Source organism: Pangasianodon hypophthalmus, chromosome 2 (genome assembly GCF_027358585.1).
Source record: "Pangasianodon hypophthalmus isolate fPanHyp1 chromosome 2, fPanHyp1.pri, whole genome shotgun sequence".
Taxonomy (NCBI): Eukaryota; Metazoa; Chordata; class Actinopteri; order Siluriformes; family Pangasiidae; genus Pangasianodon; species Pangasianodon hypophthalmus.
The window spans coordinates 22516108-22660286 of NC_069711.1; the positions used below are offsets into that span (position 1 = coordinate 22516108).

General features: G+C 36.6%; 3 protein-coding genes across 7 annotated transcripts in view; 2 read left to right on the forward strand and 1 right to left on the reverse strand.

Moving 5' to 3' along the window:
• Nucleotides 1-8755, forward strand: part of cyldl (cylindromatosis (turban tumor syndrome), like) — a 12999-nt gene extending 4244 nt beyond the window's left edge. For all 5 annotated transcript variants that reach the window (XM_026933382.3, XM_026933384.3, XM_026933381.3 and 2 more), the window contains exons 9-15: nt 576-667; nt 1246-1309; nt 2966-3119; nt 5914-6022; nt 6970-7088; nt 7292-7517; nt 7656-8755. In XM_026933382.3, the coding sequence (XP_026789183.3) occupies nt 576-667; nt 1246-1309; nt 2966-3119; nt 5914-6022; nt 6970-7088; nt 7292-7517; nt 7656-7840 (949 nt within the window). In that variant the 3' untranslated portion in view covers nt 7841-8755. The remainder of the gene's footprint in view (nt 1-575; nt 668-1245; nt 1310-2965; nt 3120-5913; nt 6023-6969; nt 7089-7291; nt 7518-7655) is intronic.
• A 20110-nt stretch (nt 8756-28865) lies between these two features.
• ghrhrb (growth hormone releasing hormone receptor b) lies at nt 28866-83555 on the forward strand. The gene is made up of 13 exons (XM_026933453.3): nt 28866-29191; nt 37356-37464; nt 60036-60143; nt 67007-67101; nt 69201-69298; nt 71292-71424; nt 71645-71798; nt 72816-72876; nt 74317-74386; nt 74506-74597; nt 74875-75004; nt 75215-75256; nt 75823-83555. The coding sequence occupies exons 1-13, from the start codon at nt 29105-29107 to the stop codon at nt 76003-76005; spliced, it is 1362 nt and encodes a 453-aa protein (XP_026789254.1). The 5' UTR covers nt 28866-29104; the 3' UTR covers nt 76006-83555.
• A 2327-nt stretch (nt 83556-85882) lies between these two features.
• Nucleotides 85883-115942, reverse strand: adcyap1r1b (adenylate cyclase activating polypeptide 1b (pituitary) receptor type I). Its single transcript, XM_026933520.3, has 14 exons — nt 115530-115942; nt 107019-107187; nt 102250-102346; nt 93744-93854; nt 93537-93640; nt 91385-91482; nt 90951-91083; nt 90253-90406; nt 90108-90168; nt 89929-89998; nt 89113-89204; nt 88883-89012; nt 88087-88128; nt 85883-87244 (listed from the first exon to the last, which is right to left on the reverse strand). Exons 2-14 carry the CDS (start codon nt 107076-107078, stop codon nt 87056-87058), a joined length of 1341 nt encoding a protein of 446 aa, XP_026789321.2. The 5' UTR covers nt 107079-107187; nt 115530-115942; the 3' UTR covers nt 85883-87055.
• Nucleotides 115943-144179: the final 28237 nt, after the last annotated feature.

A 144179-nucleotide genomic window follows, 5' to 3' on the forward strand; every position in this document is an offset into this window, starting at 1 on the left:
TGTGTGTGTGTGTGTGTGTGTGTGTGTGTGTGTGTGTGTGTGTCGGGATTGGGATCACGCAGAATACAACGACAAATTCATGCAAGTGGGAGGTTTTTACTTGCGTGCGGGCGCAAGCGAGAGGACAAATATGAAGCTTGTAGCCAAGCTCAAAGAAAAATAATAACCCTGTGAATGAAATTAAAAGAAATTCTCCCACGCTCGTCTCTAGTTGAGATCCATTATGAACTGAAGTGATGTAGCTGAGGTTGAAGAACTGCGAGAGCCAGAATTCACACACCATCTTGACAGTGCTGGCATTTCTACCTCTTGGCTTTTCCAGTGTATTCCACTGTTTCCAGTGGCATAGTGGTAGGTTTCATATTGGTTTAGGCCACGCCCACTTAAGGTTTAAATCCAAATACAGATCTTTGGAGCACTAAACAGATAGAGACATCTTCTTATTGAGTTCATGCTCTTCATTGCAATAAAATATTCTCTTCTTCATGACTCTGGATGTGCTCAAGTGCCCTTTTTTCCTAGGGATATCTCAAGTTTGTATCTGTGTGTGTGTGTGTGTGTGTGTGTGTGTGTAGCAAGGGTTTTGTCCCTGAGAAAAGTGTGATGAAGCTTCGGAAGCAGGTGCAGGAGCGAGGCCACTGTCCTAGCTACACCACGGATGAGAAAGGTGTTCACTTTACATGTTCCTATAGGAAAGTATATATAAAATATAGTGTATAGGTTTCTACAGAATAATATACAATAATGTTGGAAAATAATTTCTGATTTAAGATTTAAGGCGCATTTTAATTGATCTGCCTGTTTCTTATATATCAGACATATATGCATTTCTTTGTCCATGCTCACATTTATGTAAATCAGTGACATATGTATAATATAGATACAGTATATAATTATGAACAGCAAAAAAGCAGTCCCAGCTCAGCAGTTAAGAGTCTTTATACAGCAAGCTATTGAATTCTTCAGTCTGATTGGTCTGAAGGTGTTGATTAATTTTCTGTGACAGTAGTTGCAAGACAAAATCGCATATAACATACAGTATTTTAAAATGTTAAATAATTCTATAGTTGCAAGTTTCAGATATATGACTTATATGGCAGACACTCAGAAATGACTTGTATAACCAAATGAATAAATACAGATTAGAGTTTATTTCTAGTTCTGGTTTTATTATAAAAGCCAATACAGTTGCATGAAGAGTCAGCAGTGTATTAAATATTAAGTGTGCCTTTTTTCTACACTCAGATCCAGAAGAGTTTCTTACTCTCATCATGCAAGACATTCTGTCACTGGAGCCACTACTGAAACTGTAAGTAAGACAGCATGTCCCTCATGATACAGAGGTGTAATATGCACAAAGCTGTGTGTTAACTGCATAAACATTTCAATGCAATGTGTAGGATTTATCAAAACAAAAGAGGACTGACTCAGAAGGGGTTTCATGTAGGAGATAATCATATTTGGATCTGCTAATTAATTGAATTGTCATGTGGATGCAGTTGCAGAAATATGCTTTAATGAAAAAAGCAGGTTTGCAGACAATTCCAAAAAACATGCAAAAGGTCAGGTGATCAGGAAACAGAGCAAACCAAGATCAACACATTCTCAAAGCCAATGAACAGTACCAAACTCAGGAAAAAAAACAGAATATCACTCCTAGTCAGCAAAGTCAGGGCACGTAAGGAACAGATCCACTGAACGATACTTTGCATTGGTGGAGTGGAGTAGTGGTGTGTGTGGGTGGGTGAGTAGTGATTGAGTCCAGGTGTGTGTAATCAGTAGTCAGGTGACTGTGAAGGGGACAATGAGTGTGTATGCTGGGAACTGGAGTTCAAGGTGGCCATGTTTGTAGGCTGAGGAGCAGTTTAAAAGTTGGAGTTTATAGTCGATTCCGGCATTAACATTACATGAAAGTCTTTAGTCTTTTGCTTAAATTTCCATAATGTTATATACAAGGTTTGGAGTAACACTAAAACATTATGAAAAGCTAACAGGATGTCAATTAACATGCCATTTGAACCACATTTACTGAGTGGCTTATCAGCAGATACTGATATCCAAAACACTGCTGATCAGTTTATCTAATCAGTTGGCATATTCAACTTGAAACCACAGGATTGTTGGCTATAGTCACATTCCAGCGAATGCAGCAGGCTTTTTCAACCATCATTAAGTAGAATTAGTGATCTTAGTGTATGATTTCTCTTGGTCTTTCTTTTCCTCTAAAAAAAAGACACGTCATCACACAGTTGCTGCTTTTTCAATATCATTCTGGCTTATTAAAAATAAATTCAGTTATGTTAATCATTAGTCATATCATTTTGTAACCCTAACATGTATTTCTGATTTAAAAAAATGTTTCCTTTCTTTGTGCACATCTAAATAATGTCAAAATTGAATTTCAGAGGGTTGTTCATATAACATATGTGGTTAAAAACTGGACTGAAAAAAAGTCAGTGAAATGCACACATTTTTTACAATTAGTATTTAATATTTATTATTACAATTTATCACTTCCTTCACTTTTGTATTTTGTACAAGTAAGAACAAATTTAGGCTTTTTTATACTCCTAAGTGAACATTATTATATGTCTGGGGCGGGGCACGAGGGCTTAGTTGTTAGCACTGTCGCCTCACACCTCTGGGGTTGGGGGTTCGAATCGCACCTCTGCCCTGTGTGCATGGAGTTTGCATGTTCTCCCCGTGCTTCAGGGGTTCCCTCCAGGTACTCCGGTTTCCTCCCCCAATCCAAAGACATGCGTTGTAGGCTGATTTCCAAATTGTCCATAATGTGTGAATGCGTGTTTTGCGATTGTGCTCTGCGATGGGTTGGCACCCCGTCCAGTGTGTCTCCTGCCTTGTGGCCCGAGTCCCCTGTGATAGGTGTAGGATAAGCGGTATGGAAAAATGGATGGATGATACTTATTTTTTTGTATTAATCTCTCTTTTCCCTGTCTTTATTTAGGAAATCATGTAATCAGCCTAAAGGTTTAACAGAGATGGAGCAGACAAGTTACTTGTACCAAATCTTCATGGATTACAACCACAGTCTGGTTTTACCGACAGTTCAGCAGCTGCTAGAGCATTCTTTCTACAACAATGGCATCAAACTAGCAGAGGTAAGTTGCAGTGTGCATGCTTCCTAGTCCATTACATGTTTCCTTGTTTAGTGCACTGTTTAAATCGTAAGGTGATGTTTCCCTGTAGGTGGGGCTGTTGGCTAACTCCTGATATCAGTGAGTCATCATCAGGCAATGCTGAAGAGCTCGTATAAGTGGCACTTTCTAATAATAACACCACACCCAATAAATGTGCAGTATGGGTGCTTTCCCATTCTCATTTCCCGTGAGTTTGCTAAAAGCTAGCTAGTTAGTCATGAGGTTGGGTTATTTTCGCACTCCTATTCCATTTCCATTGCAAAGTAGACCACAAGACACCGTCTTTCTGTAGAACTAGGAGTTTTGTGATTAAAGACCAACAGCGAAATGTATTCAGGTGCTGCACTATCATGTATGCACTGCTAGACAAGCAACAACATTAATGACAACAGTAATAATAATGAGGAACTGGAAGAAAGAATGGAGAGAGGGAGATATAAGGGAGAGAATGCAAGAAAAACAGAAAGACAAAAAGGAAGGAAGCAGAGAAAAAGAATAAAAGAAGAAAGAAAAAGGAAGTAAGAAGGGGATAGACTGAGAAATAGAAAAGAAAGGAAAAGTGAGAAAGTAAGAAAGGATACATGAAAGACAGGGAGAGAGAAGAGAAAGAAAGTGATTGAGAGAGGGAGAATGATAGAAAGAGAATGCGAGAAAATTAGAAAGAGGAAACCAGAAAGAGAGATAAAGAGCACACTGAAAAAAGAAAGAATAAAGGAATGAGGAACGAGACGTAAAGAAAGGGAAATGTGAGTGGAATGTAAAAATAGAGTAAATGAAAGTTGACAGGAATAAAAAGTAAAGACAAGGAAATGGAAGACAGAAATAAGACAAAGTGAGAAATAAAGCCAAGAGAGTGCAAAAGAGAAAGAAGAAAAAAAGAAATAGGGAAGAAGAAAATGTGACATCCCCAGGTGGAAGCTGGAATTCAACTTCCTGAAATTCCATCAATTGTGAAAAATTTTAAATAGTAAATATGCACTCACTGTGTAAACCTGTGCACCTGCTGTTTCATCCAGTTATCCAATCAGCCATCACGTGACAGCAGTGCAGTGCATAAAACCATGCAGAGACACGCCAAGAGCTTCAGTTATTATTCACATGAAAAGCAAAAAAAGGGAAAAATCCTTCCACTCCTGTCAGCCAAATCCAGGAATCTGAGCCTACAGTGGATAAAGGCTCATCAACACTGACGAGCTGGGCAGCTGAAGATTAGAAATGTGTCGCCTGGTCTTTTTCCACTCTGCCCAGTTCCCTGACCTCACTCATCAACAAGGGATTTCCAGCCACAGAACTTCTGCTCACTGGATGTTTTTGTTTTTCTGCACCATCCTGTCTAAATTCTAGAGATGGCTGTGTGTGAAAATCTTAGAAGATCAGCAGTTTCTGATTGATGATTTCAGAAAATCAGTATGTCTCTGAAACACTGCTGTTCTGAAATCATCAGTCTCTGAAACGCTGCTCTTCTGAAATCATCAGTCTCTGAAACACTGCTGTTCTGAAATCATCAGTCTCTGAAATGCTGCTGTACTGAAATCATCAGTCTCTGAAACACTGCTGTACTGAAATCATCAGTCTCTGAAAAGCTGCTGTTCTGAAATCATCAGTCTCTGAAACGCTGCTGTACTGAAATCATCAGTCTCTGAAACGCTGCTGTTCTGAAATCATCAGTCTCTGAAACGTTGCTCTTCTGAAACGCTGCTGTTCTGAAATCATCAGTCTCTGAAACGCTGCTCTTCTGAAATCATCAGTCTCTGAAACGCTGCTCTTCTGAAACGCTGCTGTACTGAAATCATCAGTCTCTGAAATGCTGTCGATCTCCTGGGACTTTCACACAGCCTATCTGGCACCAACAGCCATGCCACGGTCAAAGTCACTGAGATGACATTTTTCCCCATTCTGATGTTTGATGTGAACATTAACTGACATTATCTGCATGATTTTTTTGCTTTGTGCTGCTGCCACATGATTGTCTGATTGGACAAATGTATGAATTAGCAGGTGTACAGGTGTTCCTGTATATATTAAAAAACGTATCCATCCGGGGAGAATTCCTACATCATGCCTAGTGTTCCCAGGACAGGCTCCAGACCAACCACGACTGTGACCGGGATAAAGCACTTACTGAAGAGGAATGAAAATTAAAAAGACTAACAATAGAAAGAAAGAGTACATGTTTCTTGCAAGTAAAGTAACATTTTTAGTTTTGTTTTAAAGGGTGATAAATACGGGGATGTTCCAAAGTTGATTTAAGACACTAATTCACCAGCCCTCAATAGTGGACAGTCTGATTTTGGGGACGACTAGAAGATGCGTGTCAGAGGACTTGAATGTGTGCACTGGAGTAGAGACATGGAGGAGCTCTGAATATTAAGAAGCAAGTCTTTAAATGTCATAAGCAGGAGCTGAATGAAACTGGTAACCAGTCTAGTTGTTAGAAGATATTTGTGAAGTCTGGTGATTGAGTTGGATATGTTGTAGCTGATATCTATGATGTATTGAAGGTTTTAGCCGAAGTGCTCATAAAAAATTAATTACTAATCAAGATGTAGCATCTTTTGTCTTCAGCAAATGAGCAATGTATTTGCACTTTACAGAGGAACATGAACTCCCACAGCTGACAACCTTACACCTTTACATTAATAAGATAATACTTTATTGATCCCGAGGGGAAATTAGAGGAAATTACACATAACACACTGTGTTTACAGCCACTTCTCACTTCTAACCTTCTATTTGTATCTTTCTATGACTCTAGGTGCCTTCTTGCCTGATCTTGACAATGCCTCGCTCTGGGAAGCAGTTTAAAATGTTTCCAAAAATCATTCCCTCGCTACAGCTAGATATCACTGCTCTTCTGTCCAACGGTAGGACACCTATGTCTTCATTAAAATCCGTCCAGTTGTGATTGTGTGACCTTAACTTTAGCAGTTTTTATACACAGAGTATAACACAATCACCATCTGTGTCTCTAACTGTTTAGTGCTCCAAATGTCTGTATCTGGATCTGTATTCGGATCACTTGCTCTTGCCCACATTGAAGTCTGAACCTCCCTTGTGTACGACTTTGTTGTTGCGTCCTGTGTACCCTGATGTACACCTCTAGTTTTAACCAGATGGCCTGTGAGCCTTTCTGGCAAGCTTTCTAAAAAAAAAATTGTAGTACACCTCATATTCATATCCGTATTTGTATCTGTTTAGAACATACACTATATGGCCATGTAGACACCCGACCATCACAACCATATGTGCTTTTTAAACATCCAGAGTTAGTCCCCCTTTGCAGTTATAATAACCTCTACTCTTCTGGGAAGGCTTTCTACTAGATTTTGGAGCTTGGCTGTGGGGATTTGTGTTCATTCAGCTGATGTCAGGTGAGGCGGTCTGGGGTGCAGTCGGTGTTCCAGTTCATCCCAAAGGTGTTCAGTGGGGTTGAGGTCAGGGCTCAGTGCAGGCCACTCAGGTTCTTCCTTTCCAACCTTAGCAAACCATGTCTTCATGGAGTTCGCCTTGTGTACAGGGAATTGTCATTCTGGAGCATGTTTTGGGCCCCTTAGTTTGAATAAAAGGAAATTGTAATGCTACAGCATACAAGGACATTCTATACAACTGTGTGCTTCCAACTTTGTGGCAACATTCTGGAGAATATCCAAATATGGGTGTGATGGTCAGGTGTCCATACTTTTGGTCATATAGTGTATTATGATCAGGTGTCAATACTTTTGGTCATATAGTGTATTATGTGTTCATTCTGAACAACGTATTCACATTCAGTTACATCAGTACTTTCTACGCATGTGTATATGTGTTTTAGGTCTTCAGCAGTGTGTGTTGTGTGGACAGCTGGCCCATGTGGAGTGTAGCCAGTGCTTCACAGATTCAGTTTTCAGCAGTACAGGATTAAAGGTTTTCTGTGATATGTGTTCAACTCAGGTGGGTCTGTTTATACACTTTTATTTGCGCTGCATGAATATCCATAATATTCTATTTTCCAAATTGTTGTTCCAAACTGTAATGAAGTCTAGCAAAGATATTACCGTTCAAAGAATGCTTTTTTGGGAGGCTAGAGTTTCTTTTACAGCAATGCTTTGTAAATTGTGTTAGAAATGATTGATCCTGTTGTACATCCTGCTCAGGTCCACTTTCACCCCAGCCGACAGTCTCATAAACCCACATCCCTGCGCTTCCCTGAAGGATTTCCTCACTCGTGCAGTCCTGGTAGTCTAGCACACACAGTTCCACAAGAAAAACTGGAACTGTTTGCCGTGCTCTGCATAGAGACCAGCCACTATGTTTCCTTTGTCAAATACGGACCAAAAATAACTGACTGGATCTTTTTTGATAGCATGGCTGACCGAGTGGGTGAGTGCAAAAATGATAAATGAAAATGCATCATGGAATATCTGTATGTTTTAGCTTTGCCTTAGTCTTAGCTTTTTATTTTTGTATGTATATTTTTGTGTGCGCACCATCGTACTAATTTACACAACCTGTTCTTAGGTGAGACTGATGGTTTCAACATTCCGGAGGTTAAAGCATGTCCGGAAGTGGCACGCTACCTCAGTATGCCTCTAGCTGAGCTGGCTAAGCAGGTTCCTCGTGAAATGGATGGTGTGGCAAAGAGACTCTTCTGTGATGGCTATATGTACCTATACCAGAGCCCCAGCATGGCCCTGTATCGCTGACACAATCAATCAGTACAAATGTCTACACACTCACCCACACAGCAAACAAACATTTTGAATTCAAGGAATACTGACATTCCTGTTAGTATACTAATGATTAATGCTGAAAGGTAAACTTTCCTCTCCGTGTTTTCTCCAAGCTTTCAGCTGATTGTTGGACTTTTGGGAGATGAAATAGCACATTACTTTTTGGATGGTGCTTTTTGATACTAATAGGAAATACAGTATACTTACATAGACACAGTATACTTTGCATAGTGCCTTGAAACAAACATTGGACATAATTAATGCAAAATATTGTTATCGCCGACTGTGAATTTTTAGTACCACCTTTTTATTCAGTTTCTAGGAAAGGATAATGCCTGATCCTATAAAACTCAAGAAATTTACTCTGAAAAGGGAAAGAGTGGCGATTTCTTTTACCAAGTCCAATAATTCCCGAGTTGCATTTATTGCCTTATTTCTTCATATGAGGAATGTAATGTATTGTTAATCACACAACATCCTGTTGTATCCAGAAAACACTGCCAGACCTGTACATATTGAGATCACCGATACTAAACAAATATTATAAACCGGTGAAATAGCCTGCTGTATATGTAATGGTACCGTTGCCATACAAATGAAAGAAAGTCAAGAATGATCAAAAACTGCTGTACATTTGCTGTTAAGCTGTGGTATTAATGAGATTCAACCATCTAAAGGAGGCATTCCTGTTTATGTTTTTGGTGGCATTGTGCCAATTTTTATTTGTGGAAGGGGTTGTGATCCATGGAAAAAAAAAAAAATACTGTGTGTCTCGAACATGCACTGAAATGTCTTCCTTACTTTGTGCATCTAATACAATCAGATGTTTCTCAGGGAAACTGCAATTTTTTGGGATCACTGATTTAATAAAGCTTCCCAAAACATGTTGTAGGCTACTCTAAATTACCCCTAGGTGTGAATGACTGTGGGAATGTGTGTGTGTGTGTGTGTGTGTATGATGTCCTGTGATGAACTGGCATCCCATCCTGGATGTATTCCCACCTCATGCACAGTGTTCCTGGGATAGGCTTCGGATCCACCGCCACCCTGAGCATGATAAAGTGGAAAGATAGAGAAAGAGAGAGAGAGATGTAAACCATTTCAATCCTTTCATAACAGAGATAAGCCTGGTTGTCTTTTTTTGTATTCTTCTCTCTTAGTCTCTTTCCTAAGTACATATCTTCTCTTCCGTCTTCAAATGTGCAATTTCCAAACAATTATCAAATGTATTATGAGAAATAAGAGGTGCAATAAAAATGATGAAGAGTTAGGAAGATTTAGGACCAGCTAAAAGTAGTAATACAACTGCCAAACTAATATATAATAAGTACAACTGTCCACCTTAAATACTACACTCCAAAGTTTATGCACTTTTACAGTAGAGATATAGAGATATATTCCTTCCTGACGTCTGCTGGTTTAACCGTCCCTGATATGCCTGTCCATTTTAATATAAACAAAATGTCTCCCACACAAGGACATTGTTCTTTTAGTGGACAATCTTAAATAAGCTATCAGAAACATGCTTTAGATATGGCTATATATAACTATAAATAGTGATTAAATGAAAGAAAAGAATTTTCCAAAATGTCATGGAACATTTCCAAAGATTATATATTAAAACAGAGAGTCCTGATATCAGTGAATTGTTTAATATATTATTCCAAAAGAGTGTTCAGTCTCTCACTTCAAGCCAGAGTAAAGATAATGCAGGCGTTCCATCTTCTGACCATGACTGACCACAGAACATCCTGTCCTGCATCACAGACGGAGAAATACTATTGAACGATTGATCTGATAAACTCCAATATCAGCTAAACATGACTTTAAAGTGCAACTGAGTAAGCCCTAAAGTCAGTACATTTTTTACATCCTAATCCGAATATCTGTAGTTTCTCTTAGACAGACATGATATCGAATAGAAAGAAAAGGAGACTTTTTGCTTAAGTCTCCCGGTTCTCAAGTTTCTTCCTGAGCTAAAAAAAATCCCAGTAATCTACACTACATGAATTTAGCCCTGATTTCCCTGTCGCAGACTAATTTTGCTGATCTGCAGCAGCAAACTGTGTTTCAAATATTGCTTGAAATATTTAAATAATGTTCATGAAATAAATCCATACTGAGGGGGTCTGTGGAATTTTACAGTTAAATGACTGCTCTAGACCCTACACTCTACAGTCATCCTAAAATATGGGAGTGTCAGTGCTGTGTTCTGCTTGGACATGAAGCACAAAAGGCAACCTCACAATTTAGGCAAAAAACTTACCATCACTTACCGTTTTTATGTTACATTCATCCAGGTGTTCAACCTTTTCTCAAATGTACAGTGAGGTGCTACTAAGTGTGGATTCGTCTAATGTTTTGGAGTTTATTATAATGATTATTATCTGGGTCATGCATGCACATTACTTTCATAACCATTTCATAAATTCTGCATAAATTCATTATTCGTGGTTTTATTTTTTAGCTACTGGATTGAACCCACCCTTAATGCATTGATCTAAAGCATTTTAGCGTTGTGCTCGAGGAAGACAGTTCAGTGTAGCCAGTCCACCATCTAACATGTTTTTGGAAAGAGGAAACCCATGGAAAACCCATGTGTATACAGTGAGAAACTCCACGCAGACAGTGACCCAAGCCCACGATTCTAACTCGGGATGCTGGAGGTGTGAGGTGGCAATGCTACCAGCTTCACCACCATGTCACGAAGCTTCTAGCTCCCAAACATGTCACATGCACTGACTACCAATAGCCCATCAGTTTCAACACCATATTGTGTTGTCTTAGCAAAAACAGAATTGTAGAAATAGCGAATGCAGAAACAAGAAGACCTCTGCTAGCCACTGGACTTCAGAAGAAGAAAAAAAAAGAAGAGAGGGAAATGAGGCAAATGCATGTTGTGTCCTAAGGTAAAAATTACACTAGATGTTGGCACAGACGTGAGTTATTTTACAGTGGAATGTGGAGATTTTTTTTTTTTTACAGGAAGTCACTAAAATCCTTTAGGCCACTAACAAATGCTGTAATAACTTTTTTGATCTTAGATCTTAGTTTTTACAGATATATGCTACATTAAGAAATGAGAGCAGGCTGGAGTCTGCTAAGATGATCAAAGAATCTGGGAGACAAATCTGACATCAAACACACCGTGGTAAAACTAGGGGAGAATAACAACAACACGAAGCACATTACTGGATACATCCATTAAATGTGAGTGTACTCTTGAAAGTCTTCTTCTAGATCCCTTCATCAATACTGCATCAATACTGTTTATTCACTTGAATACTGATATGTGGGCTGTAGTGAGGCAGTGGGTGGTGTTGCTCCAGGTTCCCTTGGTCGATCTTGGCTACTCTGAAGTGTCCCTAAGTGCGAATGGGTGTGTGAATGTGTGTGCATGGGGCCTTATGATGGACTGACTTTCTGTCCACAGTGTATTCTCGCCTTGCAGCCAGTGTTCCCAGAATAGTCTCCGGAAGATAAAGCGGAAGAATGAAAGAATACTGCCAAGTCATCATATAAGCAATCAATACAACTTTGATGACTATGGAGTCAGATTTAATTTAACTGCTAACATATAAAACTACAAGTCCTATGCAATTTTCCATTCATTCTTCTGATCATTAAAAATCACTGTCAGTGAACCACATTATAGCAAATGCCCAAGTAATCTATGTAACCCTGAATTTCACCAATTTTTTTCTGACATTATATTAAGACATCTCATGTTGTCTCTACAGTGTATTAAACTTTTTAAGTCAGTAGAGAAAGAATACTTTATAATCTGATGTTCCTGAGCTGCTGCCCTGATTCGCCCTGACAATGCTGTAATAGTAATTCACAGTTAGTGCTGTGTCAGGGCTTTCAGGTCAGAATTGGCAGGAATTTTTTACACATATGTCATGCACCAGCTCATATACATAACACAGTATCTTCCCAACTCCAGGCACCAAAGAAGGCAGACTACACAGTGACTGGCAGGAGCCACAGCCAATCAGACAAGAGACAGTGAGGATGTAAATAAAGCATATGGTATTGAGAGAGTGTGTGTCAATATTACAGTTTGAGAGTGTAATAGATTCATAGAGTAAATTCACAGATAAATAGAGTTTTATCTTTTTTCCTTCCTGAAAAGGTAAGACATTTATTTGTTCTCCAATTTGGTGGGATGCTATAGAATGTTAGTTCTCTGATTTATCCATGTTGTGAAATTTGTGTCATTACCCAGTTGTGAAGTTGTTTGTTTGGTATGTTTCTGTATATTTTTGCACTTTGATACTTGTTTATATCACCACCTGTATGTGTATTCCATCCACTAATTTGTCTTTAGCAGCCAGATATGATAGTTTTGATGTCTATACTGTGTTTTAGCTAACTAGCTAAAGTTAGCAAGCTCACTTGAGACCATTTGCCTTGGAGATGTGCTTAGCTTTGGGGAAAGCCCCTACATTCACCCCATGGACCTGAGCATCAAGCTGAGAGATTACAGTGGAGCAACCCTTTACATTTAATCTAAGATTTAACTAGCTAACTTTGTGATTCTTTAATTCCCAGGACATTTCCTGTTTATGATAGCGCAGTTACACAGTTACCGTCGATGTACATTCTCTGCAGCAGATTATTTATATCCTCAGACTCTTTTAAAGGTCATCAACATATTCAGAAGACTAAAGCAAACACTGAATAGCCAGCCCTACCTCACGCAAGGCAAATATAACTAAAAGCCAAAGAAATATAAGTTATTTAAGTTTAAAACTTGAATACCCTTGACCTGCTCTTTCATAGTGAAACTTCTATAGCTAGAAAATCCCACCTCCTCACATTATCTCTCATTTGGCTAACAACTCAAACAGCACACCATGTGCTATTAGCATAACGTCCACACTTCTGCCGAGCTAAGTGTCATAGCCTGTTTGGCCGTGAGAGATAAACTGATAGGTGGTGTCCTTCTATCAGAAGCTCCTCTCTTTCATCTTCCTCGAGGAGTGGAATTGTTTTTCATGTGCTTTTAATGGCCCAGTGTTTGATCTCTGTGTCCATTATGTGCAGGAGTCTGTCATCAAGACTGTGAGTGACCTCTGGCGTGCTCGTGGTGATTGTGGTGTACTGTAATGCAGTGTACAGGTCCAATATCCCTGAGGACAGCATACTGGAGAGACAAAAATCTAGATGGGCTTACTGTAACTGCCAAAATCATATAGCGCAAGCATACTATGCTGTTATGAGTAACATGCGGCATTAGGGACTGGCCATCTAAAATAGTCTTTTGGTTCTGGATGAATTGTTTATATTACAAATAACATGGACATATCTGGAGAAGATGATGAAACATAATTGTTGAAACAATGAAAAAAAACAGCTGAATAAATGGTTTCTGGTGCTGGACCTCTTGGCTGGTTTTACATCCCACCTGTCAGCCATTTTATAGACACGTCCTCATGTTTACTGCACAGAAATGCAAACTGTCTATGCCCAATGTAAAACAAAAAAAGGAAAATAATAGGATCAAATGCTGAGTCAAATGCTATTTTATTAATGTGGTCAATGTAGCTTCTGGATAATGATAGTGGAAGTCATATTATTACATTAAAACTATTACACTGGCTGCTATGGTGATAAACAGGATTAACTATGCATCTATCATATTTTTCCTTCTTCTGTTTGAAAGCAACTAGCCAGCTAGCTCCAGTGTGAAAGCACAAAGATATTGAGAAAAAGAAGGGTAGAGCTGGTTCTATAAGGTCGGATGTTTTTGCCCCTGGAAGACTGATTGAAGATCATGCATTAAATAAGTCTAATTAAATAACAAATTCTGAATACCACCACCTCTTACACTTAATGTAAGATGTACACATCAATATAATCATACAGACGACATAGTAAATATAGTTATTATATTTCCTAATCCACCCCTGAAATTAAATTCTGATTACACCACTGGGTGATATTATTTAGTATATTTGCTGCTCCTCCTTGTAGCTTGCATCAAAGAGCAAATAAACCAGTCTAGTGTTTTTGTATTTCACCTTCTAACTGCTAGAGTCCAAATTCTGCTTACTGCACTGTGTGTTTTTGTGCTTTTGTCATTCATCATTTCCCATGAGGTAGAACATACTGGAATATGACACTGGAATACTCACAATAACACATTAATATGTTCATTACTCAGCTTGGAGGAAACAATGTTCCTCTGTGATAATGGGAGTTAAATAAGTCAAGATTCAGGAAACCTGGCCCAAAATACATTATGTAAATGATATTAGAAAATATGTTGGTATAGTATTGGTATGGTAATTTCTCTCCAGATTGGAGTCATGTTTACAATTTGCCGTTATTCTCCTTTAAACTGTGTTTGCAACACAATTTTACAGTGTGTACTTGTGAATATGTGTGCTCACAAACAATTATTGAAAGCCAAGCTATCCTACTGTAAAGTAATAATTTGGCATTTATCACTCTGAATTAGACAAACACAATATCTTATCATTTATTTTACATGTTCTAGTGGAAATAAAGCCATGGTGCTGAATGCGTGCTCCAAGCAGGAGAGTGCTATAATGAAATTAGTGGCCTCTTTTCCTTAGGCAGCGACCCTCACAGTCTGACATTACTGCTTTCTATTATCGTTCACTAATTGAATTGTCCTAAGGCACACATGAAGAAAGAAGACAATAAAATGACCAAAAGTATCAGATGTTTTAAACTGCAACATATTATGCCGCTATAGCTATATCACCCCTGGCCTATAAATCAAAATCATGTCTGTTTACAGCCTTAAATGTGATTCGAATGCAATCAATAATTATATTAGAATTTCCTTTAACATAATAACAATCAATATAGAATTTACAGTCTCAATTTCCAGATGACAATATTACCTGGACTAGCACAGCACTGGCTAAACAAATCAACCCCTTTCCATTGAGGAAATCTTTTCCTAGTGACTCAGTTTATACAGAGATGGAATGACATAGAGTTTATCTTCTTTACTTATACATAATGCATGCAATGAATCACACTGACTCTGTGAATGTCTTATTATATCTTGTTTTTTGCCACATTTCTGTTAGTATTTATGAAACACATATTAAGTGAATTTTACTCTGGAAATTGTATCTTCCACAGAGATTGCCTACAGCAATGTTGTATCATAACGGATCCACACGACTCAATTTGGCAAGTGAAGTCCAAAGTAAAATCTTCATTTCATTTGCACGTAGGGATATGACTACCATTGTATTTTTTCAATTTTGGTAAAGAAGAAATGTATTTTTTATTTTATGCAGTTTAATGGGTTACATGTCTTTGTTCAGAATATGGATATAAAAATGTATCATTGGCTATATTATAGATAATAATGATCATGGGTTGTGATGTGTAGAGCAATAATGTAGGAAGTGAGGAAGAGTCAGTTTTAGTAAAAAATTCTAAACTAAAGTAGTAACTAAAATATAACTCTCATTTTTCAGAGAGAAAGATTGATTTAGAAATAACGTAAGCATAGACCAGTTTAGAATAGAAACTACTATAATTATGAATAACAAAATTATGGGCAGGAACTCCTTGTTGATGAGAGAGGTCAGAGGAGAATGGCCAGTCTGGTTTGAGCACACAGGAAGTCTGCGGTAACTCAAGTAACCGCTCTTTACAACCATGCTGAGCACAAAAGCTTTTCAGAATGCACAACACATCAAAACTTCAGACAAATTGGCTACAACAGCAAAAAACTACAGCTAGCTGAGGGCACAGGATCACCAAAACTGCACAGTTGGGGACTGGAAAAAGACCAGTTCCAAAAATGTAGGTGGATTGCCTACTCCAGTAAAGAATGTGTGTGTGTGCGTGTGTGTGTGTGTGTGTGTGTGTATGTGTGTGATGTTCTGTGATGGGCTGGCATCCTATCTCAGCTGTAGGGCCTCCTTGTTTCCAGTGAATTCTCCAGCTCCCCCACGAATCTAACCAGGTTAAGCGCTTACTGAAGATATGAATGAATGAATAAAACATTGGCCCCTTAAGGACTGTGCACTTAATTAACTATTTAATTAGAAATGAAGTTATTCTGCTTCATACATATTTCATGACACAACATGCAGAATATTTATTTCAGTTTTCCTGATAATCACTGACGTATTTATTGATAACAACGTAAAGGTAAGGTACTAAATCTGTATTAACCCCCTGGAATGAATAACCCCTGGAATGAATAACCCCTGGAATGAATAACTCCTGGAATGAATTCCAAAACATCCGCACTGGAGGAACACCTTCCAAAACATCTGCACTGGAGGAACACCTTCCAAAACATCTGCACTGGAGAAACACTTTCCAACAGAGGTCGCCATCACTCAGAATACACCTGAGTAGTTCCAAAATACACCTGTACCAGTTCTACCTGTGTTATTTATATTCTTCTAATGAACACAGTCATTGCGCAAATCCTGCTAAGCCTAAAGCATGTAAATCAGAGCATTTCTCCATTACTGTATCTTCCTAATTTTTTTTATCTGTGATCTGGCTATCAGATTCTGTCACTTTAATTGAATGGCCAGTTGTTGGGTTTGACATTGAGATTTTTTTGGCATTTAATTTATGACTCTTAATTTAATTGGATTTAAATATGTAATTTCTAGTCTAATTGATGTGAAACTAATACTTTGCCAGGAACACATTATATAAACACACCTTTCACTACAATAAATTTGCATTTAAACATATAAGTTTAAGAGGGTTTGTATTAATGTGCTCATTCGAACTCATTATGACATAATAATAATAATAATAATAATAATAATAATCATCATCATCATCATCATCTAAGATTAAAAATATGCTATAATTCAACAAACAAAAGAACAATAATTGTTGAAATGATAACATTTTCTGTAAAGAGATGTTTGTTTAACATTTAGGTAGGAATTCCCAGTATCAGTGCTTTGTAACAATCGATAACAATAGATCTTCACAACTGAGGACTTTCTGCTCTGTGGTTTCTCAAGCTGTGTTTGAAAGGCTGGTGAGGGAACAACTGTTTATAGCTGTCATAATGTAAGTGATAGCAGGAACTAACTTGCTTCACAGATGTTCCACAGCATCAAACGTGGCCCATCATTAAATGACGTTGTTATTTTATAAATAATTAAATACGTAAATGTAGTCATTGCCAAATCGGTGTGGTATTAGAGGACTACTTCAGGATGTACTGTTGTTGGAAAGTAATAAAATTCAGGTTAATTATTTTTCTTTAACTGCATTGTCCCATTGTATTTGACTTATATATCATGTAGTCATCAGTGTGGGATTATCTAAGTATCTAAGTAGCCAGGACACTGTTATCACCAGTCATATAACGTTCTTAGTCTATGTTTACACCTAACAGCAAATAAATCATAAAGTATCTCTAGCACCATTTACGAGTACTGGGCTGGCAGTTTTATCCATTAACACATAAATCATTAAATTTTATTACTGTTTTGTACACATCAGCACTTCTACCACACTCGGCAATGTTTTTGACAGAATCAGCAACGAAGGTTCTAAGTAAAATATCATATTTATCATGTATATATCATATTTATATGTATATCATACCTGGATATCAGGATATCAATACAAAACAAGTAAAAACAACCAAGAAAAACAGCTTTGACCCTGTCAGTCTTCAAACCTGAGCTGAAGAAGGCAGTGTCTAACATCTGGCTGATATTTGCCATTATTTGGCGTTATAACAGATACATCTAGAAGAATGCACAAAGACTGCTTATGCAGTCTGGCTGAGTTAAATTAGATACGTCATGAAGAAGGGGGAATGAATATTTCAGCTGAGATGATCAAAAAGCTGCTCAGAAGACACAAAAGGGGTTGGAACGTCATAAACTCATATCATGTTGATGTTTTCATTATTAATATCATATACGACAGTGCTGTTGAATTCTCAAATCCGATTGCTCAGAATTTTCTATAACTGCAGCTCTGACAGTAGTGCCTTCTGTCATTCAAGTGGATCTAATATAGAAAACGCATGTGTTCTAATATGTTATCTAATACATAATTCTATAGCAACAACTCATTCCTAAGGACTTGTATGGTAGACAGTCTACATAATGTAATGGTAATAATGAACAGCTTAAAAAAACATTAACTAGTGAAAGAAAAAGTCATAACAGTCAGGAAGTTTCTCACCACAGGAAAATATTCAGTACAGAGAACTTTGAGCTTTCCAGTTTCTTGCTAACATGACAAGCTGCAGTCTTTTTTTTGTTTGTTTGTTTGTTTTTTGTTTTTGTTTTGTTAACTTTAAGAGGAAAAAAGACAGAGAAAGACTTTTAAAAGCTGCTATAACATAAGTGATTATAGGATAATCATTTATTAATCACTTAATTAATTAATCAGTTCTTTAATTTAATTTACAAAATGCTACATTTTGGGGAGGTAACAGTAACGCCGCTTTGTGTTGGGACTCATGTTGATTAATTTCCTGTATCAGCACACCCCCAAGTATTTCATTTGTGAAGAAAGGTCTGTGAAACATAGAGTGCCTAAGACTTTTGCACAGTACAGTGTAAATATGTGTGTATGTGTGTGTGTGTGTGTGTGTGTGTGTGTGTGTGTGACTGTACATATACTGCAGTTGATTGCAAAAGTATTTACATTTATATTTATATAAAGTAATGAAAGAATGAAGGCTAGACATGGACTATCATTAGCTATGATTTGATTAGACCTGCAAAAACAGTTTGATTAATAGGAAAGTGAATTAATTGAAAGTTTAATGTTTATTAATGACATGCACAACATTGCTGATTATAATGGTGAACACTTTTGCCTTTTGAACTCCAGAACCATAAGATAGATTGAAGATGAAATAAAATTCGACCATTAAAACATTTGAACCTTTTTTATTTTACTGGATATTTGTAATTTGTTGATTTTTATTTTTATTATTTTTTAAATCCTGCACCTTCAATCCTGTGATGAGTCACGAAATCCATGATCATTAACTTCAGTTAGAGAGGCTCGGTTACTCAGTAACACTTTCTATAATGAACTATGAAAACATTCATAATTTCGTTATTTTTGAAGACATCTTTGCTCTACAGCATTTCTTTGCATGTGCCTACGACTTTTGCACAGTACTCTGTGTGTGTCTATACATATATATATATATATATATATATATATATATATATATATATATATATATATATATATATATATGTATATATATAGACCCACTGCATACTATGTTGCAATATACACTTGCCAGTGTTACCCTTACACATGAATGTCACATGTGATATAATCACATGATTCACATGTAAAATTACTATTAAAATTCAAATGTGGGGTGTGCTTCCTGAGAAGTTACGCTAACGCTAAGTAGTTTGTTAACTTCCTTGTAAGAATGTTCTTTAATAAAAGATGTAAATTGCTAATTTAATGAGTACCCTGACCCATTTATTATTCACTAAGTACTTCTCTCTTTTTTCAGTACTGTTCACTTAATTGTTTTGTACTCCTTTTGTAGTTTGATTGTTGATTGTTGGTCAGAAGTTTAATTCACTCACACCTTTCAAAAGTAATGAACTATGATTATTAGGACACATTACAACTTGACAAATTAATCTCACATGCTGATTGCTCAAACAGTGGTGTGCCCAGATTTTAGCCTCTGAAATGTTACTTGGTGGACAATAATCAGGCACACAACAACATCTATAACACCTCTATAGTTCCAAATACACTGTAGTGTTGTAGGGTTTGTTTAAAATACGTACAAAATTATAGTAGTGATGTAAATCAACTTGAGATAATTGTGAATGAGTTGAAGTCGGAATGAACAGGAGTAAGTTGTACAGGAGAAAGAGATCTCTGAGAGATGTGACAGGAGGTCAGGGTTGAGGAGGCAGTTGGGGTGGCAAGGCTTATTTCAAGGGTAGCAGCTGTCACCCAGAGCCCCACTAATGGCATGATAATAGAGATAAACAGGCCATCCAGGGGGAAAATAATGACCCTTCTTGCTTGAGTATATGACAAGCCTGCAGAACAGTGTCACACAGCTACCTAAAATTTTCAACAGGAAGTTGTAATGGTTTGTATAAAACAACAAATAAGGCTTTATGCCCCTATAAATTCTGCCCCATTTCTATATACACCTCTAAAATCCCACCTACAGCTGCCATAAGAATTTTATGGGAGTAACTCCAGGCTAGAGCGGGAGCACTACCGAGACTTATATGAATGTAATGTAATCTTATGTAATGGTATGTAATGGTTGGTCCTTGTGGAAACATTACACATCATTTTGTTAATAAACACTAAAATAAATAACAATCTTAAGAAAAAAAAAGGTGAAGTGAGAAAATATCCAAATGTTCAAAGACTAATTAAAGTTAAAAACAGTGTCCCACAAACAAAATGTGCAACAAAAAAAATACAGTGCGCCCTGAAAGAATATCTACTTTATTACTTTTTGGTCAAAATATGTAATTAGTGAGTACAATGTATGATTTTACACTCTCTTCTTTTACTGGGTAAGAGAAGAATTTATTTTATTAGCAATAATGAATGTCCTCATAGTTTCCATCTCACTGCTTTTCTTTCTCCTCTGCATGCCCTGCCATTTAGACCATAATATAATTTCTTCTATCTCTTCCAAACAAATGTAATTTTTGTTGTAAATTGTTTAATGCACTTAGGCCTATCATCATCCGCCATTTATACCTACTGTCTATCAGCATCTATTTGTGGTTACATATTGCTCCTGTGATGTCACGCATGTTTACTTGAGTTTATTACATGGTGAAATGCACTTTCACACGAGCTTTCACATGTGAAATACCTATCTTCATTTGATATATATGTGATGGTTTTTGTAATAGTAATGACTCCAAAGACTCTTGTTTAGCCTGATGATTAAGGGGCTTACTTTTAGTGGTCAGTGTGGAAAAAAATATCAACCAAACACAAAAAATAATGACAGTTTTGGTGGCGCATACTGTACACCCACAAACATAGCCTGTACGTGGACTCACAGCTTCCCTTTTTCAGCCACGCACTCATCCACACACACACACACACACACACACACTCTCTGTCTCTCTCTCTCTTTCTCAGGAATTCTCGCGATGATTCATAATATTGGCATCTTGATCAGTCTGCCCCCTATTTCAGTAACACATATTACAGACTCCAGTACACTCAAAGCATCATTAGTGTTGACACAGTACAATACAAATAAAATCCAATTTTGGCATGAGAGTCACTCCAAGTCCTAGCAGAGCAGCACTGCTCACATCAGTAATTACTCATATCCATTGTACATTACCACAGAGCATCATGCTCATTAGCTATTGCTCTGTCTCTAATCTTTGCTTTTTTGACCTTTCAAATTTTCTCCTTGACACACCAGGGTCTGTTTATTTCACTCCCACTGACCTCCACAGCTTTCAGAGGGATAATGAAGGAGGGATGTATGTTGACTTTTCAATTCAGCTCAGGAGTTTTAGATTATTATTCTCCCCAGTTTTGTTCTAAGCCTTTGAACAAGCATGCTAATTTAACTGCGAGCTCATGAGGTTGCTATGGGAACGACCTCCCTGATTTAGTATTACATATTTGTTTTCCATCGGGTGTTAACGGGTGTTAAGGGTTTTACAAACTTATTAACTCTACTGAATATATATATTTTGCGTATTTATAGTCATACATATTTAGACTGAATGAAGACAGTAAAGCTGTTGAATTTACATTGTTTCTTGTAGGATCTTTTTTTTGGTTTAAATATGCTACTTACAAGCATTATTTAAGCTCAAGATCAACATTTTTATTTGTAAGCGGGTCAGAGACATTCAAAGATATAACTGAAACTGGCTCGACATGTTTTCACAATGTTGTAGGAAAAGGTACAAATGGTTAGGGTCAGGCTGAGGTATAGAGTTAGTATTTTATAGCTTACTATTTTTATTAATCTAATGAAATTACCCTCACTCATTGAAATTCCTATAAATCCTGCATTCTTTAAAAACAGTGTAAATATCCTTCCGAATCTCTAAACCTTCCATGTTTGAAAAACAGTTTTAATGCTGTCAGGACTACTAGGGCTTTCTGAGACAGAAATGTCTAAACAAGACTAACCACAAGACTCAGAGAGAATCAGCCAAGGGCGACTGCTGAAAATGAGGACTTTTTTTCTCCTTGTCTATTTATTGTCTGTCTTAATAGCACCTTAAAGGAACATCTGACTAAAGCAAATCAAAGTGTGACTAATGTCAAAACTAATGTGTGTTTGACCATTTAATTTGTCTAGGAATGTAACTTTTGCTTTCTTTTTAGAATATATTGTAAATATGAATGTAAAAAAAAAAGATATGGAAACATTTGTTTTATGACTGATGGAAACAGAATAACTACTACTACAGATAATTACCAAATTAAATGAAAGAGCTTAAAAATGTAGCCATTACATTTACTGGGTCTGCTTAATCACTTTTCTTAGTAATGAATGAAGGAAAATTTAAATGGCCTGTATGTAAGTGTGTGGTATCTAACCATATAAAACAATTTTAAACCATTTAAAAGAACCATTATGCAAAAGGCATTTTTGGGGGAGAAGTGGGTGTGTCTGTCTGTCTATCTATCTATCTATCTATCTATCTATCTATCTATCTAGACTAAATATCTTGGTGTCATGATGATAAGCAATTAAGAACACATCTTAATAAAGTTGCTAAATCATCCATATTCCATCCTGGAATATTGTCAAACGAACCATGGTGTCCAATCATAATGTTGGGAAGTTAGCTCATGTACATATAACATCTAGAAAACATTACTGTAATGCACGTCTAGCTAAAATTACAAAGCAATTGTTTGATTCAAAATATAGCAGGCAGAGGAGCATTTGAGTGCATCGGTCCCAACTGATCTACTCTATATGGGTTACCTGAGTACAAAATGTTGTTCTGACTCACACCAACTGCTTAATATCCCACTATCCTAGTGTCCACTATACATTCACTAAACACAGGACACTTATCACTTATCACTGATTCTACTCCTACCAGGTCCCTGCTGTTCTTCCTTATTCGACTGATAACTACGATCATCCTTCCTCCTTTACATCCAGTGCAGTGAATATTAGTATATTGTTATCCTTATATAAACTAGATCCAAGATTGTCTGGGGAAAAAAATGATTCACAGTGAGAAGAGGACTGACTTCCCCCAGCTGAGTCTTGGTTCCTCCCAAGGTTTTCTGTTCCTTACCTTGTGTGGAGTTTTTTTTTCCTCTTGTTAGGGTCACCTTTGGTTTGCTCAATGATGATATGCAATTCACTTCAATTTTATTTGTGCTTTTAACAATAGACATTGTCACAGTAGAGAAAATCTGTAAAACAACAACAAAAAATACTATTCTAACCTTGATCTAAGCTTCTACGTGTTTTAGGACAATTATGTTTTAGGTTCTGTGTCAGTAGTCTTTGAAATGGCTGTATGATAAACAGAGGCCAAATGCCTGTTACTATGCATGCAAATTTAATATGATAATGATTTAATATGATAATAATGATGAATTGCAAAAAGTGTTTTTTTTTTGCTGACTCGGACCTCTGAGGCAGGTTTAATTGTTTGTGTAAATTACAGCCTATTAATTATAAACTAGCCAACCTTCTCTATGCAAGGACATGCAAGTTTATTAAAAATGAGCCATTTTAAAATATTTTAGTATTACATACCATAATTTTCTCATCAGAATGAGATCTTTCCTGTAGGCTACATTAGTCAGTCTATTTATGCTAAAAGAATCAATGGGTTGTAATTAATATAGCTGTGAGATGGATATTTTTCACATATAATTTGGTCATGTATTGTATATAACAGGAGCAAATTGTGTGATTGGAATTTATTAATTTTATCTTTTCTATTCGTAGGTAACATTGATTTTTACTTGAAAAGCCCAGACGTTATTATGCAGACACCATACAAAGCCTCAGGTGCTAATGTCATTTCACATCCTAGGATGTCATTTCCAATGCTTTTTAAGGCACAGAACATGCATAACAGATTCAACATTTTCCATTTCATTTACTCAGAGAAAATATTCTCAGTACTGATAACAGACATCTAAGTGAAACAGGTGGTTCTGATAAACTCCCTGAAGTTCATCTTTGCCTATATGAGAAATACCTTTCAAATGAGAGACACAGGGTCATTCAGAGGACAAAGCAGGTGTTGCACCTTAATTAGAACTGAAATTTTAATTTAATGTCTTACTTGAATGAGGGGTCTCATTTATTAAAGCATGGGTAGAACAAGTTCAAGTTCTGTGCGTAAGACACACCATTACACATACAAAAAACTGTCATTTATCACTCGTGATTATGCACAGCTGTACACAATGGGCATTGATAAATTCTACACATTCTAAATTGTTCTGGTCATGCACGGCCTCACACATTTACATAAAGGAACGCCCCCAAATCACCATATTCAGTAAACAACATCCCTTTAAAAGGGTGGCTTTATGGCTACATGTGTGCAATCTATTGCTCCAGTTACATTTAGAAAACCTGCACTGGCATGAAAAATCCTTCATTATTGTTGTACTTTCTGCTACTGTGTTTGGAATATGTAATATGCTGATGCATAAGCGATATGAATGCATGCAAGACGTGTCATTATTCAGCTCATAGTTAGTTGGGAAATTCCAGACCTTTCTCCAAGTTCTCACTGAATTGTGCCCATGGCTAAAAACTTTTAGAAAGTATTTGAGTGTGCATGGGGATGCTATTGTTGCATTTTGATGGCTTTCCAAAAGTGGGGCAAGTTGCTGGCGGAGATCAACTGAAATTGCACTGGGCAAACAAAATCGACTGATGAGGCGCTCATCACTCACAGCAAAGAGTTTCCTGTGCAAAGCTGAATGTGGCAAATCTTCAAGCAAGGCATCATCCCACTCAGTCTTTAGATGTGACTTTTATATGATTTTACTTTACATTTCATCTGTGTCGCCTGTCTGCACCTTGTTGTGAGCAACATAGTCAGTAATTATGCTGACAATAAATGACATGTGGGATGGGCGCGCTTCATATTAAGTTTACACATGATTGCACTTTTATACCACTAGGGGTTTTCTGCATATGCTTGTTCAGAAAGAGTTCTAAATATATATACATTCTCCTGCACAATAACTTGATAAATGACATTCTATGCGTAGTGGGCATATGCACAATTTATGCACAAAACTATGTGTATGTACACTGATAAATGCTACTTTATGTACTAATATACGGTAATAAAAAACTACAGTAACTTGTATATTAATGTTCAGTAACTTTATACACTAATATACAAAAGTTTATATACTAATGTACAATAACTGTTTTACAGTATCTTGTATACCAATGTATAGTAGCATATATACTAATGTACAGTAACTTATTTACTAACATTCAGTAACATATACTAACCTACAGGAACTTATATACCAGTGAATAGTAACTTACATACTAAGGTACAGTAACTTACATACTAATGTATATACTATGTATATACTAATGTACAGTAACATATACTAATATGTAATAATGTATAAACTAAAGTACACTAACTTCTAATAATGCATAGAAATAGTAACTTATATAAAAATGAACAATAATGTATATACTAATGTTCAGTAACATATAATAACATGCAGTAACTTACATACCAATGTATAGTAACTTGTACACAAAAGTACAGTAGCCTATATTGATGTATATTAACATATATAATATACAGTAACTTATATACAGAAGTATAGTTATTTATATAATGTATAGTATTGTATATACTGAAGTACAATATCTAATAATAATAATGTACAGTAATTTATGTACTAATATACAGTAACTTATACACTGATTTAGGCCTATAGTAACATATACATACACACAGTTTACTTTTAGTAGTCATTATAGTCATGTTTCATTTTGTGGACAATAGATTCATATTTAGGTTACTGACTGATAAAGAATATCATTATTACTTAAAAACATTTAAGCATTCATATAAACGAGTCACTGGTTATATTCAGCTTGATTTGAAATTATTCATAATGCATTTCCCCAAAAATAATAATCGTAAAATCATTCTATATCAAACCATTTAGACTGCTGAGTGTTTCCATGATGTTCTTTAGAAGTTCTGCAGTCTTTGATTGGAACATGCAGCTACTGTTTTCATGGGACTGGTTTCTGTTTGAGGGACTGGTTTTATAGAAATCAGCTAGAAATCTGTCCTAATTGGGCCAAAAGACTTATTCTGTGTTTGTGTGCATGCGATTCAGGATGTACTATTGAGTTTCAGGATGAAATATTTCTCATTTAAAAACAATCAAAGCCTTCTGTGCCCACGCCTGAACAATTTCAGGATTTTTTTTAAACAAATGTACAATTCTCTGTGGATACACTCTTTACAAACATCTGGCATCAGCACTAGATAAAGAATCTGAGAAGTGGTTTCCTGGCAATTTCCCCAAGCTCTGTCAATATCTTGAGATTTAGAAAGATACTTTCAAACAGATGAGGGGAAAAATGGATATTTGCTACAAGAGGTGGACTAATTGGCTTAGAGTACACTTCTGATTCAGTTCCTCTAGATATTCCACATGCACTGTACATGTTCTACATCCTCACTGTAATAATAATGAAGAATGGTGTATGCTCAATGGAAAACATATGTAGCTTGTATGACTTGTATGATATGCATTTAGAATATTGTCTTCTTCTTAGATGCAGCAATTGTGTACATTTTGTATGCATCACTGTTTATGCTCATGTGTATTCCTGTTCAGTATTTATATGAATACTACAAAATATCTATATACTTTAAGAAGATCCTAAAAAAAATGAAGCTGGAAAAGGAAATCATGTTCAAATTCCATTCACTTGCTCTCCATTCCATTCTCTCTCTCTCTCCCCCATTTTTCTCTCAACATGAGGCAGCTGAATGCCATAGGGCTCTGCTGTCCAGCTAAGATAATATTTTGAATAAAAACATCACACGACCATGTTCCCTTACAGGCAACATCCCCTGAGGGTCAGATTTAGTAGAACAAACACTCAGAAGTGATCGGAAGTTCACTCCTTCTTATTTCTGCTGATTTAAAATAATTAGGGTATGGTCAAGCATTTTTCAGGGACAGTGTGATGTATGTGTGAGGGTTGATGTAGTGGATGGAAGCTTCTCTCTCCATTAGGCAGCAGCAAAATAGTAGAAATATTTGATTATGCTGGTATACATGTGGATTAACTCTAAGCACTGATGAATTCTTGTTTTTGAATGGTGAGAAGGTATTGATTAATTTTCTATAAATGTTATCATTTCTATAAGAACACCATGATCACAGGGATGACGGACACTCTACATAAACAGATATTTTATGTTATATTTTCTTCAGGATGGAGAGAAACTAACTTGTTTCGTGGATGTTATAGAACATAAAAATGCAACTGAAAAATGTAAAAAAAAAATGAAAAAAGTATGATGTGTGATTATTTAATAAATAGCTTTGGCAAATGACTGTGGTATAAAAGGAATAAACCACTTCAGGTCATGCTATTATATTAAAATATCGACTTCAGGGTGGAAAGAGTAACTCCACTTTGTGTCATGCTGCATTACACCACCCTGTTGTTGATTACTTTCCTATAACAGCATGTCTTCTCGTGTGTCATTCATCACATATGTCAGAATGAAATATATGATAATGAAATATGCTTTGATAATAAGTGCTGGAATAAATAAAAAAACAGAGAAGAAATTTCAGTCATATAGATGAAACTAAAAAAGTGTGTGTTTGTGTGTGACTGTATATGTTTGGTGCGTAGAAATACCAGTAAGAGGTCATGATGATTCACATTTTGTTCCTTACCATGGGAAAGGTAATGCTGATCAGTGTCATGACATCAGCAAATCAATGCTGGCTTGTTTACCCAACCTTGATACTTCTCCAGGCAATTTTTCAAGCTTTTCCCACTTGTTCAGAGTGCAAAAAAGTTCAATCTTGACCATGCTTGACCTTGGTCCTACACATTTATGCTTAGATCAATATTAGCTGCAGGTGGCACAGTGGTGCAGTGGTAGCATTGCTGCCTCACAGCTCCAGGTTCCCCAGTTTGAGTCTTATCTCGGGTTACTGTCTGTCTGGAGTTTCACGTGTCCTGAACCTGTCCATGTGGGTTTCCTCTGACCTCCCAAAAACATACCAGTAAGTGGATTCACAATGTTGAATTGGCCCATAGGTCTGAATATGTGTGTGCATGAGGAATTGTGACAGAATGGCGTTCCATCCAGGGTGTATTCCTGCCTCATGCCCAGAGTTCCAGGTACAGGCTCCGGATTCACCACCACCCTGACCAGCATCAGCAGTGACTGAGAACAAATGGATGAATTAATAAATATTCATATTATGTCCAAAAAGTTAATTCTTTATCACATATTGTCCAGTGGACTTTTTAAGCTTGTAGCATTTAGCTAGAATAAACCATTTTTCATAGGAAATGGTATTCTGTCATTTATATAGTCTATATTTTATATATTTAGCACATTTTTATTTATATAACACGTTTGAAAATAATGAAAACTGTGCAAATATTAAATATTCAGCGTTTTCCTCGAGCATATCCACTTGGTTTGACGGATTATGAATTTGAACTGCTGAATACAAAGCAAAAGAAAAATAAAAACAAATGCTGAATTAACTCTTACAGCACTTGTTTTAAATATATATATATATATATATATATATAAATATAAATATAAATATATATATATATATATTCACTCTCAGAGTGTTCATAGAAGTCTGATCTTAAGTGTTAAGTCGAATACTGAGGACTTTGCTGTGTACACGCGTGTGTATTACTCCAGCTTCCCGCGCCTCGTGCGTGGCTGTGTGTTAACGCTGTATGTTAATGTGATGCGGGATGTGCGGGAGTGCGCGCGAGGCGGGGAGGTGCGGCTGCAGCAGTGCGCTGTGCGTCTCTGGCACACGCCGCTCACTCCATCAGTCCTCTTCAGGAAAGCCACCCACTCTCCACACCACTGCTGTCACCGAGGGAGAATCCGGTGCTCGATTAATAACTAAACATCCGTGTAGACTCGACATTATGCAGCAGTGTGGACTGACCCCAATATACCAGCGTCTGTTAGACTAGGCGTTTAGACTGGTTTCTAAAGTCTCTTGACGCACACCTGAATGCTGAACATGATACTTTCTAGGAATTCGTTAACTTTCAGAGTCGTTCTGCTGACATGGTGGATCCACCAGTGCACTTGGCAAACGGTAAGTACAGGGACTGAAGTGCTGGTTATAGTTTACTGGGAGCTGAGTTTACTGGGAGCTGAGTTTACTGGGAGCTGCATGAGAGGGTTTGTTTACTGTCACTGTGCTCCTCTTCTCTTTAACACCTACTTCAAACCTGTGTTTGTTCAAGAGAAGCACAGGGTCAGTGAAAGAGTTGCACCCAGCTGCTTCTTCTGTGTTTCTACGCAGTATAAAGTCTGTGAAGTAAAACAGAATAGAATAAAATAGAATAAAAATAGAACAGAACATGGTAGAATATAACAGAACGAAACAAAGTAGAACAGATTTGAGCAAAATAATAGAACAGAACAGAGCTGAATAGTATAGAACCAATTAGAACAGAACAGAAGAGGACATAACCAAACAGAATAAAACAGAAGAAGACCAAATAGAATAAAATAGAACAGAATATAATTGAATATAACGGAACAGAATAAAGTAGAATAGAATATGGCTACTGCCATTGTACAAGAATAGCAAAATTAGCTTTGCTAATTTGTAGGATAGTATAGAATAGAATAAACCCAAATAGAATAGAACAGAATACAATAGAGCAGAACCGAACAGAATAGGACAGATAGTCAATTGAGTTGTATATAACAGGATAGAACAGAACAGAATGGAGTAAAACTGAATAGAACAAAATATTTTTATTGGTCATATAAGTACAGTGAAATTAGCACAGATCGGAATAGAATAGAATAGAATAGAATAGAGCCTTTCTTGTAATTGTACCAGTACAGTACAGTAATAAGGTTTGCATCTCCCATTGTTATAGAGAATATGTATGTAACAGAGATAATAGAATGAGAAGAAATGTGCTATATACAGTTGTGTGTAGTGCATGTAGTGCACATGACGCTGTAGTCACACTCTATACTGAGAGGTGTAATAGTGCAATAACTGTAGTAGTGTTCAGAGTGTTCAGCTGACTGACATACAGCAATCCACTGCTGCCACGTAAAGGGACAGGGTATGTTACTGTGCAAATGTGTGAGAATAGTATCCAGTACAATCACACGGAGGTAACACAACTGTATTAATGGCTGCAAAGAGAATTCATGTTATTTCAGGGAGAGCAAAGCCACTGTGTACATGTGCATGCTGACAAGTATATACTGTACCGGTGGAGTAGAAATGCTCTGGTGGTAGTACAGTGTGCTCATAGAGTGCCTTGCATAAGTATTCACATCCCTTGAACTTTTTCACATTTTGTAGTGTTACAGCATGGAACTGAAATGGACATAAGTGAAAAAAAAATGAAAAGAAATAAAATTATAAGGTTTTTCACCCAACATGTATCAGTTAGCTTATGCATCCACTGGTTAATTCATTAGAATATGCATTAGTTTAATCTGAATTTTGCCATACTAATTGGTTTGTTTTTTTAGAAGTGTACATTTGGTGTAGATTTATTTGCCGCATGTTATGTTGCATATATGGCTCCTAAACTGAATTAATTCACTTGAAAAATGATTGGATTTGCTAATTGCGTGCGAGCTCCATTGTTTTGTTAGCAGCAGAGCAGTTTATTGTATAGTAAATTCAGTAATGCAGCTTTAATTTACGCTGCTATGAAGATGACATTCAGGTTTATATCAGTACCATATCCATCACAGTATTGAACTGGAATTCAACTTTCTTAATTAACATTCTGATTTTAAAAAGAATTTTTTTTATGATTTATTGGTCTTGAATCCCATTTCTTACCTCTGAATTTTGAAGGTGCTCCTGTCAATCGCAGCCTTGGTATTGTTTTTTATTACATCCTTTCTTTTAAACCCCATATTGCTTTTTTAAGTCACAGGTATAGATGTATTTATGATATAATTACAGCATATTTCCTTTATTATTGCTATATCTGACAGTTACACTGGCTGCCTGTGTAATTCCCATTCAAGCACATACAACCTATCCTTACATTTAGACAACTGCAGGATTTTTCACACTTCATCTCAGATTTTATATGCTTTTAATCCCCATCTTGCACCCTTAGGTCCAATAGTAATCTCCTCCAGGTGATCCCTAAGTATCATGGACTGCAGAATTTGATCTCCTTGACTGTTCCTTACTGCCATGTTTCAAGTCTAAGCTGAAAATGTAGCGTCTCTTCCTATTAGGGAGCGCTTCTTCTTTCTCCCCTTTAAAAAAGTGTGAGAGAAATGATTGTTATTCATTATTTGTTAATGATGCTTTTTCTGACCAAAAAAAGACATGCCTCAATAGGGACTCCACCAAACCACCAGCAGGTGCAACGAGCCTCAATGGAAACAAATGCCCCAATACTTGTGTTGGTGTCTCCTTTTGGATACTACATCATCATCTTGATCAGCTGGCCTGTACACTGGCAACAAACTGCAGGATGCTGACTCAGTGGGTCTGAGCAGCATGCCCTTTGTTAAGCCGTCTGTTCTGTCATTTTGTCTCATGTTGAGGTATATTCCATGAAATTGCATGCTGCCCTAATACTGAATGCCTGCTGTCATGAGCATAAAATAGCAGCAAGTCTGCATTTGTGCCTAGCACTGTCAAACCCGTTAATGGCAGATCTTACAAAGCATGCACATTACATTAATGTGACTCTTGGGAAATCTCACAGAAAGGACGGCTGTGGTTCCTCTGTGCTTACTGTAGACAAGACCTTTTCAGACAATGGCTGTGCTCTATTTTCTACAGGCACATGCAAGTAGTGGTTAAGCGTCTTTGTGTGCAGAGCTTGGTATAATGGTCACAGAAATTTTTTTTTCTAAAGGTAGTGCCATTAAAGCACTCAAAAGCACAGTGGGGAAACTGGACTAGAGTTTAAATTTTCTCATGAGTTACATTTGAATTCTTGCATTATTATAACTAGTACTGGAATTTCACAGCATTGTAGAGTTTAAGATTTAGCATGATTTAAAATGTGATTTAACTCCCACATTCATTTACTGAATCTGATGTGTTAGAAGTGGGAAAAACAGAAATCTCTGTAGGCCTGTTGTTTAAATGAACTGAATTTGACACTCTATACCATGATATACAAACTCCTGCTGTTCCTTACTCTGGAGACAGGTCTCTAAATAAAATGTCCAAGAATCGAGTTCTTATTATATGGCGTCAGGGCTCTCATTATAAAAAAAGGAATTGATATATATATGTATATATATATATATATATATATATATATATATATAACATATATATATATACTTGCTTGTTTGGAGTGCAAACAACTGACCACATGTTCAACTGTGAATTCAGTTATGTAAGTCTTTGTCTTATAGATTATAGAAAAGGATAGACTAAGAAATGATTGAACATTTACATGCATTAAATGCATGAGCTGCACATGCCATGCATGTTGAATATCTATCCCAGTTAATGGTTTTCCTGAACTCTGCAAAGATGCAAATTCATATTATGTGAATTATGTTGCTATAGTGAAAAAAAAAATTCAATAAAGCTTCATGCTGACTCTTTGCCACTAAATGCTGTGGAGGACAGCCTGACCCTGCGCTACCTCAGATGTTAACATGATCACTTAAAGAGAGAGGGCTGTTCTAATAAATGAAATTAGTTGCTTCTTCCCTGCTGGCATATTGTTTAAATGACCATTTCTAGTAAAAAAAAAAAAAAAAAAAAAGAAAGAAGAAAAAAGAATACTGGCTATTTAACATTAACTGAGAAAACTGATTTCCTTTTATCCAATTAGTTCAACCCTGTAGTCCAAAATCAAGCCTTACTTTCGAATTATCATATTTCTCCAAAACACACTCAGCAGTCATGACCAATTACTACCTCCAGCTAATGCAGGGGACAAACCTGCCTTTGTAAATTTGTCTGGAATATTCTTCACTACCATACATCACCAAAAACAGAAACAAATCAATGCTGTAATAAAATGTGATTTGTTGCTTGGTGAGCTCTCTAATGACTTGCCATTGTCTTTCCTGAATGGTGATTCATTTCCTATGATAATGTTTTTCTAAGCCTCGGCCTTAGGGCAGCTATACATTTTCTTACCAGCAGCAGGATCCTTATCTGCCTATTAGTTTTCTCCTTTGTCTCACTCCTTCCTATGTTTAATGTCAATGGCCAGAAGACTGGCCAATCGATTTTTTTTAGTAAGAGGAAATCAGGCTAGGAGCCACACATTCGTTTGGATTCTAGATAAGATTGTGTAGACCCATTGTGTGGTCCAGTGCTAAGCCACAAAATATTAAATTAAACATACACTCACCATCCACTTTAACAGGAACACTCGTACACCTGCTCATATATGCAGTTATCAGCCAGTCATGTGGCAGCAGCACAATGCTTAACATCATGCAGATCCCGGTCAGGAGCTTCAGCTAATGTTCACATGGGCATAGAATCACTGAAACTGGACAGGTGAAGACTGGAAAAAAGACCAGGTGATTTTATTTCTAATCTTCAACTGTCCAGTTTGAGTGAGCCTGTGTCCATGATGGCCTCAGATTCCTGTTCTTGGCTGACTGGATTGTAACCTAATTTGGTCTTCTGCTGTTGTAGCCCATCCACCTCAATGTTTGATGTTTTATGCATATTGAGATGCTTTTCTGCTCACCACAGTTGTAAAGAGTGATTATATGAGTTACTATATCCTTTGTAGCACCTCGAACCAATCTGGCCATTTTCCTCTGACCTCTCTTATCAAAAAGGCTTTTCCACCCACTCAGTGTTTTTTGTTTTTCACACCATTCTGTGTACACCCTAGAGACTGTTGTGTGTGAAATTCCAAAGAGATCAGAAGTTTCTGAAATACTCAAACCAGCCTGTCTGGCAACAACAACCATGCCACGATCAAAGTCACAGAGATCATACATTTTCTTTATTCTGATGTTTGATGTGAACAGTAACTGAAACTCTTGACTAATATCTGCATGATTTTAAGCTTTGTGCTGCTGCCACATGATTGGCTGATTGGATGACTGCATAAATGAGCAGGTGTACAGGTGTTCCTTTTAAAGTGGATGATGAGTGTATAATTACACTGGAATTCATTTGGTAAAACTGGACATCTACTGGGTCCCCCTGTGTCTTCCACATGGTTTGTAATGTCTAATTTCCATTAAAACCACCTACGCTGGAATCGAAACGTACATTTTCACTATAATGTTCTTGCATATTATACCACAGCTCTTATTAATCCTCAAATCTGACTGGCTATAAGGTGTCAATTAATTTTCTATAACAGCAGTTCTGACAGTTAGTACCGACTGTAAGGCAAATCACAGGGTTATAATAATGTGCTCATTCTAATACATTATCATTTCTATAGTAAAACCTCACAGGGTCTTGTAAGAAGGATAATCTAAACTTAGAAAAAAAGTTTAAAAAACATGCTGTCAGAAATCTAATGAAGATTTCAGTATGGAGACATTTATGTAACATTTTTAAAGGATTCCCCATATCAGTTGCTATGTAACAGTCAGTTAGGGAAAGTCTAAGCACAGATGACTTTGTGGTTTCTTGGTAACATGACAAACATGACAAAAAGGTTTTGTCTTTTTAACTCCAAGAGAAAGTGAGGGAATGGCTGTTTAAATGATAACAGGAACTAATTTGTTTTGCAGACATTTCACAGCATTCAACATAACTACAAATTAATAAAGTATGATGTACAATAAGAAATTTTAATTAATGGTGAATTATTTTGGTATAAGAGTATAAGATGGTATAAAATGGTATTAAAATCTGTGGGACATTCAGTTATTGGCAAGTAATCAGGGCTGCACCATACCACCCTTTTGTTCCTACAACAGCATGCCTAGTCATGTTTTATTTCTTGCAGATCACCCTAGTGGCAAGTAGCTTTCTGAGATTTTACAGTGCAGTCATGTCATCAGAACTGCGGTAATTACAAGATGATGTTTCAGAGATTCTACTTGGAACTGTTCGTCTCCTCAGACTCAGAAATTAGCTGTCTCTATGGAAATGCAGACAATGCCTTAACATCTTTCAGATAGATAAACAATGTTTGTACAAAGTCAGCACTGGAAAATGATAGGGAATTCTTGACAAATGTGGATTTAATTACTTACTTTATACTTCTAAGTACTTTCACTGTTGATGCCACTGCCATTTTCAGGGCTGGTTGTTTAAGCTATAAGGTGACATCGCATTCTTTCAATTTCTGAGCTCCCAACTGGTGAATACAGGAATGGAAAAGAAGACACGATTTATTAATTTGTTCAGTCATCCTCAGTAAAGTACCATCTACCAGCATGTTTTTGGGTGGTAGGAGCAAATTGGAGAAGGAGGAGGAAACCTGCATAGACATAGGGAGAAAAAGGCAAAACATGAGTAATCTAAGCTCAGGATCAAATCAGGACCCCTGGAGCTGTGAGGTGGCATTGCTACCCATTGCACCATTGGTAAGAAGGCACGATTATACCCAAACTGTATATAGCATTTAATTCTATAAGCAATTCAGACATCTGTTGTTATAATACTAAGACAGAAGGAAGCAAGGAAGATTAATGATACAGACAGCTGCTGCTAGGATTCTGAAGAATTCCCAAATGCATTGTATGTTAAAAATTTGCATAATGCATGCTGACCAAGCATTAAACCACCAAAATGCAAAATCATGAATTTTGCCAAAAGACAGAGAGGCAGTAGCTCATTATATAACTAACTTATTAAATATTAGTTTTATGCACAAATGTTGTTGTTCTTCTCTTCTTTTGGCTGCTTCCATTAGGGGTTGCCACAGCAGATCATTGATCTGCATATTTCATTGGGCACAGTTTTTATGCTGGATGCCCTTTCCAAAGCAACCCTTCCCAATTTTATCTGGGCTTGGGACCAGCACTGGGAGCGCACTTTCATGTGAAACCCCAGTGGCTCAGGTTGGTTCCCCATCAGGGAATTGAACCTGAGCCTCCGCAGTGAGAGTGCCAAGGTCAAACCACTAGTCCTCCAGGGATCCTCTTAGTTTTATGCGCAAATACTCCTTTATTAACAGACAAAGTGGCTGTTAAATCCAGGAATGACGGAGATGAATCTTTCCTCACCTTCATGTACACCCTTTGCAGGAATCTTCTTCCCTGTCTGAGGTCAGTGCTACCTACAGCTCTACCATCTGTTCAAGGGCACAACATGACAAGGAAGTCACTCTGTTTTTCACTTTCAAATACATACCCAGATTCTCCATACAGCGTTCTGCCCTGGGTGATTTCCACTAGCTGTAGACTGGAGCAGCAGGTTCCCTGTCCTGACCATCTACTTTCTTTGTAATGCCATCAGTAAATGTTTATCAGAAATACAGTGAACAGGGGTATTGACATGAGATGCAAACTCTGCTTCTCTGCTTCTCTGCTTTAATACTTGGCGCAACACATTGATCAGCAAACTTGCTACATGTTTCTTTTTAACCCCGGGCACAATTTTTTCATTACCATTCACCCACCTCTGACTCATCACAGCTTTTTAATACAGCGATGAGGTGAAATAGAGGCTATAGATAATATAAATGCAACGTTGCTCTTCGTTCCCCTTCTAATGAATAGAGAGAAAGCCAACCCATGCTAATCCCTTTTATTCTAATTGATTCTCTCCCTCTGTCTTTCTTATGCTTTATCCCTTTCTGTCCTTATCTAACTAACTGTAATACATATTATGGATATTAAGGGTAAAGCAGATAGCAGTAGGTTTATGGATTTCCTTGCAGAAGATTATCTTTTGGTGTTGTGTGAGTTTATTATAGACATTTGTGATGAGTATATTCTGTTTAGTTAAATTAGTTTATTGAAGCATTATCGCATTAGCTTCACATTTGTGAAGGTCCAGTTACATAAAAAGTTTTCTCGCTTTTCTTGCTCACAAAATGCATGTGATTGGATAAGCCACAACATAGGATCTGTCACAGAAGCTGAGCTGGTTCATGTTTAAAAACGAGAGCCACTGAACGACAACTGCTCTGCTATAATTATTTTTTAATTCTTATTTTGATCTGGTTAAAAACTTTGCTGTGTTCGCATCCAGACTGCGGTCCACCAGTTGATGACCCCTGGTTAAGCATATACCTGTACACAATTTGCTGTACAATACCTGAATGTCCCAAGTATTTTGAGAGATAAAATAAACAGTGTTTATATGGTGTTCCAGCTTTATAGTAATACTAAATCACTTTTGACAGGCAGAAGCAATCCATCCAGTATGCACCCTCGTGGCTCAGCATATGAAGGCTCATGAGCAATGCAGATACACACGTCAACAAGAGAACCGCAACCAGACTACAATCACTGGTAAGTTACCTCTGGTATCTCTTTGAGATTGACTTTAGCTAACCCATCCCATGGTTAGTACAGTATGTCTTACACACTTGCATGAACACTTAATGCATATACTGTATTTTGTCTTATATTTATTGTACCTTACTGCATTGCATAATCCACCATGCCAGTCACGCACATCAGTTATAAAGCTTAGGTTTGTGGAAACTTTCTACAAGTCAGTCACTCTGGGGATGGTTTCATGAATGCCCAGTTTTGACACCTCTCAGGACTTCCTTTCTTGGTCACTCTGAAATTTCCAGAAGAAGCCAAAATGAATTACTTTTTATGCTGTCAAGCACCATCACTGCCACCTGACTGGGGACTACATAGGCCTTGGGTGATTTTTATGAGTCTATCAAGACCAGGATATAGCAGTTACATCAGTGTTTACTACCTCTCCATAGATGCACTGGAATGAACCTGCCATAATTGTGCCCTTGACTACCACAGCAGTCCAATTTCTTCTGTACACACATTGCACACTGGCATGGCAACAGCACTGGCCGGTTTAATCAGCCTCTGCCTTTTGCTGAAGTGATCAGCTGTTTGAAAGTCAAGGAAGTTCAGAAAGTTCCTCAAGAAAGTGTGTTTAATCCTTAGCAGCAAAAAAAAAATTGTTATTTTTGCTAATGCCAGTAGTGGCTGTATTATTGTACAATAAGCCTGCTGCTATCAACTGGATTACTTCATTACCTTTAACATTTGTGATGGTAGACGAGTAGAGGTGTGCACGGGACTGTTCCCGCTCCTGTCTGGTCCTGAAGGATTTCTGACCAATGCCGTCCACTCCTGCAGTTTTTTTTTATTTGCAGCTGCCCACAATATTTTCTAACAAACCTGATTAGTTCTATTTCGCAAATTAGGAACAAATTAGGCAATTAAAACAATGTGACACTGACCAAGATAAAGCAGTCCTTGAAGATGAATGAATGTACACAGTAAATCACGCAGCATTGCACAGGAAGTCATGCAGAACCACCCAATACACTCCCCACTTTAATGAACATGACCTCTGTTTGTCCCACGAGCTTTGTATCTGACCACCCACTCCCACAACCTTTTAGTTTGCACAGGTAAATCTGATGTTAAAACAAGAGAAGGTGTAGCACATACAATACATTTAACACTTGTCTGTGCCTCTTTGTGCAGCTCTCTTTCAAGAAGTAGGCATTTTTCTATTTTTCAGCTGCTAGCAGTGTGCTACAGTGGCCCAAAGTGCAAAATATTTTAACAAACCAAAAATGCAACAGCAAATTAAAAAACACAACAGCGAAATCGAACACACAACAGCAAAACTGAAAACACAACAGCAAAACCAAAATCACAACAGCAAAACCAAAAACACAACATTAACTCAAAAAGGAAAGGGTAGGTCCTTATTGAACATCACGTCCTCATTTCTGATTGGACACAGGGTATGACTATCAAATCGAAAAGGAACCACGCTTTTTCAGTCTGCTGTTATCTAACGGTTGATGTTATGTAACGGTTGAATGATTTAAGTTATTTTCTTCTGTTTCACAAAATGTTTTGCCCTTACTGTGGGAAAAGCTTTGAAACCATTCCAAGCTTCACTGCTGTTAAACCAGCCGCTCTTCCTGAAACCATGGTTAATCGAGCCGCACATAAATTTTATGGTTGCAGCTTTTAAGTAATAAGTAACAAAACAAACACATAACAATTCACAGTATCTATGAGTATACAGATTAAAAGTTTTCATATTTACACTTTTACATTTAAAAAAATGGGCAAAATCGATCATGTTTAAAGAAACGCTATAAAGCATTTGCACTGTAGGGCCACCATAGTATCCACACTAACCAGGTTTCCCAAATTGGCTTTAGTACAACTTAGTCTAAAAGCCACTCTTTGACATACCCCTCAGTGTTCTGGCAGAGCTGTGAATCGCCCAGTATGGAAGTAAATCCTGACTGAAGTAGCCTTCACACCTCTCCAACTGTTCCAGGGACTTCTCAAGGTCATTGATCACCCTTTACCACTGACAATATGGTGATGCTAATTCCATAAAAAGTCTAATCTGGCAAAACTGGTTTGGTTTCAGCACCAATATGTGGCTGATTTGGAACCAAGAATCATTGTTTTGTCACTATGACAACACTTTGAACTACTCTAGGGATTTGCATGACTATAATTTAAATGGCAAGTTTTGAAAAATATTGTTAAATCTAGTAAATATAATGAAAATATCCATTGGTCTAAATAAGAAAGAGCCATCTTAAGTGACTAGGCAACACCAATGCTAACAAACCTTAAGCAGCAAAATTAATGGTAAAAAGATTAAATTGTTGTCCATGCTAATATATTTTTGCTAATATAGATGCTGAAAGAATTGTTCTCAAAGCCAGAAGTAATTTATAATTTAGTTTAATATAGTATAATTTAATATTGTTCATTAGTTACCAGCCTGTGGTTGACAAAGACATGCTGCCTTTTCCATTCACTGCAATGCTCATGGGTTTTGAGGGGGGATCACTTTCTGCAAGGGTTGGTGAGAGCTGCTCAGACTGCACATCCGTTGTCTACATGGCTCTCTCTTAGATCACATCCCCACACTGCTGCCCTTAGTCATTATAGCCTCTTTTTTGTGGCAAACGGTGAAGCTTGTATCAATAGGCCAGAGGGGCTAAGCCTTGTTTAAAAAAAAAGCAATATAAGGTTTAATTTTTATCACCCACATCATCTGCATGTGTTAACAAATGTTTTAAACAGGATTATTTTGGATTTTTTTTAACCAAGTGCAAGAGCATCACCAGACAGAATGATATGAAGAGAGACTGTGGGCTAGGTGTAACAAGCCCAGTGCTGCAGATTCAGCAAGCCTACCAGTGACAGTCATACACACGCTCCCTACATTTAGCTCCATTTGGGCTAATATCTCTTAAACAGCATTTCGGTGGTGTTCGCGTTACACGTCATCAGTAGGTGTAGCTGGGTTGTATTGAGTTTGTTTATGCATGCACCAACCTCACTTTTTCTATTTTTAATACAATAATAAATACTACTCTGATGCTGACATTCCCTTAGCCTACTCTCTGCAAGCTTCTGTTGCCAAGTTATGTGTAAGATCAGACATGCAATTGTGGCAGGCTTCAGTGGTGTGGTGTGAGTATATGCAAAGTATGCACATCACAGGCAATTACTTTAAGACTACTTGGGAAGCCCAGCTTCGCCTAAAATTTCATTAAAATGTTTCAATAAAATGTTTACCAAAGTGTCTATATTATTCATCGATCTTGGTGTAATTCAATATTTTAGCGAATCAAATGATCAAATATCTCACTGCAATATCATGCTGTTTGCTTATTTAACTGGAACTCACTCAGTGAACATGAGTGATATCTCAAACTTGAACATATCTGCACCAGTCAGAATCACTAGGAGCCTCCAGTAGTGGCGTAATTTGTAAATAATGTAAATAAACTGTAAGTATAAAGTTCTGTTTGATTATTTGAATTAATTTCTGAAATTTGTTGTTTATAATTCTGCTAGCTAGCTGTCCCTTCCTTCTTCAGCTAGCAGCTTAGCTGTGTTTTGGCAGAAATGGCAGAGACTGCTAATGTTGACCTGAAGTCTTTTGATGCTCATACTTATGAGGAGAGACTGAAAATTAAACAAAAAGGCAGACCAACGCCCAAGATTTTAATTCAAAAGTCAGGGAGCAAGCGAGGTCCTTTTAGCCTGGCTTGATACAGTAAAATTGATTGGCTGTGTTTATTAATAGTCTTAGATTATGTGGAGCCTCTGCTGCACTGGTCCTAGTGAATGAGCTGTTACTATAGAAACGATAATGTGATAGAATGAGTGCATTTATATAAAGCTATCGTTCATGTTAAAAGTGCAATATTATATACATATATATATATATATATATATATATATATATATATATATATATATATATATATAGTAAGGTCATGAGTAATTGGACAGTGACACAAGCTTTGTAATTTTGCTTCTGTACACCACCACAATGGATTTGAAATTAAGCAATCAAGATGTCATTCAATGAAGCTTTAATTCAACGGGTTTAACAAAAATTTCCATTTTCACAGGCTCAAAAGTAATTGGACAAACTAACATTATCATAAATATTAGGATTAATTTTAATACTTGGATGCAAATCCTTTGCAGTCAATCACTGCCTGAAATCTGGAGCCCATGGACATCACCAAATACTGAGTTTCCTTCCTTGAGATGCTTTGCCAGGCCATTACTGCAGCTGCCTTAGTTGCTTCTTGTTTATGGGTCTTTCTGCCTTCAGTTTTGTCTTCAGTAAGTGAAAAGCATGCTCAACTGGGTTGAGGTCAGGTGGCTAACGTGGCCATTTAAGAACATTCCATTTCTTTGCCTTAAGAAGCTCTTGGATTGCTTTTGTGGTACATTTTAGGTCATTATCCATGTGTACTGTGAAGCGCCGTCCTATCGGTTTTGCAGCATTTTACTGAATCTGAGCAGAAAATATAGCTCTATACACTTTAGAATTCATCCTGCTAATTCTATCAGAAGTTATATCATCAATGAACACCAGTGACCCAGTTCCATGGCAGCCATACATGCCCATGCCATAACACTGCCTCCACCATGTTTGACAGATGATGTAGTATGCTTGGGATTATGAGCCCTTCCTTTCCTTCTCTATACTCTTCTCTTCCCATCATTCTGGTTCAAGTTAATCTTGCATCAGACCTGGCCAGGCTGTTTTAGAGGTTTTTCTTTAGCAAAGTCTAATCTGGCCTTTCTGTTCTTGAGTGTTACCAGTGGTTTGCATCTTGAGGTAAACCGTCTGTATTTACATTCATGAAGGCGTCTCTTGATTGTAGACTTTGACAATGGTACACCTACCTCCTTGAGAGTATTCTTGACTTGGCTAGATGTTGTGAAGTGGTTTTTCTCCAACAAGGAAATAATTCTGCAATCATCCACTTTACTTGTCTTCCGTAGTCTTCCAGGCCTTTTGGTGTTGCTGAGCTCGCCAGTGCATTCCTTCTTTTATGAATGTACCAAATTGTTGATTTGGGCACTCCTAAAGTTTCTGCTATCTCTCTTAGAGGTCTGTTTTTTTAGCCTAATGATGTCCTGTTTCACTTGCATTGACACCTCCTTGGACTACATAGTGAGAGTTTCCATGAACAGCTACCAAATGCAAATTCAACACTTGAATTTGAACTTGAATCAACTCCAGACCTTTTATCTTCTTAATTTGTCATGAAATAAGGAGGAAAGAGGCCACTTCTGGCCACTAAACTGCTCATCAGTCAATTGTCCCATTACTTTTGAGCCTGTGAATTTGGCGGTACTATGTAAAAAAATCACAGTAATTCCTAAATGGTTAATGCAATATTTTTGTTAAACCCCTTGAATTAAAGCTGAAAGTCTACACCTCACTCACATCTTAATTGCTTCATTTCAAATCCATTGTGGTGGTGTACAGAGGCAAAATTACGAAAATTGTGTTATTGTCCAAATACGTATGGACCTGACTGTACATATGGATCAGTATATTCTGGGTGGTTGCAGTTCTAGGTTTTAGAAGGAGTCTGGGAAGGGTCATGGACCTTTTTCCATCCACATGTGACTCTCCATCCAGGTTGCCACCCCATTTCCTGCTTCCACTTTCACCAAAAAACCCTTTCACACATTCACTTTAACCACAATTTAAAGGAAGTTTAAACAAGCCAGATTAGAACACTCAGGTTGATTGATTAGGGGAATTTTCAGAAGTCTAACCACATTGGTCATTAGTAACCACATTGGAGACCCGCCCCTGCTTCTGGGGCTTCCAAGGACTGATACACCATTTTCCATAAAGTCGCCAATTTCTTAAAAAATAAATACATTTCAATACATCTTTCCTTTTCTTCAAATATTTCGAAAACATGATGTTAATTCCACCATGTATGTTTAAACGTAATTCCACCATGGGTTTTAAAGTCAGTTAATTAAAATAGGCTAATACCCTGGATATAATCAGACACTTAATTAACCTCTAGAACTTTTTTATGTATTAAATAGGTGAGGAATTGTGGGATGAATATGTTAACATATATTTTGCATATTTTGCAAAAAAAAAAAAAGAAGAGCAGAGAGAATTGCTGAAGGTTGATTATTTGTGTTCGGCTGAAAGGATTGAGACTGTTGTTTATTATTTTGATGCTTTAGTTTGAATGTCCAATCGTGGTTATTACAGACTGCCATGTTGATTCATAAAAGGCTACACTTGTTTCACTGTGCAATTGTTTTGGTAGGTGTGTTACTGGTATAATCAGTGGCACAGCATGTAGTGTTCCTGCCTCACGTCTCCTGGTTTGATCCTGAACTTGTCTATTTGAAGTTTTATTTGTTCTCCCTCTGTCCATGTGGGTTTCCTCCCACCTCCCAGAAACATGCTGATAGGAGGATTGGCTAGTCTACATTTCTCCTAGGTGTGTGTGTGTGTTTGTGTGTGCATGGTGCTCGGCGATGGACTGGCATCCCATCCAGTGTGTATTACCGCCATGTGCCCAGCACTGCAAGTATAAACTCAAGATCCACCATGACAGGATAGAGCAACAGGATAGACCAGGATAAAGCATTTACTGAAGATGAATGAATGTTTAATATGTATCAGATCAGTTCATCTAAAAATTCAAGGGGGGCAAGCATTTTGGCAGCAATCATTAAGACTGAAAGTATCATACTTTTCAAGGTATATTATAAACACATCTGTTATAGACTCTTGGTAATTGGGTCTGGCTCTTTGCCTACTGAAATAAAGGAGGGAAAACTCTTGATAATGTTATTTTCAATGTAGGCTCAGTCGGCCAAAAGTAATTATAGAATGTAATCAAGTGTAAAGATTTTGGAGATTAAAGGCAGTTTCTCAAACAGAAGATGTTTAATCATGGCTACTGATGAGGGAGGTGAGGGCCACCTGAGAGGATCAATATGACTCAGTTCTTTCACTGCAGCACCTTAATGACCAAAACAGAGGTTCATACCATTTCTGTGTCTGATTGTCTATATCACAGTTCTAATGTAAACTCTTTGCTGTGTGTACTTAGGAAAAATCCTCTCATTGAACTAGTTTGCACATGTGGACCTGTTCGGCTTTTATGGATGATTAAACGTTATATATGTCTGATATTTCAATGTCTTATAGCAGACATTGAGACGTTTCTTATACGATTGTGTTATTTTATATTAACGAACATGTCACAATAATTATAAATGGGATTAACAGAAATTGCATTGCATTCAATGTAACAAAATATTTGTTTAAAAGTAGGGTTATATAATTTACAAAAATATATTTGTTTTATTTGTTTTAAAATTTTAATACAGTAAACACGTAAACACAATTCCCAATTATATTCTCAGTTTTGCCCCGAGAAACGGGTAATCCAAAGTTAGAGTTCAAACCTTCTAGCATAGGGAAAAGCCTTTCATTTTGTTATTTATAAAAGGTTTGATTCCATAGAGAGGGATAAGAGACCTATTAGGAACACAAGCTTATGAAATGCATTTGCAATAACTACAGTTTGAGATTCAGACCCTAAAATCTAGTAAAGCTTGCAAGCAATTAAAATTGTATTGGGTCAGAGTGTAGTGCCTAGCTCTGCTCATAATCTCAGTAAGCTTAATGAGCTTAATTACAGTGAAATGCTTTACACACTTTTCTCATTTATGGTGCTAGGGATTAAAGTTTAGTAAAGCAAAGTTATTAAACGAAAATCATGGATGATGTGTGAAATCAAGTAAACAGCAAACGCTGAAACAGAGACCCATTCTAGAGGCTTTCCATCTGAGCCTCATGAATATTCACAATGTGTTAATATTCACAAACATTTAATAATCGTTTATACTTTAACTCATGGCCCCTGTGCCTGTTCACATGAGTAATTAAATTCCTCTCAGCTGTGTGGCTCTGAAAGCAACTGTTTTACAATAATGTCTGGACAGGAACATGATCAGTCTGCATTCATAAGCCTGAGTTTTTATCAAAATAAATCTCACCTATTTATCAATGTTTTCATGTGGTTTTACGTGTCGTTTTTATATTGGTTTTCTACCCTTTTAAAGATAATCAGCCTCAGTTTTTACAGATAAGAACAGATTTTTTCATAAGTCATTCACAAGAGCATATTCATGGTAATCCAGTTCTTTCTTATCCTACAAGAGCTCCTGAGTTTGTGCAAATTTATAAATCAGACTTTGTTGTCAAGTTTAAACCTCTTAATTTTTTCAGTTACAGACATAAATGTAATGAATATTTGTGACACTTGGTTGTTTCATCTTACTGACTTGAATGAAAGTAATCCAAAACAAATGCATAAATTAAGACAAATAAGGCCAGACATGTTAGAGGAAATGCTAGTCACTGTTTAGTTGTCATTTTGTCATTTTCTGCTGTGAGTTTTGCCTTTTATGGAGTTTTATAGGCATCACTAAATGTAAATCAGCTGTACCGTGAACACGCTAGATAGTAGCCTATAGCCTAAGTCATGTGTGATAGCCTCTCGACTTAATTTTGTTTGAGGCTATGTTGTTATTAATGTCAGCCTTCCCCAGCAAAATCTATGGTCACAAGCCACTGCAGGTACTCAGTATTTTACGGGTGATGGACATTTATCAACAAATGCAAGTGTGTATTAAGAAAATCAGGTCTACAAAAACATTTACACATAACTTTCCAAAAACATTGATAAATGAGGCCCATTTTGTTCATCAGCATTGAAAGCTAAACATAGTGACCGGAAGGTTTTACATTCAAAGCCTGTCATTGCCACTTCTCAACTGCTCAACGCTGCCAGCTGTCAACTGTTCAGCTCTGAGCCTGAACTGGATTCTGTCTCTTGGGATCAAGAAAAGTCACTTGGGATCAAAGGCCCCCCACATACATTTGGATTAGATTTGAGTTTTTTTAATTTGATTTTGTCAACTACTGACAAGTAATAATGACATTAACAAAGCAAATAAAGCTTCTTTATTTAAAGTATTTTTCTTTCATTGATTCTTGCAACAGCTCTGTGTTACCCAAAATCCATTTGCTTGGTTTTATGGACAATCAAGAGGGAGAGCTGCTGCTTTATATCATGAGAAAGTGTGCTTGTTGCAGTTTTATCATGAATGAATGTTTTGCTAAACATCAGACATAGTAAAATGAAATGCTGGTCTATTTTTTAAAAAAAAAAAAAAGAAGAAGAAGAATCAAAATGCCTTTTATTTGTTGACAGTGATGATCATTTAGTGAAAAAAAGATATCAAAAAGTCTGTGATTTTTTTTATTGTCTGGATAAAAAATGAATGAAGTTCCTTTGTAAGATGATGAAATTCGTTTTCATTTTTTTCACTATTTATAGAGTAACTGAATATACAATACATGAGTATGTGGTGCTTACAACTGTATTTCCTCATTTTGATCAGCTTTTAGGTCATTTTGGATGCAAGATATGTAGATTCTCTATAGTTTGTACAGTGATTGTAGATAACAAAGAACCTAGTGTGAAGCTACAATAAAGTTAAAACCAATGAAGCATAGGTAATGAAAGGTAATAGTTTTCCAGATGTAGCATTCTAGAGAGGACAGAATAAAAAGTTGTGGATCTGCTTCTTGTGATGCAAGGGTTCGCTGATTTAATAATAATAATAGATTTAGTCATGTAGTCATTGAAGTTTTGGAATTTTACATATAAGAACATGTATATAAGATATGCCATTAATTTCATACAATAATGATGGTATCTACATATATGAACCCATATTGTTAAATTTAGCCATATTCAGTGATCGCATGTTTAACGTGATTATCATGACTCATGCTGGCCTACAAACATGGCTGCCGCGAACTACAACACCCAATACCCACAAACTCTGTGACGTTCACAGTCACCATCATACTGATGACCTGCACCTGTACTCATTCACAGCCACGATATTTAAGGACTTCTTCACCACCACATCACTGTGAAGTATATGCTCTGTGTCTTTGTTACCAGTTGATACCAAGCCACTGTATTTTGCTATTCTGATATGGTTTTGGCTCTTGCCTTGCCTGGTTTGCGTTGTTTGACAATCACCGGGTCATTGTCTTTTTCCTGTTCCTGATTTTTGCTCAACATGTTGGATTTGTTGCAGGCTTTTTTAATAAAGCTTTTGTGTACCTGCACTTGCATCTGTCCCTGCCGCCTGACACATTCATCTTATTCATGAAAATCAAACATTAATATATGCACAATATATTAGACAAATATCAGATGTTTATTTGAATCTTGTATCATTCTCATTTGTATTATTATATTAGTCTAAGCTGTTTTTGTTGTCTCTTGCTTTTATGCTACATTGGATAAAATCGGAAAAAAATCATTTTGCTATGTCAGTCTGCATTTTCTATTCCCCAGGCTTAAAGTAAAATGCTAGTCTTTAAAGCCAGTGGTGAAGACAGAGGTGAACAGTCCTCTGTACACAACAAAAAAAATCTTAATGGGCTGTCCAGAATAGCCAAATGTATTAAATCCAATCAGGTTTTAAAATGTCTCGGGTGCATGCCAATATATCAGATTCTTATAATGAGGAGAAGGAGGTTAAAAAAAAAAGAAAAAATCCATTTGAACTTCCACAAGGACCATTTTCAACCCAGATTAAGTCATCTTTATTAAGTTATAACAACAAATAATCTATGTGGTTGAGGCAGAACATGTGCTAATCAGCATCCTGTCTACGAGGGAGAACCGTGAGAGTGAGACAGGTCTGTATTCAGTGCAGCATTAAGTGCTGCTCTTGGGTGCTTAATGAGAAGCCAAGCTGCTGTGATCCCTTCTCCATGTAAACTTCAATTAACATTGGGCATCTGGAGAGGAAATGGAAAGGAGGGGGGACATTGTGTCTTCGTGTGATTTATTACCCAACACCTCCGCAGTGACAGTGACAGATACAGTTAAAACAGAGAATGGCAGAAAACAGTGAGGCAATCTAGTGCTAAGCATATTGCTCTTTTTTCGGGTAGTGATCTAGTGTTATAATGGTATATATAACAATGGTATAGTTTCTAAACCAAAATGATCACCTATGCAGTGACATGAAGCACACAATTATTAAAATAAACACAGCAACTCTGTGTTACTATGCATCAAGGACACATTATAGATGGTCCCATTGAAAGATCACTGTAGTGACAAAAAATAATGATAGTAGTCTTAAAATGGCTTTCTCAAGAATCTTGTGCATGGATAAGTATTCTACTGTTCTATAGGGAGCTTGACGGAACCACTGTAATACTGGTGTGCTTTGCTAAAATTACCTACTTGGCAATTTATTGTTTTTTGTTGACTGTGGTGCGTTAAATAACAAACTCTCCATTCATTCAATGCCAGGAAAAAATGACTAAAACCCTCAAGCATTCATTGGCTTGTCTCTCAAATGTTCTATGTAGGACTTTCAAACAGAGCGTTTTTGATACCAGAGACACTTCCAAGTAACAGTAAGGTCCCTTAACTATACTGTATATACAGTATGTGTATACACACACACACACACACACACACACATATATATATATATATATATATATATATATATATATATATATATATATAAATTGATTGATTGATTGATTGATGTACACACCATATTCACTCATAGTGGATTAACTGAAATCTTTAATCCTTAAGGATTTTTTGGCTTGTTCCTCTCTAGGACCCCATCATGGTTTTCTGTTTGTCAAATGATTGGTTGTCTATAAGAAATCTTTTAATTAATGTGTCTAAGGAACACTCTCATTTTGATTCTCTTCTCCCTCTATCCCCCTCTTTCTGTATACACATCCTCTACTTTTTCTCTAATTTCTTATTCTCTCCTCATTTTTGGTCTCCTCTTCTCACTTTTTTTCCCCTTTCTCCTCTATAACTCATGTTTCCTTTTTACACAGATTTGGTACATGACTACATATATAATAAGAATGCAGTCTTATAATGTATAATGAGGCACAGGCTTTCTTCTGTTCATTTCAACTGATACCATGAAACCATACTAATTTGGCTAAACAAATAAATAAATTAATTAATTAATAATAATAATAATAATAATAATAATAATAATTTTAGTATTAAGCCAAATCATCAGTTGTAACTGCTAGTACTTATCACAGAAATTATACAATGACATTATATTTGACAGTCTGAAAGCAGCACAATACCTGCGGTCATCAGCTTATCTTCCAAAAGACCCCTGTCATTCCTTCCTTCCCTCCTGAATAGAAAAGAGCAAAAGTAAAAGAGAAATCATTGATTGTCAAGGCACTCTATTTATAGCATGCTAAAAGCTCCTCGACAGAGGAGCCCCACTGAATTCGAGATCAGAATCTTTCAAACAGTGACTTATGGGGAAAAAAAAGACCTGATGAGTTTCCTGCTTCGCCCTTGGCATTTAGACACGCCACATTACTCAAGATGTAGCACTTGCCCTTTCCACCTTCTCCCCCATGATGGTGATGAGCGTCCTCTTCCTCCTCCTCCTCCTCCTCCTCCTCTCTCGGCAGAAATATACTCATGTGAGGACGCTCTCTCTCTGTATGGGCTTGGATAAACCTCAAGGGATTACTTCTGCATTAACAATTTATTGTAACAATTGCCAGCTAAAGGCAGTGTTTTTATTTAGTATTTTCTGATAATCTTGGTCAGAATACAAAGTATACTTAAAACATAAGCAGATACAGTCATAGCATGCAAATCCATAATCATATCCACAAGCAGACAGATGAAGGTCATTAGGAGAAATAAGGTGATGAAACAACAGGAAACCAATTAGACAGATATGAAGACAATGATCAGGGGCCAAACTGGATGGAGCCAGATCAAGATTAAGTTAAACAGCAAGATTGTGTGAAATTTATATCAGCTTTTTTATGTTTTATGGTTGGTTATAATAGTGTGATGTTTCATGTGATTTCCATTTCAATCCAAGCCATTTAAAAGAAGGAAACATACACAGGAGTTTTGTCATTTTCCTGTGTAATTAGAAGACGGTTCCATTTTTCACGTATAAAAATAGTTGTAACAATCGCATGGTCTTTTTGTGTTTGTGCCATTGGCATGGTAGTTAGACAGTAATGTAAAACTATTGCTAAACAAATAACATTACAGCTGTTCTGCTCCCACACCGCATATTCTGCTCGGCTTTGGCTTTGCTCTGCTCACAGTGACTCAAAGTCAGCTCACTCTTCAGAATGAGAGTGTATGTGTGTGTGTGTGTGTGAGAGAGAGAGAGAGAGATCATATAAATAAACATGGGACAACAGGACTCAGGTGTGCTACATTAGTAATACCCCTCAAACTCGTCCCCAAACACCTTTCTCACAGTGCAGACCAGAGGCAATTGCTTTAAAATTTCATTAAATTGTAGCAATGAAATTTCTATATTAAATGTGAAACATTGTGCAGTTTGTTCATTTAACACAAACTGTTTGCAATGGACAGCGCAGCTTGTGTGAAAATCTCTGTAGCCCCTGACACACCACCCATAGTATTTCAGTGAAGCTGGGCTTCTAGGGGCTTCTATGGCAGATTCAAGTACATGTTTTAATAGGAGCAAAGATTAAGGCGTATTAGCAACAGGCTTTTACTATGTCATTTTGGGCTCTGCCCAGACACATGGCTGTCACAGGGGGGGTACAGGAGTGTGTGGTCATCTGGGTTTTGCATAGCAAAAATATCTCAAAGTTTATTGGACAGTGCACTCTTCGCTTGTCCTGCCTGGACACACGGCTTGTCCATATGATAATTGAGAGATCTCTCAATTATCTGCCAAAACTTGCAAATAAATATGTAATAAACATGACTGACATCTCAAACTTAAACGTATCAACACCAGTCAGACAGAGTTCTCAGAGCTGCAGCAGTCAGTAACTGAATAACAGTTTTACACAACTAGTATAGCTTGTTATTTTATCATTGTAATTGGTAAAGATTGTAAATAAATTGTAAGTATTAAGTAATGTTTGATTAATTTGTTTATTTATACAGTCAGGTCCATAATTTTTGGCACAATTTTTGCAATTTTGCTTCTGTACACCACCACAATGGCTTTGAAATGAAGCAGTCAAGATGTGATTGAAGCGTAGACTTTCAGATTTAATTCAAGCAGTTTAACAAAAAATATTTCATTAACCATTTAGGAATTACAACCATTTTTTTACAGAATCCCTCCATTTTCACAGGCTCAAAAGTAATTGGACAAACTAACAATCATAAATATTAGGATTAATTTTAATACTCGGATGCAAATCTTTTGCAGTTAATCACTGGCTGAAGTCTGGAGCCCATGGACATCACCAAATGCTGAGTTTCCTTCCTTGAGATGCTTTGCCAGGCCTTTACTGCAGCTGCCTTAGTTGCTTCTTGTTTGTGGGTCTTTCTGCCTTCAGTTTTGTCTTCAGTAAGTCAAAAGCATGTTCAACTGGTTTGAGTGAATGATTCAACCATTTAAGAACATTCCATTTTTTTGCCGTAAGAAGCTCTTGGGTTGCTTTTGAAGTACGTTTTGGGTCATTATCCATCTGTACTCTGAAGCACTGTCCTATCAGTTTTGCAGCATTTTACTGAATCTGAGCAGAATATGTAGCTCTATACACTTCAGAATTCATCCTGCTACCTCTATCAGCAGTCACATCAATAAACACCAGTGACTCAGTTCCATGGCAGCCATACATGCTCATGCCATAACACTGCCATAACAATACCATCTTTGACAGATGATGTAGTATGCTTGGGATCATGAATCCTTCCTTTCCTTCTCCATACTCTTCTATTTCCATCATTCTGGTTCAAGTTAATCTTACATCAGAACTGGTCAGGCTGTTTTAGAGGGTAGAGGGTAATCTAGGCTTTCTGTTCTTGAGTGTTACCAGTGGTTTGCATCTTGAGGTAAACCATCTGTATTTACATTCATGAAGGCGTTTCTTGATTGTAGACTTTGACACCTACCTCCTTGAGAGTATTCTTGACTTGGCTAGATGTTGTGAAGTGGTTTTTCTCCAACAAGGAAAGAATTCTGCAATCATCCACTTTACTTGTCTTCCATGGTCTTCCAGGCCTTTTGGTGTTGCTGAGCTCACCAGTACATTCCTTCTTTTATGAATGTACCAAATTGTTGATTTGGCCACTCTTAAAGTTTCTGCTGTCTCTCTGATAGGCCTGTTTTTTTTTTTTTTAGCCTAATGATGGCCTCCATTACTTGCATCGACACCTCTTTGGACCGAATATTGAAAGTTAACATGAACAGCTACCAAATGCAAATTCAATGCTTGGAATCAACTCCAGACCTTTTATCTTCTTAATTTGTCATGAAATAAGGAGGAAACAGGCCAGAAACTGCTTATCAGTCAATTGTCCAATTACTTTTGAGCAGGGACTATGTAAATTATGGAAATTGTGTCATTGTCCAAATACTTATGGACCTGACTGTAGGTCTAGATAGCTAGATTACTAACTTCTTCAGTGAAACTGAGCAAAGCTTATGTTAGGGAGCAAAACTGGCCATGCTCTCTGAGCTCTCTGAAGTACTCTCTCTCCTGTCAATCTCAGAGAAACTAGCCAAACATGGACATCTGTAAGATGGGATATAATAATTGTGGTCCACTGATGAAGAGTCAGCTAGACATTTCAAGTCCAACAATGCAAATGCGGACATTTCTGGATGGAAAAAGAATCATAATGAATAACTTTGTAATGGGATCAAATAACTATATTCTTTAACTGTAACAAATGTCAGATGTATTAAATAAAAGTGCTAAATCATTCATTAGCTATGTTTTTTTTTTTTTATGTACCTGAGTATTTAGCCCCTCCTCTGTGTTATTTCACTTGTAGACTGTAAATCCATGATGTGGAATAACATGACAAAATCATTTATCATTGCTGTGTAATCTTCCTGAGTCTTTTGGAACAGAAGAGAGTTAGGGAAGATAATATCTAGAGATTCTCATACACCACACATATCCTCATCTGTCAAATTGACAGCAAGGGAAGCTGAAGAGGAAGTCCCGTTTTAGTTATTTAAACACCTCACTACACATGTCATTGCTCACTTCTCAAGCAAATTATGGAAAATCTGCTAAAATCTAAGCTCTTTATTTCTTTCAAAAGTATACTATATTCAGATTTCCTGCACATTCTCACTGTCCTAGACTCACTTTAATGCATAAGAGCATAAGAGACTAAAAGTGGGGCTATTTTAAACAACAATATTCTGTAGATGGACAGTAACGTTTCATAGAACACACACACACAGCAAAGCTACAATTATATTATGACAGAGATGAGCCCTGGGATAGTAGAGAAGATAAATGTGGCAATAAGAATGTGATTCTTCAGGCAGGAAGACGAGCCTGAAACCAATGATGGAAGATTTTAGACATTTGAAACAGATATAGCCCCATTTCCTATTCAATAAACCTTGAACTGAATGCGCAAAGATGTTAGATAACCAAGAGCACATAATGTCAATAAGGATGATTTAAAAGGTGAGGAAAAGGAAAATATATATAAAAATATGAGTTGTCATATAGCCATAGAAAGATGAAATCACATTAACACCTAACCCTCAGGCTGTGCGGCATACAAAGCACCAAAATAGAAAGTAACTACTAAATAGAAATAGTAAGGCACTTACTAGCGCATTCATTTATTTTGATGATTTATTTCGAGCATGTGTATTAATTATGTGGTGATTTATTTGCCATTATATCTTACTGATCACTTCTTCCATTTCATATTTTCTTTTCCATGAACTGCTGGCCATCAGGTAAAAATGATAGATTAGCTTTTGGTATTGTGTAATGAAATGCACACATAATTTGAGTGACAGCGCTGTTAAATTCTCGATTCTGATTGGCCAGGTGGTGTTGATTCATTTTCTATAAGAGCAATTCAATAGTGACAAAAGTGCCGACTGTAATTTACAGTTTATATTAATGCACTCATTCTAATATGTTATCTTTTCTATAGTAGTAATTACATAAACAGGTTTATGTAATTTTTGATATGGTGAAGGTTTCTGTGAGATAGTTATTTAGCATGTTTATTTAGAGAGAGGTAATGTTGTAACTTAAAGCTTTCCACCACAGGCAAGTGTTCAGAACATAGGACTTTCCACTTTTTCAGTAACATGACAAGCTGTGTTTTTTTTTTACTTCAAGTGGGAAAGAAAAAGAGAGGCTGGTGACTGTTTAGCTGCTGTAACATAAGTGATAACAGGAACTAACTTGTTTCACAGACGTTCCACAACATTATATGTACCACTATTGATATTCTGCCAGTATGAATAGACATAAAATGGAACTATAAATGGAGAAAAAAAGTGTGGCATGTTGCTCTTTACTTAATACAAAATTGCATTTGTTGGCAAAATGCTGTTAAATAAGAGGAATACAACACTTTGGCACATGCTGTTATTGAAAAAATAACACATCACCCCATCGCTGATTATTTTTCTATGACAGCACATCATGTTTTATTCCTTACTTATACACTGCATTACATGTTCAATAACTCTTAATAATTCCCGAATATTAATAATGTAACCCTTTTATTACTGTCAGTAGTTAAGCTATGCATTAAAGTCTACATTATAATTATAAAGTTAGTCTTGACACTAAGATTCTAATTCTAGTTTGAGCTTCCAGTCCTCATCGACTTTTATTGCTAAGTCTCTTTTCCTGCCTGATTAATGGATCTCTGTGGGCTGCTCAGTTCAGTTCAACAGTGTGCTCAAGTGTTACACAATCTCAACCTTTCAAAGGCATTATTTTCAGAGATCTTGAATTATATAAAGAATACTATTCCTTTTTATACCCTTGCATGTTGCATTCATAAAACTTCCAGGTTTGGAGTAGAATTGTTTCATTCAGAAACCACTAAGTGCACAAAGTTACAGACGTAGCATCTATTATAATATGCTTTGCAGAGAGCCTCAAAATAAGGCATACAATTTGGATTTGAATTTAAAAAGCATACCTAATAACCCTGGGCTTATCCCAGCTCCGACAGCAGAGACCAAGAGACAACGGAATGGCCTCACCATGAAAAATAAATCTGCAGCTTTTTTCACTAGCGCTTTGATAGTGGCTGTGCTAACGAAGCGATGTCAAGTCTTCAAAGTCTCTCAGTCCTATGGGGGCCACACCACGCTCACTGAGTGTGGGTCGTGCCACAGAACTGATTGAGATTTGCAGACACGCACTCCTTTCTGCAGGATTTCCCAGCATTCCACACTGCTTTCTTCAGTCTTGTTGACACTCTTATGCATGTCTCTGTTACTTGTATTGATTTCTCAGAGAACTGAGGATTGCACATCACTGAACATTATTGAATTATTGAGCTCAGGTGTTGTGGTAGATTTACTGTAATCCGGTATGAATGAAATTAATAAGGAGAATATGAATTATGGGAGGGTGTGGAAATGTATTGATACATGCCCAAATGTTGGATTAAAAAGAAAAGTAGGTAGGGTTTTTTTTTTTTTTTTTAGAAAACATATCTAACCTAGTTAATGATGACTTTAGATGCACTGGCACTGGTCCCTCGTACCTGTATAAGTTTATCCAATTTTTGAAAACTGGTGGTGGTGGTTCTGGGGTGATGCATATTTTATATGTAAAGGATAGCAACAACATTGCTTTGTGAAAATCTTTACTGTAAAAATCACTATATACACTGATCAGCCATAATATTGAAACCACTGAGAGGTGAAGTGAATAACATTATCTCATTACCGTGGCAGCTGTCAAGGGGTGGGATATATTAGGCAGCAAGTGAACAGTCAGTTCTCTGAGTTGATGTGTTGAAAGCAGGAAAAATGGGCAAGCATAAAGAACTTTGACTTTGATTTGGGCCAAATTGTGATGGCTAGATGACTGGGTCAGAGCATCTCCAAAAAGGCAGGTCTTGTGGGGTGTTCCTGGTATGCAGTGGTTAGTACCTACCAAAAGTGGTCCAAGGAAGGACAACCAGTGAACCAGCACCAGGGTCATGGGCGCCCAAGGCTCACTGATGCGCATGGCAAGTGAAGGCTATCTCGTCTGGTCCAATCCCACAAAGGAGCTACTTTAGCACAAATTGTTGAAAAAGTTCATGTTGGCTATGATAGAAAGATGTCAGAACACACAGTGCATCGCAGCTTGCTGTGTATGGGGCTGCGTAGCTACGGAGCAGTCAGAGTGCCCATGCTGGCCCCTGTCCACCACCGAAAGCGCCTACAATGGGCATGTGAGCATCAGAATGGAAGCAATGGAAGATGGTGGCCTGATTTGATGAATCACATTTTCTTTCACATCATTTGGAAGGCTGGGTGTGTGTGTGTCGGGGGAGGAGATGGCACCAGGATGCGCTATGCTAAGTAGGCAAGCTGGCAGAGGCAGTGTAATACACTGGGCAATGATCTGCTGGGAAACCTTTGGTCCTGACATTCATGTGGATGTTACTTTAACACGTACCACCTACCCATTGTTGCAGTCCAAGTGCATCCCTTCATGGCAACAGTATTCCCTAATGGCAGTGGCCTCTTTCAACAATTGTACAGGAATGGTTTGAGAAACATGACAAAGGTGTTGACTTGGCCTCCAAATTCTCCAGATCTCAATCCGATGGAGCATTTGTGGGATGTGCTGGACAAACAAGTCTGATCCATGGAGGCCCCACATCGCAACTTACAGGACTTAAAGGATCTGCTGCTAGCATCCTGGTTCTAGACACCACAGCACCTTAGGCCTTGTGGAGTCCATGCCTCGACGGGTCAGAGCTGTTTTGGTGGCACTTTGGGGATCTATACAATATTAGGCAGGTGGTTTTAATGTTATGGCTGATCGGTGTATAATTTTTTATTAAATTACACATATTGTTGCATGAGTTTGTGCATCAGTTGCAGACAGAAACATGTTAGAAATGAATAAAACATGACAAGCCATGTTGTTATAGGAAAATAATCAATGGCAGCATTGTGTGGTACGGCTCAAAGTGAAAGTGTTTTTCTCCTTTAATACCAGAGCAATATTCCAACAATTACAATGTTTTAATGTATTAATAAATGATAAATCATACTTTTTAACTGTTAATAGTTACATTTAATGTTGTGGAACGTCCATGAGGCAAGTTAGTTCTGTTATATGAACAGTCATTCCAATTCAGCTTCTCTTTATTTCTCTTTCTTGATGTTAATAACACAAAAAAACAGAACTTCTATCACTGAGAAACCAGAAAACAAAAGACCTCTGCACTTAGGACTTTCCCATGGTGGAAAACATGGTGCAAGACAAAATGCTCACCCTGGAGACTCCTTACATAAACATTAAATAAACATCTTCTTACAATAAACGTAACCATAACGATGATTACACTTTTTATTTATTTTTTTAGATTATGTGGCTTGTCCACTATACAAGCCCTTCATAAGCCATTGTACATTAGCTGTTACTATTCAAATAATAACATATTAGAATAAGTACATTTTTACTTATTTCAAGCTTTAAATAGTCTTGTTCTCTTGGCTGATATTTTTGCTAGAAAGAAGCAAAATTATTTGCCAATAGAATAAGAAAATGTAAAGCTCAGAATTATTTAAAAAAAAAAAAAGTCTAGAAATAGGTGACCAAATAATCTTATATTTGGTTTATTGCAATCTTATAATAGGAAATACTAGATAAATTTGACTATATTAAAGAAGATATTTCCATTTGCTAAGATGTTATTTTTTTGCAGTGCATACTGATTATAAATCCCGTTCTTACAATAGGGAGAACAATGTGAGAGTTAAAAGTTAAGAGTTAAAAAAAGAAGAAAAATTGTCTCTGAATTAAACACAAAAAAAACTTAAACAAGGGCTGTTCTTTAACTATAACTGGCCAGAAGGAATCCATCTAAACTCATAAGAAATATGCTATTACTATTGAAAGATGCAGAATAATGCAGAGAACAAAGTCTTAAGCTATATTTTGGTGGTTTAATAGGAGAAAAATAACAATGGTGTTTTATATTATATTTGTTGTTCTAAATAAGAATACCTTTGTTCAGCAGACTAACGGCACAGACGGTGCGGAGTAGAGAAACCGATGCACACCTTCACACTAGTCTGTTTGCATGATTTCGCCGATTCTGATGACTTATTGATGAATAACTGAACACACTCACAGTCATGTTGCTGTTGTATAACTAGCATCCTGAGCCATGTCTTTAAAAACTTGCTGTAGGAATATGTAGGAAGAATTTCATGAAAGGTGTCAAAAGGTCTCTTATTTGGATTGTGCAAAGTATGACTCATATTTTTATACCTTTGTGTTATTGAATGGAATACAGTTTAATCACACACTTTTATACCAAGTAGTTCATTCTGTATACAGCCGTCTTTTCATTAAAACTGATCAGTAATCAAATACTATCAGTCATATTAATGCTTTCCAAACTGTATTCTTTATTTAATGAGAATTTAATTTACACATTTTGTTACTAAACTCGCCTTTCCTTTTTAGTCCCAAGCTTTTTAACAGCTCTGTGGTTGAACACTTAACAGAGGCTTTTAAACTTCAGTTTGCGCTTCATGCAGAGTGCATTTAATATGCGATCTCAGGCTCAGTTTGGATGATGAGCTACATCCTTAGTAAAATGAAAGTTAATTTCAGACACACTGTGAGCACATTTTACTGACACATCAAGTATGTACATCCTGACCACAGTGTGTTAAAAGATGCCTTTAATGTAGGAAATATTTATTTGATAAATAATGGCACATAAAATAACTTCCCATAGTTATAATAGTTCTGGTCAAGATGCAGTATGTAGCTGAATAGATATACTATATTAAAGTTTCTAAAAGATCCCAGGCCATTATAGATGCAAGCTATGCATTAAACAATGCAGTGAGAAATGCATGACGCATATGATGTAGCATTTGCCAAATATTAGCGTAGGCTTTAACACACCAGAAAGTCTAGAATTAGCTCTTGTTTAAAGATTTTTGTTGGGAAGATTCATGTTTAAATTCTTTAATGAGTACTTTATATTTAACATTTGTTTCCATGACTGAGCCATCCCAAAGCCATCACAAGCTCACCATGCTGATGTCGCTCTCTGAGACCTGTGTCTTTTTTAAGAGAAGTGTAATGATTTATGGATTAAGTCTTTGGATTATCAAGTTTAAGACATTTAGTTTTATAAACACTAAAGAGCTGTGCTCATGGTTGATTTTATGCAGCTTCTTTTATCTGGTTTCAGAGTACCCACATTCCATCTATATTTCAACGCACATCCTGTCTGCCTTGTTTTAGCATGTGTTCTCTTATCTTCAAAAGTCTTACTGCCCTTTATTTCATGTTTCTGGCTGGGTTTTGTTTTGCAATCATATGGTATTCATGTGGTATACACTTTATTTAGAGCAATAGCTGTTACTGCAGCAGAAACAAAAAAATGGCTCAATACACTGTTATTTAAAAAGACTTTTCTAATGTGTGTGTGTGTGTGTCTGTGTGTGTGTGTGCGTGCATGTGTGTTTGTGCTTTTTAGGCTGCCGAACAGAGTGGGATGAGATCCGTTGCTGGTACAGAGCTGAAGTTGGCCAAGTGGTTAATGTCTCTTGCTCTGAAGTTTCCCAGCTCTTTGCCAACAACAATGGTAATCACTCAATTGCTCCTTTATCTCTGCTTATACTACAGTGCTGTTGTCCATTCTGATTGGTCAGGAAGTGCTGATGAATTTCCTATAACAGCCGCTCTGACAGTAGTGCCAGCTGCAAGGCTTACATTAACGCACTCATTCTAATATTAGTTATTGTTTCTACAGTAACAACTTACACAGCAACTTGCATACTGGACGCTTCACAAAGATTAAAACACGTGTAAACAGTTTAAAACATGTGTAATTGTTGATATAGTCAACACTCCAGAGTCTCCATTGTCTTTAGTTTTCTGACACAGGACTGTTTTCAGGACAGAGGGCTTTACAGCTTCCATAAAGCTGCACTTTTTCTGTCTTACATATTAAATTCAAGAGACAAAAAAGAGGCTGGTGAGGGATCAGGTGTTTATAGCTGTGATAACAGAAACTAACTTCTCTTGTGGACGTTCCACAACATTAAACATAACTATAAATGGATAAAATGTATGATATGTCATTCTTTAATAAATAGTGTTAGTGTTAATAATTTGCCATGGTATAAGAGAAACAAAACACTTCAAAATGAGCTGTTATGGGAAAAATAATCAACTTTGAGGCGGTAACAGTAACTCCACTTTGCGTTGAGCCACAGCACAGCACTCTATTGTTGATTAGTTTCCTATAACACCATGCTCTTTTGTGTTTTACTTATTTAATGTATTTTATAGCTTAGTATTGTTTATACAGATTACACACAGCATGATGCAATGCATATCTGCTGATTATACACTCTGGCCATTGGTGAACTTGCTTTATCTAGACTCTTGTGCGTTGCTCCGAGTGTATTTGTCAAACACTACAGCCACTTTAAACAGCTGTCAAATATCACTGCCATCTCAGAATAGACTTGGATAAAATGATGCTGTGCAGTTTGCTTTGTGTGCAGCTCATGTCCTTACAATCAGAGAGCTCAAGAAACCAGAGGACTTTTACAACCTTGCCCTATATACACAAATGGTGGATGGTCATAAACGTACCAAGCCCAGGACACAGCTCTCGAGTGTTCTGTAAACATTTAAACAGAGTTCAGCCAGATACACATCCTGGAAAGATAGAAACACTGCTAGTAATTACAGCTCTTCTTTAATATGCTCTATTATGCAAAGCAACCTATGAAAGACTGCAATGTGTATGTAGAAATATTCAGTAGTCTTAGACACCCTCATTTTTAATACTAATTTTTATCTTAGATGTTTATTTTATGACTTCTGCATTATTTACTGCGTCAGGAAAAAACACTTCAGATTTCCAAACATTTCTTTTCCACAAACAATTAAATGTCACAGAAAAATGTTTGTATGTCAGTAAAGAAGGCAACATATTACCTAATAGGAAATTTCCTTATAAAACTGCACAAAGTGTGTCTGAAACTACTGATGCATTTTTAAAAAGCAAAGGATTATGACACCAAATATCGACTTTCTTTAGTTTATTTCTGTTTACTGTTCGTTAGAGTTTTTTGTATAGAAAAGGTTTAATTTCATTATTTTTGAAGGCATCTTTGCATTACTTAATATTTCTTTACGTGTGCCTAAGACTTTTGCAAAGTACTATTTTTTTTCAGTGTGTGAGAATAAACAAAATGGTAGAATGCATAATAAATGCCTTCTAAAACATTAGAAAAGTTGGTATCAGAGAAGCATAGCATAAAAATACAGTATTTTGAAAGTATTTTGAGATTAAATGCAATATACTTAAAAAGTGATTGCCATGTAGCTAAAAAAATTAAATGCACAATAGATAGATAGATAGATAGATAAATAGATAGATAAGCAGTCATTATTTATGCTTGTCTCTAAAACCATAAAAAAAATTGTGAGAGCTGTCAAAAATTAGCATAAAAACTCAAAACAAGTCAAAAGTGCACGACAGCAAATCTTGCACTAAAAAAAGAAAAAGAAAAAGAAAAACGTATAACACCATGACTAGCGAGGGCTTCCATTTCCCTTGACAAAAAAACCAAACTGTATAAATGAGACAAATGTTGTAATATTGCTTTCTGCAGTGAAAACTGTTCAGTGCCAAGAAAATAATAAAATAATGAAAAATCAAAGGGGTCATGAAAGAAGGCAGAGCACTAGGAGCCAGAGGAGCTTAGTGTTGTTGCATTGCTCGTTAGCACTGTGAGTCACTGCTAGCAAACACTTCTTCATTCCCAAAGGACCTCACCTTAGACCTCTTACCACACAAGGCAAGCACATGCATTCAGCCAACTTTCCCCCTACGTTAGCTTCAGGGTGAGAGACCTGAGTGATTCATGCCATGCTATGCTAATTCTAGTAACAACAGGCAAGAACAAAAACTCCCATTGGCAAGCTAACACCAAACCACCCACTTAGCATGACTTATATTGGTATGTGGCTGAAAATGACAGAATGTTCCCATAGATATGAAATGCAGCATACACAGACAGATCTAATACACATTCAGAAAAACAATAGCATATAAGTATTGTGTAGGAGTACTACACAAGCACTATTGTACTGTTGTTTTACATGTTTTATACTATGGGTTCTCAACATTTTTTGTCCCCTGATAGCATTTTAAGGGCTCTGAAAAAAGATGCTTATTTTTACTTTAAATAGCTTCTCTGAGAGCTGGCAGTGTGTGGTGTAAATGGCCGCTTTGATTAACATGACATGGCACTACTGTGGACTGGTGTAAAATGACACACCAAATTGTTTGGCACTCCAAATAGAATGAATAATAATGAAAGTTTAATAATTGTAATAATCTGATTGTTTTAATTATTATTAAATGTTACACAAATCAAGGTTATATGCAAATACGTTATTAAATTAAAAAAACAGCTGGTTAAAAAAAAAAAAACCTCCTGTGACCAAATCCGCATTTCTGGTGACCCCACATGGGGTCACGAACCCAAGGTTGAGAACATGTGTCACTTTGAGAACAATGGCACTGGCATTAATTCATATTGATATTCTAGTGAGTGCATTTTAATGCACTGAATCAGTGTAATCATAGTGACACAATAATATATATATGTAAACATTATCTATGAACAAATCTAGGCTATTAATAAAGTGTGGAATACAGTGTACTGAGAACTACACTGATTCAGTTCTACACTGATTTGGCCAAAGTCTTTCAATTAACCACTTAAAATCCCATGAGCAAGGTCCAGACTTACATTCCTGATAACTAAACCATCCCTATTAGTTTCACTGCACTTACTGAATATTGCATGGTAGTTATTAAATAATATACCATGGCTTTAAAGGGTTAACATGAACCAGTTCACTTTTCAGAGTACTTACACAGAACTTTCTGCTTGCATGTACAGTTTATGATCTTCTTAAACCCGTATCTCTTCTCTTACTTTACTTTGCCTGTCAGACTACAGTATGTTCAGCACAGTACTGTTTTTTTTTTAAATTTGTTTACTGACAAATATTTCATTGCCATGGGCAAGTTGACAAGTGGACCGCACCAGGTTTATGTAAGGCTATAAGTGTGGTTGTGTGGGTCGCAGGTTGTCAGTGTTCAGCTTTGTCCTTCACTGCTGGATAAGACATGAAGACGTCAGACGTCCTACTGCTCCAACATGCTGTCCACCCACAGCGTCCAGTTTATTTCCTAATCAGATTGAGTGCAGCTGCTTCTCGATAATGTTCACTGCTTTTATTAGCAGTTTTTCCATTTCCTGCAGTTATCCCTTCTGTTATGTACAGCTTCCTGGAAAAACAATCATGTTCCAGGTCAAACTGACCAGAGTCATACACACCGAGTTGCCAGTTTATTAGTTAAACAGGTGTACATACTACATAAGTATATTATTGTTCCCAGGATAGGCTCCGGATCCACTACACCCATGACCAGGATAAAACAAGTACTGAAGATGAATGAGATATGTTTACACAGGTGTGAATATATTATATAATATTTTATATATAATAAGTTAATATAAAATTTATATAGTAATTCATATCTAACAAAATAAAAGTTGGTCAGTTGACAATTCTTCTTAACTTTTTAAAATGACTTTACCATTTTATATTTGACTTTTTTATTTGTGTGCCCTCTCCTCCATGGCTAAACCTGTATGATAATCAATAGCTATAAAAATATGTCAAAGGGTCCTTCATGAAAAAAATATGAACAGATGCGAGCTGCTGTGTGGGTTGTATTATCCAGCATAATAGGCTAAACAGATAATCAACTGTCATCATCATTGATTGAAGGATTAAGTTACAGGCTATTCTGCGATACTGAGACAGTGTAAAAATCTACACTTTTTTTCTTTTTCCTCTCTCAATGGGAAGTGCAGCACAAAACGTAATTTGGTGTGGTAGAAAAATGTGCTCATAATGAGTCTGAAATTAGCGTTCAATTTACTAAACATATAGCTGTTCATGCATGCTATGCCTGGAACCACATATTGACGCACTCTGAAACAAGTGCAAGCTAAATTTTATTTTATTCTGTCTACCAATCAGGTAACTAATAATCTGGCAAGTCAGTCATGTTGGCAGAAGTTGACTGGGTTCAGCGTCACCGCCACCAGCAGCTTCTTCGATTTTGTTGGGGCAGGAAGACATTAATGAAAATATAGCCTTAAACAAAACTAAGCCAAAAGGCTAATCACACCTGACTTAGTCTACTATTTAGTGAACTTTTAGAGTAACCCCATAAAAAGCAGCTGAGCGTTGACAACATACAGTCATTCAGTGTACAGTCTTTCAGCTAGTTTTGGGTGGTTTGTTTAACTGTGTTACAGGTAATAGCATTAACAAGCATTAACAGGTTTCAGCAAAATTTCCAGCCCAAATACATCTCAAAAACCAAACAAAACATCTAGCCCAAAAAAATTGGCCATTGATTTCCAATTATACAACAGAGTGCTTATATTTAGTATATTTATATTTCACACTGGGATGTTTCATTGTTTGTATCCCTCCCCTCATCTGTGTTAGCCATGTAAAATTTCAGTTAGCCATGTAAAATTTCAAAGTCCCACTGAAACTGTAACTATAGTAGAGTTAGTGACATCAGTGGACATGGCAAATGATACGTTTTTCATGAATATAACTTTTGATTTAAAATATGAAAGCTCGACAGATGAAGATGAAGGGAAGAAGGGGAGCCAATTTCATTGGATGCACATTTAACAGGAATGTACTAATTGTTGTGAGCCAGCTAGCTGACGGGTTATCAGTGAGTATGGCTACTTCAAGATCTGTTTTTGTTATTCAGCCATGTTGTGTCCAAAATGTCAGTTACTTCATATTAATTTCATGTTTATAAAACTGTTGTATAAAAGCAATATCGCACTTGCAATTGTGATGTTATACTGAATATCAGCACAGCTGTGATTACCTGTGGCCAAATCACAGCCATGCCGATATTCAGTATAACTGCACTCTTGCTTGTGAGATATTGCTTAATTCTTTGCTATAAAACAAGATCTTGGCAGCCTCAATCTTTTTTACACTAGCCCAATCTGGCAACCCTGTCAGTAACTGCCTGTCCACTGTTTGTGCAAGCATGGGGCAGCGTGATTCCATCCCCAGTGGATCTCTGTTAGTGCTTGTTGCGTTTCCCATTTTTGACCACTAGGTGTAATAATAACCCTATGAAAGCGAAGTGGGGCAGTGAGTGCGCTGCTCCACGAATATAGACAGGTGAGCAAATCAATGAAACATCAGCTTTAAATCTGTCAAATAGCAACAGTTTTTAATTGTTGGTCACTCAATATACATATATATATATATATATATATATATATATATATATATATATATATATATAATCAGTATTTCAGTTAAATTTATAGTGCATGGAGTTGTGAATGAGGACTTAATAAAGATTAATATTTGTCGATTGGCTGATATAAATGGTGGGGCTCTGCCATAATATTCTATTTCCTGGAATAGAATGTACCTTTCGCTACAAAATATTATTAATTAATAATTATTTAATAACATAATAATTATTACAGTGTTTCAGCAAAGCTAGAGATCTTTTTATGTTAGACGTTTCATTGTTTGGAAGTGAATCTTAAACTTACTGATACATATTCAGAGCTGTCAGAACTTGCGTCATCTGAGACAAAAGTCAGGACTACATGACTTCTCTTTCTGCCTCTCCATCATTCTGTCACTCGACTTTTCTCTTTTTTTTCTGACCCTCTTTGTATGTGTTTGCTCTGTCACGGATGAATAAAACATTACAGTAGTATCGCTCCCCCTCTCTCTCTCTCTCTCTCTCTCTCTCTCTTCTTTGCTCCATCTCTGTCCACTTCACTTTTCTGAGCCACCTTTTTGATTTTCAGGTTCATATTATTCAAACTATAATGGTATTTCCTGCCATAATTCCATTAATCCTTTTTTCAGCTCTCACCATTACTCAATTTCTCCCCAGAATGAAGGAGAAAACACTTGTACTAGTGTGAGCTGTGCACAGAGGCCTTTAATCCAGAGGATAATGCCAGAAACAGTGCTTACAGCTCAGCATGCCAGCCAGTGAACTCATCTGTGGTCTGATCTACACAACGGAAAACAAGCGTAACAACGGAAACCATAATCATATCAAAAGAAATGCTAATCTTATTCACAGCAGTGTGCTCCAGAGAGAAGTCACCATTGTCGTTACGGAGCAAGTGTCCGCACTTAAAGTGTCTTCTTAGGGATGGAGATTTAGTTTGCACTGTGCATTCTGTGGTTTTAAACAAATGAAGGACTGAGCAAGCCAAATCATGCAAATAATCATTGTGATTATACATACTAATTATTCCACTTATGATTTGAATATTTTGTTTTAAAGGTACAAATTATGCTTTATGTACTTTTTTTCTGTTTCAGGTTACATATACCGGAACTGCACAAAGAACGGCTGGAGTGACCTTTACCCATCATATGAGAATGCGTGTATATTACCAACGGTGGAAGGAACTGAGGTAAAAACTCTGTCTCAGATAATGCACATATTTTTGTGATTATGGTACAAATACAAAAATAAGGCACATCACAGAATACCATAAGAAGTAACATAGCAAAGAGTTTTGCACCCAATTATGTAAGGAAACACAACAGGATGCTATAAGAAAGTAATCAGTGATGGAGTGGTGAGATGCTGTTACCACCCCAAAGCTGATTTGGTGGCTTGAGATCTGGTTAATCTTTGACTCTGACGCTTCGACGCTTCGCTCTTCCTCTGTCTACTGATGAAAACATGCACATAAGTAGTCTGCCATTAAAAAAACGCACAGATATTACCTGCTTCAGTTCTTCAGTCTGCAGCTCAACCACACCCTTGCTACCATAGAGCTGCTACGATGATCAATCCAGCTCATTTTATTCCTTTTAAGAACTGAATGTGCAGCTCAGTGGAGTGACATTTTTAAGGTGACATACAATTACATTTCACTTATAGATTTTGCTTAGATTTGGAGATTATAGATAAAGTCTTTGGGGTTCAGGACATAGCACGTATATGTTATCATTTGATGACAATGAATATCGCAAGTATTGTATTAAATTAGTCTTGGCTGTTAGCAAATGTATTTTGGTGTATTTTTTATTTAACTTTGGACTTGCAATCAAGTGTAACAGCAATACCAATGGTCATATGAAAATTACACAGAATGGTGTAGAAGCAAGCTGGAGCCTTCAGACTGTAGATTCATGCAGCCTATCGGTGACAGTCGTGTCAGGTGTTTACACGGAGTGAAACACTCCCTAGATTTGATTCCCATTTGGGCTGATATTTTCAGTCCAGTTTGCTGAAACATCCATAACATATCATCAGCAGTGATTGGGAAGGCGCATGTGAAATATTGCAGGTGTAGTGAACCTGAATAAGGTGGATTATTAGCTTTATTATTTACTCTATCATAGATTAAGCACATATTGACCAATCACAAATTACACATCATTTGGGGTTATTTACTGATATTAGATTTTAGCCCTCCTATTTAATATCAGGACCAGAGGTCCTGACCAGACCATTGGTTTGTATGTTGGGAAGCTTAGAACCTGTTATTGGGTCAGAAACAATTTGGCAACCCTGATTCCTACCCTGATTAGCACCGCCTCTGCAAGCATGCGCATGCTTTACACCAATCCTAGATTTATTGGTTTGAAATGTAGTTTTTATTCATCCTTGTGACATGGTGTGTAAATCTTAACTATATCGAGCATTAAATGTAATGATCAACAGTAGTGTTGCTGCATAACTACATGAATCCGAGGTGGATGGACAAGAAGGAAGGCGGTTTTATAAGCAGCTAATTTGTGTAGTTTTTTTTTTAATGGTGTACAGAATCCCCATGCATCCCCCTTCAAACCAAACCTAGTAGAGAATTCAGTGAAATAGATGACTAGACACCTCCTGAGACATTTATTGTGAGTGTAAGACAGAAAGTGTGAGTGTATCTGGACTACAAAGTTGTTGCATTTAATTTAAATCTAGCACAGAAAGAAAGAAATGGAAACAAACCATCAGAGCGAGATTAATGACATAGATAAAGTTATGCTTCCTGAGCTTTTGCCCCAGCAATCTTTTTCCTTTGCACAATTTCAGCCTTTTTCCTCTCTCAAGCACTCTATCAATATGCCTGAATATGCAATCAGATGCTAATGAGAGTTTAGAAACACTGTCTTGCATTAAGATCATATGATAAGCACACACACACACACACACACACACACACACAGAAACACTTATCAAGGCCTTTATGCATGAATGAATACACAGACACACAAAATGACAAGATCAGGACTAACAGCGGAACGTGGTCTTAATGCAAACAAACTAATTACCACAGACTAGAACACAATAAGACTTTCCTAGGAAGGTAGATTTAATTTTCACTGGTTAGGGTTTTTTCCTTTTAGTGGCTTGGATTTATCAATTCAATTTTTACAATATTTATTAAGCAAAATGGTGTACAAAAAAGAAAAAAGTACTAATTACTTTACCTATGAAAAAATATATTCTATTTTGAATGTGAAGGAAACTCTGCTGTACTTTATCACTCTTATTTCTCTTTTTCAGACCTCATATTTTTCTACATTCAGACAGGTGTACACCGTAGGCTACGCTACCTCTCTCATCTCCCTCATATCAGCCATCTTTGTCTTTACAGCATTCAGGTATTACAAGTATTCGTAAAATCTAGACATTTGTGTATTTATCTACACAAATTTAATCCAAAATATATATATTGTATAAAGTGACCAATTTTGTCAACACTTCCATTTAACACATAATCACATGTATTTATTGGTGGATGGTTTTACTGTATAACTAAAACCAGATTCATTCATTCATTCATTCATTTATCTGCAGTTGGAGCTTTATCCTGAACATGGTTGTCCATACATACATTCACTCCAGGGGCAATTTAGTGTACTCAATCCACCTACATTTCACTTATAGATTTTGCTTAGATTTGGAGATTATAGATAAAGTCTTTGGGGTTCAGGACATAGCATGTATATCTTCTCATTTGATGACAATGAATATTGCAAGTATTGTATTAAATTAGTCTTAAATTAGCAAATGTCTTCAATACCAAAAGTCATATGAAAATTACACAGAATGGTGTAGAAGCAAGACTGGGGCCTTCAGACTGTAGATTCATGCAGCCTATCGGTGACAGTCGTGTCAGGTGTTTACACGGAGTGAAACACTCCCTAGATTTGATTCCCATTTGGGCTGATATTTTCAGTCCAGTTTGCTGAAACATCCATAACACATCATCAGCAGTGATTGAGAAGGCGCATGTGAAATATTGCAGGTGTAGTGAACTTGAATAAGGTGGATTATTAGCTTTATTATTTACTCTATCATAGATTAAGCACACATTGACCAATCACAAATTACACATCATTTGGGGTTATTTACTGATATTAGATTTTAGCCCTCCTATTTAATATCAGGACCAGAGGTCCTGACCAGACCATTGGTTTGTATGTTGGGAAACTTAGAACCCGTTATTGGACCAGAAACAATTCAATTTGGCAACCCTGATTCCTACCCTGATTAGCACCGCCTCTGCAAGCATGCGCATGCACCTACCTACAGGTAGGTAGAAGGAAACTGCGAGCCTTACAGTAAAGTCACACAAATTTTACATGTGAACAGGAGTCACGTGAAATTTACACATGGTTTTTACACACTGTTCTGTTTCACACTTTCTCACATGTGAAGGGCATCAGTTTTTTTACATGATTTACTTATTTTTACATCTGATTTTTTTAAACAAATGATTCATTTTAAATGTGATTTTTACACATGCTTCATTTATTTACATGATGTTTATTTCATTATCACGTTTTATCGCTACATGATTAATTTCATAAGATTGATTAATTTTCAGACGAGTTTCATCAGCACGATTCATACATTGTCACGTGATTTTTCATGATTCGTTGATTTTTTAATCATAAACGTTTAATTACATTTTTTCACATGATTGTTCCACATGGTTAATTTATTGTCACGTGATTTTTCACATGATTCGTGTATTTTCTCATGTGATTAATCATAAACTTTTCATAACATTTTTTTCAGGTGCTTTTTTTTCAAATGATTCATTTATTGTCACATGTGATTTATTTATTTATTATTACATTATTCGTTTATTTTCACTTTTTTTTACATTGTTTTTTCTGCACTATTCACTTATGGTCACATGATTTCCAACATGATTCATTTGTTTTCACATGTGATTTTTTTTTTTTTTACGTGATTCATTTTCATAGGTAAATTATACCACATGATTCATTTTCACATGTAATTTTTTTTTCATGATTCATTTTTACATGTAGGACATGTTATTTCATTTAGCACAGTTATCTCCTGTTATTTCTATGACGTCATATGCGATAACTTGATTTCAAGTGTGTGTTTCAGTGGATAAGATGGTTGAATTCTCCTTCACATATTTTTCATGTGTAATTATGTATTACTCACATAATATAATAAGAAAAAAATTTTGACTACATATTAATCACATATGTTTGTGAAATGCGGGTGTTACACCATATAAAAAAAACGTCAGCATAGATCACTTATCCTTTCAGAATATCCCAGAGATTATCTGTAAAAATGAGTCATTTTGTGTTTACAATTTTAAAACAGGAAGTTCCACTGTACAAGGAACTACATCCACATCAACCTGTTTTCCTCCTTCATCCTGAGAGCTAGCGCGGTCTTCATTAAAGATGGTGTCCTCTTTACCGATGAAACCCAGGACCACTGTTTCATGTCTACAGTAAGACTCTCCAACTCCGAACATGACAAACTCTCACCCACTCCATATGGTCATGTTACAATGTGTAATGCTTTACTGGGAGCATACTGGCAACTGTTATTTACCCTGAACTGTTCACGTAACATCTTATGTCTAAATAAGGTAGCTTACCATTAGTACTACAGCAATCAATGTTTCACAATCATCTCTCTGTTTTCATACACAACCTCTCACTCTCTAGGCATCATGTAAGGCAGCAGTGGCCTTTTTCCAGTTTAGCATCCTGGCCAACTACTTCTGGCTCCTGGTGGAGGGCATGTACTTACAGACCCTGCTGGCCCTCACATTTGTCTCACAAAAGAAGTATTTTTGGTGGTACATCCTTATTGGCTGGGGTAAGCACAAGATACTTTTAGCCATTGGGATTTACAAAAAAATGGATGAAATAGGGAAGAAAGCTAACCTTAAGATATGGGCATATCTCCTCATAAATATTTTTGCTTTATTTTAACTATTTTAAACAATTTAGAATAACAGTAAAAGCATCTAAACCAGCACATATGGAATTCTACAGCGAGAAAAAAGAAAATCAATCACATTAGTAAATTTAGTAATATAGTAATAAGTGTAGATTTTACAGTAATTTATTGGCAACCTGGTTTAAAACATATTTACAATAAAGTACTGTAATATCATACATAGTATAAAATAACATATAACCCAGTATATTTGCTTGTTTGGTTGATGTAGCATACAGCTGAGCTGGGTCTTGCTCAAGGACCCAGTCAAGGCAGTTTGACGGTGTTGGGAATTGAACAGCCGAACTTCTTATCTGTGACTTGAAACTGAGCCACCACAACTAGCTCCACAAGCTTGCATTGATTGACCTTTAAGTGGAGTTAATTCAGTGGAAGAAGTAGCTGAATCAATGCAAGCTATTTGGATTGTTGTGGTGTAGTTGTGGCGGCTCAGTGGTTAAAGCTTTGAATCATAGCTAAGAAGGATGTGTGTTCAAATCCCAGCAGTGCCGAGCTGTTGTGGTTGGGCAAGACCCTTAACCTTCACATCAGCCAAGTGAGTGTACTGGATTAGGTGTTCTTTTATACAACATTAAGATATTACAGTACTTTACTGTAAATATGTTTTACAGTTGTTTACTGTAAATTTGACAGTATGTGACTGGCAACCCAAAGCACCAGTAAATTACTGTAAAATTTATAACATTTTTTTACAGTGTGCACATAAAGGATTAGCAGCAAAATATGGAATGTATTTGTAAATTTGTTGAAATACATTTATATCATTTGTAACAGTTTCAGTGTAACACTTTTAGACATGATAAATACCATAGTATTTTAAATAATATTTTGAAAGCTTTTTTCCTGTTACTCAGTGTGTGTTGTATCTTTTAGGCCTTCCAACAACAGTCTTGACTATCTGGGTTCTGGCCAGGAATTTCTACGATAACAAGGGGTAAGTCTGTTTTACTGTCTACGCAGTTCAAATCAATCTCTCTGGTATTTGCTGTGCGTGTGTGTGTGTGTGTGTGTGTGTGTATGTATGTGTGTATAAAGGAAGTTTTACAAAAAGAGGCTTGTGAAGGACCAAATCTGATCCTCGTTGTGAAAACACAAACAAATCATAGATTACATGGACTACATAGATTACACAGATCTGATTGAATCCGATGACTCAGTAGAATAAGACAGTAGACATTATTGGCTAATTGGCTTATTACCGGTCAAATTGAGAGCATATCTTTATTTGATGCGTAGCAGGAGCTATACACTTTATAGTTTTTTGTAGTGAATTTTTTGCTCTCAATTTTGTGAGACAACAGTAAAGTGCACAATACAACATACCACAAAAGACTGTAATAACGTGCAACAATGAAGTACACAAATATTTGCAATATGCAATACGATAACAGACAATATTCAGGTGCTCACAGTATGCAATATATTACAATAATAATACAATAAGCATATGCAAACTATACACAGAAATCACATGTGTATGACAGAACAGTATTCTTGAAGGGCCATATTCACAGTCAGCAACCTAAGTTCAAACGTTATATCAATATTTATGTGCAGGAAAGCTCCTGGTATTCAGAGTTGGCTTATGCAGGTACTTAAATTGATTTTTCTGGGCAGCCTATTCAGATTATTAAAATTACCTGTGTGTATTTCACGCCTCCAAGGCTGCCAGAATGTTCTTGCGTAGAGGCGTCTGAGATGGGGCTTTTCACACCTGTCTAGACAACAGTCTTTAAACACAAGCACACAGACTGAAGAATCAGACCACATTTTTTTCTTTGCTGCATTAAGTAATTACTAGTGTCATATTTATGAATTTAATATTGCCCATGAATGGCATTCTATAGTTTTAGGTTTTTTTTTCTTGACATTTTGGTGACATCAAACTGTCAGACAGTGGCACTGGACTTAATACTGCACCTCACTCAAGCCAATATCATGCAAGGAAAATTGGTGACTGAGACACGCCTCTGTTTTCAGCAAACTCTGCCTCACACACACTATCCTCATACAAGATAAGCCTCTAGTTATATTTTAGGTCTGAAAATAGGTCTGATGTACATAGTTTCAGTATTAAATCCTCACTATATGCTCATTACCAAACACTGAATATGTCCTATTGTGCTTATGAGTGTATCGGATTTGAATCTGAGCATATCTGATGAGAAGTTAGATAAGAAGTGAGATAAGAAGTCAAAAAAGAAAATGTTCCATGAGGTGCTATAAGTTGTCTCTATTAAGGAAAATGTCAGTGCTAATGGAAAATTTAGCAACTAGCTCTGATCAGCAACCCAGTTAAGTGTGCAGAGTGCTTGTGGGAAATAACTCCTCCTGAATGGATTGTGTTTGCTCCCATGCTGTGGTAATGCTGAAGGTGCTGGGACGACACAGACATTGCCTTCATTTGGTGGATTATAAAAGGACCGATTACAATATCTCTTCTGGTAAGTAAAGTACAGTACAGTATACTTACTAACATATGACCAAAAAGGCACGGCTGTCTTTAAAATTATTATGCACACCAAAGTTTTGCAAAGTTCCCTGTTCACTTTCTCTGGTCCAGGTGAACTTTATCATCTTCATCAATGTGATCAGGATACTTGTGGAGAAGCTGAAGTCTCCTGGAGTTGGAGGCAATGACACCAGTCACTTTACGTAAGGGCTTAACTCTGTTATCGCTACAAAGACATTAATGCTCCAGACTACTGTTGATTTTATGCGAATGTAATTGGTATATCAATGCAATTGTAGAATTAACCTAAAAAAAAAAAATTTTTTAAAAGCCACCCCGTATGATGCACCAACCCTATTTTTCCCATTTTGATACAATATTCAACAGACATCTGCAAAGTAAACATTCTTGATAATACTGCAGTGTATTAAATAGTGGTTTATTGATGACTACACACTGATTGATCCATTGTGTGTATAGGAGGCTGGCTAAGTCCACTCTGTTCCTGATCCCACTGTTTGGAATGCATTACATGGTGTTCGCCTTCCTGCCAGAGAACACAGGGGAGGACGCTCGTCTCTTCATTGAGCTCGGCCTGGGCTCATTTCAGGTTGACAGACACTGTCCTCTAGTGATCACATGTAGTATTAGCACTCAGGACGTGAGCAGGTTTAATAGCGGGTGCACTGTGGTGGACTATGGCATCTGTTGCCATTAGGCTTCATTTGTATAAATGTATAATATTGTTTACACTATATTTATTACTGATGCTATGGGTATGTTGAATGTTTTGATATTATTAATGTTTCTCTTATTTCAGGGCTTTGTTGTGGCTCTACTATACTGTTTTCTCAATGGAGAGGTAAGCCACAAACTGCTAACCGACTAAATGTACCAATATTAGTTAACTCTTTATTTAAAGGGCTTTTATGCATAAAACTCACATTCATAAGCATTGTATAATTTTATAAGTCTTTTATAAAGTAATGCTGGAGAATTTATGAAAGATATATGTCAAAACCTGTGATGTGACAGTTTTTTTGTGACTTTATATGAAAGAGAGAAAATAACCCTGATGCATTATTATTGAGATAGTTGCAGTAATTCGTAAACTTAATTGTTATCTTGAAATTTATTAATTTATTTTTACTATCAGCACATTGATAGCACTAGGGGCAAGTTATAGAAGGCATGCATAACAATAATAACAATAAATGCAAGTTTGATTATTGAATTGATTATGAATTGATTATTTGAAGGCATTAAATTCAGTCATTTTCACTGGTATGTGCTTTGTAAATATGGGAAGTTGTATTAAATGCAAATGGAGCACCAGGTACAACAATCTCAATCAGTCAAGGTATAATGGTAATGGTATAATGAAAGTGGTGTGTGTGTGTGTGTGTGTGTGTGTGTGTGTGGTGATAGGTGCAAGCGGAGCTGAAGAAGAGGCTGTGGAAATGGCAGATGCAGGGTTACATGAGTTACAGTAAGAGGAGGCGAACACTGTTCACAGAGAGCAGCACTGTCACTCAGATTTCTGTTCTAGAAAAATCCAGCCCTAAGGAGCAGCCTTCAGCTGAGCTCAAAAACAGTATCTCACTGGTGTGAGGATGCTGACGCACCCTGTTTCTCTTGCCCTTATAGGATTGCCCCATCCCTATCAGTCATCAATACCAAGAGTGTTAGTTTTAAAGTTATACTACTATTAATAAAAGAGTATAAATCACAGTCAGGGATTGGATTTAATCATACTGTGGACTCATAACGGTGACATTTCACACAGTGTAAGGGGTCACATGTTGGACATTATTCCAGGGATCTGTTGAATTCTCAGGGTCAGATGGTGAAGAATAATTGTCTATAACAGCTGTTCTGTCAGTTGTGATTGCAAGGCAGATCACAGGTTTATATTCTAATATGTTATCATTCCGACAGTAAAAAAAAGATGTGTAAAAAAAAAAAAAAAAAAAAAAAAAAAAAAAAAAAAACAGGGATGTGTATGGTGGATGCTCCACATAAATGAATAAAAAAACATGTGTAATTGACACTTTTGGAAGGACTTTGCAGTGTCAGCGTTTTATAACAGTAGCGATAAAGTTGTAAGTTTAAGTGCAAGATGAGAAAGTCTTCAGGATGGAGGGCTTTGCAGTTTCACTGTACCATGACAAATGCATTTTTGTTTTAATCACTACAAGAGAAAGAAAAATAGAGCCTAATGAGGGAACAACTTTTTATAGCTGCTATAATGTATTAAAGGAACTGTATTAAGTATTAAAGGAACTGATTTGTTTTGCAGACATCCCACAACATTTACTGAATAAGAGGAATAAAACACTTCAGGATGTGCTGTTATTGGAAAATAATCAACTTCAGGGGGTTAAGAGCACTCTACTCTGCATCAGTCAGCATCACACCACCCCAGTGTTGATTAGTTTCCTATAACAGCATGCTCCCAACTGTTTTATTCCTATCTTCATACCTAATACATTAAGTGTGCATAGGCTGTAAGTGGTGAATATAGCAGTTAGTTGGCAACAATAGCAGCTTATTAAGGCTTTTTATTTTATTTAGTGTTCTCATATTTTATGATCTTAGTATTATATACTCTAAAAAGGTATTATGGCCTTACGTAGCTTTTACATATTGATATAATGTCCATGTTACTACAATAAATTAAGTTCGTAGTTTAACATAAACCTGCCATTATTTACCTATTTACTTTCTGTTGAACTTACATTTTTTTATAAGTGGAAATTCTGTCCTTAATTTAAATACATTGATCTAAGTTTTTTTTTTTTCAGTGTAAGATTCTATCTGGGCAAAGAGCCATTTTAAGATATGGGGCATCAAAGATTTGACACTCCAGATAGAAAAACTCTAAACTACTATAATCTACATTCGTATTATTTATTTAAACCTTATTCTTTGTGATTTTATGTAATCTTGTTATTGTGGTTAACTCATTTAGGAACAATATTTTTTGAATCTCAACGAAACTAAAACAGAGATTGTTGTATTTGGTCCTTCTGCTGGATATGATATCCAGAATCTTAACTTTGGCCAACTGACTTGTTTTTATAAACTGTTTGTGCAAAACTTGGGTGTTCTATTTGATAGCTCCCTTAAGTTTGATAAACAGATAAATTCGGTTACAAAAAGTTTTTTCACTTAAGACTATTTAGCAAAAGTCAAGCCTGGCTTTCACTCAAAGATTTTGAAAAGATGATACGTGCTTTTATTTCTACTCGACCTGATTATTTTAACTCCCTTTATGTAGGTATTATCCACCTGTCTCTTACTCTAAATGGTCCAGAATGCTGCAGATAGGCTGTTGCTGGGTGTACGAAAGTGCGAACGTATTACCCTGATTGTAATTTCTCTTCATTGGCTTCCAGTCCGTTAATGAATTGATTTTAAAATCCTTCTATTTGTTTTTAAATCTCTAAATGGATTGGCACCAGCCTATATATCCATTCTCTTATCCATGCACAATCCATCAAGGTCCCTTAGATCTTCAGAACAGAGGCTGGTGACTGTTCCTAGGTCAAGATTAAAACTGAGAGGTGATCATGCCTTTTCAGTAGTTGCCCCGCAACTGTGGAACAGTCTACCCGTTCACATCAGAACTGCTTCAACATTATATGATTTCAAATCTAAGTTAAAATCCTATTTGATTTCTGTGGCTTTTAATTCATCATAGAGAGTAATTTGTAAAAGTAGTTTATCCTATTGTTGTACTGTGTGTGTGGCTGTTTGTTCTGTTTTTTAGGTTATCTGTGTACAGCACTTTGGTCAGCTCTATGTTGGTTTAAATTGTGCTTTATAAATAAATTAACATTGCCAAAATGCCAGACAGAACATTATAATGCTTAGTTCATGATTTGTACCTCATACTCTTATATTACATTGTCTGTGTTATAATATAACGCAGTACTTTAAACAGAGTTCTGTATAAAATATACATAATAATAAAGCTCTTAAACATACATAAACATACACTTAAATATTTATTTATGAGCTATTTTGTCTTGTGTTGAGACAGTGGATTTAGATAATGAAACCTTCATGGTTTTGATATACAGGTGTCAGCTATAATAAAAGGTAAGAATATGAGAACATTAATTAAAGCGTTAACAAGCAATTAAAGTTGTCAAATAACTTCTGTATTTAAGACTTATATGCATACCTATTCGCTATGAAGTACTGCTTTATGCAAGTTAAAGTAGAATTATTAGGTATTAACTTATATGAGTATAAGTAAAAGTATAAGTACGTCAGATCACAGACTGATTTTAGTTACTGATGGTAAATTTGTGCCTCTTTCACCATGAAACCAAGGAATGTGGGAAAACAGCTAGCCAATGCAACAGATTTATTCCCTCAAATGTCTCTCAAATGTTAGCTAGCATGATAATAACTCTGATGAATGACAATAGCTAGCTGTGACAATACAAAGTGTTAAATACAGTTCTGAGTTTAAAAAAAATAAACACAAATAAATACAATGTGTATGTAAGAGATAGATTAGTTAGGTATATGTGATTACAGAGAAATATAGTGATGTGTGAAAATGTAGTGAGTGGAAAGTATCGTGGAAAGTAGAGATTTGTTTTGAAATGTACTGTAGAAAGGAAAATTCAAAAGTGTTAGGTGAAAGAAAAAACTCAAGTAAAGTGCAAATACTTAAAAAACAGAATTAACTACAGTAACAAAGTATTTCCTAGTTGTGCTAATATGTGATCCCCTATACTGAAGTGTTACCCTAAATTTACATCTACAGATATAGTTAGTAGGTTTTCTTGTTTCACAGAAGAAAATTGATTCAGTGCCATACTTACACTGATTATATGCCAAATACTATTTCCAAAATATTCCAGACATTCTTCAGTTTGTGAATCTCAAGTCTGTTGTGTGTTTGTTGGTTGCATAATGACTTCCTTAGATCACTAATTATTAGTGCACTAGTTCCAGAGGCATGTGTTCAATTATTTTCATCATGTGTGCACTTTAATTTCTCATCAGTTAAAATAAGTTAATTAGTAGATGTTTGTTGTAATCTTTGTTTTAAAAGTGTGTTATTCAATCTCTTACCTTTTTTAAGCTTGTAGTTGACACATAAGAGCAGTTTGGGGTGTTGTTGCTTTAGTGCACTGGTCTTTTTTCTGACCTTGTCTGGTTTTCTTCACTCCAAATATTTATTTAATTATTATATACAAGTGGTGTGATTTTTATTTATTTATTATAAGCAAAATGTAATTTTAGTTTTGAGTCTCTGGTCTGTTTTGAATGGTTTCCAAATTTCATATGTCATCCTATTAGTTAACAAATAAGACAGACTGGCTTACATAAATAGGACATGCACTAAAGGTTGTTTGTGCTCTGATTCACTTCAAGCTTTATGCTTTTTATCTAAAATGTACAATTGTTGTTATTCTTCAATTAAACCATGTGTGCAAATGTGCATATGTGCAAATAACTGCCAACTATACAGTAAAATCAGTGTTCTTTTTATTGAATATTTTTATGCCATAGTTTTTGGGCTTGAGTTATCTTTGCATTTACAGTTTATAGTTGCGTGTGTGCACACGATTGCATTTTCTTTACAAACATTCTTAAGGCTCCTGAAGGTCCATGCTTTGCACGACTGCTCTACCAACTAAGAGTTTTTTGTTTTTTTAATATATTAAATATATTATAATACTATAAATTAAATATTTTTAAATATATTAAAATTATTAGAAGCCTAAATCACTGTAAATGCTGTTTGTTTATTTTGGTATTTGTATAAATAACTAATTCACTGTACAGTGAACCTCTTAAGTCATCTGTAAGTAAATATTGCGTGGTGGACTGGTCCTGCGTGTCCTGCGTGATAAAGCTCTTCTTAGGCAATGGCATTGTTAATGACCTTTACTCATGTTAAATAAAATACAGTGATTCCATTTAGTAAAACGTAATGTTGTTATTACATGAATATTGTTATTATTATTATTATTAAAGTAGAATGTTAAAGTTTTTAATCAAAATTTTAGATCAAAAACATTTTCTGATCAACTTAAATAACACAGTGTTAAATTTCACAATGTGGAGCACTAAACTGTAAAAGTTGTTGTTTAATACTGTTTCCTTCAGAGAGTTCTAATACTGAATGTGTCTGTAAATAAGATTATCACAGTGTAAATATGTAAATATTGCAGATATGTCATATGGCTATATGGTCATAGTATATTTAACTATATATTTGTATACATGTAAGGTAATACAGAATTTGTATGTAAGATTAACTTGTATATCACTATGTGTGTTATTTCTTAATATCATTTCACTATTATTTTATATATTTATAATACTAATTGCCATATACAGTGGCCCCAAAGAGTATTTGGACACTTAAACCACACTTACTAATGTATGAATTTCACTACATTAGAAAACAACATGTCAAACCAAGTAGCATTTATTTTAAAGAACAATACCACAAGCACCGTTTTCAAGCAAAACATTTCCCAAAAAAAATAGATTATGTTTAAAAATTTTAGAAATAATAAATATAGACAAAAAGTATTCAGATACTCAATAGTAGTTTCATGCAAGATCACAGTTACAGTGTTTTAGTATTTATTTTGCCATCCTTTGTCTGGCAGAACATCTTGACAGCCTCTAGGCATGAAATCATTTCGTTTCTGTAACAGTTGTGGTGGAAGTTTTCTCCAAGCTGATCCACACTAGGGTGTCGACAATCAGTTAATTTTTTCTCCATTGCATCCCATAGGTGCTGTATAAGCGTTAGGCCAGGTCTCTGTGAAGTATTCTTTCAATAGGGCAGCTGGCATGCATTATCCTGCAGGATTTTTGCTGATTTCGCTGCAAGTTTGCATCCAGAATGCCTCTACACTTCTGAGTTCGTGATGCCATCAATGAACACAAGCTCACCAACACTTCTGTAGGAAAAACCAGCCCCAGCCATCTCTGTGCTTTATAATTCTTAAATTCATTAAGTCCTTCATTTTGCTGATCTGGTGAATAGAGTGGCCTTCTTTATGCAAACAGATGATGCTTGACATTTTCTCAAAACTTACTTCCCTCTTCTTAGCCATTTTTGAAATTACTTTTATCTAGGTCCCAAGGAAATTTATAGTAGATGTATGTAGTCAATTACCTTCACTTTCATACAGGTCACCCTTGCAGAGGAACCACCTGGTGTAGTTCATCACATTAACTATGGATTAACTGTGACAATCGGAATAATCTTAAATGCCCAAATACTTTTTTGTCTCATTTTGAACAGTATATCTATCATTTCTATGTTTTTAAACATAACAATCTATTTTCTATTTGCTTAAAAAGTGTGCTTGTGGTGTCTTTCTTTAAAATAAAAGCTACTTGGTTTGATGTTGTTTTCTGATGTAGTGAAATTTATGTAAGTGTGGCTTAAGTGTTCAAATACTTCTTGTGGCCACTGTACATACAAATGACTTTTCTTTACTTTACTTTTCTTTAACCATTTTCCATAATATTGAAGAAATCAGAATTATGAAATAATTCAAAACTCACATTTGGAATTATGAGTGTGTGAATTTGTGTCCACAGTATGATGCCTTGTGATGACCTTGTGCAACATTCAGGGTGTATTCCCACTTCACACATAGTGTGAATGAATATTTGGAATTTTGAAGTGTTGAAAATGTCAGACAAAACAAAAAACTGGATGTTTCACACCTGGGATATTCACACATAAGGAGCAACTTCACTATTTGAATGTATTGTTTCAAGCCTGTCTTTAAGGTCATGAATAGATACCGTACTCTTGTAATTCTGTTATTTGTTTGTTTTGCGTTTTGCTGGTAATTTACGTATATATATATATTACGTATGTATTATACACACACACACATATGTCCAAATTATTTAAATGGTGTGAAACTGGGTATTGATCAGTAGGACTCCTCAACTGGAGGTGAGAGACCCTGATATAATGATAATATGGTTGTTTTCATCTTTTCCTTCCAATAACTTTAGCCTTTTGTATCTTGCAGCCTCTTTGCTACTTTCACCAACTTGCCTTAATGTAATTCATTATCAGTTGCTTTTTTCCTTAACTTTATAAACTACATAGCAGTGTTTTTACCTCAGAGCATTAATCACTACATATGTAAAATATTCTGAAGAGGAACAGATACCAAATGTAATTCTGCTCTGATGTCACTAGCTGTATTTCTGCAGTGCAAAGTTTTAGGACATGCTTTTTCTGTTCCTGTCTAAACAAGTTTTTTTTTTCTTTTTCATGTACAGGGTGTTTGAAAATGCTCTATACAACTTTGATACTAAATGAAACATTTACAAATGCACATAGAATTACTAATCAAGGAAATTTAGACACACAAACCCCCAAAGTTTTTTTTTTTTTTTTGACGAATCCCCAAAGAAAGAAATCACAGGGTATGATGTTGAGCGATCTAGGTGGCCAAAGAATGGCACCTCTTTGGCCAATCCACCTGTTTGGGAATGACTTATTAGATAGGTGCAGATGATCAAAACTTGCCAAAACCTGGTATTCAGAAATACTTCATGTGTTTCATGTGTAAAATGGGACAATCCCACTAGTTGTACACCAACTGACTGACATTTTACATTGGATCAAATTTGTAAAGATAATTTCAGACATGCTGTACTTGGAAATCTTTAATTTGTAAGGTACAGTAACCAGAGGAAGAATTAGTGATGTAACTTTTTTTTTCTTCCATTGTGATACATTTGTTTATCTTCATGGGCCTTCAGTGTGGTTAGGTTTGTTTATAATACTACACACTTTTAGGCAGTTTTAGAGACATTTAATGCAATTTAAAAGTCATAATATACAAAAAGTCTAACACATCAGAACTAAAGGACATTATACAGCAGATGTAACATGTGACAAGATGAAATTTAAAAAAGTAAGCTTTCTATCATAAAAGCAAAACGAATATCAACCGTGGGTTTTGTCTTGCATTCACATTCAGTAATTATTGTTCAGTCACTGTTGTCTCGAAAATTGCTGTCTTAGCTTATTCAGGAATTAATTTCTTTATTCCAATAATAGATATGAAATGTTTTACTGTAGGTAACACTTATGTGTGCTGTGCTGTTACTGTTCAATTAAAACAGAAAAAAAAAAGAAATTATGCCTTTTTTTTTGCTGATGATATGGCATTTTCAATATTAGGTTTCTATTATCAGCCTTGCATGTTTAAATAGGCTGGTATTGTTGAATATGAAAATAGATTTGAAATGTCTTCATACATAATACATCTGTTTCTATATAATCAGCAGTCAGCTTCATCACTTAGTGATGTAGATTCATTCCTGTGCTCAATAATTAGTGAAATACTAATGTGAGTGTAGGTGTGAGTGAATCCTGCAATTATGGGTGCAGACAAAAAGCTAAAAAGCTAAGAGCAACAGAGATTTTGCAGTGAAAAGGTAAGTTATTATCGGAATAATTGAAGCAGTGTACAGCAACATGATGTTCATAAAAAGACATCAGTGCTAGGAACAGAACTGTTTGCAGTCATACCCAACTAAGTACTACTTCTTGCTTCATTTTCAGCTGACACATTTTGTTAAACATCAACACACCCAGTTTGAAAAGAAACCATCAAACCACAGAATACACATGCATCTGTTTCACAATAACAGGCAGCAATAATGTAGGCTATACATAACAAACACCATCTTCAAAAAAATCACAGAAAAAAAAAATCAAACAACTACCTATGTTGAACACATATTAGATACAGCTCTAGAAGCGTAATACTCAATATTGCATGGTACAGATGCAACAATTCAGCAAGTTTCATAACCAGAGAGCATGTCCGCTACTGCACACTTCTCATTAACACTGATACTATAACTACTTTTCTAAAACAGTACATTCTTACGTATTGATAGAACAATGTTGTTATCTTGCACATCAACACCAAGAGTGAATAGTTACCTGTGGCACAACCTCATATCTAAACATAATGTAGCTAATGAGACTTGCCCTTAAAATAGAATGACATATTGCTTAATATGTACTGTAACACTCCTATTGTGACTGATCCACAATGTCAAATAACAATAACGTACATTTTGGCACTGAATTGATCAAGATACATCCGTTAGGTGGTTTGGAAATTGTTGAGTGGTTTATGGCTAATGAGGGATATAAATGAAGCTGCATTCAGTTCTGTAAAGGCCACAGATTCTACACTTAGTGTTCTAGTCCTGCACAACACCACAAGATTTTACTAATCCTCTTACCACTAATATCAGTAGAAATTGTTGCCTTTGAAGACAACGAGTTGTATTTTGCATTCTAACATATATGTAAGTTTGCAATGTGCTGAAATAAAACAGATTTACAACACATCTATTCTTTACTAATGCGGACAACACCTGAAAACATTAAGCAATCTTCTATAGTGTAACTTTACACAAAAATAGGTAAATAGCAATTTTCTCAAAACAAATATGTCGACTTTATTTGTGTTTCATCTCATGTTGAAACACATTCTGTCTTTTTGCAGTTTCTCTTTGCAAACAAGGCATTGCAATGTGATATAAAGTAAAAAAAAATGGCTGAAAATACTATAATACATGGTGGTGAAATATTTATAAAAAAAAAAGCAAAATGTCTTTAAAAATGTTGTGATTCAATGTGGAAATATCAAAGACAACTGAAGAGGTCAAATGTCTAACTGAAGGCTGAGAAACAAAATCAGAATGAAATTTTCTGAAGGCCTCTTGGTTTTTAACACAGACATACTTATGCACAATAAAAGCACTTCCCCAGAGCCACACAGCTTCATGCATTTGCAGTTGAATAATACTGGATTATCTTATCTATCATTTAAATTTCTCTATTCTTTCTTTTGTGCAAAAAGGCACTTTCATGATAAACTTTCTGAGCATCACTGTTAAAGAATATCTTTCTCAGTATCCCCGTTTGAGGAGATCTGAATTGACATCAGCTGCAAAGCTTCCACAGCCTTTGCAAACAAGTACGGCAATACCAGCTGTATAAAGCCAAATATCGAAATATTGATCTTTGGAGTAACAAAAGTGCCAGGTGATATGCTGATTTTGCTTTATATTTGGGTAAAATTATAAAGATAGTATTCTATTGTGATATTAAATTCAAAAAACACCAACTAAACCAGATATCAATAGGATATTACTACCAAAAAGGGTGTTACTAAAAATATGCCCAAAATAGTCACTTTGTATTTATGAAGCTGAAGATTTTTCATAAGACTATATATTTACAATAATTATCTTACTGATGAAGCATTCACAAAAGAAAAAAAATCATGCAAACAGCAAGAATGAGCCAAACAAATTACAAAATCATGAGGTGCTTTGCTTCTTGTTTGCTTTAGTGACATTTTCAGTACTAACGGCTGTTTAGAAAATTCTTTTTAAAAAAAAAAAATACCAGAGGCATTCACTCACAAAATCACAACTGTACTATTTAAAGTATTTAATGTATTAGTTTTCATTTGCAGGTATTAGTTTTGCTTTTGTTCATCTAAAATAATAAGAGTTCAAAGTTTTTACCCCACTTTTCAGTTAACAAAAATGGTCCCGATTTGACTAACCATATACATTCACAGTTCTAAACTGATAGTCAAACTGCATTTAAGAAAAGCTTTAACATGCTCTTTCCCTACCTCATATGAGACTTGAAACTTTCCTAAACTTTCCCAATGACACAAGTGAGTATGTCCTCTGTGTGCTTTAAGAACATTAAACTGAATAGTTCCTCACTTGTATCAACATCAATAAATGCAACAATTCTGTGAATCTATGAAGAGCATGAAATCTCTCTCAGCTATTCAGTTTCTTTTCTTTTTCAGTTCTTTTCACAAATTTTATCCTTACTTTCCATGACTGAAATACAGTATAATGAATATTCACACTGGCAGGGAGACCACAGCATGGTCTAGAGCAAGTCCAAGATCATATTTACCAGCACACGGAGAAGGAGGTTCCAGAAAACACTGAACAGTTTCTAAATAAAATACTTTTGGCAGATTAGTAGCTCTTTTACCTCTTATATTTCTACTGTATTAAATCAAATAGATTTAGTGTTAACATTTCAGTGTTGAAATATCCCTTTTCTTGAAGTTTGATTGAGCTTGTTGTGATAATGGTCTACAGAATGGTCAGTGTGTTTCCCTTTGTATCATCCAAGTATTTTTTGCTAGGATCATGGATAAAACCATTCCTATCTGGCCGAGGGAACAGGTCACATTTTCTTGAACATCAATATGGGCAAGAGCTCCATGGCAGGTCATTGATATTTAGCCTTTGTGTTCAAGATCATCACAATGAATAGATGTAAAATATTTCTTTAATTTGGCACGACAATGCCAATGAGATTTTCATGGCTCTAGAAATTCATATTCCTTTCATTTATATAAAAGACGAGCCAAATATTTGTCTCCTTGACCATGTGATCATTAAAGGTGTTGAATTCTTGTGTGTTCAGGAGCAGATTGCTCTGATGAATGGCCTCCAGCATCAGTTTGCCCCACACAATGCAAGCTCATACACGTCTCTGAGGTGAAACTGGACTACTATAGCGCTATGTGTGAGGGGTTCAGTGTGTGTGTCTGCGGATCTGAGAGACTGCAGCTCATGTGGCTGGAGTCTCGGCCTGCAGGCTGGACATGCGGATCTGTGAGCTGCTTTTGCTGAGGATGGAGAGCTGCGTGCCTCCATTTACGCCACTGCTAGCCAAGGACGGGTGCCTGTGCTTCATGTCCACCGCAAAGTAACGGTTCACCGTCCAGCTCCTCCACTTCCTCTTCACCTCCGACTGCACCTTTAAGGAGATATTTAGCAAGGTCACTCATGCAGCATCATGACATGGAAGACAGAAATCAGCTGGTCGAGGTCTTGTGTAATATCTGCACCGGTAGTGCATTATTTAAATACCATTAATGCCAATCAGACCAGGAATGGCAAGTGATAACCAGAAATGAAATTCTCCATACATTTTTATATATTATTCATTACTAGCTAGCAATCAAACAATTAGCAGATCTGTCAGGTTGATCTCTCATGGTTTATATTAGGTTATTTCTGCTTATTCTGCTTTCTCCCTTCCGCCTCCTCTTACTCCCTCTCCTTTTCCCAAGGCATGACCCAAACTTCACACAAAAAAAGTACTTGGCTGGTCATCAATATACCTGCTGGGCCCTGGGAAAGGGGAGTAAGCTTCAAGTAAAATGTTACCATGGCGACACATCCCAATCCTAACAATAGTACAAGCCTCAATTGCTTCTGATTCTGAACACTTGAAAATGAAAAAGCAGTAGTTCCTCCTATGGTGCATTAACTTTACCCTTCTTTCAATTAATAAGAATTTTTACTTATGTTGGTGCAGAATTTTAGAATTTTGTTTTAAAAATAGTATTTTGTATTTTTTAAAGCTGATGAAAGTGGACTCAGATGTTTGGACCCTAAATTACATTGCATATAAGAGTATAATAGTACAACAAGCATTTTTATGTTCCATAAATTCATCAGGTAGTTTTCATCACATAGATTTAGGTCAAATTTATTAATTTCACATTTCTAATTATGTGTATCTTCCTGACTGATGCCTAAGTATGTAATTGCTGCTTTCAAAATCAGAAATGAAGTTGTTCAACAAAGACTTACCTCTCCATTGAGGAAGCAGTAAAGGACAGCAACCACAAAGCCCTGACAAAAGACAAGATTATTTTCCAATAACAGCATGTCCTGAAGTGTTTTTCCTCTTATACCACAGCAACCTCCTGACAACTGCAAGTTATTATTATTTATGACTGAACATATCGTACTTTTTAACTGTTTAGTTACATTTAATGTTGTATAATGTCTACAAGTTAAGTTAGTTCTTGTTATCACTAATGTTGTAGCAGCTATTAACAGTCAGCCCCTCACCAGCCTCTCTTTTTTTCTTTCTCTTGTTAAATAAGACACAAAATAATGCAGCAAAGCACTGACACTGGAAGCTCCTTCCATAAATGATAAATAAATGTATCCTTCATTATATCAACGATTGCATGTTTTACACTTTTTAAAAAAGTCTCTGCGTAAGATGTTACTATAAAAACAATAACATATTTGAATGAGTGCATTCATGTAAATCTGTTATTTGAATTAATTAATACCTTCTGACCAATCAGATTCAAGATTTCAACATTGCTGTGGTATAATGCAATATATTCAATATATTTAAATACATTGGGGTAAATATAATACATGGCATTTTCCTGCACATCCAGACTGGAAACCATCAATTTTTGAAACTCCACACAAATATTGTGCAATCAATGGAACAAATATTGTACTGAACAAGCTTCAACTGAAAGGCACTTCAAATAGAGCAAGCACATTAAGCAAATATTCCTGTGTAAGCACACAAATGTAAAAGCTGAGATCTGTGGAAACACAAGAGGTTTGGCTTTAGTACCTGGAAAGAGCCAAGACCCAGTTCAAACACGAGCCGTTCCCTCTTACTAACATCTTCAGGAGTGAAAGCAAACACAGTGTAGTGGATACCAAAGAGAGGGATGAGCAGGAGAGTGGAGCGAGCAAGGCGTCTGTCGATTACACAATATTTCCAAAATGTTAGCAAACGAATGCACAGGCACTATGTAAAGACACTCTGAATGAAAAGTGAAATAATAATGTGACACTTACAAGTAAATGCTGGATTCATTGCCTCCTATATCAGGAGACTGCAACTTCTGGACAAGGATTATAATGATACCGATAAAGAGGACGAAGTTGATCTGAAATGTTAGAAAGATAAGATGCGTTATTCTGGGAAACCGAACTTATCATCATAAACAAAAAAAAAAACCAGTAACTTCCTATGAAACCCATATTCATAAATCATTACAGCTGTACTTATAATTCTTTGTAAGTTGGTAATGATTTTTTGTAAGAATTATAGGAAAACTCTAATAAATAAAGCTCTAATAATGTGTATTCCTTGGTATCTTATATTCATGTTGTAATGCAAGTGTCACTTTTAATTATAATATTAAGTAATATTTATTATCAAGTACAAAAACATTTAAAAGGGCATTTACTGATAAATAATTATATAACATATAATAAATATAACATAATATATAATAAATAAATAGTGATGTCATAACTGATATTAAAATTGATATTAAACTGCAATAATGTGTTTTTTTATTAACCTGGAATTAACTGTTTGTAATGTGACGTTTATAACATGTCTAATTATGCACAGGACATTATTAGTTGAAAACAGTTGTGCAGTACAGAATATGGCATTATTATAAATAGTGACACTTGACATACAACATGATTGTCAGTAATCAAGCACAGTAATAGCAGTAATAATAAGAATTACCATTTTATGAGGCATTATCAGAGTTCATAAAAATTCCCACAGAATCATTAACAACAGCGATAATGATTAATGAATATAGGCTTCATGGAAAGTGTTACAAAAAAAATCTATCTTTGTATATTACGCACCATAATGGAAGCAAGCACGGGTCCCTTTATCACCCACCAGATGGCGGCGTTGTTATTTATGTCCCAACATCTAAACCATTTATTCACATAAGAGAACATTAAAAAGACAGTCGGTTACTGATTAATATTTATCTTCGACAGTACCATTTTCTATATTGTTATATTGCCATATATCTTACCCAATGTTATCAAAATGGACACGGAGCATCGCCCAGACTGTCACACACACAGTTGGGGTTCCTGGTTCAAAGATTTTACACATAGTCACACATATTCTTTATTATTGAATGAGCATCAATGTGCTGTTGTCGTGTTTTAGCTCACCCCAGCCGATGATGGTGTACCAGTAGAAATATCTCCTCTCAGGGAAGAAGGTTTCCACCAGCAGAGTAAAGAGGTACAGCCCCTCAATGAACAGCCAGAAGTAGTTTGACAAAACGCAGTAGTGAAAAAACACCATCACTGCCTTACATTCCACCTGCAACAGAAAAAACACACTGCAGTGTTTATAATGAGACTGAATTTTCAAAAGGTCTTCAAGAGGTGCACTCTTACCTTCTCGATTAAACTGTTCTGCTTGCAGAACAGTAAACTTTTGCAACTGACAAGTCACGCCAAAACATCAGATAGTCCTTAGATTTTTGGATTATTTACTATTACTATTACTATTTGTTCTTGCCCTAATATGATTTATTTGAATTAAATATGAATGTAAACAGTGCAATACAATGTATTGATACTTATTTGTTAATTCAGTCATCCTCTGTAACCACTTTATCCTGGTCAGGATCATGACGGATTCAGAGCCATAGTATAATGTTTTGATGTTTTGTTTTTTAATAAGCTTCTGTCATAATCATATTCTTCACAATTAAAACTGAATCCCAAAGTGGCAATGATCTAATCCTGAAAGCACTGCACATCGTTTGCTTTCTTATTGGGATCTCAGGGGCATATTTCTAGTTTTATTTGACACATTAAAAGAGCCAGGGAATAACAGTGCATGTGTGTGTAGAACTCACAGTATGTATAAAGCAGTGGCTGCTGTCCTCCTCAGCATACAGAACTCCATCTTTAATGAAAACTGAGATGGCTCTCAGGATAAAAGACACAAAGAGATTCATGTGGATGAAGTTCCTGGTGCAGTGAAGCTTCCTGCGGGGAAAATAACAAATTTAACCACCACCTCCATTACAGATTCAGAGTAACATCTTCCATTTGACTCATTTCATCTGTATTGCCATGAATGACAAAAATGTTGAGCTGCTTCATTTGGGGCACTGTCCTGCTGCTGATGGCAATTATTATAAATAATAGTAGTAAGTATAGCAGTAGTAGTAAAGGGTAGTATTAATAGCATATAGCTGTAGTAACAGTAGTAGTATTAATAGAAGTTAATACTACTTATAGTATCTTTTTCCTCTTGTATTCACAGGATGCTTTATTGATCTATCACCTGAACCAGCAGAGGATCACCATGGCAGTGGTGAGAGACACCAGAGACGTGCTGTAGCCCACTGTGTACAGAGCTTTCACAGACACATAGTACTTGTCCTGAGGGGAAGACAATTTAAAAGCAGATTACAGTGACAAGCTCAAATTCTGTGTATACAAAAATACACACTAAATACGAAATCTGCAGTCACAAATGCCATAAAAGTAAAGTGGGGTACATTTTTAGAAGTACATTTATTTTAGAAATTAAGGGGAGGTGAATGGTTTAAATATAGAGTTGGGCATTTTTAAGTAAAGTGGCTCTTTTAGAAGTATAGAAATAAATGGTTTAGAAGTCAAATTGGGTCATTTTGTAAAAGTGGGTAAATTATTTTATAAGTAAAAATGAGTAATTATTTTAAGTAAAGTTTTAGAAGTAAAGTGAGTTATTGATTAGAAGCAAAGGGGTATAAATAGTTTATAAGCAAAGAAGGCTTCATTTATTTGAAAGCAGAATATTTTTTTATTTTTTATATATTTTTTTAAGGTGGAGTCATTTTTAGAAGGCGTTAAATTGTCTACAGGTAAAGTGGGGTAGATGATTTATAAATACATGCTTATAGAAGTAAAGAGGGTAAATGATTTGGAAGTAAATGGTTGTATATTTGAAAAGCAAAGGGAGTAAATAGTTTAGAAGCAAAGAAGGTCTGATTTATTAGAAGTAGAGTACTTTTCAGAAGGGGTTAAACTGAAGAAAGTAAAGTGGGGTAAATAGTTTAAAAGTCATTGCCTTTATTTATCAGTTGCAGAGAAAGAAGTATAGGTATCAGGACACAGAATAATGTAAGAACAAATAAGTAAAGTTTATTATTATAATTATTATTATTATTATTGTTGTTGTTGTTGTTGTTGTTGTTATTATTAGAGTAGCAGACAGTATGATCAGAGCTGCACTGTACTTTTTTCCTCTTCAGGTTGTCCTTTAGGGACAACCACAAGAAGTGTTTAACCACCATGGCGTAATTACAGTGGTACAGCTGTATGATATGATAAGAGCTGTTCTGCTTGTTTCCCACTAGAAATCCTCCTAAATGTGTATACAACATTTTAAGTAGGATTTAGGCTGCTAGTCCAAAGGCTACACACTTGTTTCAACACATCCATAATACTCCTTGTTTTAATGATCTAGTCCACCTTCTTAAGTCATCCCTAAAATTTATTGCTATTAATAGCAAGATACTTGGAAGGGTACATACTTTTTTATTTTGTTTAGACACTTTTACCAGCTCTTTTACTTCCAGCTCTTTTATTAATGATTATGTATAATTATAAAATCAATGTTGATGCTAGCAAGATGCAGTAGCAAGCGTACCAGCATTGATACTAAGTGAAAATGACGTTTAAGGGAAATCATTTGAAATCTTTTGTATAGAACGGAAGAAAAAGTGGTGTTCAATATAACACAAGACATTTGTTTTACACAGAACTTACATGTTACACGAGTCCACAGATAATACCTGATCGTCAGCAACTAGTACAAATACTTAACCCAGTTGATTTTATTATATTCTATCTTATAACACAGTGTTGTTCAACGCTCGAATCTGATATAGAAGGTCAGAAGGTGTGCATTATTTTCATATAACAGCACGAGTTATACGGACCTAGTCTACAGTTTTCCATTTCTCTGTATTTTTGAGAGAGAGAGAGAGAGAGAAACAGAGAGAGAGAGAGAGAGGGAGAAAGAGAGAGAGCCTGGTAAGGGAATGACTGTTTTATTGTGGCTATAACATAAGCGAGATCAGGAACTAACTTGTCTCTTGGACATTACACAACATTCAATCTAAGTATATACCCTAAAAAATTGTGACGTTTTCTACATTAATAAAATAAACATTGTAATTGTTCGTAAATTGCTGTGCTATAAGTCGAATAACACACAACAGACCGTGCGGTTATACAAAAGTAACGCACTTCTGGGGGGGAGTGGGGTGTTCACATGCTTGCCATGCTTGTCATGTTTTAGTACTTACTTATATCATGTCATTAACATCTAAGAGCAAGCAGTAAGTATGTTCCACAAAGATCTATCATTCTTTTTGGTCTGTGTTTAAACAATAGTCCTTAAACTGTTATAAACCATAACTGTCTCCTGTGTATTTTATAATGCTTACCATAGGACTACTTCTATTGTCATCAAAAGGACACACATCCACGTAATGAGGGAACATCTCTGACCAGCCATCCTCAGTACAGTTACGGCTCACCTTTCCAAACTCTACAACACATAACACGCTCAACAGTTACCTTCTGAAACAGATGTTCATTGATTTCAAAGGTTAACTGGCTGTTTTAACAGACAGAGGTGAACTGTCACATACCATCATATTCTTCATTCATGACCTCAAAGAGCTCAGGACAGGGCATCCACACCACATCACCTATTCTCACTGGCTGCCAGCATGTCAGGTTGTCCCACATCCAGCGACACACTGGAGGTGAAAGAAACACACTCATCACTGCTAAATATAGACAGACAAATGGAAAAGTGTTATTTGTGACACTGAGCCAGATAAGAATTGATAGCGGAGATGTACGCAGTATGTATGAGAATCAATGTTTTATATATATACATATACAGTATACATACATATATATATATATATATATATATATATATATATATATATATATGTATGTATGTATATGTGTGTGTGTGTGTGTGTGTGTGTATACACATACACACAGATCAGCCACATGCCACCTGCCTAATATTGTGTAGGTCCCCCTTGTGCCACAAAAACAGCTTTGATCCATTGAGGTATGGACTCCACAAGACCTCTGAAGGTATACTGTGTATGTGGCACAAAGATGTTGCAGCAGATCCTTTAAGTCCTGTAAGTTGCAAGGTCATAAGCATCACACTGCCTCTACCAGCTTGCCTTCTTCCCATAGCGCATGGTCAGCGACACACACGCACCTGGCCATCCAAATGATGTAAACAAAAACATGATTCATCAGACCAGGCCACCTTCTTTCATTGCTCCATGGCCCAGTTCTGATGCCCACGTGCCCATTATAGGCACTTTCGGTGGTGGACAGGGGTCAGCATGGGCATTCTGACCGCTCTGCGACTACTCAGCCCCATATGCAGCAAGCTGTGATCCACTGTATGTTCTGACGCCTTTCTATCATAGCCAACATTAACGTTGTCAGCAATTTTTGCTACAGTGCTCTTCTGTGGGATCAGAGCAGACGGGCTAGCCTTCACTCCCCACACGCAACAATGAGCCTTGGGCACCCATAACCCACTCAGATCCTTACGCCTTTCCATTTTTCCTGCTTCCAATACATCAACTTCGAGAACTGACTGTTGACTTGCTGCCTAATATATCCCACCCTTTGACAGGTGCCACTGTAACAAGATAATCAATGTTATTCACTTCACCTCTCAGTGGTGTTAATGTTATGGCTGATCGGTGTGTGTGTGTGTATATATATATATATATATATATATATATATATATATATATATATATATATATATACATATATATATATATATACACACACACACACACCACACACACACACACACACACACACACACACACACACACACACACATATATATATATATATATATATACAGTACTGTGCAAAAGTCTTAGGCACCCTATTTTTTTAGTACAAACTTTGTTATAGATTTCTATTTTATGGCCTACAAAAAAAGTGAATAGAGGAGATGCATGTTTTTCATCAGACAACGAAAAAACAATGTTTATGACTGGAAAGACAGTATGTCGTATATTGGGGTGTCTGGGGTAGCAGTTTCGGTTATATTTAGATATGCTGTTTAAGAGACTCTCTTCATTTTACAGGAGAACTGTTGATAAGTGACAGAAATAGTCCTCTATCTGCCAGCAATCTTTCTGCATTTAATACATATTTAGGCTATGTGACAGAGCACATTTTCCAATCAAAGCTTAATAAACATCTACCAGGTATCAAATACATTCTGGGATGTGTACTTCATCTCTCTGTAGATCTGGTTTTGCACCACAGGAGAAAAAGAGAAAAGCAGAGAGGAACAGATGAGTAAAAGGTGTGTCAATTTCAATTCACACCAAGTGAACATTTCTCCACTGGCTTCACTCACAGTCATCGAGCATCACACTGTGCTCATATCACAATTACTTTACTGTGTGTAAAGCTCTCTGTCAATAAGAGAGACACTCAGTGAGACCACAAAAGAGTTTTTGACCATCTTGAGCTACACTGATCGCTTTTTAGATAAACAGGAGTGAATTATTCTTGTGAATTCTTATTCTACTGAACAGCTCATGAATGTAAGATTCACTGCACAGGCTGACGTCTGTAGTGAAAGTGTGACAGGAAATAAAGAATGAAACTAAGCAGTGAATAAAAACACAGCAGTTCAGCTATCCCAATATCTTCTTTTTCCAAACATAGATACATAGACATGTGTGCTGGTATAACTCATACTGTATGTGCAGGTTTTATTTTGTTTAGTAACTAGAGCATTAGATGTCAAATAACTGGCATGTTCAATTGAGCACCAAAAACGTCATTTTGAGGTCTGTATTTCTGACACTCAAAAGCAGCTATTTATGGTTAGGTGAGCTATTTACAGTTAATCATATCTGTCTCCTGTCTCTCATTAGAGAGAACTATAATGTTTGTAAATTGTAATGACTTTTTCATGAATGTCAATTTTGTTCTTTAGAATTATACTGTATTTCTTCCTTTCCTTTCCTTTCACCTTTATGACGCAACAGAGAAGTAGGACTGGAACTATGTATTATTGATGCTAATTAATTATTTACTTCCAAAGGCTGCTGTACACATAATTACTAATGTCCGTTATAAGAAAATAATCAATGCCAGGCAGCAGATTTACTGTTACCACACCACGGTTTATAATTTTCCTATAAGACCATGTGCCAAAGTGTTTTATTCCTCTCATACCACAGCAATTTGCCAATTATTACGTTTGTATTTATCAAAGAACATCTAACTTTTTATTCTTTTATAGGCACATTTAATGTTTGGAACATCCCCAAAACAAGTGTTTCCTATTATTACTTATAACAGCTATAAAATATTGATTCAAACTTTCTTCTTTTCTCTCACTTTAAAGTAATAAAACAAATGTAGCTGATGTTACTGAGAAACCATAAGGCACAAGGTCTTCTGTTGTTAAGAAATTCTTGCAGAGGAAAACAGGAGCTACTTTGCCTCTGACCATTACTAAGCACTGACACTGGAGTCTAATTCCAAAAATGTTAAATAAATATCTCCTTCACCATGTTTTTTGTTTGTTGAATAACAACACTTGATTTATCTGTTTCTTATTTGGTTTAGATCAAGCGAAGTAGCAGCTGTACAAGTCTCTGTGTAAGTTCTTACTATGAAATAATAATGTTTTAGAATGAGCACCTGTGAATAAACCTGTGAACTGCAGCCGGAACTACTGTCAGAACTGCTGTAATAGAAAATTATTTAGCATCTTCTGACCAATCAGGATCAAGAATTCAACAGTGCTGTGGTATAAATCTCAGTCCTTATACTCACCCACAGCATTATCACAAGAATCCAACCTTAATAAGCATTCTTCAGCGTCAAACGGACAGTTACATGTATCTAACATTTGCTTCATGATGGACATGATGGAGCCTCACACATCAGGTAGTTTATCCTCCATATATTGATAAACATATTATTTTTACACACCACCACATTCTGCAATTTTCCTTTTAGCTCACACACTATCCATCACACAAAATATGAAATTTCAGGTCTTTAAATGATGTATACTTCTCTGTAACATCTCCCTGACTATCTATTCCGTTCTATTTTTTTAACATCTACATGTACTTACAGTCAATTGAGCATTAAATTATGCTATTTCAGTTTTAGACAAGTTAATGTTTACAAATTGCTTAAACTAATAAATGAATTAATTTATGTCTAGGGCAGCTGAACTCAGCATACTTCCATTCAGATAGAAAGCGTAACCGAGATAGAGCAACACGTCAATCAACAGCTGTCATATCTGGTTTTCCGTTTCAATGTAAAGTCAATATCTCATCAGCCCCTCGGTGTCTGTGAATGACACCACATTATTTCCTTTCCCCTACATGACTAACAGTTTATCCTAGTTTCTGCTGTTGACCACATGACTTACATTTCAGCCAAGGCAGAAAGGTGCCAGTATTTATACAAACAGGTATGTAGACATCAAGAACCCAATGGAAAGTGACATGTAATTGGCATTTGCCTCATAATGGTCTGTGTCTGTACTTGCCATCAACATAGCACCTTCACATGCCACTATACTCAGGAAATCATTTTATGAATGAATAAAACAGAGCAAAGTAAAAAAAAAATGTATTGTTTGCATGGCAGCTGAGTTCTACAGAGATGTGCATGGGGGCGTTAGGGTAGAATGCGCTTCCTGGAAGCCACGGGAACATTTAGTCAGTCCCAAATGGCATTAACTCTGATTTCGCAAATCCTGCCTTCTCTCTACAAAGCTGTGTTAATTACACAAGACACAAATGTGTGGCTAGCAACAAAGCACAAGTGTGCATCTTTGCATTGCAGACTCTCATAGAGATCTGATAACTCCATTATCATATTCTGAGGTAAACACACACAAATGTGCATTATATTCCTTTCTTTAGAAAACACTTACACAGGTAAACACCAGCTTTTCTCTACTTTCAGAGCGCTATATCAAACTATAAACATTTCATTACCAGCAGGACTCCTAACAGACCAAAGGAGTATGGTCATGTCCAATACTGACAGTACCTCAGTGGTTCTGAAATAAGTTCTGTGTGAATTTGTACACTTACACCTGCTCATTTATTCAGTTATCCAATCAGCCAATCATGTGGCAGCAGCACAATGCATAAAGTCATGCAGACCACGTAATTTTTTTTTTTTTACTAATCTTCAGCTATCTAGTTTGGATGAGCCTGTGTCCATGATAGCCTCAGATTCCTGTTATTGGCTGACAGGAGTGGAACCTGATGTGGTCTTCTGCTTTTGTATCACATCCAACTCAAGGTTCAATGCTTTTCTGCTCACCATGTTTGTAAAGAGTGATTATATGAGTTACTAAATCCTTCCTTGCAGTTCAAACCAATCTGGCCATTTTCATCTGACCTCTCTTATCAACAAGTCACTCACTCAGTTTTTGTTTTGTTTTTTTCGCACCATTCTGTGTAAACTCTAGAGACTGTTGTGTGTGAAAATCTCAGATCAGCAGTTTATGAAATACTCAAACCAGCCCATCTGGCACCAACAACCATGCCATGGTTAAAGTCGCAGAGATCACACCTTTTCTGCATTCTGATGTTTAATGTGAACAGTAATTTCAGCTCTTGACCTGTATCTGCATGATTTTATGCATTGGGCTGCTGCAACAAGATTGGCTAATTGGATAACTGCATAAATGAGCAGCTGTACAGGCATTCCTTTTAAAGTGGATGGTGAGTGTATATCTCTGCATTTCTCATTTAGTCTAATTTTTTGAGAACTCTCCCACCTACAAGACTGGCTAGTCCAGTGGCATTCAAAATGAATTAACGGATGGGACGCAGGTGAAAGGTGAGATGGAAAATAGGAGCTCTGCATTTTAACATCTAAATACACTGTAACAAAAAACAGCCTTCTTTTTTTCCTTAATAACAATGGCAAATGAGCCAATCAACATATGACTCTGGAACGACTGGCAATTTCACAGGTGTTTCGAACTCTCCGATGGTCTCGTCTTTTCTTTCTTGAACAATGCACTGATGCAACGCCCTCACTTTCTGTCATGGTAAATGGAGAGTGTTTTGGGGCTGTTAATGTGAAATAAAATCTACCTAGTAATCCCTTAGTAGTTAAAATATCAGCTCTAATCACTTGACTCAGCTACACAGCTACAGTATATACTGCACTAGTGACTATATGCTTAGCAATGTGGGTTTTGTAATTCTACAAACGGTGAAGATTGTAACTTGCAGAGCATTTTGTTAAATTGTTAATGACAAATGATAACTTTTTTTTAACATCTGAAAACTGCAATCTTGCAACTGATTATGGTTGGAAAAATTTAAAGCAAGTTAGCACCTGTCTGGCTCCTGTGTATACATAAAAAGCTCTCAGCTTTACACAAAAGCCCAAAAACTGTTGGCTGGTCAGTGCCTGGTTTATTTTAAAACTGGACGTTGGATATAGAATGTTGAAAGTTCACAGTGTTCACTGTTATAAATTTTAGGGAAATGATATATACATTATGTATTTAACAATCTTAAAGTGCATCATACACAAATAGAAACTAACAAGTCTCTTTAAAACATGTTAATATTTCTTGTTCTTACTGTGAACTATGGCCTTGTCATAGAAATGACATCTTAGGATTCCAACTCAGAGAATTTGGAGTTCTTCAGAAATTTTTCTGAGTGGGAATTATGCCTGGACCACACTGCAACATTTATACAGTGATGAAATAGTGAGTGATCCCACATATAATGATAGATTTTGCAGGTTTTTTTGTCCTGGATCTTTCTTCAGACATCAAACCACATATAGATTATGCTCGACAAAACCAATAATCCAATAATTCTCTGAACCTGAACCTCACAGTAATGGACATTTTTTTCGGGTTTTAAGTGGACAAAGCAAATGTGACAGATGGCAATTTAGTTTGACTTTCATTGGTTATTACATTTTATATGACACAGCTGGGATCATATGATTCATTTTGGGGGATCATGTGTGCGATCATTTTGAATCAGGACGTCATGACTGTACTGAGAGGATCGGTGGGGTTTAGATTAGATTTTACGCACCCCTTTGCAATCACGGGGGGGTGGCAAGTAGGCCTTAAATTCAGCAGGATTATCCTCTACTGTGGCTCAGCTATTGCGAGGTGGAGGGCTGTTCTAATAGTTTTTCCTATTTCCTTCCTTCCTGTTCCCACTTGGTCAAGAATGAAGCAGGATGTTATCTGACAAATGTAGAGCGGAATCAGAGCAGCTTTTCCATGACCTTCATTCATATTATTTGGTGTTTACAACTGAACTAAGAAAACCCCTATCCACAGGAAAGGAGAAATCTAAAAAGAGATCTTAGTATTACAATTGAGGCCAAAGGTTAACAATCACCCAATTTAAATACTTTCACACTCAATTTTTCATGACTCCACACATTTCAGGTTACCATGCATTACCTGTGGTAGTACATACCTAGTGTTAGTATTTGGTGGCATTGCCTTTTACCAGCTTTTGAATCAAAAGCTTGGGGTAGCCTTCCACAAGCTTCTCACAATACCTTGCTGAAATATTTGCCCATTCCTCCTGACAGAACTGGTGTAACTGAGTCTGATTTGTGCCCCCCCCTGCTCAGACACACTTTTTCAGTTCAGTCCACATATTTTCTGTGGGATTCAGGTCAGGGCTTTGTGATGGCCACTTAAAAACTTTCACTTTGTTGTCTTTAAGCCATTTGTTACAGCTTTGGTATGCTTAGGTTCACCTTCCTGCAGGTAGACGCAGCTGCGACCAAGTCTTATTTCTATGTAACACTCTCACAACGTGATGCTGCCACCCCATGCTTCACAGTTGGGATGGAGTTATTCGGATTAAAAGCCTCACCCTTTTTCCTCCATACACAGCGCTGATCATTATGACCTAATTGTTCAACTTTTGTTTCATCTGATCAGAGAACACTTCTCCAAAAGGCTGTTGATCACCTGCAAACTTCAGTCTGTTTTTTTAGGGGCTCATTCCTCGTACAACAGCCTTTCAGGCCATGATGATGATGGACTCTCTTAAAAGTGGATGTATACTTTAGTACCTGATGACTCCTTTGTTGTTGGCCTCAACTGTATCTCTACAGGTTCTCCTAGATAGCAGTTAGATCAATTGAAAAGAAAAAGGCTTAAGATTCCTGTCTCTCAGGTTTTTCTCCTGAGGTAAAGGATCCCTGCCATCTCATGTCTCCTCTTGAGTTTCAGTACAGATCTCAATAGTCATATATTGTGCTCAGATCTGCCAAAATAATTAAATAATTGTCAGAATCATTCAAATATACTACTTAGTATTTATAAGTGCTATGTGCGATGAGAAGTACACTAGATGTCAGTTAACCTACTAGTTTAGTTTTAGATGTAGTAATATGGGTATTGGAAATATTTGAGTATAATAAATATATATGTCTACCTATTTATTATGCTTTTATGTGAGCATGTGTTAATCCAGTATATGAGAATGTTCAGAATACATTTTTATCAAACATTTTAAATTGTGTTTGTAGAAATTCAAATATTGTTCTAACTTGATTTCACTGTGGAGCCTTTTTGCCAACAGAAGGATTACTACATAAACTAAGCAGTGAACAACAGACGGAAAAATGTTTGTTTTAGCACCATGTGTTAAAATGTTTGTTTTGCAGTGGAAAAAAATGTTTGACTCATGATCAGAAGATTACATGTTTGGATGCTGATGATGTTGAGCATGGCGTTTCTCTCTGTTTCCTTTAATCTCAGAAAAATCTCTTTTCTAAGAAAGTTAATACGTAAATGAAACACAAGTGAGAATCGCTATAAAATTACTCGAGATATAACAAAACTATAATCAAATAACTGTTCCTCGGGGAAGTATTAGTTATAGCTGCACATTAAATTAAATTACACTATTACATATGCAAAGCCTCAGATGATGGCACTACTATATGCAGATTAAGATTTAGAATATCAAGAAATTCACTTAAGTAATATCCTCTGAATAATAATCATTCTATTATACAGCTATATTGTAGATATTCAAACATGCCTCCACCCACAATCACACACAAACATGAACTACTTACTGTTTTCAGGGTCACTGCCAGGGTCGTCCAAGGCCATCCTCTCCATACATTTTTCTTTTTCTAGTTGGATGACACAGTCTGGGTGCATGCTTAAGATCTGCAAGACAAAACAATTAGTACATAGATTTAGTACATTTATGAAATTTTGACTTGATTTATATGGAAACATACAGTACAGTATGTATCTTTCCATCTAACAGTCTAACGGTATCTAACAGTAATCATGATGATGTCAACAAAACTATGTTAATAATATTGTGTGTTTGTCCCCCTCTCAGCGTAAACGCTGCTTGCTTTTTCATTCATGTCATGTCTTTATGTTTACATTTGTTTTGTTTTGGTTTTTCAGTAGCTTTGTTCAGTCCTGTCTCTACACTTATTTTATCATTGATTTATTACTCTAATGTGTTCAGCTATTCTGCCTTTCAGTTTGATTAGTTTGTCTGTTTGTACCTTCATTTTCCTTTGTCTCACTGTGAAGACTTACTGATAGCTGTCATGTGTTTCCAAGCCTTAGTTTCCCATGTTCATTGTTTCTTGTTGTACTTCCTGGTTTTGACCCTCGTCTGTTTTCCCAATTTCTGAATATGGATTATCCTAGTTTAATGTTGACTACATATTATACTATATTATAATTATTATACAACATTATACTACATATAATGTTGAATGATTTTCAGACTGCCCATAATAAATTGCATGCTGATTTTACGCACGTGCCCTCCTTTCATGCAACACACATAATTACAGTAATAATGACGATAGACCTGGTCATAGTGAGATGATGTTGTTAGCAGTGCCAGACCTTCCTATATGCAAACCATGCAAGCTGAACCCCCACCCCTCATGCCTATACGAGAATCATGTTATTCATTGTTTAGCTTTTTATACGACTAACCAATTTCTAAATAGCTTAATGGATGTGCCACAAATTTTGCTTGTGTAATCAAGTCAAAATATAGAAACATTCTATTAATTTATTTTCCTATTATCCATAAGAACTAGTGTTTGACCAACAGACAGAATAGGGTCTAAGTATCACTATTTACCAAGTGCAGATAAATAAACAAAAAAATGATTAGAGTGAAAGTGAACAAAATACAGCTACATGTTGTCATCACTTATACTCATGTATACATACGGTATGTTGTCTACCAGTGTTTTAAATTTGGTTTGTTGCTTTTAAAAAAAAAATGAAAAAACACTATTGAAAGTTGCTACAGAACAAAGACTTTCTGCTGATGTCAGTGTTTTTAAGATATGCACACAGACCTGCCCATCTCTGGGGCATAGCTAGAAATGCCTGTAGTTACCATGACAATAGTATCATGAACGTAAAAATATGTTAAGTATGTTAGTTATATTGAAAGGCATGCTTTTCTAAACCTTCAATTTTTTTACTCCATTTATAGTCTGTAGTGCAGGATCAACATGTTACGGTGTTAAACAAGTACATGCACAGACTGTGTATGTGCCCTGGAGATAATTAGTCATGCCAAAGCAGAGTTCCTCTGAATATGTGCAAAATACTTGTTGATGCTGGTATTGAACAGATTGAAAGAGAACTCTGTCATATTCAAACAATCTTATGCTTGAGTAAGGCCTGATTATCTAGAATAGACCTAACATATTTCATGTTCACTAAAAAAACCTAAAAGGATTTTAAAACATCCATACAGTCTTTTAATGCTACAAAAAAACACAATTTAAACTGCTAAATATAATTTATAATTTATAAATTCTGATTAAATTTTAATTACATAAAATTTTATTATTTGGCTACACTCCAGGTGGAAGTGAGTCCAACATTATTTATGGCTTTTTCACTCTAACACCTGATGTACTGACCTGGAAAAACGGTTCTTACTGGTTCAATTTATTGTCACCCTGTCACCTCAGTGTGTGTGTGTGTGTGTGTGTGTGTGTGTGTTTGAGAGAGAGAGAGAGAGAGAGAGAAAGAGTGACTGACGAAGACAACACCAAGACAATATTTATGCATACATGCATATACACATATTCATATATAGCAACCAGCATTCATCTAAACTAAGCAGCTGTAGTTTTAACTGAGACAAATGAGTTTAAGATTATTTCAGATTATTGCCAAGACATTGTTGAAAACTCAAAAAAACTCTCCTTGACATTTTCTTGACATGTGTGACAAATTCAAACCAATGTCCACTCAAAATCAGACCAATGTCCACTCAAAACCTGACCAATGTCCATTCAAAACCAGACAAATGTCCACTCAAAATCAAACCAATGTCCACTCAAAACCAGACAAATGTCCACTCAAAACCAGACAAATGTCCACTCAAAACCAGACAAATGTCCACTCCAATTCAGACCAATGTTCACTCAAAACCAGACCAATGTCCATTCAAAACCAGACCAATGCCCACTCCAATTCAGACCAATGTCCACTCAAAACCTGACCAATGTCCACTCCAATTCAGACCAATGTCCACTCAAAACCAGACCAATGCCCACATCAATTCAGACCAATGGCCAGTCAAAAACAGACCAATGTCCACTCAAAACCAGACCAATGTCCAGTCAAAAACAGACCAATGTCCACTCAAAACCAGACCAATGTCCACATCAATTCAGACCAATGTCCATTCAAAACCAGACCAATGTCCACTCCTATTCAGACCAATGTCCACTCAAAACCAGACCAATGTCCACTCCAATTCAGACCAATGTCCACTCAAAACCAGACCAATGTCCACTCAAAACCAGACCAATGTCCACTCAAAACCAGGATGCATACAATGCATAAAGTAATGCAAATATAGGCAAAGAGTTTCAGTTAATGTTCAAACATCAGACTTGGGAAAAAATGTAATCTCAGTGACTTTGACTGTTGCATGGTTGTTGGTGCCAGACAGGCTAAATTGAGTATTTCAGAAACTGCTGATCACCTGGAATTTTCACACAGCAGTCTCTATAGTTAATTCAGAACTGTGTAAAAAAAAATCCAGTGAGTAGTTCTGCAAGCCTTGTTGATGAGAGCTGTCAGTTCAAACTGACAGGAAGGCTCAAATAACTATTCTTTATAACCATGTTGAACAGAAAAGCATCTCAGAATGCACAACTTGCCAAAGCTTGATGCCAGTGGGCTACAAGGGAAACACCACATCAGGTTCCACTCCTGTCAAACAAGAACCGAAACCTGAGGCTACAGTGGGCACATGCTCACCTAAACTGAACAATTTCAGATTAGAAAAATTGTCACCTTCTTCTGCTTCAGTCTTCTGCCCAGTTTCGGTGAGCCTGAGATCACATATTTTTCCCAGTTCTGAACATTAACTGAAGCACTGTATGATTTTATGCATTGTGTTGCTGCCACATGATTGGCTAATTGGATAATTACATGAATGACGAGGTGTATAGCTGTTTTTAATAAATACCTTAATTCTCTTAAAACACAATTTCATCTAGTAATTCACTACACATTCATCATATTTATCAGCCTACAAACATACGAAATAGATTATTTACTTTTCATTAAATTTCATCAAAAACCCCAAGTCAGATATCTGGCTTACAGAACATTGACATAATTACTTTTTTATCACGCAAAACGTCCAGCCTACAACCCCCAGGCAAAATACAGTATATCTGGCAACATTGATTATATTGATTTATTTAACTCTTAATAAGAAAGAACAATATTAAGTCAATTGATCCCACTGTCAGCCCTTATTTGGGACTATAAATAAAGTGACAATTGTAGTAATGGTTAGACTAGGTCTTCTAGTCTTTAATAAAGTACTGATTTTTCTTTTGCAATGTATCCAGGAGAAGTTACAATAAGACGGTTAGTCTCTTTCACACTGTTCTTTTTCAATATTGGACACTTTATACAGTAGACTTATTGTAATTGTACTAGTTTGCATAAAATCTACTTATGCAATCTCTGGTGTTTAAATAACACTAGGTGTGGTGAAAGGTATGGTGCTATAACACCAGGTACAGTGGAAGTGAACCTAGAAAGTGGATTTCTGTGTTGTCTATACCTTCTATTTAAATGTTCTGCAAGTGCCACATGAACAAGGGAGATGAATTAGTTTAATAGAAAAAAAAAAGATTTGTTTAATATAAGCATGCTGCCTTTGCACTTTCTATGTCATTCATTCTTTCATCATGAGTAACATGCTTATCCTGGTCAGGGTCGCAATTGATCCGGAGCCTATCCCAGGATCATGTCCTTGAGTAAAGGAACACACTTTTGTATCTGAGTAGAAAGGTACACTGTGGAGGCACTGAGCAGACGTATATGCAGCCATGTGCAAGAATGGTTTAACCTTGATTGCTTGGAGCACTCAGTCAAGCAGAACTGTGCTGGCTCCTGGTCAGTTTACATTTGGCCCATCAGTTGCCAGTACTCACTGGATGCCAGGACCTTGTTTGGTGCCAATCTGTGTGTGACGTAAATGTGCCCTTGGATATTTGTTTCTCTAGATAGGAGCAGAAGGAGAACGAATGGGTCTTCATGTAAACAGTGACAGAGCTATCCTCCTCATGAGCTATCCTCCTCAAGAGGATAGTGTGTACATGAGAGTAGAGATCACACTGAACAAGGCATATGCTGCCAAAAGCAAAACATCTGAAGTGTGTGATCTGGAGAGCTGTAATTGGTGGCATTGCTCGACATAAAACACAGAATGTTTTAACAGTCTAGACTATGACAGCTCTAGGGCTATTATTCTCTGCACTCCCTGTATCACTATTCTTTCACTGAATTAAATATATCCAGGACTTACCAGAGGAAGTACAGTAAATGCCAAGAGCATGTACAAGCAGTTTTTCACAAAGGCAGCCATTTTATTCAAAGATGATGTTGTGAAATCTTCCTCTCAAATGCTGCACTGAAGACCAGAGAAGCGAGGATTCACTGGAATATTGCTGTGGTATTTCAAATCATCTTGGGATCTGAAATGTAAAAAAAAAAATCAGCAATGTATTTATATTAATGCTGTCAGATGTTATTTCAAAAGGCAAGAAAATTGTATGCAAAAGATTAAGATATAGTGTTTTACTATTAGCCACCTAACATACATTTCCAAGTTACAAGTTATAGCTGACAAAACAGACCAGTGGGTGTGCCTTTGAGTGGTCTGCTGATCCCTATATGGACTCAAAGACACACCCTTTAAACATTTCTGAGTAGGTTTCATTTTATAACTGCACTCAAATAGGTTTTCAGGAATATCCTGTTATGACCATCTTTTTACATTTATGAACATGATTTAAAATCTTAAATTCATAAATTCATTAAATTCATAAATATTAACATTTATGAATATGATTTAATATCTTCTCAGAAATCCTGTCCGGTTTGTTCATGTTAGCTAGTAGGAATGTAAACCTCAGGCTTCCATCTGATACATTTGCGATTTCGATTCATAAGGCAACAATTTAATATATTTGACAATACAACTGAATCTACTATCATACAAACTACTTAAAGTTACACTCCTTGTTGTGGTACGTCCACAAAACAAGTTCGTTCCTGCTATCACTTACATTATAACAGCTATAAATACAGCTTGCCATGTTACCAACAAACTGGAAACTCCTCTGTCCTGAAGACTTTCGTGTGGTGAGAAACACATTGACTATAACAAAGTACTGTCACTATTCCCATAAATATTAATTAACCATCTCCTTATAGAAAACATCACCATCTCAACAATTATATGCTTTTCTTTGTTTAATAACAACATGTTTTAAATCTTTTTATTAATAGGTTTAAATAATGTGGAGTGTCCACCATACAGGTCCCTGTAACAATAACTAGTGCATAAATATAAACCTGTGATTTACCATGCAGCAGAAATTATTGTCAGAGCTGCTGTTAGAGAAAATTAATCAACACCTTCCCCCAATGAGCTTTGAAAATTCAACAGCACTGTGTCATAAATATAAATATACCTGAAGCATTAGCTTCGTGATAAATTTGTGATATTGTAATATTTTGAATTTCATTGCTGAAGTAAGTGACACAATTTTCACCCTGTGTAATTTATAAAATATAAAAGCATAGTGTAGCACTATTGTTAATGTTATGCATGTGGTATTATAAAATTTTAGGCTCATTAATATTCAAATGCAAATGCACTTTTTAAAGATTTGATACCCCTTTTTATATGTACTAAAACACTGTCTTCATAATACTGTTATTGTAGTATTGATCCTTACATTGAGTATTTATTACTTTCTTACAGAGACTAAACCTTTGCTTTCCTGTATATGCCTGGTGTTTCTGAGGCAGTGGGCGTACCAACTCTAATAATGTTACAAAATCATCAGGCTGCAAAAATGGCAGGTGGTGGTGGGAGTGCAGGAATGATCTCATAGCAGTCAAGCTAAACACTAAGCACTTGGATATTTTGGCATTTCTCTGAGAAAGTGCAATGACCCCCTTCCATACATAGAATATCATTATCACTACAGATATTTCTGTTACTTATTCATTGCATCTAACCGTGACCAGGTTTGGAGCTACAAAGGCCAACTCCACGGTCTTGCTTGGTAGAGCGTAGCTGTGCTGATACAACCCAGATGACTTCACGGTGGATGCTCATGGATAATTACCGATTCAATCTCATTTCGCACAGACACCAGTCTCATAGAAAAGGGGGAGGATGTTGGGTTTTCAGTAAACAATAGTGTGGAAGTGATGGATAAATTTTGGAGGAGAAGAACAGTGGAGAAGGGGTTATGAGAGGAAGGACAGAGGGCGAAACAGATGGACTTAGGGATGTAGGAGAGCAGAGGGGTGAGAGAGCTGCAGCAGCTGCAGCACAGCTCTTGGTGTAATTAGTGGGTGGAATGAAGCTGACTCACAAACTCCCCCAGCTATGTCATATACTGTTTATATGTGTGTGTGTGTGTGTGTGTGTATGTGTGTATGAATGTAGCTAAGCCTTTGTCTATTTCACTCTCACACACGCACATATACTAATATCCTTTCATATTACCATTAAAGACCAAGACACTGGGAAAGCAAATATTTGCTGCTTTACGCAGTGCAACATGTTGTGAAATGAACACTCAAAACCAGCATGAGGGATTCCTCGGGTGTAATAATTTTACACTGCGCTTGCACTCACAAGAGACAAGACACTCATATTACTTGTATTTTGCTTCTTTAGACATATGTGGCAAATATTACAGTTACACCTTAATGTTACTTAATGTTGTAATTTCTGATGGTATTAGCCAAATGCATTATCCTTTAATTTTTTTAGTTAAACCCAGGAAAAAACAAGACTATACAAGATTTCTTTTAAATACCAAATGCAGTTTAAAAAATATGGTAAACACAAGTAGGAACTAAAGTTGTGAGAGTAATGGTTTCGGGGACAACCCACAACAGAGAGTCTAAGGAATTCACTGGCTTTGGATTTGTCATTTTACTGGGTCAAACTTCATTTGCATAGCAGTGAGAAAATCTCAATTCAAATGTTGTTTAGCAGTCTGTCTCTGTGTCGCTTTCCACTGTCGCCAAAAAATAAATAGTTGCCTGTCGCTTTGTCACTTGTTTTGTCACTTGCTAGTGTGAAGGCAGGGTAAAGTGTGCTAGAAGAGCTTAGGATTAATAAAAGGATAAATAACAACTTTCATACTGATCCAAATACATAAAGGTTCCCGCAGAATAGAAGTTCTATATATGTGCCATTCTTTTTCCATACAGCTCTGGAACCAAGTCAAACTGTGAGTGTATTTGTGGTTGCCAAGCTATCACAGTGACTGAATCCACATGCCTCATTAAACACTCTCTCCAGTCTATAAACATCCACAAGAAAATTGACCATTGTACAGTATATTAACAAAAGCAATGCCAGATTTTTCTTCTTTATCAAGATAATGCATTATGCTACTCTACTGCAATGATGGCTTAGAATGTAAGCTCACAGAGAAAAATTTTGTGTATACTATTTTACAGTCACTGATTACATTATTAAGGCATGAAATTGGTGAAGCTCATCTAAACACATAGTAAATCAGGCTCAAGTTCAACAATCGAAAATTGTTCACTGAACTACAAGGACCCTGTCCAACAACCAAATGAAGACTAAATGAAGCAGCCAATCTTAACCCTCCGGAGAGTGGTGGTATAGTCCAAATGACTTTGCAGAGGCAATGAGGCATAACCATCCAACCTGCCAACAGGCCTCTTTATTGACTGCCCAGTATGAGCTGTAAAATAGCCCCCACAGGGCAAATACAGGACAGGAAGTAAGGAAGAACGGAGAAAGCAAAGGAAAGAAATAGAAAGGATTGGAAAGCAAATAGTAGGAAAAGAGGAGAAACTATGAAATGGAGAAAGAAAAAATGAAAGGAAGGAAGGAAGGAAAGCAGACATCAAATGAGAAATATGATGAGAATGCCAGAGAAAGATAAATATGTAGACAGCAAGCAATTTTGGAAGGGAAAAAGGCAGAAAGGAAAGAAATGTAAGGAAGGGAGCATCCATTCAATTAAAAAAGTAAAATGCAGAACAATGCTGGAGAAATAAAAAAATTAACATCAAAGACAGATGGAAAATGTGTATCCATCTTCATCCTTGTGGATGGCAGAAATCTGTCACAAGAGATGGTATATGATGGATTCCTCTCCACGATTCTTCATATTTCTTAGAAATCGCATTAGAGTGTGTTCATACCAGACTTAGCTGGCCAATCTGTGAAGCCCCCACAGCTATACTTAGTCTACTGAATGTTGTTTAGAGAAGAGAGGGATTACCATTAGCATATTGCGTTATATTCCTGTTTTTGGCACTGTTCATTTAAGAGAGTGGGAGAGGAAAGTTATAGAATCTTAAAATATATCTGAAAGCTGATGCCACGCCATGATAGTAAAAATAAATCTCGCTCTCTCTCTCTCTTCAGTATAATTCTTAGAGGAATACTAAGGGTGAGTTCAATCCCAGCACCACATGCCACCCAAGTGAGCAAAATGGATTGTGGTTATTAAACCAGGCCATTGTTGCATTGTGGGCAACTGACACAAACACAAAACATTTTCCCAGGCAGGCAACAGTGGAACACTGTAACATTACCCAAAGCAACACCAGCAAAATGTTTATTCTCTGTAGCAAAAACTGACGTATACACAGATCCAAAGTTATGTGACTGTGTCTGTGTACACATATGACAAAAAGAATGCAGGAAGTAAGCCATGTGGTCAACACCAAGTAAACTGTGTAAACTATGTGCTTGTTAGTTACGGGGTGGCCTCATGACCAGATGAGTCATATCACCTCATCTCATCTCTTTACAGAGGACTTCACTTTTTTTTTTTTTTTTCAGATTGGCATTCATCCTAAAATAACTGCCTTCAATTAGCAATGACAGCAAGGAAGCCTATATGATGTCAGTTATGCTTTGAGGCAATGATGATGAAAGACCATTTTGACATTTTAAGTCTCACATGCCCAGAAGATTGTTTGCAACTGGTGGGTCAGTTTAACTGTTCAACACAGAAATGTGTAAAAATCACCATATTTTCTGTTCATAAACCCAAAGCTGACATGTTTTGACAGTTCCAAGAAAATATGTGGGGCAGCCTGGGAAATTTTTCACCTGAAATGGTGACATTTTCTACTATATATAAATGTGAAAAAAACAGACTTTCCTGAACCTTTTCTCATCCACATCAGTCTTTTCTCATCACCTGTGGTAAAATTTACTCACGGCATTTAAGCACAAGCCTCATTCATCATCTCTTCACTCGACTGATCATCGGTGTGAAAATAAGCACTGATTTATTCAGTCAGTTCTGTTTTGTTGGCTAAATTTCTTGTTAATGTCTATTTATGAGGTCATTTTCAAACATTGTCCACTGTCATCCGTACAGATTGTATAAGCGCTCTTCTCTGTGTTTAGGAGCAGTACATTATTGGCAAAAAAACTCAATTGGTCAAATCCTGATTTATCGTCATTTTTGGCTGTTTTCCCGAATTCACTCATAGCAACATCCAACTGGTTTTCCCAGACCACCACACATATTTTCTGTTCATAAACCTAGAGATGACATTGTTTTGACAGCTATTGATCAGTCTAGTCTTTCATTTCTTCACTTGCAACACAAAGAAACATTTTATAGATACAAATTACTTTAATTAGAAATTAATACTTGAGCTAAATTAATTGCACCTCCTTGACTCCTTTCCTCGCTAGCTCCTCCCTCAGGACACATGAGGAAAGGAAACAAGGACAGGAGGAATCAACACAATGTTTTTTGCTGAATAAGATATCCTTGCTCACCCAGAGACCCTTTAAAGCGTTATGAGTTATTGATCACCTGTTGTTCTGTCACATGTCACTGGGCATAATGGATCTGCACATGCACAATGCAGTGTGATTACATGATGAATCAACATCAATTTAAACATTTTCAAAGATGTCCACTCTAAAATGCTGATGTTTTAGCCTACACAAGACACTTCGACTGACTTCTCAGGCACATTTTAATCAACTTTCATTCAAGGTTTCTTTTTTCACCATTGTTCCCCATTGTTTCTAATTTAATTACTATTAAATTCATAGTAATTTATATTATCTTATCATTTATCTTTGTTTTTTTAGCATTTTTTGAGCATTTATTTTGTACTCTCATGTCACATTTTCACATTTTACTAAAAGACTCCATGTAGTCTTTTAGGTGCGAGCCAAAATTTTGGCCACCAAAAATTTTCAGCTGAAAGAGAAAAAAATGCAGAATATTTTAACTGAAAAAACAGGCCTAGGACAAAGTGCCAAATCTAACACTTTATTTCCTCTCCTACACCAGGCAGTGCAGACACATTCAAACAGTCTGAGCAGCACCAGATCAACAGTGAAAATGTCAGCCCTGAGGAAACAATCCACAGTTTCTACAAGGTATATTAGATAGGCGATTTGTAATCACAGTATCAAGAAAGGATACAGCAGGCAAGTACTTCTCCACTACATGTTTGATACACTGCTTGAAAACACGATGTCCTGCTCAATTTGCCGAATATAGCAAAACAACACAAGCGAAAAGCAACATTTTTGCAGGCATGCCAATGCCATTTGCAGCCACAGTTCTTGAAAAGATGAAAAAATTGCCAAATATAGTGCTCAAAGTGTGAATAAAAAATAGTATTTTTTTTTACTGAAAATTTTTTTCATTCTTTTTTTTTTTTTTTTTTAAGGGTTTTTTTGGTTTTGGTTTTCAGCCCAGTGTGTCCTGAATTTCCTGTTTTCCATTTCGGCCAGGAAATACACATTATTAGCAGACACCATTAAGAACTAAAATTAACTCCTGAATATATTAAAATATTTTTCTGAATAAGCATTTGCTAATCTCAGCAAAGCCAGGAGTGTGTGAGTGGTGAGATTTAATTCTCATCCTTTCTCCTCTGAATTTTGAGTAGCAGTGTTTTTCCCAAGTGCTTGGGCTCTCAGTCATACCTGACAAATGGTGCAGAGCAAGAAAGATTTAACCATGATGAATAAATCCTATCAGGGGCACCTGGCCCTTTCTGGATGAGTATTTCTTTGCTGTCATGTGAATTGTGATAAGAAGCTGTAGCTTTACTGAACAGCTACTCGGCTGGTAACATCCATCATCTAAGGTCATCTATTACCTAACTTAGCAGGCGGCCTTGGTGGGGGCTGTAGATAGCTCGACATCAACCCATGTAGATAGCTCGACATCACTCATGAAAGATATTTGATTTGATCAGTTTTATATACAGTATATATACACAGTATACATATATATATATATATATATATATATATATATATATATATATATATATATATATATGTGTGTGTGTGTGTGTGTGTGTGTGTGTGTGTGTGTAGGAATCCTGCCTCTGCCCTGTGTGCGCGGAGTTTGCATGTTTTCCCCATGCACAGTAGACTCCAGTTTCCTCCCCCAGTCCGAAGACATGCGTTATAGGCTGATTGGTATTTCCAAGTTGTCCATAGTGTGTGAATGGGTGTGTGTGCGATTGTGCCCTGCGATGGGTTGGCACCCCATCCAGAGTGTATATACTGTAGATACACCTGATCAAATATCATTTAATGCAATGGGGTTGGATGTCGAGCTATCTACAGCCCCCACCAAGTCTGCCTGCTAAGATAGGTAATATATGACTGGGATATATTACCTGAGTAGCTTTTCAGTACAGTTGCAGCCGATTGTACTATTTGATTGCTTGATTTCTGTAGTGATCTGTAGATCTACACATGCCTGCCTGACCGCCTTTTCATTAAATTAGCTGTTTTGAGTGAATTAACTAATCTTGGCTGAGTTTCCCAAAAGCATCACAAAGTTAAGATCAACTTAATTCTGAGAGAGAATGTTTAATGTGATATTTACTCTGCCATTTATCTTTGTGCTGTGATGCGTTTGGGAAACTCGGCCCTTGTCAATAGAATATGTCATTATTATAATCTACACATCACTATTTTCATTCAGGCAGCAAATTAATAACATATGGTACTGATGCAGGTCATCTCTAGAAATTATTTTTTTCTAGAGCTAAAACTAGAGCTAAGAAAAATTATATATTTAAGCATAAATGTATGTCAAACTATCGCATATGCACATTTCAGTGATCTGACTGGCATTGAGTCTTGCTTTTCTATGACCACCCCATGCATTTTAGCTACCAAAATGTTCTGGATCTGACAGTGGTATAGGGGGAACCTATAGGAGGAACACGTCATGTTGTCGAACCTTATAACACTAGTGTCTGGGTGTGGTGATGTGGTGAAAGGTATCAGGTCTGTAGAGTTGACTATAGAAATGCTGCCTGGCTCATGGATATAGGATGGTGTTCTCATGCCTCAATGTTCTCATGTATATGCATTTAATATCAGGTAAAAATATATATATATGAACAGAAAAATAATCAATGCCAAAGCTATATGAAGCTCCTCAAATGTAATAAAGCTAGTTCAACACAAGCAGTTAAACACTGTTGCCATTAGATGTGGTGATGTAAAAGGTTTAGTGAACTGGGGCTCGATACTAAATTAATCTGTTTCATCGATTACTCTGTGATTAATCGATTGGTGCATGTTTCTCATTTCTGTCACTCAATCAAAAGCTTTCTGCACAGCGTGTGTGTTCATGCTCATTTCTACTCTATAATAAGCTTCTGGTCCATTATATGGAATGACTGCATTGTGCACTGCTCCCTCTTCACCCCCACGAGCAAAACCTGCCATAACCATAACCGCCGACTCGGTACAGCTCCTTCAAATGCGAGCGCTCAGAGATCTTACCATCGCGATGCACAGAGAGGAGGCTGCTGAATGCTCTAAGGCGAGTAGATCACCTCAGTCGCTGTCTTTGCTGGTTTCTTTTGAGATGCACAGAACAAATCGACGAGGGAAAGCGATGCAAAAAAACAAAAAAACCAAATCCTGCGCCTGGAAACTTGGTGAGTTGAGCAGTGCAGGTATTGCGGTGGCTCGAGCTGTGCGGTGGAGATGCTCCAGAACCCCCGCATACACAGCACTGAGAGAGGAAAAGCACTGAGAGGGAAAACACTGAGACCAACAGCGATGTGACTGTAATAGTGAACAAGTGTGTGCGTGTGTGTGTGTGTGTGCGTGTGTGTGTGTGTGCGTGTGTGTGCTTGCTTTGCGCTTCTGCGCGCTGACTGACGATGCAGCCGCTGCTATGTGCCTCGCATTCTGATCACCTCTCTCTCTCTCTCTCTCTCTCTCTCTCACACACACACACACACACACACACACTCCCTCTCTCTCCCCCCTCTTTCATTCTCCTTCACACACACATATTCCCTCTCTCTCTCTCTTTCACACACACACACACACACACTCACTCCCTCTCTCTCCCCCCTCTTTCATTCTCCTTCACACACACATATTCCCTCTCTCTCTCTCTTTCACACACACACACGCACACACACACTCATTCTCTCTCTCTCTTTCACACACACACACACGCACACACACACGCACTCATTGTGTCTCTCAGTGAATATGGTGTCACAAGAGGCCGGTGTGTGTTTAATGATGATCTTATCTTTCTATTGGAGTTCAGAGGAAACACTTAGAGTGAAGAAAGGATTTATATTCTGTTTTTTTTTTACTACTGAATCGTTACTTCTATGTGCATTTAACCACATTTAATCCTCGAAATGAAGGAATTTCAAATTCAGTTCTCTCTCACACACACACACATACACACACACGTGCTGAATATAGTGTTACAAGAAGGCAGTGTACATGGTGTGTAATGATGATGATATCTTTCTATTAGAGTGAAGATGATGTTCTAAGGGGTGAATCATCGTTTGCTTGCTTGCTTTGGTGTTTATATTCTATTATTACATGCAAAAATATTACGTTAGTATCTGCATATCATTAGTTGTTTAAAATTCATTTCTCCTCTCTGAATGCCTCCTTATCATTCTTTCTATCTCCTGTCTACTTCATCTCAGTCTGTCTCTGTCTCTCTCCCACTTTTTTTCTCACTTTTTTCTCACTCTGCCTCTTTCTCTCTCTCTCTCTATCTCTCCCAGTGTGTTTCTCATGCTCTCTGTCCCTTTCCTGCTCTTTTGTCTCTTTTGTCTCAATTCAATTCAATTCTGTTTGTTTAATAAAGTAGCTTTATTGGCATGTTGGTAAAAATTTTGCTAAAGCAACAGGAAAACAGTCAGAACAACAATTTAAAAAAAAGAAAAGAAAAAAAGAAAATATAAATAACTAAAATTACCAATAACTGTCACGTAGTGGTGGAGTCGGACACAAATGCAGTCAATTTATTAAGTAGCAGACAAACAAAACACACAAGAGTCATAACCTGAGCAAGACAATCCTGATAGGAGTGGTCTCTTCCAGGATGACCCACCTGCATCCACAGGGCACGAGAGCTCACTGTATGGTTTGATGAGGGTGAAAATGATGCAAATCAAATGCAAATCACCAGATCTCAACCCATTTGGGAGAAATTGGAATTACGTGTTAGAAAGCGTTCTCCAACACCTTCATCAAAACAACCACTCAAGGAATATCTTTTAGAAATACACTGTTCATCCCTCCCAGAGACTTGAGGCTGTTCTCATGGCTCATGCTGGTCCAACACCTTACCAAAACACTTTGTGTTGTTTTCTTTAATTTAGCACCCATCTGTAAATATGATGTTTTTTTTATTAGCCCATATTACACTATCACAGAGTCCTTGGACGAATGTATTCATACATTGCAATGTGAAGTGGACTACACCACTTTGAGTATTTGTCAATGTTTCTTCATGAAGATGTACATTAAGACATTTAATGATTCAGCTCATCGTTCAGAGCAGTGTGTTGAGAAAGGACAGGACCCTGGACAGCAGCCAGACAGCAGGTGATGTAACTGCGCATCATTTCATTCATTACGTTAAGTCAGATACGCATGAATACCGTCACACACAGGCAATAATTCTTCTGCATTTCATACAGTGTCTTCATCTGTGTCGCTTGTGTTCTGTCTCAATCTTTCTCTCTCTCTCTCTCTCTCTCTCTCTTTTCTCTTTCTCACAATAATTAAGCATGCCTGGCATTCCTTTAAACTAAAAATACACAGTCTCTTACTCACGGTTGTCTTAGTCCTGAGAAAGAAACTATTCTACAGAGATTTCAATGATTTGAACTACTATCATAGGCCTACTACAGATTGCTGGTGTTGTATAAGAAAATAGCAGATTTGTAAGAGGGCAGCCTCATAAAATACTCTAAGGATTTGGCTTTGATTGTGAAGTAAAAGAGGAACGTGCAGGAGAAAGAGATGTGTGCTATTTCTTTTAGAAATGGGCAAGAATTAAGACTTAAGTTTATGCTATTTGCATTTGTACTTCTGCTGACGGGAGGCATGGTGGTACAGTGGGCAGCACTGCTGCAGTCACAGCTCCAAGGTCCCTGGTTCAATCCTGAGCTTGAGTTGCTGTCTTTCTTGGAATTTGACATGTTCTCACCATGTCCATTTCCTCCAGGTTCTCTGGTTTCCTCCAACCTCCCAAAAACATCCCAGTAGGTAGATTAGTTAACTCTAAATTGCAATGGTCTGGCATTCGATCCAGGGTATACCATCACCTCACGCTGCGTTCCCATGATAGGCTTTGGATCTATTGCAATCCTGACCAGCATAAAATGATTACTGAAGTTGAAAATGAATGAATGATTTCTGGTGATGTTATCGGCTATTTATATCATGTCGCTTTGTATATAATGGATTTCTAAAACTATTGCCAGTTACGTAACATTTAAATTTGACATAATTACCATTGATTCATTTGAAACCATTAACTGTGATTTATGGTGGTCAGATTTCATAGTAAGATATCAATGGTAAACTATAACCAGTGTAAAATATATGTAAGAAACAATAGATATCTGAACACAGAAATAGAGATAACCAGTAGTCTGATTTTACCCTTCTGAAGGAATCATGGCACATTTTAAGTCCCTCTTGTAACAGAATACTCACCACAGTGCTGGGATTCACTGAGAAGTCATTTTAAGCATCATTTGTGAAGATGCAGTGAGTATCAGGGGCAGAGATACGTTTTATGCAGATGAGTGATGCAAGCTACAGAAATTTAATAAAGCTAATAAAATCAGTATAATTGTTGTTACTGGTGCAAAAAGTGAAAACAAAGTATTTTATTACCATAGACTATAGCAGTATCAAATAAGCTGGAAAAGTCACATTTATACTATACACACATGCATAAGGATTCCAAAACCATTTTTTCTGCAATGCATCTTTGCAAATTTCTCAGTATAATTGTTTCCGATCATTCTGTTATTTCTCTCGGGACAAAGATAAAGACAAAGAGCAGGTAGTAATCACACACTCCTCGATAACAGTCAAGTGCAGGTTCATTTTAAAGTTAGCTAACAAGCATTTTTCCTATTTTAATAGCTAGGTAACAACAATCCTAAATCTGAAATTGATATTTTTCTGTCTGATCTCTAAGGGAATGTGAGAAACTATCTCTCTCTGTTTTATGATCTTAATCTGTGTCTCTTATTCTCTTTTACTCCTACACAGTAGCTGCTGATGAGTCAAACTCCTGCAGTTGCAGTCTGCAGGAGAGATGCTATATTCAGGCTGGGGTAAATTTATTCCTTATAGCATACCATCAAGTACACCACTCCTCCATTCGACATTTTCACTGCTGTCTCAATCTATTAACTGCCTGAACACCTTTTACTTGCTTATTTGCTTTTCTATTGACTACATGAGGCACTCTGTCAGCTCTAAATGTCAACAAAACTAACAACCCAAATTGTTTCTTACACTCTGTTTCCATACAATCCAATACACAAAGCTACTGCTGTAGAGATTACACTCTTCAGGCTTCTTCAACCTTTTTTTGCTTAAATGAATAAGGGTAAGTTATTTATTGGGTTTTACTTGGATGACTCACTATTTAAAAATGTAAAATATTTAAAACAAATTTTAAAATTCTTTAGGGTTCTAGATTTAACCATCTTTGGGGCGTCATAAAGGAAACTTGCCCATTTCAAGATAAAATTATTTTGAAGGGTCAGTGTATAATAAAGACTTGTGCTTTTATAAAACAATGATGAAACCACATTATATATATATATATATATATATATATATATATATATATATATATATATATATATATATATATATATATATATATATATATTCCATGGACAAAAGAATGGCATACATGTAATGGTTTTATTGTTTAAAATCCGGTGCATTAATACAGAATTCAATGCTTGTGATGCAGTCAAAGGTAAACTGAGGAACTAAAATCTGAAATTTTAGATTTTTAGAAATTTCCATTCTAAAATCTGATTGGCTAAGCTGTTGTAAAATCCTCAATTTAACAACAGCTTAGCCAATCGGATTTTAGAACCAAAACCTGTTTCATAATGTGTGATTCTAAACTAAATGGTACTTTCTTCCATTTCATCTCCAAATTATCTCCATAAATGTATTTTTAAAAAATGTTTTTTCAAGGGTTCCTCAAGAATTCTTTGAAAAGTGTGTGGATCTTTACTTGCTAAAAAGGTTCTAATTTAAACTCTCTCTGTTAAGGAAACACTCTGTTGTAGCATTCTATTTGAAGGAGTCTCCCAGAGGGTTCTGTGCCTCGAACAGCTCTGTGCGAGATTCAGTAACACTATATTTAAGACATATACATATACTACAATCCTTCACTGTCAACTGATGCTCAACATGTCAGATTAACTCTCTTTCAACATTTTTAAGCTTGAAATTGTGACAGGACCCGAAATATATTATCTACTAAACATGAAGATGTATAAACTGGATAATCTAAATAAAGTGAAAGAAAAGAGGGTCAAGTTTAAAGAATGTGTATAGATTATCTACTAAACATCAAAAACCATAAACTGTTGACATATTGTGTAAAATGATTAAAATGCAGGTTGATAACAATCTATAAATGTTTTGTTTTTAGAGCTTTCACGTCAGACTATCCAAGTCACGTGTAACTGATAACATTACTTTAGCAGCACAAATTTCACATTAAAAATCATTTGTTTGTTAATCTGTAAGCGGGTGCTGAATATTGCAAGCAAGTATGGCATATCAGACTTAGAGCTGTTTAATTTTTTCCCTTCTTTAGCAGATACTGTAGCACCGGCTGTTCCTAAAGCTGTCATCTTTATTTCTGTTCATCTTTATCGTAAAAAACTGACTGTACCCCCAATAACAAGCCATATTCTTGAGTCTTTCCTCAAGTTAAATTTGTTTATCTCACCTCTACAAGGCTATAATATGATGTACCCTGACACAACAGGATTTTAGATTAGCCGCTCATATCCTCAGAGTGTTTCCCACTACAAATTACAATCACATACTTTCTTGTCTCCTTCTCTTCACCTCCACAGAGTCTCACCTTATTCTTACCTCTTCACAGACAACTTGCACTCATATTTCTGCCTGTTCATATTCCTGTATTCAGTCATTTGCATATTTATTTTGGTTTTTCCTATTTTCTCTCCATATATCACCTTCTATGACTCGTTCTTCATCTTTCCTTCACTCTGGTCCAGGCTCAGATGTAAAAATTCTGCCTAAAATGCAGCTCTGGCATGTCACCATCACTAATTGACATCTCAGTGAAATAAGGAAAGGATACAGCGCGGGTGCTGCATATGGTTGCCACAGTAACGGGTCTATTAGGAAGAAGGAAGCAGCAGTGAGGGGGCAATAAGTATACCAGTGTGGAGAGTGATGACGGGCTTTTCATGTGTATGTGGTGAGAGAGAGGAGATAATTGGGGTGGAGGATAGGAAATATTTCAAAGGCATAAGTCTGCCCTTAAGCCATTAAAAGACAAACCATTAAAAGACAAAACCCAACCTGCCATATTCACTAAATTACCTCTTAGATTCTGGTCAGGTCATTTTAAACTTTTGGTCAGGTCTGTTCAGATCATTTTAAACATTTGTCACTTTACATAATTTTTTTTTCCAATATTATTGTTCTTGGCTTGGTTTCTCTAATGAATATGAAACAGTGCAAAAAAATTTAAAATCATATTTAGATTACAGACATTCTGTATAGGTAAGGTGTAAAGGTACTATACCTTATTATTATTTATTGTATTATTATTTCAGGCATTTTGTATTATCCCCTATTTTCTATTAAACATATCTTAAATAGTTTTTATTCTGAAAATCATACGCATACATTTTTAAGAAATCAGAACTTTCACTGAGACCCCATTAGATATTAATATTCATAAAGCTGAACAATGGGTTTATACTAGTTTATCAGAAAGCCAACAGTTAAATTTAGATTATACTGGTAAAACAAATAGCTCATAACGTGCTCTACAAAGTGAGAGGCATTGTACATGTATGCAATCATACTGCTGCATGAGTGGCACATTTATCCAAGCCAGGTTGAGTTAGTGTTAAGTTTACCAGTATAGTCACTTGTGTGTCAAATCACAGACTAACCTACTGAATAGTATGTGAAATTAGTGTGAAACAAGTGTGCATTTCCTATAAAATGCTATTTAGTGTGCGGTTACCATGAGCCAATCAATCTGAGTTATTCGAAAGCATTTTGTGTAATGTACTTGCTTTATGTTAATTTCAGCAATGGACCAATAATAGTGCACTGAACCATCACAGCCATGGGCCCATCACAGTCCACTGGCCAATCACAGCTTTGGGCCCATTACAGTCCACTGGCCAATCACAGCCTTGTGCTAACCACAGTCCACTGGCCAATCACAGCTTTGGGCTAACCACAGTCCACTGACTAATTACAGCCATGGGCCCATCACAGTCCACTGACTAATTACAGCCACGGGCTAACCACAGTCCACTGACTAATTACAGCCATGGGCCCATCACAGTCCACTGACTAATTACAGCCATGGGCTAACCACAGTCCACTGACTAATTACAGCCATGGGCTAACCACAGTCCACTGACTAATTACAGCCATGGGCTAACCACAGTCCACTGACTAATTACAGCCATGGGCCCATCACAGTCCACTGACTAATTACAGCCATGGGCTAACCACAGTCCACTGACTAATTACAGCCATGGGCCCATCACAGTCCACTGACTAATTACAGCCATGGGCTAACCACAGTCCACTGACTAATTACAGCCATGGGCTAACCACAGTCCACTGACTAATTACAGCCATGGGCCCATCACAGTCCACTGACTAATTACAGCCATGGGCTAACCACAGTCCACTGACTAATTACAGCCATGGGCTAACCACAGTCCACTGACTAATTACAGCCATGGGCTAACCACAGTCCACTGACTAATTACAGCCATGGGCCCATCACAGTCCACTGACTAATTACAGCCATGGGCTAACCACAGTCCACTGACTAATTACAGCCATGGGCCCATCACAGTCCACTGACTAATTACAGCCATGGGCTAACCACAGTCCACTGACTAATTACAGCCATGGGCTAACCACAGTCCACTGACTAATTACAGCCATGGGCCCATCACAGTCCACTGACTAATTACAGCCATGGGCTAACCACAGTCCACTGACTAATTACAGCCATGGGCTAACCACAGTCCACTGACTAATTACAGCCATGGGCTAACCACAGTCCACTGACTAATTACAGCCATGGGCCCATCACAGTCCACTGACTAATTACAGCCATGGGCTAACCACAGTCCACTGACTAATCACAGCCCTGGGCTAACCACAGTCCACTGACTAATTACTGCCATGGGCTAATCACAGTCCATGGCCAATCACAGCTGTGGGCTAATCACAGTCCACTGGCCTAATCATAGCCACAGTCAATCACAGCCAATGGTCAATCATAGTGCACTGGCCAATCACAGCCATGGGTCAATCACAGGTAACGCACCCGTATAGGCACATTTTCTCATATCATTTTCATATCAGAGTAAGACGTTTCAACTAAGTTCATATTTTTGCATAGTTTGTATGGATAAAATGTCATTTAAAACTACTGTTCATATATAAAATAATTAAAATATAAATTAATGTATAAAATAATAAAAACCTAATTCAAAGGATTTATGATCTATGAATAAGTGTGTGAGAAAAATTACTTGGACATAGTGGCAAAAACTGAGACATATTGCAGTAGCCAACAGAATTCTAGGAATGACTTTTCATGACTTTTAGCATGAAAAATTTGTTATATTGTAGATGTCTAGACATGAATAATGAAACATTATGTTTTAGGAATCAGCTTTATAACCAAATGTGGTTCACTGTGTAGAGAATTAAAAATGGCTGCTGAACTTCTACATGAAAAATAAAGAATACAACCAAATTTATGGTATATGAAGTTGACAAAGTTAGGATTGAAGTTTAAAAATAAAGTATTTATGCTAATAATTGGCAATTTTACAATTTAGGGAAGCATAAAAAAATAATTATGGAAAATTTCCAAAAATCAGAAAATTGACAAATGTAAGAAAAAGCAGCCTTTTTGCCTTGGCACCGAATCTTGTCATTTGTTTTTAATTAGCAGTGAACACACGGCACTTCTCTTTGAGTATACACACTATGATGCTTTTCATGTATTATGCCATATATGTGAAGGTGTGTGAAAATGGGCTGGTGGCTGTGGTTCACTCAGATCGTGCTTTCTGGCTCTTAAACAGCCGTTGAGTCCTCATCAGTGTCTTTCAGTGGCCCTCAGTGTTTTGAAGTCTCCTCACAAACCAAATGGATTTGGAATCACCTCTTCACTTCTGTTACCAGGGTCACCAGAGAAAGAGAGAGAGAGAGAGTGAGAGAGAGAGAGACTCAAGGGACTCCACATCTCTTTTCTTTTGTTTCTTTTGATTTTGTTTCTTTTCATTCCCTACTTAAGTGTCTGAATCCCACACTTTAACAATAACAGTAATGACTTGTAAATTGACTCATTAGGTATGAAAATATCTACAGGTTGTCTTTCCAGAGTCTTCTGCCCTCTGAATTTATTTACAAGCATTAGCAATACTAACTTAACCCCATTATTTTTGCTGAGTTTCTATTCACATCCATTATATAGGCACATGAATAACTGTAGTTAATGTACAGAGTAAACATGCTCAATGTCACACGATGAACTGGAGTGTCAGTTCTTAATTCTTTTATTCCACTGAGCTCAAAGCATCATTGAATTGATATATGTTTATGTGGACAGCTACTGCTTAAGGTAAAAATGCAAATGTAACTCGCTTCATTGCTCGCTCAAACGATTGCTGTTGCCATGGAAACTGAGCATGCCTTTGAGTTGGGCTGTGAAGGAAAGAAAAAAACACAACATGGTGCAGGAGACCTGGAAAAACAAAAGGAGATTTATATGGTGATTTCGAGACATTTCAAGCAGAGAGGAACAAAGAAACAGAGAAATAACAGTTTGTCGAAACTGGAGGTTTTTTTTTTTTTATTATTTAGATGGCACTTGAGAAAGATCTCTGCAATACTCCGGTGCTGACATTACTTTAACCTTCTTGGCCTAGAGCCATGAGTCAGACACAGAAGGACAAAAATATCCTCAATAATAAACTCCCTTCTTTGATTCCAAAATAATGTTTTAATATTTAAGTAATACTTATTGTAAATATACCTTTGTCACTTGATCACTCATCAAGTAACAACTTGTATTGATATCTTTCTCAGAATTAACTAATACCCATTATGGTATGTATACCTATTCACACAGAGTCACAATATTGCTGTTTATGGTAATATGTCAATGAGAAATTTTGCCCTTTGGAAATTTTGTAAGAAGTGAAGCATCTAATAAGAGATTCATATATTGTTAGAATGAAAGAATGTTAGAATGAATGCTTTGTTTTATCACTGATTGAAAACAATAGCTGTATCCTGGATGAATACTGAAATCACTACATACAGCATATACTGTATATATCATGTGGAATTCTGGGCATTTTGTGGTATATGGGACTAAAAGTACAGTTTAGGGGCTGATACCTGTAATATTATAATTGTTATATATACAATTTTTAACATGAAAAGTCATCTAATATCATTAGATTAAATGCTGATTAAAAAAAACTGAAACAAAGAGGAACAAAGAAGAATTGCTGTGGAGAGAAACAATTGGTTTGTGTCTTCACAACAGGAAGCAGTCTAAAATGGCGTAATCCATCAGTGTGAAAAACTTTCATCAATCTGAGTGCTGAAGATAGCAACTTTCTCTTTTTTATATTGCTTTGTGTTCTCTCCTTGACAGAGATGCCGGTTTTCTCTCTGTGGCTCTCGAGCTGTTCAACTCAATGATCTCCACATGAGGTCTGTCTCCCTCTCCACTCCATTCTCCTCAATTAGGACTCAAAGCATTGCTATCACCATAGTGACCAAGCCACCAACATGGCAGGGTTTGTAAAAGGCTGAAGTAGTTTGAGTTTGAGACCCCCTGTATAGGCACTGGCATGTGAATTCATGTGTAAAAAAAAAAAACATAATTTATAATAGTTTATAATGAATTTAGTGAAAAGAAATCCATGCCACTATCTTCTGCATCATATCCAAGAGGCTGAACAACAACAGAAAAAGTTATAACGTGCCAATCTTCTTTACTCAGATAAACAGACCAAGCTCTGAAGGAATAGCCAAGGTTCAGAGGCTGAGCTATGATAATTAGGAGTCCTGGGCCTCCTTCTTTGTACCATTGTTTAATGAATACAAGAAAAAATTCCAGGCCAGATAGGCTGTGCTCATTACAACCAGGTTAATTCAGTTAGGCATCTGCAAACTTCTTTAGGATAGCCAGATTTAGTTGCGTAGTAGAGAGTCCACTAAAAGACATTTTTCATGCAACTAATGGGGCAATGAGATATCAAATATCATTATTTATTTTGTCTATGCTCCCCATTTGCTATTTTGAGTTCTCAAGTTAATAAAATTGTGCCCAAATTTTGCTTTGTTTGTTCCCTTGTCTCAAGAAAACAGGCTATTTAATGGATAGACAGAGCTTAAGTAAACCTAGTTCAGTCTCTGTTATGGATAGATCCATCCAAAATTAAATACACTATATGGCCAACTGTTTGAGGGTACTAGACCATCACACCCATGTTTGGGCCTTCCCCAAACTGTTGCCACAAATTTGGAAGTATACAGTTGTACAGAATGTCTTTGTATGCTGTAACACTAACTTCACTGGAACTAAGGGGCCCAAACATGTTCCAGCATGACAGTGTCCCTGTGCACAAAGCAAGGTCCATGAAGACATAGTTTACCACGGTTGGAGTGGAAGAACTCAAGTGGCCTGCACAGAGCCCTGACTCCAACCCCACTAAACACCTTTCGCACAAACTGGAATGCCGACTGCACCTCAGGCCTCCTCACCTGACATCAGTGCCTGACCTCATTAATGTTCTCGTGGCTGAATGAGCACATATCCTCATAGCCACGTTCCAAAATCTAGTGGAAAGCCTTCCCAGAAGAGCGGAGATTATTATGAGAGCAACAGAGGAATAAATCTGGAACGAGATGTTCATGGTCAGGTATTCACACACTTTAGGCCATATAGTGTACCTCCAAAATATATGTGCAATTTGGAATTGTCTTACACTAATGTTTTGGTAAAAGATGACAATGGGTCTCACTATGTCTCTGTAAGTATACTTTAATTAAATAAAATTCTGTCAATAGTGGAGACTTATGAACTCCACCTACTTAAACTGAGCTCAGTTTATCAATTTAATCATGTGCATTTTTAATACATATTGTGCACATTGTAAACCAGTGTATGAGAGGATCATAGCTAAGTAATCTGTTAATTACATCCCCTGGACCTGCCTGATTCATCCTGATGCTCTGACTCACCTTCTGCTGTTGTGGTGGATCCATGTTGATGGTCCCCACATGGTTACCCTAAAGATTTGTACTTCCCAAAAACAGTTTATATCAATGACTCACCCCAGCTTTAGTGAATAAAGGTGAATAAAGAAAAATGGGATACAGCAGACTTGTGCCTTCTGCCACTCTAATAAGAAAGGCTCTCCTGTGTTTATCCCAGGACATTTATTCACATAAATGCATGTCCATTTGTACTAAAAGTGTAAGTCCATCAATGTATAAACGCCACAGAAATAATTCAGAGATTGCAAATGTGACCTTTACAAGTGTGACAGTAGAGAATCCAAGCATCCTGAGAAGCCAACAGCTGCAGAACTGCATATCCAACAACTCACTAGAAGCAACTGCAGAATAGCTGGAGGAGGAACACAAGAAACAACAAATAAATATGGTTGGATTTCCACTTGCTGATTGGGCTGAGGATAGCTCCTGAAAGTAAAGCTCACTCCCCCAGTTCTCCAGCGCACACATTATGAATTGTCAGAAACAGAACATAAGGCCCACAGTCTAACACAGCGTCATCTGGAAGACTATAGTGCCGAAAAACCTGATCTGTGTGCAGGAAACAATGATATGTTGACCTTAGGTTAATTTCAATATTAGGTGTATTGCATCATTTAATATTAAACATGGCTTAACAAATCAGTGATTAAAATTTTAAAAACATTCCTTTCACAAATATTTCATTTTCTGCAATTCCTGCTAACAATCTTAGTTTTGCAGAATGTTTTCTGAAAGTTATGAAACTAGGAGCCTTTGGTCCATTGCTCTGAGACAGTTTTTATAACAAAGGTAAATGTTCTCATTAAAATTTTAGCCAGTGTTCACCTAAACTGGACAGAAAAAATGTCACCTAGTTTTTTTCCAATCTTCCTGTGGCCATTGATCTCTTTTCTTGGCAGGCAGAGATGAAACCTGATGTGGTGTTCTGCCTCAAGGTTTGACTTGTTGTGTGTTCTGAGATGCTTTTCTGCTCACCACAGTTGTAAAGAGTGGTTACTGTAGAGTTACTGTAGTCTTCCTGTCTTGAACTAGTCTAGCCATTCTCCTCTAATGTCTCTCATCAACAAGACATTTCTACCTGCAGAACTGCACTCACTGAATGTTCTTTTTTTCTCACACCATTCTGTGTAAACTCTAGCTTGTTGTTTATCAAAATTCAAAGTTTCTCAAATACTGAAAACAGTACACTGTCACCAATAACTATTCCATAGTCACTGACATCACACTTTTTTTTTTTCCACATTCTGATTTTTGATGAGAAGCTCTTGACCAATATCTGCATGATTTAGCATCACGCTGCTGCCACATGATTGGTTGATTGGAGTGGCCTATTAACACGGCCAGGGAGTGTGTTTGCAAATGTAATATCAGTGGGACAGGAATGTCACCCCAATCATGGAATCACCCAGAGAAACTACAATTTAATCTGATTTCAAGCTTCATATTTGTTGGTGCAACACAGACATAGTCTCAGAACTGCGTTTTGCTGTGGGTCTGGTCATATTGAATTGTTGAGTTTTAGTTTACCAACTTGAGAGACAATATGGCACTTAATAGATTTTTTAACTGTTTATAGTGTGTTTGAATGTGAAGGATGTTAATGTACTCCATATGAATACTGCCTACACTTTAGATAGACATTTCTGATTATAAATATTTAGAGAACATAAAAAAGCCCTCTGATGGTCCCTTGAGGACTAGTTGTTAGGCCACAGCACACTCTCCGCTGCAGCCCGGGTTCAATTCCCAGCCAGGGAACCAACCCCAGTATGCAACAGTGTGCTCTCAGTGCCAGTCCCAAGCCCGGATAAAATTATGGAGGGTTGCATCAGGATGGGTATCCAGTGTAAAAACTGTGCCAAATCAAGTGCATGGACCAATGATCTGCTGTGGCAACCCCTGACAGGAGCAGCCGAAAGAGGAACAAAAAAGCCCTCTGAAACAAACTCATACAGTGCTATGGTGAACCCCTGTGACCTTCCAAATAGGCTGGATGTTTTCATTCAGCCATTATTCCTGCTTTATTCATTTCTCCTGTTCAACCTTCAACATTCTGTTGGTTGAAGCAAATACATTTCTACATAAGTAGGACAGAACCCATGGACTGGAATAATCTGGTTTCTCAATGGAGCAATTTAATTGAAGCTGAAGATTTCAAAAATGGACAGACTGTAAATATAGGTAAGTGATGTTTAACTGTCAGTCATAATGAGTTAAATATGGATTTCTCATAGCTGCCAAAAGTATGTAAAATATGTGCTTATGTGAAGGGTTCAGAACTGTGGTTGTATTCTGTGCTGGGAATAAAACACTGAAATTCCCAGAGGCATCAGACCACACTGAATCCAGTCATTTGCTAATGAAAGCTGCCCTGAGTCCCTCCCCAAGATAACATCTCATAATAAAGACTGGTCACAGGAACAGAGGCATATTTATTCCTGCCTGAACATTGGGGTAATGAGAGAAATAAAAAATAACACTAAAAATGCCAGTATAAACAGGAATACTAATGGAAAAGAAATTTGACAGAATAATTTTAGCAAACACAAAGGAACTGAAAGATGGAATAGAGAAAGATACATTTGGCTGCATTTCTCTGTTTTTAACAGCAGGTTAAAAAAAAAAAAAACATAGATATAATATCTAAAGTCACTGATCAGTGAAAAGTTGATAGCTTCCACAAAATAGACTTCATGTGAAAACTATCATGAATTTTCCTGTTTACACAATTGCACCTTTTGACCATGTAGTACACAGTTATAGAAGGGAATTATTTATAATTGCACTATCTGTTGTCACCCAGATGAGGATGGGTTCCCTTTTGAGTCTGGTTCCTTCCTCATATTGTCTCAGGGAGTTTTTCCTTGCCACCCTCGCCTCTGACTTGCTCATTAGGGATAAATTTATAAATTAAAAATTTATATCATGAATTTATATAGTTCTGTAAAGCTGCTTTGTGACTATGAACATTGTAAAATGTGCTATACAAATAAAATTGAATGGAATTGAATATCTATAATAACATGTAATTACATGTAATTGGTGGTGGGTAAAGCTTCAAAATACTTTTTTCAGCCAAGGAAAAGTCTAGTTAGCTTAACTAGCAACATTTTCCCAATCATTTTCATACCATGGCAGGTGTCAACAATTCTGCTACCAAGATGAAAACCCTATAGTTAGAAAGCCTACTAATATAAAAAACTTAATAAATGTAGCATGATTAAAAAAATGAAGATGTTCCTTTATTGACTCTGGACAACCTTCTCCTGTGAACACAGGTTATCAGATTATATTACCTCTGTGTTTTCTCCTATTTTTGTTTTGGAGACCTAATGATGTTAATCATAAAATAAATGGACCGGGGTAAGGCAAAGGGTAAGGTTTTACAAAGAGATTTTTTTTTTTTACCAAGTGGAACATCCCGTTGCATTCCTCCTGAAATATAGTCCTGCTAATAAAAAATAAATAAAAAAATTTAAAAAAAAACAACTCTGCTCACTACATTTGTGTTTTGTGATTATCATCATAAGAGAGCCGTTGACATTTATGTTGGTGGACTTAATTCAGATGATACTGTTGGTGACCTTTCGTAGGCATCAGACTCCATCTTTATGCAGTGGAAACATGAGGAGAAGCAGTTAAGTCAGTATTTTACTGGGCAGGAACATGAAAAACGAGGCATCATGGTTTTCACCTTGTTAAGGACACATTAGAACTTCCCTATGTCTGTCCTATAGTAACCTGTTAGTCTGTGTATTAATAGCACTACCTTTTTTAGATTTTAAACTGCACGTCTCCTCTAAGTCTGTTTAAGTCTGACAAGATAATGAATTCAATGTAATGACAGAAAGCTACAGATTTCCTCTGAAGTCAATTATGGGAATTAGATTAGATCAAATGTTTTCCTTTACAGAGTCTTGTAGGTTCAAAGGAATAACACTCTCACACACTGGGGCATGTGAGTCTTGAAATAATTGCATAATTCTCTGTGTGCAGTTCTATGTGATGCTTCATATCCTATAAACAAGGATCTTTAATTATACTTGACAACAATTATGCAGTAGCCAAGCCCCCAAGTGCCATTTCTGTGTACTTTTTCCTCCTCTTGTTCTGCCCCTGATGTGGGGCCAGCACTACTGAGGTTTCTTCAAAGAGACTTGGGTCATTTACTACCTAACTGCTGAATGGTTTGTGCAATATGGAGGTAAGAAATGTTTCTGTATGCACAATATGTATTTACATATTTGTTTATTTTTACAAGAAAATTATAGCTAAAATTGTTCAGATTAAAGTTTTAACCATGCATTTAGTGAGTCTCATAGAAGCATCTTTTAATTTAACAGGATGTATTATTCATGCATCAGTCAGGCAAAGCCTTTGCTAGAACATCTGACTGCTAGTTAAAGAGGTGGAGCTTTCTGAAATGACAGTGAACATGACTGACATGACTTGTCCGGATGGGTTGGATGCTGGTGGTCCACATCTTTTTTTCTGTAACTTTATTTGAATAGTCCACTGTAGAGTCATCAAATATTGATCATAAAGACTGCTCTGTGCTCATCCCAGTACTTTTATTCACAACCTGCTCCTACTGAACATCCTTATAGGACCTTTCAAGATTTCTTAAGGTTCCTTTCAAAGTTTCCTTTCATGATTGTTAATCTTTAGTAGACAATCTATTGACTATATCTCATTCCTAGTCCTATCCCAATTTCAAACTCGGATCATGTGAACTCTATTGTCACACTTTGATATTTTGAAAGATAGGTGAAATTTATTTGACATGCTATTGAGATGCAGTTCCTGGACTGCTTTATGACCATTTTCTAGATTGTATAGTGACTAAATTATCCAAATATAGTATTACACATTTGTAGTTAATGTCTCTGTTATACATAATGATTTTGTTATACAAAATCCACTTTACCATTTGTGCACTGAGGAATCTGGTATAAATAGAGTGCTGCTACGCTGAAATCACAACATGTGCACTGTGGCAGCACAATGCCTGTGATTAAAGGCTGATAAAGACTGTGATTTCTGCATGGTCATGAAAACCTGGAGCTCTGATTGTGTATAGCTATTATGTATTGTGCCTGGATGTTGAGTGGAGGACAGGTTATAACATGCAAAAGCACTTGGGTTTAAAATGTATTACAATAGTTATGAAATGTCCTCTGTTTCCCATTGTCTTTGTAATTGTAGTAATTAGTCTTCAAAGCTCTTCAAAGATCTCAGTTATACTGATTGAAATACCTTAATTATATAAAGCACTATAATTACAGTTGTACTTTCTTTCCCCATTAAGACTTTTTTCTTTACAGTAAATCAGGTAAGTATGAATCTTAATTTGTGTAGGCTGAAATATTAACAATGACACACCTATCTATCATCAAGGTGAAAATGCTTTTATTAGAAACACTATGCTGTTTGTGTACATTTGAAAGACCTTGTTATTACTGGCCTTCTAAAGTGATTCTGAAACACCTTGGTAGAGGAAAAGCTCCCAATGTACTTAAAGGCATATAATGTCAATCTCCTAAATCTGTTTTGCCTGAAATTATTTTATTATGATGAACATATTTTATATTTGAGCCACATACTGTAGGAGGTCTGTCATAAATTCCCCCTTTCAATGTAGGCAATGGTACTGAGTGCTGTTCGCACTTATCATTCATTCTCCATGTGCTTTTGTTTTGGTTTTGGTCCTGTCTCTGCCCCTGTCCTGTCACTGGTCTGTTACCCACGGTGTTCGCCCGTTTGCTGTAGGCCCTTAATTAGTTTCTCTGTTGAAACCCTACTGTTTTTGTCTTTCATTGCGCAATCTTGTGCATTCATGTTGTTAAGCCATGGATTTCCAAATGCCTTTTTCTTTGTTTCACATTTCCTCGTTTCAACTCTTGCTTGGACTTCAATTTATGAAATGGATTATCCCAGCTGCCTACCTATTCTTTGACATCATGAACTATGATGATGATTGCTGGATAGATCTCAATAAAACATACACTTAATTTACACACTTACATACTGCCTCTCTCTTTCGCACATTACGCATGCACACACACTCCCATACATGTCGCTAGAATTGATTCAGTGATGCCAGACACTAGCCCTTATTTATGTTGCAGGTCTTGTTCAATCGTGCTCCTGGGGATAAATCCCTGGTTTCTCTGGTACTCCAGGGTACAGCTTTGCTCCATGAGCTACCCAAAGGCTGTATAAATTATAATGTCTAGAAATACTAAACAAGTGAGCACTTACACAGTCTGAGGGCAAAAGGGTATAGCCTCAAGGCCAGCCTGGGGTCTATCTGTGCACATGCGTTGTTACAACTATCAGCAGTGCAGCTCTTCAGTTTGATGGTTGCTGGTAGAATATAATTAATACTACTGCTATTTACACATTACAGTAGTGATGATATTCAATTCAATTCAATTTTATTTGTATAGTGCTTTTAACAATGGACATTGTCATAAAGCAGCTTTACAGAAACATATAAAGCCAGGATAAATTTTAAATATATGAACTTTTCCCTAATGAGCAAGCCAGAGGTGAGGGTGGCAAGGAAAAACTCCCTGAGATGACATGAGGAAGAAACCATGAAAGGAACCAGAGTCCTCCTCATCTCCTCCTCAGAACCCATCCTCATCCGAGTGACACTGGATAGTGCAATTCTAAATAATTCCCTCCTATAATTGTGTACTACATGGTCAAAAGGTGCAGCTGTGTAAACAGGAAAATTCATTATAGTTTTCACATGAAGTCTATGTTGTTGATGTTATCAGTTGTTCACTGATGGAAAACTGTTACTGGGAATTGCAGTTCTAAAGTTATCATAGCAATTGTAGTCCTAAGCCATCATAGCAAAACTGTTCATATCAATTGTCCAAAGCCTTCATGGTACCACCCACAGTAATCTCATTGATCTTTAGGCTGTCCATGTGGGGCCATCCTCAGCAGCTGCAAGTGATTTCCAAGTGATGAGAACTCCAACCGGAAGTAGGGCATCAGGATGGAACAGGCAGGTCCAGAGAGCAGAAGTGATCAGGATCATCACTGGTATCTCAGGAGTAGCATGTGTAGCTCGACAGAGGGAGAGGGAGAGAGAGAGAGAGAGAGAGATTATTAGGTATGCTAGTTGTCATGTAATGGTTAAGGACAATGTACAGTGTGTGCAGAGTGCAAGCAGGGACTGCAGCAAGACTAGCTATGACAGCAGAACTAAGAGAGAGCCTGAAGGTAACACAAATATGAGGGCAACCTGCAACATAAAACAGCCAGCCACTCCACCATCAACAAACCTGAGTGAACATGTGAGAGTGGGGGGTGGGAGGGCAACAGCATCCAAACATCACCACAACACTCTATACCTGTGAACACCCAGATCTGCTCCTTTACCTACGAAAAAAATATTCACAAAAGGCTTGACTAAACAAATATGTTTTCAGCCTAGACTTAAACTCTGAGACTGTGTTTGAGTCTTGAACACTAATTGGAAAGTTGTTCTATAACTGTGGGGCTTTGTAAGCGAAAGATCTACCCGCTGCTGTAGCCTTCACTATTCAAGATACCAGTAAATAGCCTGCATCTTTTGATCGAAGTAGGTGTGGCAGATCATAAAAGACCAAAGACCATTTCACTCAGGTATTGCGGTCTGAGACCATTCAGTGCTTTATAGGTCAACAGCAATATTTTATAATCAATGTGAAATTTGATTGGGAGCCAATGCAATGTGAATAAGATGGTGTTGTGGTCATATTGTCTGGATCTAGTAAGAACTCTGGCTGCTGCATTTTGGACTAACTGGAGCTTGTTTATGCACCTACTGGAACATCCAGACAGTAACGCATTACAGTAATCCAACCTAGAGGTAACAAAAGCATGAACTAGTTTTTCTGCATCGTGTAGTGACATAATATTTCTTATCTTAGCAATATTTCTGAGATGAAAGAAAGCTATCCTAGTAATATTATCTACATGATGATAACCAATGTAGAGTGTTGTTGTTGTTTTTTTGGCTGCTCCTGTTAGGGGTTGCCACAATGGATTTTTGGTCTGCATGTTTTGATTTGGCAGACATTTTACACCGGAAGCCCTTCCTGATGCAACCTTCCCATTTTTATCCAGGCTTGGGGCTGTCACTGAGAGTACACCGCTATTGGCTGGGTTGGTTCCCTACCAGGAAATGAACCCGGGCAGTGAGAGCGTGGGACACATAACCAATGTAGAGTACAAAATTTAATTTTATATTATGTGGTGGGTTATATCAACAAGGGTCAAACTAAACAGATCTAATCTACTTTTTATGATACAGTCCAAAGGTCTAAACGCATACAATCAAGCTGCTGCAAACTAGAATTGACAGGAAACAATATAAACAATCAATGTTTAAAACACAAAAAACAAACAAAAATGATAAGCGAAAGAGTAATCCAAAAACAGCAGAAAGGGTCAAAAACATAAGACAAAACATTAAATAGAAGACAGGCAGCAAATTAAGTAAAGCGAAAGGAAGCAAGCGACCAATACAGGCATAAAAATGGCATGGGTGACCAACACCACTTAGCAATCAGACACGGACTGTGGGGGGAGTATTTAGTGAAGGATGTTGCTGAGGAATTCTGGGAATTCGAGTTCCTGGAGGAACTCAATTTAAGTTATTGATGGCTGCTTAATGATGGTATGGTTCTTCACATCTAATTAAATTCATAATGCAGTGTCTTACCTTAGATTAGTTAATAACATAAGAGTTGGCAACGACTAATTATTACTTGATTGGATTGCATACATGAACTTGGCTTGAAATTGCCTCTTATGCACCAAACTATAATTAATTTGTTTCTGTGTGTGTGTGTGTGTGTGTGTGTGTGTGTGTGTGTGTGTGCATGTGCGTGTGTGTCTTAAATACTTAATACGTAAATAAATTGTGTAAATAAGCAGTGGGTTTTACAGAGACTTGGTATGGATATTGGACATTTCACAGTCATATTGAAAGGTCATGTGGTACTTCATTAATCTTATGTATTCGTCCTTTTGCTTCTCTTATTTAACACGTTTATGAATAATAGCTCCTCTAAAGCAATCTAAGCTTCATGAGCATCATTTCCTGTTCAGCCTGTATGAAATAAAACACTTTGAACCCGTATACTTTCCATTCCAATTATTTTACTAGCTGCTGACTGATTGCAGCTGCTCACCTTATTATTCCAGTAATAAAGTTATTGTTAGGAATAACGTCATTCATGCTTTCAGTTGCTCACAAAATCTCTCCACTGGGTTTTCTGTCTGACTCACTGAAGCCAAATGATAGCTACATGGGAACAAGAGAATTTTGCAGGCATGTGGGTGTAAAATTTGAGTCAAGTAGGTTTTTTTAATGTATGTGACTGGGAATTGTGGCTTACTATAAAATCAGTATGTGATCTTAAGAGGGAGAGCAAGATTGTCAGCTGCACACAGTACCTGTAATTACCCAAGCTTGTCTTGGTTTTAGTATCACTTTATTTCTGTACTTGTGCATCCAGAGTGTATATTTATGGCACTTTATGCTCTACTGAACTCATCATCATAATTGTACATCATAATCTGTATTCTTCCTTTTATCATGATCTTCCAGTATCAGCTCAATTCAGAGTCACTATCTGTATCTGGATTTCTGGATATCTGCATGGTCTAAATCAGAAAATTCCAGGGGTAAAAGACCAGAAGTAGAAATGCCAGCACTGTCAGCATGGTCTGTGAATTCTGGCTCTGACAGTTCATCAACCTCAGCTACATCACTCCAGTTTATCGTTGGTCTCAACTAGAGACTGTAAGTTATTATTTTTGTTTGTACATACCTGCAGTATTTTCTAATTAATTTAGTTGGTTCTATTATCTAAAATTAAAACTAGTAGCTTAATTTAAACCACTGTAACCCTGACTAGGCAGTTACTAAGAATGAATGAATGAATGAATGAATGAGTACTGTTTGTGATTTATATATGTGTAATTTAATTGTTGTCAATCACATTACAATACATGCTAAGTATTTCAGTAAGTATAGTCTGTGATTATATCATATTAACAAGCTCAAAAGGTTGCACCCTCTTCAGTATGCTCAGGTTACTTGAAGTGCCTCACTGCAGTCAATGTATTTTCAGTTTTTTAGGTCCTATTTAAGTCACAGAAAAAAAGGCTCACACTTTCAGCCAATTTGTCACGTTACAACAGAACCAGGAAAACAGCTGTCAAAAGAGCTAAAACAGTAGCTGACTATTCACAGAGCTGGAGTGAAGCACGAAAAGATTGACCACTGCCAACAGTGTCGGGTGGACAATAAATCACAGAGAGACCACCCGACACTGTTCGTTATTATTCTCATTCTGTGTCACCTCATTTGGAAAATGTTTGTGTGTGTGTGTGTGTGTATACACAGTATACAGTTGATATAAAAAGATATTTTAAAAAATGAAATCATATCAGAATTTTTTCCTCCCTCAATGTGAAATTACAATGTATAAATATTTAATGAAAAATAATCAGAAACATTTTAGGGGAAAATGAAAAATGAATAAGTTACAACAACCTTGTTGCATAAGTGTGCACACCCTTTTATAATTGGGAATGTGGCTGTGCTCAGAATGAACCAATCATATTCAATTCATGACCAAAAGTAATTATCATACATCTGTCATCAATTAAATTATTCTGATTAACCCCAAAGGATTTTTTTGGAATCTTCTTGGTCACATTACACATTACTGCTGAATTCATGGTCCACAAATAGCTGACAGAGCCTGTACAGGGTCTCACTGTTGAAAGATACCGATCAGGAGAGGAGTATAAAAGAATTTCCAAAACATTAGATGTACCGTGGAACACCATAAGGGCCACAACAAGTGGAGAAAATGGAGAACCACAATGACAATAGAAAGAGCAGGACGTCCCTCCAAAATTTAAAAAAAGACAAGCCAAAAAACTTACCAGGGAGGCTGCCAAGACACCTACAGCAACATTAAAGGGGCTGCAGGAATATCTGACAAGTATTGATTACTGTTTGCATGTGACAACAATCTCTCATATTCCTCACATGTCTGGGCTATGGGGTAGGGTGGCTAGATGGAAGCCCTTTCTCACAAAAAAAATATCCAAGCCCAACTATATTACGCCAAACCATGTGGCAAATTGTGTTATGGTCTGATGAAACCAATTCCAAAAGGTATAATAATTCCATAATTCCAAAAGCAGTGCAGCATGGTGGTGGCAGGATCATGTTTTATTACTGCTTTTCTTCAGCCAGAACTGGGGCTTTCATCAAGGTGGAGGGAATCATGAATAGCTACAAATTCCAGTCGATTTTAGTGCAAAACCTTCAGGTGTCTGCTAATAAGCTGAAGACGAAAAGGAATTTCACCTTTCAGCACAACAATGACCCAAAGCGTACATCCAAAAAAATCAATAAAGAAATGGCTCAACCAAAAGAAGATCGATGTTTTTGAATGACCTAGCCAGAGCCCAGACCTGAATTCAACTAAAAATCTGTGGGGTGACCTGAAGCAGACTGTGCACAGGAGACCTCACAATTTGATGGATCTAGAATATTTTTTGCAAGAAAGAGTGGAAAATATTGCCAAGTCAATAAGTGCCACATTGATAGACTCTTACTCAAAAAGACTGAGTGGTGTAATAAAATCAAAAGGTGCTTCAACAAAGGACGAAGGACAAAGGTTATTGCAAGTTATTTATTTTTCTATTCTATTTTTTATTTTCTATTTTATTTTTATTTTACCTTCCAATTTCACATTAAAGGTGGGAAAAGATCTGACATGATTTATCTTAGTGCCATTCTTTTCCACTATATATGTATATACATATATATATATATATATATATATATATATATATATATATATATATATATATATATATATATATATATATATAGTGGAAAAGAATATATATATATATATATATATATATATATATACACACACACACACACACACAATCTGGTGATAAGATTGCGAATCTGGGGAAGTTTCAACAAAACAACAACCCCAAACACAGCAAAAATAACTCAAGTAGGCCATTTTGAATTTTGAAATTGTGAGTCCATCAGAGGGGCCCTCTTAACCTTGGTGACTTGGAGACAGTTTATCAAAAGGAATAGGCCAAAATTGAACCATAAAGCTGCAAAAACCTAATTACTTATTACTCTCAGTGCTGTAACTATTAGCAACGGCCTTGCAACAAAGTACTAATGTTGTTCGTTTGTGGTGTCTGCATGTATAGTCCCCTACAATCTATCTGTCATATAAGGACCTCTTTTCACTTCACTCCCAGGATAGGTATAAAGTGAATACTGAAGATGAAGGAATGAATGAATGAATGAATGAATGATAACTATACATAGGAAAATGTACATTTTCACTGCAATTCTGTAAAAGCCCAGAAGAGCATGCTCACTGCAAAGCCCAGGATGAAATTAAAGTGGATAACAAATGTGTCAAATGTAAAAGTGAATATATCTGTGTTACTAATCGTGGAGAATGTGTTACAGCACTAGTGTTCTGAGACATGCTAAATCTACCTAGTGCTGCAGAGGGAAAGAGGTAGCTCTTAAATCTCTAGTGTGTTTTCTTTTAACACCCACAAGTTTAGTATAATTCAGTTTGAACCTTATCGCTGTTACTTTTTTAAAATTGTTTATCAGTAATTAGTTTGAATCAAATAGAGTATAAAACACAAGTACCAGACCTGACCCCACAAGATACAGATAAGATTGAGATATGAGAAGAGAAAGTGTAAAAGAGAGACAGAAAGAGAGAGCAGATATCCCAGGAGGCCGACACAGATGTTGAAATTCAGAGCACACCCAAGCAGACTAAGGAGCACAGCTGAAAACAGGAGAAAAGAGAATAGCTACTTGGAAAGAGAAAATACAATGCTGAGAGGAAGCAAACACTGACAAGATGCCAGACAAACCCACACAGATGCACGCACACATACACACAGATGCGTAATTACAGCTCTGTCACATCACGAGCTGGGCTGCTTGTGCCTGGTAATTCAGTTTGTCCTGTTTTAACCTCTGTAGAGTTGGAGGCTGTCTAATAGATGCATGGCTTCAGTGCAGGTCCTATTCATCTCTGCAGATTAGCACTGAAAGCCACCCATCGCTCTTCCGCTCTCCCTCTCCACTGCCCTCTTTCTATCATCACATGCCATGCATTTGGACTGATTTTTCTTCTTATGTTTTCCTAACAGCCAAGTAGCCTTTAAGCATGTTGCAGATTGATAACATGGTGCAATTTGCACACTCTGTACATTCCTTTATTACCTTTGAGAAAGGCCTAGGGACACACGTCTGTAAGCACTTGAACAAAACACACAAGAAAAAAAATATATAATTACCACCAGGAATGCCAGGTTTGCATTTTTTTTTCTGGGGATTTGCCCTCTTTTTGCAATTTTTTTTTTTTTTTTTTTTTGGTCCATGGGTTGGGGGGTTAGACATCCTGTCATAGTTTCAATGCTTTGCAAGGAGAGAATTAGGTATGCTTGTTTTTAATGCAAACAGCTCATCTTTATGTGGGCTGTGGTTATATGTTTTTTCTTGTGGATTGTCCACCATTCAAGTTTCTGTGAATTAGCTGTTACTATAGAAATTATAATGCATGAGAACAAGTGTGTTAATATAAATCTGTGATTAGCAGGCACTACTATCAGAACTGCCATAATAGAAAATTAAGCGACACCTTCTAACCAATCAGATTCAAGAATTCAACACCACTATGGTATAATATGCTAGATTTATGGCCATTATGGTGTATTATTACATTTTTTTATTATTATTACTTTTATTATTGCACATTAGCCTTCCTCAACTTGTAGTTTGTGTAACTGTGATTAGACTTAGTAGCACTTCTGAGTATTAGCAGCTAGTCCAAACCTCATGTTTAGTTAGACTCTTTATTGAGGTGCTGTTCTTGCACTCGTTTATAGTAAATGGGCAGAACTTGTATCTTAGTAAATGTAATGTTATTAGATGTAGCTGGTTGATTGTATATATAATCTTAAACAAATAGCTAGATGACTGCATTCATAATCTTAAACAGATATAAAATGTGTTATATTTGTTATATTACTTTTTACTTAACCAGTGGCTTTGACTTTGTATTAACTAATGTTGGAGCCAGCAATTTTTAACTCATATCATGTTTTGTAACATTTAATGAAGTCATTCTTGCATTCATGCAGCTGTCAATAATATAATCCACCTAGAGAAAAAAAAAACATAGACCTCTGTCACCCCACATGCTCTATAAATGGGAGGAAAAATTCTGCAACCAATGAGGACTATCACTCTGTCTTTGCCTGTCACTCATGTTACCTGTCAATTCAGAAATGTCCCTTGCACTAGTATTGATGCAGTCTGTGTCTATGTGTTTGTCAGGATGGGCTTTAATAACCAAATGGAAGGAGTATATTTGTTAAAATCTTCAGTTTCAATACCACTAGTTGTAGCTAACCAGCCATAATCATTAACATTGTGCTTTGCTTAGAGTTCACCTGTTACCAGATTTACACAGATTCTTAAGTGAGGCAGGAGGAAAGTCCAAACACCTAAAAAGAATTGCAAATTATCAGGATAAAAGTTCAGCATGATATGTAGGAATATGGTCTAAGCCAGGCCTGCTCATCGGAACAGATAAAGCCTGTCCAGTGTCTGAAGCACTCTGTCTAAATATTTTGGTCACTGTAGGCTTGGAGTTACTAGGGGAAATTGGTGAGGTTTTCCATTTAAGGTGGTCTTTTGACTGATAACAGAACCGCAAGGCTTGTAAAACTGCTATTATCATCACTAAGGCAATTTTACATTAATTTAGAATAATACTAGTTAAAATACAGAATAGTAAATGAATGTAGTGATACTACATCTAACTTACTTCTTAGGAATTTTGTGTCAGCAGTGATGCCGGATACATAATGGGTTTCTTTGGGCAATTGTTATTAAACTACAAGCAGATAGAATAAACCTTAAACTAAAATTATTGTGAAGCTTTAGATGTTGAGCAGCAAGAGGAAAAACAGAACAGCTGGGAAAGTGCAGAAACACATACTATTTTATACACAGTATGACTGAAAAATCCCTGATACAGATATCTCTATTCATTTATCCTTTATATTTCTTGTAACAACTTTATGTTTATATCAATGGAACTGCATGTACATGGGTCACTACATAGCTTACTAATAGTCTGATCACATGGGTTAAGGTTTGATTGAAAAGATAAGAATAATGGGTTAGGATTGGACTGAAAGCCTATTTGTTTAGTCTAATATTTTATTAATAGCTATTCTCTTAGGTAAAAGTTAACATGGACAGTGCTCTGGGGATTCATAAGCATAGAGAGTTTTGATAAAAAGGGATGATTTGATGCTGTTGCTCCCATCTCCCACACAATCACTCAGGTTTGTTGACACTGGACTGGCAGTATGCTGAATGTCACAGGGTGCCCTCATACCTGTGCTACCTTCTGGCTCTCCTTTTTAGTTATGCTGTAATATCTTGCACTCTGATCACAATGTACATCTCTTTAAACCACTGGAGGATAAAAGTGTACCTAATAATCTTTTCTAACTCTGTCAAGCTGTATCTGCACTCCTGCTGCTTGATGCGATGCCAGATCCTTACACACTTCTACTGCTGTGCCTCCTCTTGCTCTCCAGACCTGCCTGATTCATCGTGATGCTCTGCTTCTGCCTGGAACTTCTATCCATGTGAGTCCTTCTGTTGCTGTAGATGGTCCTACAAGAGTATGCTTACCAAAAGCAAGTCTCACCATTGTTTCAGTGGAAAAATCTCACCTAGATACTGTAGATTTGTTTGCTGATGTAACCATAAAGACTGTCCTAATTGTTCATTCATGTGCAATCCAGTGCTCATTCACAGTATGCTCATACTGAACATCCTTTCAACACACTTAGTTTCAGTATGTATTGACCTTGGTATTAGCCAGTTACTTATTTGTTACAGATCTTATCCCTGCCTCTGCAATAAAAGGGGCTCTCAGCAGGTGGTAGCACACATGTTTTTGGACCAAAATGGGTTCGAAATTCCCACTGCACCTGTGGATTTTGAATGTCACACACATTTTTGCATCATTAATTTAGCACTTTGAAAAATGTTTTCGTGCCCAATCAAAATAGCAGCATGTTGGCATTAACCAGGACATTATGCTTGTGCCTGCACAAAAATAGAGCCCTAAATGGTTTAAAATTTGCTGGTTCAATGTCTTAAATGTTTTTTTTTATAATTATCTTTGTCGTCTACAATTTGTCCTGTAATGGTATGAAAACTTTCACTCAGCTGTGTATACAATGCTAGATGCTAGATGCTAGAGGGAGGGATTCACAGAAGATAAGAATCTAATATATGCTTTAACCAAAAAGAGTATAAACATGAAAAACAGAAGTCCAGAAATTATGGGTAGAGTGACTAAAAAGAGGGAACCACAATATTCCAGTAAAATATACTGGTTTTGATTGGTGTATTTAGTGCAGTTGGTT

Excerpts from the sequence above, each read along its gene's own strand:
- ghrhrb (XM_026933453.3), top strand. The coding sequence starts at position 29,105 with ATGCTGAACATGATACTTTCTAGGAATTCGTTAACTTTCAGAGTCGTT. Across the intron at positions 71,425-71,644 it reads ACCACTGTTTCATGTCTACA|GCATCATGTAAGGCAGCAGT; the intron begins GTAAGACTCTCC and ends CTCACTCTCTAG. Across the intron at positions 75,257-75,822 it reads ACTGTTTTCTCAATGGAGAG|GTGCAAGCGGAGCTGAAGAA; the intron begins GTAAGCCACAAA and ends GTGTGGTGATAG.
- adcyap1r1b (XM_026933520.3), bottom strand. The coding sequence starts at position 107,078 with ATGGCTGCCTTTGTGAAAAACTGCTTGTACATGCTCTTGGCATTTACT. Across the intron at positions 93,641-93,743 it reads CATGAATGAAGAATATGATG|AGTTTGGAAAGGTGAGCCGT; the intron begins GTATGTGACAGT and ends TATGTGTTGTAG. Across the intron at positions 90,407-90,950 it reads GCCACTGCTTTATACATACT|GTGGAATGTAAGGCAGTGAT; the intron begins GTGAGTTCTACA and ends TTTCTGTTGCAG.